Below are 103,932 nucleotides of genomic sequence, written 5' to 3'. Positions count from 1 at the left end.
AGAGCGAACTTGAGATAATTGATTCTAGTTTGCTACCCATGATCCCGTTTCCAAAGATAGCTGTGACAATCTGAACCATGACTCGACAAAAAAGCAGCTCTTGAAACCTTTCCCTGCGAGCTTTAAACTTCTTTGTAATAGTGCATAAATAACTTGTTGTGTCTATTATATACACATATAAAAAAAGATTAGATAATGCGAATTTTATCTCAGCACGTAGTACATCTATTGTTGGCTAGATTTATCCAAAAAAAAAAATCAACACGAAACAAAACAAAAGACTTTCTTTCTTGAAACTTTTACCCCAGAATCACAAATCTGCTGAATACAGAGTTAATTCCATATTTCTAGCGCTGCTTGTTCCTTTTCAGCTCGTAGGAAAACACTGTTAGTGTGAGTAGAGGTAAACGCACGTTTTGTTTCACATTTTTTCTTAGCAAAGCTGCCCTTTTTGACCTCTCACAGATGGAAAAAAACGGCTTCTGTGTAGGCAAACCACAGGCAATCACGTAACGAAGAAAATATAATTTTTCAATTGTTTGATGCAGTCTTGTTCCTTGATAAGTAAAATTGATCTGCGTAGAATGTCAGACTTGTGAGAGAATTCCAAAACACCTGTAAAAAGTAAAATTCATTCCGGAAACGTGGGTCATTGGATTGTCTGACAGGTTGGTCGCTTGGTCGTGTGGCGTGACCATGTCAATCAAAGATGAAGCAATTGAATGGTCTCTGGAAATAACCAATAGCTTTGTCTCAATGCTTACGCGACGAAAATATCACAACCTAATTCAGCAGCATGTTTTTGACGTGAAAGTTTCGGGAATGATATAATCTTGCTATTGTTTTTCTTATTCTCTGGACACGCACGGGGCTAGTTGTTATTAGACGGCAATTCAGACGGGAATTTTACATAAGGATGTCCAGAAAGACCGATATGAAGCTATTTTAGCGGGGGAGGTGAGAGGAGCTGTCTGTTCTGTTAAATCAAAAATTCTACACTTTGGGAGTACTTCGATTGACAAACCTTTCTTCTCTTGTCGTTGTCGCTTTTCCGTTCGAAGTATCTAAACCAAAATGTGAGTAGTTCCTCAAATAAAAGAAATTTATATTTTTTTCTTCGATCTTTCACCCAAAGGTGGTTGTTAATTCCACGTCTCGTTTTTTTTCCGCAAAAAAAATCTAACATGTTGATCAAAATGTTAACTCTCATTATCAACCTTCATACATTTCTTTTAATTTGTAGTTCTAAGAATTTGTTAGTACATCAGGAACACATCCACAAGCAGATTATTTTGTTAATTCTTGTTTCTACCCTGCTTGATAATAAACTGATGTTGTAAAGAGAAATAACTAGTTGATCACTGTCAGCCCCCAGCCCAATCCTCTAACCCGAGCCCACCCCCAGTCATATCAAACTTAGCATAAAGTGCGATTGTTCGCCGACTAAAGAATCAACAAGTCTAGCCAACTTCCATTATCGATAAATAGGACTCTTGAGTTGATAAGATTGTCTTTGGTTTCTAAAGACCTGAAGTTAACTTCTAATTATCTCCCTCACTGACACCGGGCACGTACTGCAATCTGATCACGTTGTTTACCAGGTATAAATGAGTGCGCCTTCCTCGAAATTTTACTGTTGAAACGATCTTCGTTCAACAAAAGTCATCTTCTCGGACCAGCAACAACGGTAAGTGAAATTAATTACACAGCTTTATTTGCATCAAACTTCATATATTTTTATCGAACGGAAATGGAGATTACATTTTTTTAATTCGTTAGTGTGTCTTTAAAATGGAAATTTTGATCATAATTTTTATCTTTCATCTTAATCATCTAATTTCTTGTTAAAAAAAATTCGTTCAGGCTTAGAATCCTAAACAAACGAAAATTCTTCGATAAATTGATACGTAAAATTCACAGTTTCGTAGAATTCCGTTTCAAGATCTTTCTGTTTTAAAAAAATTCTCGGTAGTAAAGGTTTTGCACAGATCTTAGTTGCCACACCCCACGCAAATTAAACAACCAGGCAACACTGATTTTCAGCCTCCGAGAAAGTTGTCCCTCCGCAAATCTTAAGAAAAGAAACATTTTCGATGGGCTTTTTCGTTACGCAGTAGCAGAAGGAATTTGATTTTTTTTTCCAAGCCTTAGAGCAAGGGAGTTGGAACGATGTGGCTTAAAATTGATTCCATTGCATACTTAAAGCTTGCGTGAAACAACGCCCCCGAAAATATATAATCTGGAGTGGCACAGTAACATCTACGATTCCAGTGAATATTTTTTAGCAATGCAAATTAATACTTTGATTGACCCCTCGCTGGCAGTCTGTAAGTAGTTCTAATCGCTTAAAATATATATTGCTTACTTGCAATCTCCGCAAGATGATAAAAAGAATGTTGCTCTTTATTTAGTCACGCGTTTAGGGGTGTGTCCTTTCAGGTCTGTTCACCTTGAGTGATTTGCGTCGACGAAGCTTTCAAAGTCGCTTTGCTGCTCTTCATCTTATGGTAAGTAACCACAATAGGTTAATTTCATTCCGACACTGCTTTGTTTATGCATTTTAGCGCCTCTCTCGTCCAGAATATTCATTGTGCCACCAAAATTAGCGAAGGATTATTTCTCGCGAGTAATCAGATAAACGGGGTGAGCTTTTGACCCTAAGTGAAGCAGAAATGATTGCACAATCTTTGAATTTGAAATATAAGCTCTAAAATTAACATCTAAAAAGATCGAAAATTTTGATGTACATCTGTTTTGTTCTTAGATCAACATGTCGAGGCTATTTTCAGTGGCCGTGCTTCTCCTGCTTGCTTGGTACGTGACATCAACATCAGTGACAGACCCTCATGGCAGTGATCCGAAAACATGCGAAATAGCAAGTGAGTACATGTCTCTATTATTAAAATTCATTTACTACTACCTTGTTCGCTTGTTCCCTTTTACCCTTGCTGCCTTGTTCTATTGCTGCCTTGATTCTTTTTTCCCTTGTTACCTTGTTCCCTTGCTGCCTTCTTGCCTTGTTCCCGTGTACCTACGTTCCCATGTTCCCATGTTCCCATGCTCCCGTGTTCCCGTGCTCCCGTGTTCCCGTGTTCTCTTGTCCCCTTGTTCCCTTGTTCCCTTATTCCCTTGTTCCCTTGTTCCCTTGTTCCCTTGTTCCCTTGTTCCCTTGTTCCCTTGTTCCCTTGTTCCCTTGTTCCCTTGTTCCCTTGTTCCCTTGTTTCCTTGTTCCCTTGTTCCCTTGTTCCCTGATTCCCTGATTCCCTTGTCTCCTGGTTTCCTGGTTTCCTGGTTTCCTGGTTTCCTTATTCCCGTGTTCTCTTTTTCCCTTTTTCCCTTGTTCTCTTGTTCCCTTGTTTCCTTGTTTCCTTGTTCATATGGTCCCTTGTTCCGTTGCTTCCCTCTTCCCTTGTTCCCTTGTTCCCTTGTTCCCTTGTTCCCTTGTTCCCTTGTTCCCTTGTTCCCTTGTTCCCTTGTTCCCTTGTTCCCTTGTTCCCTTGTTCCCTTGTTCCCTTGCTCCCTTCTTCCCTTGTTTCATTGTTCTTTTTTCCCTTGTTTCCATGTTCCTTACTTCTCTTGTCCCCTATTGCCCTTGTTACTAGTTTTTCCCTTGATGTCCCTCTTTCCTGTTTTCTTTTTGAGTTTCTTGCCCACTTGATTAATTTTCAAACTCGTTTACTTAGCTTTTTGTCACTTGTTTTCTCGTCCACCACAAATGGGTTCACTCGTTCACTTCCTAGTTCACTTGTAACCTTGTTTCCGTGTTCAGTTCTTTACTACTTGAATTGTCCCCTTCTGCACTTGTTCTCTCGATAACTTGTACTGTCCTTGTGTTCACATGCCATATCCCTTGATGGAAATTATTTGAGCCTCGCTTCTTCATCTCACTGGAGTATAGCTACTTTTTTCATTCGTTGACAAATAGTTCTTGAAACAAAAAATAAACTTTTCATTCATCGTGTCTCGACAATGAATATAATTATGTAACTGTTTTATTGTACTTAATTTTGCAGCGTGTGGTGAGAAGAAAGTAGTTCGTCCTCTGAGTACATTTTTCTCAAGAGTTCCTTACAACCTTCTAGAGTTCTTGAAACGGCAAGTCCCAAACGTTGCCCCACAGAGTCGTGCAGAATTGGAATTCAGTGCTCTCTGGCTTCTTGATGAAGAATTAAAGGACGTGAAGACCACTGACTTCAAGTACATCCCTGAAGGACCCAAAGGACCATCGACTCCACTTCTTGACGTCAACCTTATTGTCAGCCCGACATCGGAAAAGACGCAAAACTACATTGTGGCCCGTTCAATGGACGCCAGACACCCCCCAGAATTTGTCATCCACAAACAGATTACACTCAACGGTGCTTTACGTTCTTACAAGCAGGGCAAGGCCATGCTGATGTACTCACGCTTGTACCCAACTCATCAAGGTGTTTTGCAGATTTGCCACATAAAAGAAGTGTTGAAGTTACCAGTTATGGTGGTCTTCTCTATCCTTAGAAGAAACGTGGAAGAAAAGAGGCACCTGACGCATCTGGCGCACTGTGGAATTAAGGCGATCCAGCTTCCACCCAGACTACCCATAACCAAACCTCCAGAAGTGAAAGAAATCAAACCGATGCCCAACATCGACTACATCTTCCATGGCTACAACTTCCTCTATGGAAACCCTGTTGTTGACCCACAAGTAGGACGCGACCCTGGAGTCTCTCGTATGCCGATCTTTCGGGCCACCTTCGACCGAGGCTTGACAACGCCTGATCAAAGGTACTTGATTCCAGATGGCATGTCCTTTCTGAAGGCGGTTAGCTGCAGAATTGACTTCAACTCAGCCCAGGATCGCAGCGAGAAAGCTTACATCAAATCCTTAGCTAATACAGTTGGAGCTGGAGCTTCTTTTCTGGGATTTGGCTTTAAAGCAAGCACAAAGGTGCAAGAGAAGACCGCAGAACTGAGGAAAGTTAGTTACTCGTACGTGATCACTGAAGCTGTTTGTAGTGTTTACACTGGCGCCGTCTTCATGGATTTGCCTCCTAAACCCTCGGATGAGTTTGTAGCGTCACTGAAGAAGTGCGAGAAGGACCTATCAGAGGACTCTTTTAGAAGTCTGATTGACAACTTTGGTACCCACTTCTTAACGGATGTCGTCATGGGATCTAAATATGGCGAGGAAAGCAAAATAGCCACTGACGAGTACGAGAAGATGGTATCCGAGGGTCTTGACGTGGGAACGGCTGCTGGGTACTCTGGCAGATTTTCCGCAGGCGTGACAACTGAGACTGCTTCAGAGGAACAGCAAAGGGAAAGATTCGAGTCAGCCCGTACAAGTAAGACCACCTACTCATATGGCTCTAATATTCCTTCGAACGGTAGTGCCACCGCCTGGGCCTCGAAGAGCTCTGATGATCCCATGCCAATTAATATGGACATCACAGCATTGTCAGAACTCATGACTGAAGAATTCCTTGGTGATACCGGCATCGACTACGAAAAATTGAAGAAGCCTGTGATAGACCACTTGACCCAGTACTGTTCAAAGCTTGTACATGTGGGAAAAGCAAAAGATTGCATGCCACCGGCAGGTATTTTATTATTATTTTATGGTCAAAATTGTGCATCATGTTTGCAAGCATCTCTAGCTATGGACACATTTCCATTCAAACGCATTTAACCCTTCAGTCGTATTACTGCATTTGTTTACTGGTTCCCAGTACATTTCTTTTGTTGTATTTTCAACCATTTGGTGGCGAACGCATCAGGACCTCCCCAGCATATGTCTGTTTGAGAATGTATTCGAATGTACATAATGAAAAAGTAGGGGTAAAGAATGAATGTCAGTTGATTCTTGTGCATAGACATCTACAAGTCATGATGCAACCAGACGGGAAGATGTTAGGAAAGCAAAGGAACCATACCTTACCTACACGTATATCAATTAGGACATCTATACACTGTATATGCGCCTACAATAGCCAGAGTACTCACAGAACATAAATTCATCGATTCAAACAGGACGAATAGTTCCGGGTTATGGGCACCAGTTTGTCACCACTTTAAAATATAGCGGACGTTCCCTGTTTTATGGACCATTTACCGCTTCAGTTTCATTTCAGTTTTTATTTGTTATTAAGTGTTTGATACTTTTTCTCCCTTGTTAGAATTTGCCACTAACGGTCCAGGTCTGACCACGTTGCTTACAACCGGCAGTCAAGTCATCGGAATTGATATGATTGACCAAAACACCATGGCGCTGGTCTATGGTAAGAGAAGCTGGACACTTTCCATTCGATCACTCTCCGAAGAACTGGCCTCCAAGCAGCTGATCGACAAAGACATGGCCTATGGTATGGTGCTCTGTCGAGGAAGTCGCCGTCTGGGTGTTCTCATCTCTGACAGGGAGACCTACACCCGCATCGAAATGTACGAAATCAGTGGCGACGGTAAGACCATAACCAAAGATAGAGACGAAGACCTCCTTAGCATCGGAATGACACAGAAAGACATCAGCGATTTGTACTTTAACAGGCTTACCTACTATGCTGACGTGAACGGGTTTTTGTTGGCGAGGCAAGTAGATTGGGTCGAGCTGTGGAAGATCGATAGCATTTGCATCCCCAATGCACAAGTAACAGCCAGACGGATACTGAACTTGCAACCTGCCTGGGCAAACTACCTGAAAACAGCAGTCCACCTGAGTGATAACTTTTTTGCCATCTCATTTGACGCTAAAACGGCCAGTACTCTCAAGGTCGTGGAAGTGTTTAGCGAGAGTAGCTACAACGACAGCATTGCCGACTTCAGATGGACCATGCCCCTGGCCTGCGGCGCCTTGTTCAAAGATGACAAAGATGCGCTGATAGCTTTGGGAACGCAGATTCAGCCTGGCGTGGGAACCGGCATGATGTCGGCATTCCGTTGGCTGAGAAACGAGAAGAGGCTGGAGTTCGGATCACACCTGCTGACCGATGACTTCCTGCAAGATGGGTCGGAGCTTGGCGTCCTCTCCGTGTACGGTGACATGGTGTACTTTGCAGAGGAAGGCTATGACGATACTGGAAAGGTCCTGAAGTACCAGTTTATGTACGAGTAACGCAGGTACCCACGCATGGCTGTCGATGGAACACAAACACTGATTACAACGAACATTGATTTTGCATTAGGTACTAAGCATTTGATTCTTGAATAGGGTGGTTTTCAGGATACTATTCCGAAGAAAATTTTCTTTTATGTGTTTTGTTCAGTTTTCTGATTCAAGCCAGAGAAGAAGGCCATTTTAAGGGCCAGTCAGCTTGAGGTCGCTTGTTGTAGTCATTTCAAGTTTCGCCTTTTTTTCTGTTAAAAGGGGCCTCGTTAGCTACACCTTTGTTTTTGTTTACAAGCGAGAGTTTGGCTATTATATTTTATTCGGAGCATGTCGAAACGAAAGAAATCACTGCGAATCAAGTTGAGATAATTAAACATACTTTCAGGAAAACAACTTGCGGTAAAGCAATAAGACGTCGCTTCACCATGCAATGTCAATAACATCGATGGCATCGAAAATGGCGGGGACTGACTTAGGTTCTTTCGGGCTCAATGATTTATTTCGTTTCCTTTACAAGAACGTCTTTAGAAAACCACTCTAAGGAATTTATTGGGTAAATATCTTTGATCATTTCGCAAAGAACCGTATCGAAAATGCCCGTAAAATGAAGAATTCCTGTTTTACTAAGATATCTCCAGAGGCGGTTCTAGGGGAGGGGCCTGGTGGCCCGTCCCCCGCTCCCTTATTTTGGGTAAAAAGAATCACAGAAGGAAGAAAAGCCGGCAGGGCAAGCAAAAGACCCCCCCCCCCACCCCCCTTTAGCTCAAGGTCTGGATCCGCCACTGATCTCTTTCTTGTGGTCACTGAAAATTCTTTGTGATAATTCAAAAGCACAGTCTTCCTAAGGGCATAAGCCAGTAATTCTCTGATTTTATAACAAGTTTTTGTTCTGTTCTTGGGTAGTTTTGAAATTCGTTGTTTTTGCTCAGATGCCTGTCGATGGATTGCATTGTTAGGCGTTTTATTTTTTACTAGCTATGTGTGGTATAAGACGAGGTCTTCACAGATCGACATTGTAGTACATTTTGTCTGTTTGATAAAGTGCTCCCACATACATAGTAAAGGCCATGGTAGTACTTATTTTCTGGGTTGCATCCAAAGCAGTTTCCTTAGGACAAGAAACGGTTCAGTTTTAAGCCAGTCACGGTTAAAGGGCTCAGATCTGGATCTTGATAATACACTGGTTCAAAATAGCTTGAACGACTTAGGGTTCGGCCGGTCGTTTTAAAACGTCCTGTATTACACACAACGTTTCAAAACGTTTGCGAGACGTAGGCTACTGCTGCTTATAGGGAAGGCCCCGGTCTTTGTCCTATCTTTTATTTTCTAAAGGATGTAGTGGGAAACATCATAGGGGAAAAGTTCATAGATTTTTTTGTTGATGATATTAAAAGACTGCGCGAAAAATTATGTTTCCTAGCCACAAGTGAAGTCAAGAATCAAAATAGACTTAAGCTTTGAATAAACACTTGATGAATGGCTTTTATGTTTGTGTCATGCTCGCTTTAAATAAGTGAAGAAGGTTGTTATGCTGGTTCTTCGTGACTGAAACCTGTTTCACTTAAGTTTCAGTAAAGTTTCTTTTACTAAAGAGAAAATTCAAAAGCTAAGAGTAGGATCACTGACAATCGCTTGCTCGGGGCAATAATTACTTACCACATTACTACAGTTTTCTCCAAGTTCACCCCCAACTTTCTGTCTTCGTTGAAACCTTTTAAAACTGCGCGGAACCGGGAAAAATGGTCACATATCTCACTTGTCTTTAAATACATAGATATTATCCTTGCATGACAGTGAGAAGGCAGGGAGAGACAGGGGAGGGATGAGCTAAGGGTCAAGGAGCCAATGGGTGCCTTGTCACGAAAACCGTTACATGTGATAAGGACCTTTAAATTTTTCTTGTCAAATGTTCTTCAACATTTCTAAGCTAATGTTACAGAACGCTTGTGAGTGAAAATGGGCGGAAAGTATTGCGAAGTTTACAAAAAATGAATTGTTAATAGCTAATGCTGTCCCATGAAAAGAAAAGAAATGGTTTGTTTTTGGTTTGTTTTTCGTTTCTGCTTGTTTTGCGTTACACGATGAGTAACGCTGCTAGTGTCTACTCAAGATTGCACCCAATAACAGTTAGCGCAAAATACAAGTGAAAGTTAGCATGCAAGTTGATTGTCACGGAAGGAAATGCCGAATTTTGTATCTTGGATATCAAAACTTGGAGTACTAAGTTCTTAAAATTATTGATGGGGCGAGAGTCTTACAGTGAAGTGAAGAAGTGTCTCAATCCCGCTTTTTTTTCCTTTTTTTTTTTGGAGCAGACAAAGCATTTTCAAGCCACTTTTTACAAGTCTTCCGCTTAACGCTGAACGTGAAAGTGACACAAGTAATTGGAAATAGATTGATGCGGGATACAATCAATACAGTGAAAATTTATTTTGTTAGAGAGTATAAAAGGAAACGTTAGATGTCATCCCAAACGAGGACGTTTCTACTTATCATCTAACCTCCAAAAGTTCACCAATGTTTCTATTTAGCAATTAGACTATGACCCGGCTCGAGATTTCTATCAGGGAGCGAATAATCTAATTGTTTTGGTGTAAATCTACTAGTCGTTCAAAACTTTCGCTAAGTCTTCTTCACAGACACTTCAAAAACGCAAAGAAGCGGCCGTTATTAGGTATTAAGTATTTTTAGCCGACGAATGTTTTACCGTGGATAAATGAAGATTATCTATCTATCTAGCCATTTTGTTAACAACCGCACACTGCTAGGCTACTCACTATCTACAACAAAACACATAGTGAGCAGGGCAGCCAATAACAGAACAGCATTCGTGATAGAACGCTAGTACATCTAGCCTCGTTTCCATTACAACATGGAGAAAATGGTTTCCTTTTTTTCCAGAAAACACCGTAGAAAGAAAGAAAGAAAAAAAAGGAGATAAAAGAAAAAAAGGATGAGACGAAGGTTCGAATTGGAAATTCTCTTTACTTGCGACATCATTTCGCTGATGGCCCGTGATATTTCTGCAATTACCACGAGTTATTTCAGTGCAGCTTTTTACGCGCGCTTTCTCGCAGTTTTTCAGTCCAATGGTGTATATAAGAAACCATTGACATACACCTCCACCCCACAGGTATTTCAGCGGGCATTTTTTTCCCTTTAAGAACAAAGCCCCACCCCTTCCCCCGCGGTTCCTCCACCTCTTCCACACGGAATTTACTTTGAAAATCTTACTATCCCATTCTTGTGCATCATGATTAATTTCTTATAATTATATCCATATTTGATTTTGTATCTCATTATACAGTCAAACCCTTTCAGACGTGCGTCCCTTGAAAGTTTGATACGCAATCCATTGTTCGTATTATTGTGAAACTTCCTGATCAGGAAGAGCGCATATTCAAATATTTCACTAAAGGTTTTTTTTTGGAATTCCACGAACAGGAAAGACAATTTGCGTAAAATTTCACACCGCTTCTACAATATCGACGGACGAAGGTGCCTGTTAATTGTCACTTCTCTAACTTGCTCGCAATATCAAAGCAAATATTTAGTAGAGGGAAAGATAAAAACGTCACAAAAGTGGAAAAGATAAACGGCGAAACAAAATTCCGAAATATTTTAGTCGTTTTCCGAGAATAGGAAAAAAAGTACCTCTTGAAAACTGTTACGTCCCTAGTTGGTCAGTTCAGACTGTCTCAGTCCAATCAAATTTAGGGTTCCTCAATCATTTTCAAAATTCTCCAAACTTGTTTGCTATACAGCGTTACTGTTAAGGTACAGAGATTTTAGCATTGGGCTATTATTGAAGGTTGAACGGATCAAAATAGCAGTGGCTGCTGTTGTTCGTAAGACATGTTTTAGGCCTTAATCACGGGAAAGTGTTATTTTTGAGCGCAAGCAGTCCCATATCATTGGATTCCAATATTTAGGGCGCCGATAAAGCCTAGTGTTTGTTTGGGAAGGCCAACACACATTTGTAATGAAAAAATTTAGTATGCCACTTAATCATAAAGTAAAGCCTCGCAAAAAAAAAAAGAAGCAAAAACCAGATTCTCTAGTGTTAATTACACCTCTTGACACAGACTTACTTTGGACGCAGCGCTTTCTGTTCAAGCGTACTTTGGGATTTTCACTGACCTAATAGGAAGCAATTTAAAAATATCATAATATATCGTTAGCCACAAAAGAAAAAGCACGTTACTACGTAGGACTTGGCATTTAAAAATAGTCCACAAATTAACCGTTGCCGCTGGCATATTTGAATGAGGGTTTCATTGGGGTGTACTGCTCTCAAACGAACAGGAAATCACAAAGTTTATTTTCATAAAAAAAAAAAAAATCCAACAACTTTTGTTGCTCAGGATTCACAAAAGAATAAAAAACGTGAATGAAAGGTGGACAATTAAACCGCCTTTAAGGCTTTGGTCAGAGGGTCCGATATTACAAGTATTTCCTTAGCACGTATCTTTATTAGACCCAGTACCTATTAAAAACATTGCCTTTAAACAGGCTTGCACAGGCTCACATAAATTATATTTAGTATACATTAAGATTATCCGTTCGCTTATCAGTCCTTTCTTGGGTCATGTCATGTTTAAATAGCAGAGTGCAGTTGAAGTTCAAAAGAAACGATTGAGAAAAAATTCAATCGGGTTTCCTGTTGTCGTTTGGGCTTAGTTCAGTTGTATTCTCCGCAATGAATAGACTCTATTAAGCGTGTAACTTCGTTCCGAAAGACTGACCAAGGGAGAAAATCAATTGACCAACCGTCCATTTCTCTCTACAGATAAAAAATTCAAGTTCGTTTTCACGCCGATCGCTCGGTTCTTCGCAAAACTGGATTGTGCTTTTTCTTTCACAGAGTTATATTTTAACGGAGAGCAAAAACAGAAGCTTGGAGGTTTATGCGCATTATATGGTAAGTTCTCTCATTCTGACTGCTCTGGAAGCCTGTTTATCTTTTAATAAGTTAACTTTGTTCTGGGTTTAATCATCGGGCAACGTTAAGACAAAGGGATGAAAAAAAAAACAAAACAAAAAACAAAACAAAAAAAACCGATTCGCAGACTGTAAGAAACAAACAGCAGAATACAGCGAAACTTCAAACTTTCTTTAAGGAACGTTTCTGGATAGAGAGATTTTTCACTTATTAAGGTTGAATGTGGATGTAAGCCTTCCCGTAACTTAGAATTATAAACTTTATGAAACGTTTAGGGCATTGTTAAGACAAGCTGGTAATGTGTAGTTTCTTACGATATTATTTTCGTATGGATCAAATTTTTGCAATCATATGACACGGAATGAAGGATTCATTCACGAAAACAAACGTGTTCAGGCATTGACCTTCAAATTTATTTCGCGTATTATAGGTGGTCTTAGACGTTTGAAGTAAGAAACTATTTTCAGCTGTGAAACCATCAAGCACAAAAAAATTGTATTCACTAAACATTCTTTGAATTCCAGGTAAGTTGTAACAATATATGACCTAAATACTTCAGAACGAAATCTAACAGACTAAAAAAGCTATTTGCTAAAGAACTTGACGAGGAATTTAAGTATTTAAATGAATTGGTTGTTAAAATTCTGTTTGGTAACTTACACGAAGCTCAAATTTAGAATGTTGTCTACTTTAAAGCTATAATTGAGCAAAACACTTCTACCCTATTTCTGTAAGAGATAAATTAGGAAAAATACGTCTTTTTTTTACCACACATTCCAAAAGACAATCACAATGTAACTTCCGCAAATACCAGTGCAATGTGATCAGAGCAGATTGCTAGCGAACTCTCTTGATGAATCATCGAATTCTCAAAACAACATCAAAGTAAATGTATTCAAATCAGTTTGGAGAATTAATGTAATGATCTCGGAGTCCTATGCGATAGGCTGGTCGCAGCTGTTTTGATGCTAACTGAACACACACAAAAAAGAGTTATACAAAGGTGTTTTTGACATTTTTCTTACTCAGTTCGTTGAGATTCATGCTTAATCTTCGTTTACCAGTGAGTGGAGGAGAGAGAAAATAGTGTTATTTTTAGTGCTTTTTTATAAAAGGATGATATTTTAATACCAAATACAGGAAATCAGACGGAGGTGGTCAATGTGTAGGAAGCTCTTTCCGCATATTTTAATATCAGCGTAATGCAACCTGAAGGGAAAAAAAAGACTAAATTTAGCAACAGTCATATTACCATTTTTTCACCTTTTTTGAATTTTCCTTTCCAGGTATATCCTTCCAAACGTCTGCAAACCATGCTGCCGAGCAACCCAGAGCATGGAAATATTACAACGCACCCTTCACTGTCGCCAAATCTCGCTTCAGGCATATCAGTCATTGTTATAAATTTTCTTTTGAGTCTCCTTGGAACACTCGGAAATCTTCTGGTATTACTGGTTATCTCAGTCAACATTCGCCTCGCTACACCATCAAACCTTCTTCTCGCAAACTTGGCATCAGTAGATTTTATCTGCATGGCTTTCGTCGCGCCTGGTTCAATTTACAAACAATTTTGCCGTAAACTGGGCTTTTGCCATTTGTCCGAGATGACTGTATTAGCTTTTCGAGGTCTTGGACAGTTCGTTGTCGCTGCCGCCGTCTCGAGTTTATTTGCAATCGCCGTGGACCGTTTTTTAGCCATTTTTTTTCCTTTCAAGTATACATCTATGATGACAAAACGCCGCGCAGTATATTGCATCTGCCTAACTTGGCTAGCTGGAGCGGTAATAACTTTTGTTTTCATGGGCCTAAACTTTGTCTACATTCAATCAGCCTACTGCATTTTATTAATCTTGGTGACAATCTCACTGTACATCCACATTTTCTTGTTTGCGTTGAAGAAGGAGCGGCAAATCGCTGCTTTGCAGATTACAAATGCAAAAAGGACCACGAATTTTTTACACGAGCGCAAGTCGACAAAGACAATGGCAGTTATTCTGGGTGTCTTTGCTGCCTCTTGGGTTCCGGCAGTGGTGTTTTATGCAGTTGTTTCGCCAGAGGATCCAAGATTTCCCGATATTCAAAGTTGGATAAATGCAATATATTACTTGAATGCTACTTTAAATCCGTTTATTTATTGTGTTCGGAGTGTGAACTTTCGTAAGAGGATAAAACAGCTGGTAAAGTCTACTATGATACGGTTTAGTCCTTAATTGAGGGCCTCTTAACCAGTAGTTTTATCCCATACGGTGGCTGCACCCGCAGTAGCTTGGAACGACAGTCAAAACCGAGCTGTCCTACCGAAAGGACACGATAATAGCTCTTTTCATCGCGGCTAACAAAAATAAAGACAATGCTAAAGTTTCTTTGGCCTCTTCTAATACTTCACGCGAGAATTCTGGGCTTAATTTGACGAGGAACAACATATTTTGTTCAAAATAACACAATTATCATCCTACTAGGCGACACTCGAGGAGCCGAGGAGCGAGTACCGGCCGCGGTCGACCCATGTTTGGCGCCAAATTAAAAGCTTGCAGACACAAAATGTTTCATATTTTTCACTTTTTAAAATCTGATTTGGTTTTTGGAATTATAAAGCCTTTTTCGCTGATATTCAACGCCGTCTCCGGTGAGAAAAGTTGCCCGCTTTCAATGCCTTTCCAGCTAAGAAACATTGACATCGGGACAGCACAGTTTTCCCACCTGCTAAATCCTGATTGGTCAATTCAAATTTCAGGAGCACAAGCCGTATGCAAGGTGATTTAGGGGGAACAGGGGAACGTGGGCATTTATTTTAAGGCAACAAGGGATATTTGGGGATTTATCTGAGGGAACAAGGGGTATCTACTAGTAAAGGGAACTTTGACAAACAAATTAAGGGAACAGTGGAATTTATAAATAGGGAACAAGGAAAAAAAATTAAATTTAAAAGGAGAAGAGAACATGCTACGCCCTCCTCCCCTAATGGCTGATCGTGTCCGATAGCTCAACCAATTAGATTGCAGTGATTGTGTTTGAGTGTACTGTAATTAGAATCGTACAAACATCACGTGAGAGAAACACGAGAGAGAATATCCAGAATGGGCCAATTTCGCCATTAAATTTTTAACACGGCTCTGAGGCTTGAGGGAATAAAACAAAAGAAGTTAAATCACATCCAGGTCGAGGGATGAAAATTCAATTCTTTTTGTTGTTGTTTTATTCCCTCAAGCCTCGGAGCCATGTTAGAATTTTAATATATCGAAAAAGGCTTATTGAAAATCAGTACGTGAGAAAGGCTCGATTACAGACCACAGCTGTTCGGGGGAGAAGCCCGCAGCCCTCACTTGCATTACCTAAGAGTCTCTTCGTTTCGCTTCTCGGAGAGGACCCTCCGGGACCAGCAATAAGAGAAGGAGCCTATATATGAGAAGACATTAAAACTTCCAAAGAAACAAATGTTTTCCTCAAGTAAGTCAGTGTTTGAAACACTGATTAACGCAAGCTTTATTCCAGGATGTCGTTAATAATCCGTTTCGATATAACTCCCATATTCAGCCCTCCAAACTGCGCCAGAGGAATTCAAAAACGGAGGATTCACTCTTAAAACGCATCAAATGTTTTCCGCTTACATTCCGCTGGAGGAATTTAAAAACGCAACAATCACCCGTCATTTTGGATTTGTGTTTGAGGAAACCTCGGTCAGGCAAATCACATGATTACCGTGACACCATCGTTTTCGAAAAGCTCCGTTTTCAAAATGTTTTCAGTCCACGCAACAATGAAAAGCTGGCGTTCTCAGATTCTTCCGGTTTGAAGAGCGTTTTCCGTTTTCGTGACGGATTAGTGTGGGCGGTAGGTCTAACCGTAGGAATGCCTCAGCGGCACAAGTGGTAATATTTTCTGTGTATAGGAGACATAAGACAATAGACATGCGCAACAAACGTAAGTCAAAATTTGTACAAAGTATTTTTCTCACACTCATCACAAATAAAACTTTATCAAATCCCAAACTTTCAAGGTCACAGCCAACGGAAAATATTGAATGTGTAACTGCGTTATTAGCGCAATATAAGCGTTTATTAACAAATATATGAAATGACCTTTTTTGACTCTAAACAGTATTTTGACCAACTGCAACCAACTAATTTTACCACTTCAAACCGCTTAACTTTTTCTTTAATTTTCTGTAGCTTTGGTTTAGTGCCAGGATTCTGTTCGAAAAGCTTATTCTCGGGAAGTGTTGAAAACAAAATGAGAATCTTTTGCTGATGATCTGGCGAAATTTTACGTAGCTCGAGAAGGGTGCCAAGTTAATGCATGTAAACCATTTCAACGGTAATGCAGTTTCGAAGTAAAGTTTCGTTGGTTTTCTTTTTATCAGCATAAAATCCTCGCGCAAGTTACCAAAGGTAATTCAAGTTAATGTATAGCAGATTTATAGAGTTTGAAAGACGTTACTTGGTTGTCATTTCTGCGGTTTGTGGAGAATCAAAGCCAAGAGGTTAATATAGGCTTACTTAACCAAGTCATAGATTCATGAAAAACAACGATATTGCTACTGCACGCGCTGAGGCGCTACGTGATGTTTCGTTCAATGTCAGTCGGACTCAACGTTTGGCGAGTAGGAGGTGCTTGATTTAGAGAATTAAAGGAAAGCGGCGACACCTACGGGCAAATCAAGTCTGTCCAGTTCTTTCACGGTCGGTCTTAGTAGGTAAGCTTCTCTTGAATTCTCTCTTTGTTACTTCCTTCATGTCACGAAATTTAAATTACGATTGAAAGTGACCAGTTTTAGTAAAACAGTTAGCAACACTCATTTAAAAAAGAAAGTTTAAAAGAAGGGAGCTAACCAGCCATTAAAGGAAAAAAAAAGATAATAACCAGTTTATTCGAGAGGTATGAATGCAGACATGAATTTTAGGTAATATTTCTTGCAAAAGCGATTTACGTGTTCTTTTGATTCTCTCAGCCGAAACCCTCTGATTGACTAGCAGCTTTGACCAAAAAGGACTTTAGAATCTTATAAATAGTACAATTTAATGAAATTCCATTTTTTCTTTGCTTTAATTGTTGGGTTTTTTTTAGAAACCTCTTTGATGCTTTAGTTCCCTTTGTTTATAAATCCTTAATTCCTTAATTTAAATGCCTTTTCAGTATTAGACAAATTGCTAATTGTTTACTCACTAACAAAAATGTTATCATAAGGTTGGTATTATAAATTGATAAAGGCGTCAGTTTTTAGTTCAAAACTTACTACTCTTATGTAAAACTACCTACTGTGAAGTCGTAAAGCGAACAATTCTTCAGTCAGCTTAACTTTCGTCGACGATAAAACTGGATATTACGCATCAGTTCAGGTCATTGCATTCGCATAAGTGACGCACGTGAGGTAAATCCCGTGGCTCCCTGGAGGGTAAACAAAAGCATAGTGTACTTAATAAGGACCCGATAATGGGACCACCATTGATCTAACGACACTAAAGATTGCTCTGTCGTTTACTTTAACAACTTAAGTTGTTCATCACCCTATGATTTGCTTTCAAAAAAGTCAGACTTGCATGAAATTATTAATATCTTTTGTAATTGTCTACGTGATCCACGCGCGCCGTAAACACTGTTTCACAAGGCTGGGTTAATGATTAATGACAATGACATCTATTGTTTTTTGGATTATTTAATGCAACAATAAAACAGGAAGTTAAAAAGAACAAACTGCTCTTCTGCGTTGGCGCCAACAGAAAATAATATTGATTTACTATCCAATATAAAATGCATCGATGTGAAAATTCTTTACTTCGAGCAACATTGCTTTTAATCCGCTCTTAAACCGTAAGACGAGGTTTCTATTGATGGTTAGCTAGCTACCGTCGTATGACGTGCACTTTTAATGGATGATTTCAATGCCTCACTGGGTTTTGCTACGCGTGTGGCATTGCATTGTCAGTAATTATGATCATGGCTATTTGAAGCAAATATTTTTACTTATTCTATTCTACTCATCCATGTAACCTAAACCAGTTTTTCCTGTCATTTTGAGAACTGAACAGTTCAAAAAAGTTGATCAGACCACGGCAGTAAAGTTAACGAAAACGGGGCTTTGTCAGTGCGATCGCTACAGCCTTGTTTGATTTGTTAATGTCCTTAACGGTTTGGTCTGTTGATGTTTAATTTCTCATATACACAAGTGAAGTCAAGCAAATCTGTCGATTATTCGGCCAGTATATCAATGAGTCAAGCATTATGTAAAGGAAAAACAAGCTATTTTTGTAAACTACCATGTACATTAAAATATTGCGGGGTTATTTCCGTGGTCAAGGGCGCTGGCAATATAACATTTGTCAGAGAAAGTTAAACACGGCACGATTGTTAAACTCCAGAACAATCAAATTCCGCTATAAAATGTTTCTTCAAAAGACAAGAGAACGACGCGAAGACGACCAAAACTAACATAAAGGAAACTTATTTCATACCATTACTTTTAAACCACTGAACTGGAAACTTATTTTCATTTTAGCAAAGAGGTATGGACATTCATTTACTGTGGGTTTCGTACTTTTTAATTCGGCAGGAACGTCTTTTCAGTGGCCATCTATTAGTATAACGAATAAAATACTTTCCTCTTTCCGTTTTCAGATCTGGCATAATGATGTACTCTAACGCCACGTATGTCACGTCAACAAATGTTACCCGTTATATACCGAGTTTATTGACTGGTGCAACAGTTATCGCAGCTGACGGACTCATTGCAATCGTAGGAACGCTGGGAAATGTGCTTGTATTAACAGTAATTTTCGTTCACATTCGTTTCTCCACCGTTTCCAACATTTTAATCGCGAATTTGGCTTTGGTTGACTTACTCACTGCGTTCGCGTTAATACCAGGTGATATCTACCGGCACGTGTGCGATCGAATGGGGTACTGTCACGTGAACAAGACGTTAGTGTTGATGCATCGTATACTAGCTCAGTTTGTGGTCACCGCTGCTTCAACGAGTCTATTTGTCATCGCCATGGAACGCTTCATCGCTATTGCTTTTCCATTTCGTTACAAATCATTGTTCACGCGTAAGCGTGCCATTACATGTGCTGTCCTAACTTGGACCTTGGGCACACTAATTACTGGCATTTTCCACGGTTTGAACATTGTATACATTCAAATTATTTACTGCATACTTTTAATACTTGTTACATTCTTCCTCTACATATACATTTTCTCCATTGCCTTAAAGCACGAGAAAAACATCGCTGCAATGCAGAGCAGTCTTAGTCCTCGGAACGCTCAACTCCCATGGGAACGCAAGTCTGCCAAGACCATGGCTATCGTACTGGGCGTGTACGCACTTTGTTGGGTTCCTTCCGTGGCATTTTACTCTGTGGTCCAAACGGATGACTGGTTATATCCCAGAATGCATTTCTGGATCAACACCGTGTATTATTTAAATGCCGCCTTAGATCCTTTTATTTACTGTGTCCGGAGTGAGAAGTTTCGTAAGTCGGTGAAAAAGCTTTTCAAATCAGTGATTAGTGCTTATTCTTAAAGAGGCAATGTCACTGCAGCTACCGGGATACCTCAAAACTTCTCAAAAACTTCAAAGGAGCTCAGTCACGGTTTGCAGATATCGAAAAGTTTAGCCTCAATTTTTCAAATTCGTCGTTTGTAATCCGTGTTAATCTTCTCCATTCTTAGCCATCCTTGTTCCTTTATGGTTTATCATTATCTCTTTGGTGTTTTTCTACCTTATTAAACTGTTATTTTCAGGTTTCCTACCATTAAAAGGTAATTTTGTATGTGACCAAAATAACTCAAAATAACATGACTGAGCCCCTTTAGGCATGGTTATGTCGTAGTTCAATTTCAGCTCTTCGTACAATTTAGGTCAATTTAGTATTTTCCTTTGCTTTTGTGTGTGGTAACACATTATGATAATGTATCTAAAATGAAAGGGAAATACGAAATATCAAAGTAGATTGTAAAAGGGTTAAAATGAACCACAACATTCACAGTAGGTAAAACCTTAAAACAAAAATTGCCTAGATTAATCAAAATGACTATACTTGTTCAGGGAAGTCTGACAAACCAGAGAAATTTTATCGTTTGTCAGACTTACTTATTTACTCCTCTGGAAAACCGCTAAAAATTACATAAATCGTTCAATACCCTAATTAGTGTTCTTGGCGTCTCTGCTCAGTCAGAGTTTTAAAATTTTAGCACCGCAACAAAATACCAGTGTTATCCCCTTTAAACTCTGATCATTTGTCGAGACGATCACATTCCCAGACCTTTTTAAACTAACTGCTTCCATCGGCTTAAAATATCGCATTGGTGGACAAATCGCGTGGAGTGGCGGTGTCTCTACTTCTAAAATATATATATTTCTTTTTCACTATCACTATCAAGTCCAGTTCGCAGTTTTCTTGTGTAAGATAATACCGAGAAACGAGAGTTTCACTGAAATGTTGCAAATGACACATTTTGTTGCGATGCACCGAGTTTTGGCTGAAAGTTTGCCGCCGTATTTACATTAACAATTACGAACTTTACTCTGATTGGATATTGCAAATCACTATGTAAATAGTTCACCCCTGAACTGAAAATAATACTGTTTCGTTCCTGAGGAAACGAAACAAAAAATAACGGAGTCCATCCCATCGACAACAATCGGCGTTCCAAAATCCACTCTCCCTCCAACCGCGACCACCAGCTCCTCAAGCAGATGCGATTTTTCAGTGGAGGCGAAGCGAGCGGAACCACAGGCGGCCCAAGCTCTCAATGTTATCCTTTTTTCCCCTTTTTATGCGAACGTTCAGGCTAACGTGACATATGGCATGTACTATTACATAACGACCGAATTTGACCACGCGAAACACGACTCTCGCCTTGCAGCATATGGAGGTGTTGTGTTACAACGGTTTGAATTTATAAAGGCATGTATGGGAATGCAACGGCTTTGCTTGAAAAGCCAATCATTCTTATATTTTGTGAATAAAATCTACTTACCCTGTTGCTGTGTTGTATTCTTTGTTGTTTGCCAGCTCCTCGGGCCGATCTAACGCGATTTCGGCAAGTTATCGTTCTGCGGGTTTCCACTACTAAAAGAAAGACAAGGCCGGACACTGATTTCCGGAGTGCCCGCCGCTCGAAGCGAATAAATCCACTGAAAATAACCCTGCCGGCTCAATTCCTCCGTAGAATCGAAGAAGAGATGTTGAAGTTCCATGTCAGTTCACTCGCTACGCGATTCCGTCCACAACGCCTTCGCAACTATACATTTATTTCGAGATTGCTTCGCTCGCAAATTCGAAAACAGCCGCGTCACAAAAGTTAGGACACTTTCGCGGTGTTGAGTAACTATAATTAGCCCGACCTGGGGTAGTCAGCAACGATTTGTCAACGGTTAAACCAAAATGCTTCCCGGGTACCCTCGTGCTTTATTTGTCAAACCCATAAAGGGAGTGCCCGGTTACCCGGGGAGCATTTTGGTTTGACCGTTGACAAATCGCTGCTGACTACCCCCCGGTCGGGCTAATTATAGTTACCCAACACCGAGAAAGTGTCCTAACTTTTGTGACGCGGCTGTTTTCGAATTTGCGAGCGAAGCAATCTCGAAATAAATGTATAGTTGCGAAGGCGTTGTGGACGGAATCGCGTAGCGAGTGAACTGACATGGAACTTCAACATCTCTTCTTCGATTCTACGGAGGAATTGAGCCGGCTGGGTTATTTACAGTGGATTTATTCGCTTCGAGCGGCGGGCACTCCGGAAATCAGTGTCCGGTCTTGTCTTTCTTTTAGTAGTGGAAACCCGCAGAACGATAACTTGCCGAAATCGCGTTAGATCGGCCCGAGGAGCTGGCAAACAACAAAGAATACAACACGGCAACAGGGTAAGTAGATTTTATTCACAAAATATAAGAATAATTGGCTTTTCAAGCAAAGCCGTTGCATTCCGATCCCATACAAACCTTTATAAATCCAAACCGTTGTAACACAACACCTCCATATGCTGCAAGGCGAGAGGCATGTTTCGCGTGGTCAAATTCCTTCGTTATGTAATAGTACATGCCATATGTCACGTTAGCCTAAATGTTCGCATAAAAAGGAAAAAAAAAAGATAACATTGAGAGCTTGGGCCGCCTGTGGTGGGACTTGGTGAATTTCTCGATCGTGTCAAGGCAACATATTTCAAACTTCATCCCTATGATGTATACTGGGATCCTGATGTAACTGAGGACAGGATTAAAACGGAATTTGTTGGTTATGATCCTACGCCATTCGTGATCAAAAAACGAACGGACACTGCTTCGGTCTTTTGAGCGAGATCAAAGGAAAGAAGATCAACAAGGACTCGTTTAAGCTCCGCGAGAGAAAAGCACTTGCACAAGTGAAGTATTGCCTTCGACCAGTGTTCGGTCAGCCGTATGACGTAAATTACTACGCTGAGGATTGGATGATGGGACCGAATTTGTTTTGCTGGCAGGAAATCTGCTATCAGGGATAAGCTGTTTATAAAGGATTAGGCCTCTATCACAAACCTTACAACGCATCGGATGTGGAGCTGATTGAAACGAAACTGAGGCTCACAAAGCAGGCATTTTGCAATACATTGAAAATATGAAGATGGGAGTGCTAAAAGGAATTACTCGCAGTGTGGAGGAATGTGAAGCTGGAATTAACACAATCAAAAGGCAGTACTTGAATATTTCCTTGTACAACTCAACAGGTAAGGCAATGTTGCGTAATTGTTGTTTTTGCACCGTGTAAACAATCTGCGTTAATTTTCCGCTACGGTTATCTATCGCTGACTCAAACAACGAAACACTTGATATTTTCGACTGGAAATGCAAGGTCGCGGCTGGGTGTCGGTTAAAAAGATCATGTCGAGTCCTGTAGCAGTGAGTCAGACTAACTAAGAAATTTAGGGATTGGGGCGTTTGATTCGTTTAATTTCCGCGGCCAGCTTCTGATTAGATCTAAATTGATTGACGAGTATTGACTGTTAGACAATACATGACCATTGTTTCATATAATTTGGAGCTCGTCTTGCAGAACACGTGAACTGTTCTTAGCAAAAGAAGCCAGGAAAATCAGAAAAGCTGCCTGACAAATTCCCTGATCACCAATCGTAAGTCCACTGATATGTTGTTGTCCCGTTCCCGTATAGTCCTCGCTATAGTCACGCGATGAAACGTCGGTCACGTAAAATGGAAATCACGAAAATTCAAGCAGCAAGAACCAGGGCTGTTTTCGTGCATGGAGGCCAGGTCTTCGGGGCTGCTTCTTGCCTGTAAAACTTTCTTCTTAGGGCAATTCGTTTTATTTTTGGTTGCGTGACAACATCTTACAGTTAAACCCTAAGAGTACGCACTTTTTTTCTTGATTGTCTGGTGATTTTCTGGGTTCAGTTACAATGATAAAATGACAAACACGTCATCGTTTTTTCCAGTATAATGTTGATCTGTGCAAATGCTGTTCTGTATTTTGTTTAATTACAAAGCTCGAAGCAAGTGAATGCGTCTGCCGATTCAAAGACTTTAGTATTTGGCAGTGGCTGAGTATAAATATTTGAAGGGAAACCCTGAACCAGCATGTATTGGCCGCCCCCGTTTTCCAAATAGCGACATTGATCGCATTCTATAGAAGATTGGTTTCGTTTTTGCAGGTGTCTTACAAAGCTGGTTTGTCAAACCCCTGCTGGACCCTGATTACTACAGTAACATCACAGAAGACACTGATAACGAATGGAAGAAGACGCACAGTGGAAAAAATGTCAGCGAAACCATCCAGGATTATCTTGTGACTTACATAGGAGAACCACTCAGCCAGCTGTTAAGGTACTGTTAATAGAAGTTAAGCAGTAACTGTTCACTTATTCTGCTTCAAATTTAGAATTAACAAAGTTCTACCGTGTTAAGACGCCAAGACGAGCGTGTAGTAATGTGACATTCTGAGTATGAAGACTGACAAGTCGAGAAAACAGTGCTGTTGAGCTGCACAATAAGCATTCATAGCATTGCTTTCATATATTAATCATTCAGCGATAATTCCCAGCAATAATTTTTTGTCAGTTTGGTATAGAAGTTTCTTTGAAGTTTCCAAGTAATCGGCCTAAAAAACATTATCCTCTGAAGTGAACTTAACTACTCTCCTTTTTCATTTTTCTATTATGGACGTTATTTACCGTACCATTTAGCATGCATGTTTAAATAAACTTTCACTCGAACAGGAATCAGCGATGTTTTCGCTACCCTTGTGGTATACCTGTGTTTAAACTGGATAATATCGTGTCGAGTGATTTGTTCACCGTTTAATCGATTATTATTTTTCAGTCGGCAAGATATTCTCCAAAGGGACGCCATTTGTCTTTCAACATTTTGAAAATCCTCACAGTTCCGATGCTTATTTTTAGTTATGTCGAATTTGAACACATCCGTCACTGCGTTCCCAGCAATGTGTCCAGCGGCTTGGGCAAACTTCCACTCAAGTATGTTTGGCTCGATGGTATAGAGAACAAGTCCTGGCCAACAGACCCATATCTACCCACTGGTGAAGCGTTGAATGGATCGCAGGCCTACTTCCAAATCATGACGTATTTCACAACAAATGCCATGACCCCCGGGGAAGTTCATGAACTCGGCAAAAAGCAGCTCAGCATTCTCTATCCCATTGGTAAGTCTCATTACATATGAATTTTTAGATTGTTGTCGAATCTGTGTCTGCAGCATCTTGGAATTGTATCTGCGCCATCTTGAATCTGTATCTGCATCACCTTGAATCTGCATCTGTGCCATCTTGAATTTGTATCTGCTCCATCTTGAATCTCTTTCAGTAACTGCACAATACTGTACGTATATCTACACCATCGTGAATTTGTAACTGCATCATCTTTAATCTATATTAGGCAAAAACGAAACGATACGATATGTTACGACATGATTCAGACTTTGTTCAGAGAGGTAACACGTAATAATTGATTACACTAATGATCTTGTGCTACTCCTCACAGAAACACGATAAAAATTAAATATCAATTCTGCATTATATTACAAGAAAATTACACTAAAAATTATATTTTGAAATCTAAAATCATCCATGAGGTTAATGAAAAAGTATGCCCAACCGTTGAAAACTATTATTCTTACTTTGAAATTAAAAACAAAGTGTTTCTTACGCTTTTCGTAAAAGCACTAAGACAGGGGGAGCTCTCTAGAATAGCTAATCGCAGCCAGTTCAATAGCATGCAAGTAACAACCGAAAACGTTTTTTCTCCCTCTCTTTCCAGGGCATACCATTCTTCATAATCGCTATTTTTTATTGTTAGGTTGTGGAAGTCGATCGCAAGGCAAGTGACTGGAGAACCAGACAATCAAACCACTGTCACGAAATTCAAAGCTAAGCTTAATACGTCTGAAAGTTACTTGAACGCGGAACCAATCCATAAAAACGAGTCCGAAAAAGAGACACTCAAAAAATGCAGTGATATTGAAGGAGCGACGAAATATTGTCCAAAGCTCTGAGCTGCCTTTGAGTTGAGGATGGCGGAATCAAGAAAGGCAAGTTTCGTCGTTTTGATAATCGCTCGCTCGTGTGAAGGCCATTTTATTATATCGACACGAAGGCTTTACGGGAAAATACACCACTCATGCGAAAATACACCAAATTCATGCGAAACTACATCCGGGACTCAAGTGGCGTCAATATCTTCACTGTTGAAGATATTGATGACTTCACTGATATCATGTTTGACCCTGGCCTTAAACAGTACTTAAATTTGTTGGTGTATGATCGAAACATCTTCGAATCTTTCTCGGACGTCTTCGGAACCATTGATAATCGTCGGAACTTTTCGGGAAATGTACGGAAATGTACGTGAGACCTTCGGGCAACTTTTGGAGAATTTTCCGAAATCTTCGCAAAATCGTCAAAAATGTCGTTACTTAATAGTATGTTATGTAATAAACAAAATAATGCATGATATGGAATATAGATATGGAATTACTCCTCTCATATTCAACTTTATATCTCACTCATTCGTTGTGCTCACTTGAGAGATATCGAGTTGAACACTCGAAGAGAAATTCCATATCTACGCGTGCCCATGTATTATTCTCTATATCTGAACTGTCCCAAATGCCGTGGAAGTGGGCTGTTGTCTTTGGAGAGTTCACTATAAGCAGAACAGTCAATATTTTTTTGCTACTCTTTTAGGTCGTGAGTTTGCTTGCACCCAAGACTATTCCACTGTTCCACTTAAAGGGCATGTAAACCCAAAAAATGCTATTTTGGGGACCACATAGTCGTTTAGTACATACATGACATCTGCCAAATCTGTAGATCTTTTGTTCACTTTAGCCCGTTTTTACGTTGAAAAATCGCTTCAAAGCTCTAAACATCCGCCATCTTGAATTGCGCAATCTAGCAAATGACGTCACGGGTGGACCTTAAGTTACGGGAAGTCAAAGGTCTTTCTTGAACACGTTGTGAAATAAGCACATGTTTGTTTAGTTTTGCAGTAATTCGAACAAAACAGGCCATACTATGCATAAGTTTCCAAAAGACGCTAATTTGAGGCGGCAGTGGGTAAAATTTGTTCAAGGCGTAAATCGAACCTAGCGAAAAGGGCCGATTTCGTAGAGCCGACGGAGCATTCGGTTATTTGCAACATTCATTTCTCTCCGGATTGTTACGAAAAAAGTTTCATGGTAGAAATGGGGCTGAGAAAGCAAAGTCCTTTACTTTCTGGTGCTGTACCGACGATACAGTCTCCAGCAGCAACAAATTCTTGCGACAAACGAAAGCGGCCTATCCAAAATGAAGGCAGCAAACAACCGGAAATGGCTGACAGTGCCGATAAAAGGCCTAGAAGAAGTAGAGCTCTTCAAAAGCTTGACGTTAATAGGGTAAACCACTTTGTCTGCTATTCTTCGCAACACAGATAATCTCTGCTTCTTTTGAGAAACCCTGCAAAGAAACAGCAGTAGAACAGTATGTGTCACGCTTGCACATCATTGAGTAACTAGAAAGGTAATTACGGCAAACCACGTTTGTGCCTTTGTATATGTTAAGCCCATTGCTGCCATTGCTGTAACATATTTTCAATAATTATGATGTAAATTAGCAATCACCTCCTTATCCCTCACTGGGTTGGTGGCTTCAACCCAGTATACGTGGTGCCAAAATCGGCTGGAAAGGTGCTTCGGATCTTGTCTACAGCACAAGATGGCAGCGCAACTCGGACATGTTTACCAATAAAACCCCAGCACCAACGAACAAGCTGCCGATAGGCAATGTATCGAAATCTCCTACACGAAAAATACAGAGAAATAACTATCTACACTAGTGTTGTACTAAAATAAAACCAGTTACGGCAGAGGTAAATCTGACAATTGAACCGCGATAGTTAAAATAAAAGTAAACTTACTCGTTTCCTGTGTGATTATCTGTGCCGTGCTGCTGCCTGAATGCGTAATAAGCAGTTTCAAGCATCCAAACATCAAGACAGGTCAACTGAAATCCTGGATGCTAGGTAATACATTTCATTTGTATTTCTGGCCTCTGATTTTCTACTTTTTGCCAGACTTGTCCGATTTCAGCGCAGCAAACACTTTCGTGAGCAGTCGGCATTGGCTGACATACTTGACACTCGCACCATTTAATGCACCCAAGAAAGGTCGGGAAAAAAGACAACAACAAAATATGGTGAGCTTCTATTAGCGTGCTAATCTGACTATGCGCCGGCTTCAATTGATGTTCATCTGCTAAAAATGTAATTTAATTGCAAAATGATTAAACACCAGTCTGTGTTTAATCCAAGACGGTCTGAGTTGTTGTCATCTGGTTCTGGGCTGGTTTCTTGTTGATCGTTTTGTCGGACCCTTCGTGGCTCAGATTGATACGGACGAGGCCCAGATTGTTCCACAGCTACAACTGAATTTTCTACATCACTATCATACAAATTCACCAAATTTGAATCGCTGTCATCCGATAAAAGATCCTCCGAGCTACTCCCACTTTCCCGATCCGCCATAGAATTCTCATATGGAATCGCTATTGCGCAATGTTTGTGTTCCACCGCTTACGTCACGACAGATGGCTACTGTTTTCACCGGAAGTGGATTTTTTCTCGTAAAAGCTGTTTTTCTCCTTAACGAAACCCAAACGAGCAAAATAAATGCCAAATTCGTTTTCTACGTTGCTGTTTGCGTCGAATAAGAAAAACTTGTATTTTTGGGTTTACATGCCCTTTAACTGGAGATAAAGCTACCACACTCGTCTGTCCAGTTAATATGCAGCCTAACCTGAACTCATCGAGTGGAGATCAAAGCTACCAAAGTGCTGGCGCAGATTGCACACGAAGTGCAAAATACAACCTTCCATTTTCCTGGGAAATCTGGGTCCCAGATTCTCTGAATGAAGCGTCAATGCTCATGAGGCGAGGCCTAGACACCATACACAGGTTAGCGTGTTACTAGACTTAGTTTATTAAATAATTTTCTACCAATGCAATTAAGTATCACCCTTTATACCACGCCATAGAAAATACAGCCAATCAGAATACAGGAAAGCCGTTGTATATTCGACGGTATTACATCCAACCTTTCCATCGTGCCCTGCGTTTTATGTGGTATTGATTGTGCTGGCCACTGAATTTTCTATGGCATGGTATAAAATAGTTATGCAACGCTCTCTCGTGGTATACAACGGAATATCCCACGTGTCACTTATATTTTTTTGGTATTCACAGTCGCCTAAAGGTTCGTGTGTATATCGAGAAAATGCAATTGACTCGTGGGATATTCTATGGTATACCATTCAAAAGTGTTGCATAACTAGTTGTGTCTTACAGATTCACTGTGGGAAGCAGATTACATTTTATGTATCTGAAATTTCTTGCCACCTCAGTACATTTAAGAGGCACAAGAATTCAACGGCAGAGTTATTTACAACAACCACCAACTTTTTATTATAACATTATATGTAATATATCAAACACGAGAGACGGTGTTTCACCGGGATATCCAAACACCGAGAATAGAGTTGAAAATACGACGCACAGCGGAGTATTTTTGACGAAATTCAAGGTGTTTGGATAGCCGATGAAACACTGTCTAGAGTGTTTGATATGTCTTCTAAATCGAAACGAAAACTAAGGAGTAAACAGACAAGTAAAATCATCAAAATCTATGCTAATTAAGACCTCCCCCACGGTTTTTATTTTCTTTGTTTTAACTTGATGAATTATTACTGAGTTTGAGAAGTAACATTATAAGTTCCTATATTGAAAGAGTTATTGTACTTTAAAAATTTAACGGCAGTTACACACAGTCAACGAGTCGCAGTAGTGGCAGTAACTCACTGTTCACTCACCAAAAGAGGTTGAAAGCGGTTTAATTGTTCGCGGATGTGCAACACACCTCAGCTACTGTTCGCTAAATAACAATTAGATTTTTCGCTCTCGATTTCTATGACGTGATCGTTGATGAGGCCAAAAAATTGCGAAGCTTATTGGTTCTCTTAGTGAGGTCAACTCGCTAATAAAACCAACAGCCCGCAGGTTAATGTTTCTCGTAACTAAAAGAAAACTATTCCAAACTTTTTGACTGAAAAATATATAGAGCGGTTTTCAATTGAGTATCGAAAGCCATTCGCATTTGGTTTGGTTGCGCATAGCTGTGACGCTAAGCAATTGACTTAAAAAACACGTGCCACTTTGTCATCTCATCAGAAGTAACCAATCGTGACTCGCTTCCACCCGTTTTCCCGCGCTTTGCATTAGCTACATGTATTGGTTTGAGTTCTGATTGATTTACTGGATTGTCTGTGTAATTTTTAACTGGCAAGAATGACTTCTTCAGTTTTGCTATGAAAACTGCTCTACAACATTGAGAAACACCCAGTTATAGACACACAAGAGGAAGTTTGTGAGAAACACAAGTGGAAGTTTGGGAGAACGAGAAATGCTGTGGGAACACAAGCCCCTTTAACTCGATAGAAACTCGGAGAGCATGTTTTCTATTTCTTTTAGAAAACACCGCGACAAAAGAAAAAAAATCGTTCATTTTGATCATCAAAATGTAGATTCTCTTTGCTCGCGCTATCATTACATGTACATCAACAGCTCGTGCTAGTTCTGTGTTGCTGTCAAGTTGCTTTACTAAACCTGCCTGGATTTGGTGATCAACGAAACTGTGCCTCGTCGGTTGCTCGCTCATAGAAACTTAGTCCTCATAGTTATTCGTAACGTTCCTCTTCTCCTGTAACAGGTTCAAGGTAACACAGAACATTTCCGTGACAGCTGCGGCGGTGTGATTAGTTGACTTGACAGCGTCACCTATTACTCGGCGTTTACAGAAGATTGGGCTCTATACGCTGAGAATCCGCTCATAGCTGAAGATACAGACACTTACAAGTATGAGCCCATGTAGAAGTCTGGAATGCTGAAGTAGCAGGTAAGGAGAGAGTGCGCCAATCAAAGCTATTGTTTACTCATTTTTCATCTACTGAAGAAGGGCTAATCCTGAAGCATTTTGCAAACCAGCTACTCTTTGGTATTTAAAAGGGCTTTCAGGCTCAAATTTTAGTTTATCATTTCAGTGTCACACATCATTAAGTTTTAGCTCGTTTCTACTGATTCTTTATTGGTTACTCATCTTGCTACATGTTGCATGTGTGTCATGTTACGTTACGTTACTTTACGTTATGCTATATTACGTTACGTTATGTTTTGTTACGTTACGTTACGTAATATTTGTAAGAGGAGTTTTCCGCCGTCATCAAAAATGTACTGAAGATCGTCCATCAAACTTGTACCAGCTTGATGTCTAAAACGCGACCGGGCAACGAAACTGCTAAGATTATTTAACAATATAAGAATATATCTGGGTAGCTTTCTACAGAAAGATGCAACTTCTGTGGTTATACAAAGTGACGCCATATATCTCATGCCTCGTCAACTCAATGACAGATGTTTTCATGTTTTAATTCCCTTAATTATTGTTTTGTTTTATTGCAACACCATCACTCTTAAAGAAGCTACGTCACGTTTTGCGCATCCTGAAACGCTTAGCTTAAATTTTTCAAGTTCGTCGTTTGTAATCCGTGTCAATCTTCTCCATCCTTAACCGTCCTTGTTTCTCTATAGTTTATTATTATCCCTCTAGTGTTTTTCTATCTTAGTCAACTACTACTTTCAGGTTCCCTTCAATTTAAAAGTAATTTCGTACGTGGCCAAAATAACTTAAACTACTGTGACTGAGCTCCTTTAAGAACGTAATTGTGATGGCAGTTATTTCTTATTTTGTTCCAAAAACGACTGTTTTCCTTGTAGTTATCTCCACTCTTCTTAATGTAGGTATGGTGAGCTCTTCGATTGATCTTGGACACTGGTTTGCACTATTTTGGTTTCACAAGAGACACGGCCCTGGAGTACTTTAGTAAATACGCGTGGGAAGATACAGACCTTGCCAAGAAGGAGGTGAGAAAATAGCTCGAAGTCTATACTGACAGCAACAAATTTCCACTTTTTTACCAAGTGAGCATTACACTTGAACCCCTGCCATTCATTTGTAGCACGCGAGAGTTGAAAAAAATGGCCCAGCAATTTACAACTCTTTACCAAAAGTGCAATCAACGACTCGCAGCGACGAGGGAGGGAGAGGGGGTTATATTTTTTGTGGTTTCATGCTCGGGAGAAACTATATATATCAGAGACGGCGAAGCCGGAGGGGGGGGGGACTGGGGGGTTAACACCCCCCAATTTCAAGCAAAAAATACATAAAATAATAATTTTACAAATATCTCCAGACACCCTACAAGTTAGCGCAGAGCTTGTAAGCCCCCCCGCTCCCGCCCCAATTCAAAATACGTTCCGCCATCCCTGTATATCTACGTGAATAATGATTTAAGATCGCATTTAATTATCCCTAAGATGGTTTCGTTTCTTCACACTAAACACTTTCTACAGACCAAACAATTTCTACAAAACAACAATAAACAATAGATATTTCAACTAGACACGACGTAAGGCTGATCGGCGGATTACTGAGAAGTTGAACAATAATACCAGATCCAGTACCTCTCGACATAGCTGAGTATGTTGAGTTATTCTAATCAACTGGACTTTAAAATAGGTCAGAACGTATTGGCCCATCAGCAAACTTGATTAAGAATGAGTTCAAATTCCAGTGGAGCCTAAATTAACCTGCCAGGATGTGTGAAATCATTTCATTTCTCACTAAAATCCATTCATTCAGTTTACGTTGGCTTATATGTTGTCCTCTTCACATCTGTTGTTAAGCAATTTTTGAACATATCCGAGTAATGTTCTTTTATAACCTCGTCAGGTGACTCGGTACCAGAGCGACCCCGGACAAGCGATCGCTTACATGATTGGTCAGCTGGAGATCAAGAAAGCCAGAAGTTATTCTAAGGGAGCTCTGGGCAAAGATTTCAGTCTAAGAGACTTCCACTATCAGGTGCGTTTGCTTTTACTTGCACTCTCTTTTAGAGACTTTTCAAAGGAAGAGAGAGGGATAAACAGATCAGAGAGCTTGTTTGCCGGTCAACTAAGTTCATGTCACAGATGTGCTACATACACTGTAGCTACGAATGGGGTCCAAAACGGGGAAAATAGGGAAAGAGTGCTGGGGTACGGAGATGGGTCGCAGGGCGTAATTTCAACGTAGTATGAAGATCTGTGCAGCTCATTTATACAACAAAAACACTCACTGCAATCCTATGTATCAATCCTTGTGAGGCAAACGAAATCCAAAGCCCAGGGTGTTTGAATAGAGGTAAATCTTAGTAGAAGAGGCGGCGGTGTTATTAGTTTTAATTTTCAAGCTAAATTCACTGTTCATGTTCTTTAGGTTCTTGCCCAGGGATCCTCGCCTCTTGCTTACTTATCCGATCACGTGACAAAGTTCGTGGCTCGCTTCAAGGATAAGGCAAAAGAAGGTTGTGACGTCATCCTTAATCCACCAAAGAAAACCTAGGCAAAGAAAAGAACTAGTGAAGTCCGCTGGCAAAAACAACCGAAACCCAATGTACACTACATATGAAGCTTTGTTGATGAACACTGGTAACGCTAAGACAGTACATTCTTTTGTTTAAATGTGAATTCAGCTGAGCTAAGGTTACATTCAGCAGAATGTAATGAACATCACTGATTGATTGATTGATTGATTGGTTGGTTGGTTGATTGATTGATTGATTGATTGATTGATTGATACACTGATTACATGGGTTATCTAAGTAACAACAGCAATTGCTGCAACCTGTGCGGAAATAAGAGACCTCGCCCATCCATTAAGAGGAAAGGACGAATTTTTTTAGAATTTTAAATGTACATTAATATAGAATTTTTGAATGTTAAACTTTAGTTAATATAACATAATTAAGTCTTTTTAGGACAGCATATACGCTTTTATATCCTTTCATTGTTTGCCAATATTTCGATTTTAATTTTTTTTTAGAGAGAATCTTATAATGCTATTAATGAAAATTTTTAGCCAGAGTTAATACAGTGTCCCCAATTAGTCCACGTGGGCTAAATACATTGACCCTTAAATAAAGTTCTTACTTGCTTAACTTAATAACCATTTGATTGATTGATTGATTGATTGATTAATTGACTGATAGAATTAAAGAGCTCAAAATTTAGTTTGTACAGTTGCATGTTTTCGTTATAGCTTTGTAAACTAGCGCGCGATGGTGACCTCAACTAGGTATTAAATGGAGGATAAAAACGTTTTGTAGTCCGCAATTTTTGACAACACAGTAGGGATAAATGAATTTGCCAACTCCGTCACCAATGTCTTTCTGCGCGTCCTTTTTAATATGACCATTCACCATATATAAGATCAAAGGAATGGCACTCTCCTAGGGCTGAATTGTAATAAGGTGTTGCGAACTAAACACAGTAAAGACTCGAAACAATCAAATGATCTCTTTAAGAACCACACGCGTGCTTGGAAAAAATTTATATATTTACATTGCAAATCACATTACCGCTTTACGTTCGTTGTTTAACATGCACGTTCTGGTATAAATTTTCCTTTTCCCTCGCCATTGGGTATGAAAAAGTTTCAAGCATTCAGTTTGTTGCTGCGCTTCTGTCTGGGGTTGTTACGGAACTGCAACGATGCCAAAATTGCAAACACAAAAATCAAGATCTATTCTCCGTCGAGATGGATTTTGAGTCTACTCGATTAGGTAATCATAAGAAAAACTAACTTATTCTGTTAGTTATATTGTAGAGGTGGTTGTTAACGTTTCATCGCGGAAAGCGTTGAACAAAACCCGTTAGCAATCTAATTACACGTCAAAATAAGAACCTTTCAATGATGAAGGACCTTTCAGTGAAGGACATGACGAATTACTTCTCTTGAACTCTTGATCTTACGAAGTTGTGCAGAGCTATTGCACAGAGGACAATTTTGACAGCACCCTCTGGCTTTACACACGTAACGGTAGAAAATACCCTGAACCTGCTTGCCAGAATGCCAAAAACATTTTTACTGGTGCGTCGTGTTCTGGATATCCTGCCGTTGATGATCCTGTTCTCTTCTGAGAGATTTCCTTTGCTTTTCTCCAGTGGAAAAGCAGCTAGATAAAAAAGGTACCGGCTTGTTGGTGTAACTGCCATTGAAAAATTTGTCCGTTGACTCGGGAAGCAAGGTAATTGTATGAGAACTAGTAATGTATAGTGTTTTTTTTGTTGTTGTTGTTTTCTAAAGATATTAAGTAACTTTTTATCTCGAAAAGCGATGAGAAAAAGCCGTTAAAAATCTAATAAGAACCTTTCAGTGAGTATTCCCAGCAAACTAAAGGACATCACGAATTCGTATGGCTAAAGTTGTTTTTGTTTTTTTTTTTAATGGCAGAAAAGTTCAAAGGAATGATGATATTGACGGTCAAATGTTTTACCCAGTTGATTATCGGCGTAGCGGACTCTACCCTCTCTCCAAAATTATCGATTTAATATTGATGACTGTAAAACATATTCAAGGTCTTATGACCATTTCGGGATGGAAAAAGGTGTTATTATTACTATAAGAATTGTAGACTAATATAGCAGACTATAAATACCAATGCAAGCCACAAGACCAGACACAAAATGTCTTGAGAAGAAATCTTGAGACTTGAGACTTGAGACTTGCGGCTAACGGTTAAAATTTTCTAACAGCCAAATGCTTGCCCCATTTTACGGCTAATGGTTAACTACATTGAGACCTCCTTGCTAGATTTCCGTGAAATTCCCATTAGTGCGCATTCAAATAATTTATATACATAGTTAACCAAGGGAAATGGTTAAGAAGGCCGGTAACCATCAAAGCAGCAGATAAACAGACTAAGATTTATGTTGGAAGGACCTTCACCCTGCACATCTTTTGTTTTATGTTCACTGACTGGGCATGAATTATATAATCGCAATGCTTCTTTTGGTTAGTTGTATGAGTACACGTAACCACCTTGTGTATTTTGCCAGGTTTTGTGCAGGGTAAACCCCCAGAATAGCAAACAAAAACATACAACAAAGAACTGTGGCAAGTTTCCTAGCCATTTCCGTCAATTAACTATTAATTATTAGCTGCTTCAATGTGTCAGGTTTTCTAGCCAAAAACAGAGGCAGCCTTCCTAACAATCGCTCGTATACGTAATAAATACAACACGTAACACGTAAAGCGATGTCCTGTAGAAGAATTTACACATTTAAGTCCGAGGGATAAAACTTGGATTACTTAATCAAAAACAGCAAGATACTCACCCGGGATACTTTTCCCTGCAAAGAGAAATGGTTCAAGTCTTTAATTTCCAGCTGACACGTGCTATGGCTTCCAAATGTGGCAAAAACTGATGTCCCTTCCTCTAGCTTTCAAAAGGTGATTTGGACGCTTGCACTAGTTAGAGGTCGTAAAAATCAAGAGATCTTGAGACTTTCACATTCTTGGCTAAATTTATCGTTTGCGGCTAACGGTTAAAATTTTTTTAATTCTAATTCTACGCCTAACGGCTAAATGTTTGTCTCGCTTTACGGCTAACGGTTAACTCCATCAGGACGCTCGCATGATCTCAACTGGTGATAAGTAAATGACCGGAAATGGCGTGGTTATAAACAAGTTTCAAACAGTTGAAACCGGAAGTATTTCCAGATAAGTCAGATAGAAGCCAGTTGCGATGTCAGTGTAGGTACAAATAAGTGGAAAAGACTATATGGTGAGTATATTTGAGCCAAAAACTGGTTTACAAGTTGAAAGATCCTTGAGAGCCAGAAGTCCGACGGCTGACGGTTAAACCCATTGAGGCCCTCTATGATTTATTTAGATGTGCCATTTTGTTTGCCATTTTCTCTTGTTGCCCTTATCTTGCAGATTCTTGCAGGGGAACTCCCTCGGGGGTGGGGGACTCCCATGAAAGGACGGGGATGTTCGTCGTACCTATTAGAGGTTAAAAAAAAACAGTTTTTGTACCTCGGTTGTTCAGCCTCAAAAGGTCCCCAGCGGGTGCTTTTGCGGTTCCTTTTAGGGTATTGAGCGGAAAAAAATATGACAGGAGATAAAGTAGCCTGTGTAGCTTGTTTCGCTGCTCGTTATCGCGGCTTCGCCGCTTTCTTAGCGCGCTCAAATTGCTTGAAAACCGCCAAGCTACGCAGGCTAGAGATAATGTGTTGTTTTAGAATATGAGTACCTCTTAGGGGTGAAAAATTTAAGTCACGCACCCCGGGGTAAACTACTTCATTGTTATTGGCTATATCATGCTACGTATTAGCTTATAACACTAAATATTGGTGGAGCTCCGGGGGCCCGAAGGGGCCGCCAAGCGGAGCCCCATCCTCATACAGAAATCCATGAGTAGTTTTCTCATGGTTATCGTGGCTAGCGGTATTGCTCGTGGGCGCGTACGCACGACGGCGACGGCGACGGCGACGACGGAGTCGCACAACATGGCGGCCATACTCCAAATAATAGGTTGACAGAGACATGCAGCCTTGGTTTACCGTGTACCTCTTTGATATTGGACATCCATGTTATGATCAGCTTTTCACGCTTTCAGTTTTCAGGCTTCTCTTCTACTTTTCAGAATAAAAGGTCCTGTTATTGACGCGCATTCACTTCGGTTTCATTTTGGTCGACGCACCAAAACCAGTGAGTATAACCTTACAGTTTTCCTCCATAATTAAATACGGGATTGTTATAAACTTAACGTGAACAGGACCTTTAGATCACGTGACGATTGATAAATGCAAATAATAACCGGTGTGAGTAAGACGTGGATTTTTCGCAAGCACGGAAGAATTGTTAATGCGATCCTTGTTATACGCTTTTAAACTAGGGTAATCCATTTATAAATTTACATACTGTATTCTTAAAATAAGACGATTTAAGGTAACCCCATTTTACATAAGACCGAATAACTTACCATCAGGGATAATTTTGGCAATATATACGACGTCGGGATCTCGGACTTGACACAGCTGTCTTAACGATGGCAGAATTTTAAACAAATCTATAAGAGCGTTTCCGAGAAAATTGCGACTGAAGTTTTAAGGTGTCAAAATACAACAACAAGCTGTTTCAAATGTTATTGCAATGTTACCGAAATTCAGACGAAGTATGTCTTGCATTAAGACGGAAACTGCCTCATACTAAGATGTTACCATCTTATCTTAAGGTGATTTGTAGTGTTCAAGTAAGATAATACCTCTTTAATTAAGCCTCGGCACTAGTCTTTAAGCTAAAAAAACGTCTCAATTTAAAGATTTTAGTTTTTACACAGTAGCCACGACGTTCAGACAATCATTGAGTGACGGGTAAATTGCAAGCTCCACCGTTGGCTGGTAAACAACAAGGTTTTTGGATCTGTCAGTTTTGATGTCTGTTACCATTGGACAACCGGGGAGAGTTTATAAATCGATCATATCGTACAAAAGTACATCATAAAGAGGCAACTGACGAAAAGTTTATACACGGCCTTCTATATTTGACAACAAAACCATGACAAACGTAATTTTCATTATTTGCCTTGTCTGAAAGTCCATTTACACTGAAGTGGTTTTTAAGCCTGACAAGCTTCAGAAGATCAAACAAAGATGCTAAGATTTATATTGAAAGGTCTAGGTCGACTGTGAACAATCTTACGAATACAGTGCATAAGTTACATAACCGAAACGTTTGTGTTGGTTAATCTATAAGACAGAATTGAGTAATCACCCATTGTGTTTTATGCACGGTTAAACTAAAGAACGAACAATAACATACAACGAAGAACTTTGTCTCGCTTGCTAACCGATTCCGTGTATAATTATTACCTATGGCCCAAAACTCAGTATCCTTTAAACGCTATTGGACTTTACTGTCTGTATTTAACAAAGAATGGGCATAGAAAAATGCAAATTGCTTTCAAGTGATTTTATATGATTGTTTTGCTCCATGTTTGACACTTATTTTAATTTTAGTTTGTGTTGACTTCCTATTGGAGCTCCTATTGTCTCACAGGGAAAGCCCCTCCCAGTACTGTTTCAGTTTCTCTCAATTTTGGTTTCATTTTCGTCAGAAGACTGAGAAACTGATCAACGTAAGTTTGTAAACTGTAAACTGTCTATGACTGATAGCGTTCAGTGCACACATAACAAGTATAGCTGATTCTTATTGCTTTAAATTTACACTAAGAGAGGTTTGCATGAATCGCGTGACTGCTTTTCTTCTTCCTGTAAGAGTTATTAGTGAGTCACGCGAATAATTGTTTATAAGCATCGTTTATGCAGTAATGATTTGCTTAACTTTTCCTTCTCTTCTCTTTTTCAGAGGGAAAGGTCTTGTTACAGACGCGTATTCAGTTTGGCTTCATTCTGGTCGACTCACCAATACCAGTGAGTATTAACATGAGATATAAATCGAGATTTTAATAGCTCTGATATGCTTTGTTAAACTGAAATCTTTAAGTAAATTATTCACAGTCGATCTACTTTTTAAACGTAGACTAGGGTATCTAAAAGATAGTAATGCTGCGGCACATTCTGTTGATAGTGACATATTTAACGCCGTGATTCATTCATCTGCGCGTTCCAAGACTTACATTAACTGTTATTTCTCAAAGTAGTGTCAAATCGTGGTGTCACTTAAAATCTGTCGTTGTATGCATCAACTTCATGCGTGATGACGTATCGATGGCGAGGTGTGACAAAGGATCGAGACAAAAAAGCACATTGTGATCTGAAGTATGTTTGGGCATAAAACGATACACATCAGCCTCCTCTTTACCAGATCACGAAAATCGAAAGATGTGGAAACTGTAGGAGCAGAAATCTAACTTATAAATTCTGTACTGGCACGCATTAAATATCTCTAGAACTCGACAGAAGAACACAGACTGTGTCGAGAACGTGTCCACCGCGATTTGTGAAAATGCTCAAGCTTTAGCTTAAAGTCATCTTTCGATGAAAAGGAATAGATTGCAGCATTTATGAAATCAGCGTGTTCCACGGTTTTCGTTTGTTTTAATTATTCTACAGGCTTTAGTAACGACGATTTCTCTTCATTTAAGAATTCGGCGAAGGAGGCGAGACTGCTAAGAAATGACATACTAAGATTAAGATGTCACAATTAATCGTCCAGATTTACAAACTTTCATATAATGCATAGCAAGAGTTGTGAAAGTCAAGCACGATCTCCTTCACATCGCTTTACAGGTAAATCAGAGCAGTGGAATCCACGCGAAAAAGGACGACGGCTCGACGAGTATGACATCCTCGTGTTGTTCGTGGCGCAATGCACTCCAGTAAAAGTGGCGCAGTGCAGTCTGGTTAACTGCAATGCATTCTGGTAAAAAGTGATGAATTCGAGAATTCGTACCCCCTTCTATATATTCTTCCTAAATCCTGATTATGTTGCTGCTCGCTCGCTACGCTCGCTCCGCAGCAAAAAAGAACCCAGGAGAATCTGTAACCGTAATGTTGACCGCAATCACTAACTACTTTTAACTCTAAAGTCATGTAGTTAAAGACTACTCAAAACCAGTTGTAGTTAATGACGCTGTTGTGGCTAAAACCAAAAGATGGTCGCGCGATTGGGAAGCCGTTTTAAAACCTCTTGCTCACTTGTCTCATGGGGGCTTTCAACGTAGATGTTCAGTCACTTAGTTGGCCTGATTTGCTGGTTTTTTATCCCGCATCCCGCATCCCGCCCGTAAATATCAAATTTATCCCATATTTCCTGGTTGAAATGAGCACATTCTGCACAGCCTAAGATATTTTTATCGCGTATCCCGTATTCCGCAGTGCACATCCCGCCTGGATTTTCCACTTATCTCACGTCGAGCCAAGCTCATATGTTTGGACACTCCAGAATCTTCGAAAAACATCTTCCATGTTTGACGCATTATGATAATCAGTATCTCCTTGAAATATCTAAAAACCCTCAAGCGGTTTTCGTAGTATCACTTTCCAAAGCAAGTTTCGCCGTGGTAAGTACAGCTCTAGCTAACTTTGCATCGTCTGCTTTTTATCTTCACGAGTTATAATAATATAGAGCTTGATTATGATAACCGGAACATTCAGACCATCATTAAGTGACGGTTAATTGTAAGCTCAGTCCACCGTTTGTTAGTTAACAACAAAGGTTTCGGCTCTGTCAGGTCTGATGTCTGTTACCACCGGAAAACAGCAGTTTGAAATGGACTAAATCGTACAAAGTAAATTATAAAGTAAAAACTGAGGAAAAGTTAATTAACGGCCTTCCAAATTTTACGACAGAACGATGGCAAAAGTACCTTTCATTAGTTGTCTCATTTCTCTTCAGAGCAAGTCAGTCTGTCTATGAAATGAACCGGCGAAGAATGTCTCAAAGTCCATTAATCACATAACAAAGAATTAAGTAGTAGACCAGAATTGTTTTTAAGTGCGAGAAACTTCAAAATATCAAACAAGATGCTAAGATTTATATTGAAAGGTCCAGGACTGTAAACAATCTAACGAACACAGTGCATAAGTTACATAACCGAAACGTTTCTGTTGGTTAATCTATAAGACAGAATTGAATAATGACCCATTGTGTTTTATGCACCGTTAAACCAAAGAACGAACGACATATAACAAAGAACTTTATCTATCTTGAAAACCAATTCCATTTATAATTATTACCTATGGTCAAAAACCCAGTATGCTTTTAACGATATTGGACTTAACTGTCTGTATTTAACAAAGAATGGGAATAGGAAAATGCAACTTGTTTCCGAGTGATGTTATTTGATTTTATTGCTCAATATTTGAAACCCATTTCAATTTTAATTTGTTTTAACTTCCTACTGGACCTCCTATTGTCTTGTAGGGAAACCCCCCAGTGCTGTTTCAGTTTCTATCAATTTTGGTTTCATTTTCGTCAGACGACTGAGAAATTGAACACGGTAAGTTTGTAAACTGTAAACTGTCTATGACTGTTAGCGTTGGGTGCACATATAACAAGTAAAGCTTATTTTTAATACTTTAAAGTTACACCGAGAGAGGTTTGCATGAATCGCTTGACTGATTTTCTACTTGCTGTAAGAGTTATTAGTGAGTCACGCAAAAATTTAAGTCACGCGAATAATTGTTTGGAAGCATTGTTTGCGGAGTAATAATTTGCTTAACTTTTCCTTCTCTTCTCTTTTTCAGAGGGAAGGGTCTTGTTTTTGACGCGTATTCAGTCTGGCTTCATTTTGGTCGACTCACCAATAGCAGTGAGTATAAATCGGATTTTAATAGCTTTGATATTCTTTGTTAGACTTAAATCTTTAAGTAAACTGTTCACAGTCGATCTACTTTTTGAACGTAGAGAAAGAACCCAGGAGAATCTGTAACCATAATGTTGACCGCAATCACTAACTACTTTTAACTCTAAAGTCATGTAGTTAAAGACTAGTCAAAACCAGTTGTAGTTAATGACGCTGTTGTGACTAAAACCCAAAAGATGGCCGCGCGACTGGGAAGCCGTTTTAAAACCTTTTGCTCATTTGTCTCATGAGGGCTTTCAACGTAGATGTTCAGTCACTTAGTAGGCCTGATTTGCTGGTTTTCACTCCGCATCCCGCATCCTGCATCCCGCATCCCGCCCGTAAATCAAATTTATCCCGCATTTCATGGTTGAAATGAGCACATTCTGCACAGCCTAAGATATTTTTATCCAGTATCCCGTACTCCGCATTGTACTTCCCGCCAAGCTTATATTTTGACACTCCAGAATCTTCGAAATACATCATCCATGCTGGACGTAATATGATAATCAGTGTCTCCTTGAAATAGCTAAAACCCCTTAAGCGGTTTTCGTAGTTTCATTTTCCAAAGTAAGTTTCGCCGTGTAGAGTACAACCCTAGCTAACTTTGTATCTTCTGGTTTCTATCTTAACCAGTTAGAATAATATATAGCTCGATTATGATAGCCACGAAATTCAGATAATCATAAAGTAATGAAAAACTGCAAGCTCCATAGTTTGCTTTTACATAGCAAAGTTTTTGGATCTGTCAAATCTGATGTCTGTTACCATGGGAAACTGAGAGTTTGAAATCGACCAATTTGCACAAATTACATCACGAAGTGAAACTGACAAAAAGTTAATCCACGGCCTTCCACATTTTACAACAGAATGATGGCAAAAGTAGCTTTCATTAGTTGTCTTATTTCTCTTCAGAGTAATTCAGTCTGTCTATGACAGGACGGCTTGGAATTTAAATTCCGGCTATTATTTCAGCCGACACAGAATTTAATAGTAGACTGGAGTGGCTTTTAATTCACGCAAGACACTTCGAAAGAGCGAACAAAGATGCCAAGATTTCTATTGGAAGGTCTAGGACGGTGATTAATCTTTCGTTTTGCGATCATACACAGTGCGTTAACTGCATAAAACTGAAATGTTTCTGTTGGTTAATCCATGAGAAACATAAAACACAATACGATAACAGCTATTGTGTTTTATGCATGGTTAAGCCAACGAATGAAAAACAGACAAAGAACTTTGTCTAGTTTGATAACCATTTCACTGATTATAAGCTATGGTCACCCAAATATGCTTTCAAAGCTATTGGACTTCAAGCCGTCAGTGTTTAACAGAGACTAGAAATAGAGAAAAATATAGTTTACTTCCCAATGTTCTTATTAGATTGTCTTTTGAAACATATATTAATTTCAGTTTGTTTTGACTTAATATTGGACCTCCTATTGTCTCACTTTTGATTTCATTTCAATCGGAACACGGTAAGCCGTGAGTTTATAAACTGTTAGCTGTTTTTGACTAATAGCGTTGAGTGCAAATATAACAAGCATAGTTGATGCTAATTACTTTAAATTTACACTGGGATAGGTTTGCATGAATCACGTGACTTATTTTCTTGTTGTTGTAAGAGCTATTATTGAGTCACGCGAAAAGTTAAATCACGCGAATAATTGTTTGGAAGCATCGTTTGCGCAGTAGTAATTCGCTGAACTTTCCTTCTCTTCAGCTTTTCAGAGGAAAAGGTCCTGTTATTGACGCGTATTCAATTTGGTTCCATTCTGGTCGACTCACCAAAACCAGTGAGTATAAATAAACATTCTAATTACTTTGTTATTCATTGTAGGCTGGAATCATTAAGTCGATAAACTTTTTGAACGCAAAGAAAGAACCTGGGAGAATTTGAAACAGTAATGCCTGCCACAGACATGTAGTTACGGACTAATCTGAGTCAGTTGTAGTAATATATGACGCTAGTGTGATCGAAACGCAATTGGCAAGCTGTTTTAAAAACCCCTACTCTTTAACTCATTAGTGTTTACAAACATTACCGAAAGGTAAATTAATTTCTTCAGTCACTGAGTAACCGTGTTTTGCTGTTTTTCATTCCACACGCCGCCCCTCAATATCAAATCTATCCCGCATTTCTTGGTTAAAATAAGCGCATGCTGCTCCCGCCAAGATATTTCAATCCCGTATCCCGCATTCAATATCGCACCTATAAACTTCCATGCATGATGTATTATGATAATCAGTATTTCATCAAAATGTTGAGAACCCCTCAAGCGATTTTCGTAGTTTCACTTTCCAAAGCAAGTTCCGCCGTAGTAAGCACAGCTCAAGTTAATAACTTTGCATAGTCTGGTTTTTATCTTCACGAGTTAGAATAATACAGAGCTTGATTATGATAGCCAGGACATTCAGACCATCATTAAGTGACGGTTAAATGCAAAGTCAGTCCGCCGTTTACTAGTTAACAACAAAGTGTTTGACGCTGTCAGTTCTGACGTTTGTTACCATGGGAAAACGAGAGTTTGAAATCGACCAAATCGGACAAAGTACATCACAAAGTAAAAACTGACGAAAATTTAAGCCACGGTCTTCCATATTTTACAACAAAACGATGGCAAAAATAGCTTTCATTAGTTGTTTCATCGAGGAATGTAAATTATATTAATCAGTCGACACAGAGTTTAATAAAAAAAAAACTGGAGTGGTTTCTAAGCCCTAGATGTTTTAAAAGAGCAAACAAAGATGCTATGATTTACATGGGAAGGTCCAGGATTGTGAAAAATCTTTTAACAGTGTATTACTTAGATAACCGAAACGTTTCTGGTGGTTAACTTATAAGACAGAACTGAGTTAACACCTATTGTGTTTTATGCACGGGTAAGCCAAAGAGCGAACAACAGCAGACAACAATTGAAAGAACTTTGTCTAGTAGAAATCCATTGTGCTGAATATTAGCTATGTTAAAAAACCCAATATGCTCTGACAGTTACAAGTCTTTACCGTCAGTACTCAACAAAGTATGGTAATGGAAAATGTAACTTACTTTCGAATGTTTTTATTCGATTGTTTGGCTGAACGTTTTAAACTTATTTTAATTTTAATTTGTTTTGACTTCTTGTTGGACGTCCTATTGTATTGCAGGGAAACTCAGTTTCTATCACTTTGGGTTTCACTTTTAAGAGAAGACTGACAAACTGAACTCGGTAAGTTTATAAACTGTAAGCTATTTGTGACTAGCAGCGTGCACATACACAAGATCTAGAGTTTACATTGGAAGAGACGTAACCAATAGCGTGACTGATTTTCTTCCTGCTGTAAGCGTCAAAAGTGAGTCACGCGAAAAATTAAGTCACACAAGTGATTGTTTGGAATCACCGTTTTTTTAGTAGTAACAATTTGCTTAACTTTCCCTTTTTGCTTACTTTTCAGGGGAAAAGGTAATGTTATTGACGCTTATTGGTTTTGGTTTCACTCTGGTGACTCACCAAAGCTAGTGAGTATAGATAATCATTTTAGCTGAGTTTTGACATATTCATAGGAGACTGAAATAGTGATGTTAACTGTTCACGGTCAATTTCCTTTTAAATTTTCAACACAAAGTCAGAACCTAAGAGAATTTGTGACCGCAACGTCAACGTTAATCACTTACTGCTTTTAACTTTGACGTCATGTATTTAAAGACTAATCAAAACCAGTTATAAGTAGCGACGTTCTTGTGACCGAAACACGATTGGCAAGCTGTTTTAAAAACTCCTTCTTTTTAACTCATTTGTGTTTACAGACACACCAGAAAGCTAAATTAATTCCTCCAGTCATTAAGTAGCCACGACTTGAACTTTTCATTCCCCATCCCGCCCCTCAATATAAAATCTATCCCGCATTTCCTAGTTGAACGGAACACATGCAGCTCAGGCCAAGATATGTTCATCCCGAATTTCGCTTTCCACATCCCGCCTAGATTTTCAGCTTATCTCGCATCCTGTCAAGCTGACGTTTTGACACTCCAGAAACTTCGAAATACATCTTCCATCCATGACTTATTACGATAATCAGTGTTTTCTCGAAATTTCTAGAAACCCTCAAGCGGTTTTCGTAGTTTCACTTTCCAAAGCAAGTTCCTACGTGGTAAGTACAGCTCTAGCTAAGTTTGCATCGGCTGGTTTCTCTCTTAACTAGTTAAAATAATATATAGCTGTATTATGATAGCCACGAAATTCAAACAATCATAAAGTGATGATCAACTGCACGCTCTATTGTTTGGCAGTAAACAACAAAGTTTGTGGCTATGTCAGTTCTAATGTCTGTTGCCATCGAGAAACGAGAGTTTGAAATCAGTCAAATCGTACAAAGTACATTATAAAGTGAAAACTGACGAAAATTTAATCCTCGGTCTTCCATATTTTACAACAGAACGATGGCAAAAGTAGCTTTCACTAGTTGTCTTATTTCTCCTCAGAGCAAAGTCAGTCTGTCTATGACAGGAACTAGCGTGGAATGTAAATTTTATTAATCAGCCAACACAGAGTTAAGTAGTAAACTGGTCTGGTTTTCAAGCCCAAGAAGCTTCAAAAGAGCAAACAAAGATGCTAACATTTATATTGGAAGGTTCAGGACTGGGCACGAGCTTTCGATTTGCGATCATACACAGTGCATTAGTTACATAACCATAACGTTTCTGTGGCTAATCTATAAGACAGAACTGAGTTAACAGCAATTGTGTTTTATGCACGGTTAAGCCAAAGAGCGAACAACAACAGACAACAAAGAACTTTGTCTAGCTTGAAAACTATTATATCGATAATTACCCATAGTGAAAAGCCCAATATGCTTTGAAAACTATTGGACTTTACCGTCGTGCATTATTTAACAAAGAATGGGAATAAAAAAATTGTAACTTACTTTCGAAATCTAGCATTTGATTTATATGCACAACATTTGAAACCCTCTGTTTTAATTTAATTTGTGTTGACTTCCCATCGAACCTCCTACTGTTTTGTAGACAAACTGCTTCAGTGTATTTTTAGTCTCTACCTCTTGTGGTTTCACTTTCATCAGAAAACTGAACACGGTAACTTTATAATCTATAAGCTGTGTGTGAGTTATAGTGTAAATGTACATTTAGCGTGATCTAGTTTACACTGGAAGAGACTTGCATGAATCGCGTGACTGATTTTCTTCCTGCTGTAAGCTTTAACAATGAGTCACGCGAAAATTTAAGTCACGCAAATGATTGTTTGGAATCACCGTTTTTTTTTTTTTTGTATTAACAATTTGTTTACCTTTCCCTTTTTGCTTACTTTTTAGGGGAAAAGGTACTGTTATTGACGCGTATCGGTTTTGGTTTCACTCTGGTGACTCACCAAAGCTAGTGAGTATAAAAAATAATTTTACCTTAGTTACAATATATTCATAGCAGACTGAAATAATGATGTAAACTGTTCACAGTCAATTTCCTTTTTCAATGCAAAGCCAGAACCTGAGAGAACTTGTGACCGCAATGTCGAAGCTAACCACTCACTACTGACGTCATGTATTTAAAGGCTAATCAAAACCAGTTATAAGTAGCGACGTCGGTGTGACCGAAACACTATTGGCAAGCTGTTTAAAAATATTCTTTCTTTTTAACTCATTAGTGTTTCCGAGCACTCACAAAAGGTAAATTAATTCCTCCAATCACTTTGTAACCGAGATTTGCAGCTTTTCATCCCGCATTCCGTCCCTAAATTTTAAATTAATCCCGCACTTCCTGGTTGAAACGAGCAAATGCTGCTCAGACCAAGATATCTTTAGTATCCCGAATCCTGCACCCCGGATTCCACATCCCGCTGGATTTTCAGTTCATCTCGCATCTCGCCAAGCTTATGTTTTGACACTCCAGAAACTTCGAAATACATCTTCCATGCTTGACGTACTATGATAATCAGTGTCTGATAATCAGAATCTCATCGAGAACCCCTCAAGCGGTTTTCGTAGTTTCACTTTCCAAAGCATGTTCCACCGTGGTAAGTACAGCTCAAGCTAACTTTGTATCGTCTGGTTTCTATCCTAACCAGTTAGAATAATATCTGGCTCGATTATGAAAGCCACGACATTCAGACCATAAGAAGTGACGGTTAATTGCAAGCTCCACCGTTCGCTAGTTAAGGTCATTCCCCAGTATTGCATTGCGCATCCCTACTGCGCATAATTTCACGCGTGATTAGCGCGCGCGCATTAAATAATGGTGGCTTTTTCTTAACAGCTAGACCTCGCCATAGAGGTAAATCGTCATTTTCTCGCAAACGAGTATGGTAACCTATCATTTCCTTCTGTTGTTTTCAATTGAGTAATAAATTTCTGTGCGTAAAACAAATATGGACCAATTCTCAGTGTAGAACAAAAAGCAATCGTCGGAAACCTGAATTTAGCAAGCAATCGTGCCTAAAATCATGGTGCTATTATAAGGATTTATACGAGTATAAACAAGGTGCTGTTGCTTCTAAACGAAAATGGGGACCCCTCATTTTTATTTCAAAATTTAAGTCCCTATAATATAAACAATCAAAAGGCAAAGTTTCACAAAAATCTCAGTGCAGGTTCTATTTCAGTGGAATGACCTTAAGACCAAAGTTTTTGGCTCTGTCAGCTCTGATGTCTGTTACCATGGGAAAACGAGAGTTTGAAATCGACCAAATCGTGCAAAGTACATTATAAAGTGAAAAATGACGAAAAGTTAATTCACGGTCTTCCAGTTTTACAATAAAACGATAGCAGTAGCTTTCATTTGTTGTTTCATCGAGGAATGTAAATTATATTATTATATGGCTTGTGTTTGTAGGCGATATAACGCGCGCTCTGATTGGTTAATTGTCACTGAATTGTAGGGCATTATTCTCCCGTAATGCCCACGGGCCGATTACGGATTATGCAAATTAGGAAGAGCCCGGCTCGGAAAATTCAAGCGGATTGAAACGATGAAAGCCGATTAAAAACAGTAAGAGAGGTAAATTTAATTCCGAGTAGCTAAAAGTTTAGGGATTTTTCCTTACTAAAATTTATATAGAAGTCGTTTTTGACTTACCGGTAACCTTGGCGAGCACTAGTGAAAAGCAATCAAAGTTTGCCGAGTGTTGAGTAAAGCTAAAATCGCTAAGTAAAAAACACCATCGGCAGATGTGTCACGTATCCTGAGCAGAAAACCACGAAGAAACTTATAAGTTATCATCTTAGTCACAATAATTACCGAAATATTGAACTCCGTTTCAGTTCTCATCAAATAGATTCCCTCGCTTCAACACAAGAGAGTGAAAATCAGCTTCCAGGATCATCAGATGTAAACAATCGGGCGGTTTCTGTCGGTAGCAGTATTTCTGATACCTGCAGGAAGTTTTAGACGCTCACAAGGCTTGAAAAGTTCGTTCATAAGTCCAGAATGAAGAAGGCCAAGATATGTTGTCGAAAGCGAATGCGAAGATCGAGTTATTCTGAGCAGTGCATTCTGAAGCATTAGTATTTTCTTTCACCGAAAGACCGTTGGTTTGGACCATTTTGAAGCATTTTCTGTCTTTTCTATATGCGTTGACGTTTCGCCACAAAAGTTGGAAAAACTCCCTCATCAAGTTGTGGCTCCACGATACTAAAATACCTTTTTGAGGGCTGTGACAATCATTTTTCCCGTAAAGAATTACAGTAGTGAAGTTCACTGACTGTGTAGCTTTGCCCTGGGTTTGAGAGTAATTTTTTTTCTTCAATTCGTGAGCCATATAATAAACAACTTAATAACCCCGACCGTTCGGTCGTTACGGGAAAATCTCAAACCTCGCCCTACCGTATTGACCTCGCTGTCGCTCGGTCAATACGGCAAGACCTCAGTTTGAGATTTTCCCGTAACGACCTCACTCTCGGTTATTAAGTAGTTATTAATCACCGACACAGAGTTTAATAAAGAACTAGAGTGGTTTCTAAGCCCTAGAGGTTTTAAAAGAGCAAACAAAAATGCTAAGATTTATATTGGAAGGTCCAGGATTTTGAAAAATCTTTCAACAGTGAATCAATTAGATAACCGAAACGTTTCTGGTGGTTAACTTGTTAGACAGAACTGAGTTAACACCTATTGTGTTTTATGCATGGGTAAGCCAAAGAGCGAACAACAACAGACAACAATTGAAAGAACTTTGTCTAGCTAGAAATCCATTGTACTTAACATTAGCTATGTTAAAAAACCCAATATGCTCTGAAAGTTATTAGTCTTTACCGTCAGTATTCAACAAAGTATGTGAATAGCAAAATGTAACTCATTTTGGAATTTTTTTATTCGACTGTTTTGCTGAAGGTTTGAAACTTATTTTAAATGAGATTTTACTGTCACGCCAGTAAAATATAGTTAATGGAGCGTGACGTACGTTCTGAATGAGCCGTTCATGGCGGCATCACTTTCTATAGAGCTATTGAGCAGTTATATTCCAAAGGTCAACAAACTGTAAGCGTTATTGTAGCTAAACCTAAAACATTGTAGCTTTGTTATCTTCTGAACGTTATAACGTACCATAGCATTGGTGCAAAGCATTAAAGCACTATTCATGTTTAAGATGTTACATGTGCTAGGGTAAGCTGTTCCGTAGTACAGCCTTTTCTACTGGCTTAAAAGCAGACGAACGTCTCCATATAAAAGCTCGGAAAACTGTTCAGAGTCCATTCTGTGTTCGTCTAAGCAACGTAGCTATTACTTATTGTAAATCTATCGTTTAATTTTCCCTCCCTCCCTCCCTTTGGAGACGAGGTTGGTCATTTTTTCCTGCATAATAAACAAGGGGTCACTCCTGTGTGGTGCGGTTAAGTCTGCGCAGCGACTTCCCCCAAGCTTGTTGTTTTTTCATCGCCTTTGAACATCGCTTGCTAACCGATACTCTTGTCCGATCCAGCACGTGCTGTCTGTCATTCAGCTCGTAGTGCTGGGGAGATCAGTGAGGTTGTTTTGTCACGCTATCGCCGGAAGTCGCATGGGCTAACCAAACGCAAGGCAGTGTTCCCCCATTAACGCCATCACGAGTTGTTTGTATTTGAGTAATAGCTCTGGTTCAATCGCAAGTCGCCACGGTTAACTTACTTTCGCTAGGAACAACGACATTAATTTAAATTTGTTTCGACTTCCTTTTGGACCTCCTATTGTCTTGCAGGGAAACTCCGTAAGTGCTGTTTCAGTTTCTATCACTTTGTGTTCCGCTCTTAGGAGAAGACTGACAAACTGAACACAGCAAGTTTAAAAACTTTAAACTACGCGTGACTAATAGCGTGCATATACACAAGATCTAGAGTTCACACTGGAAGAGACGTCACGAATCGCGTGACCGATTTTCTCCCTCCTAGCTGTTAGCGCCAAAAGTGAGTCAGGCGAAAAATTAAGTCACGCAAATGATTGTTTCGAATCACCGTTTTTTAGTAGTAACAATTTGCTTAACTTTCCCTTTTTGCTTACTTTTCAGGGGAAAAGGTCCTGTTATTGACGCTTATTGGTTTTGGTTTCACTCTAGTGACTCACCAAAGCTAGTGAGTATAAATAATGATTTTAGCTTAGATATAACATATTCATAGCAGACTGAAATAGTGATATAAACTGTTCCCGGTCTATTTCGTTTTAAATTTTCAACACAAAGTCAGAACCTGAGAGAATTTGTGACCGCAACGTTGACGTTAATCACTGATTACTTTTAACTTTAACGTCATGTTTTTAGACTAATCAAAACCAGTTATAAGTAGCGACGTTAGTGTGACCGAAACACGATTGGCAAGCTGTTTTAAAAACTCCTTCTTTTTAACTCATTTGTGTTTACAGACACACCGGAAAGATAAATTAATTCTTCCAGTCATTAAGTAGCCATGACTTGCACTTTTCATCCCCCATCCCGCCCCTCAATATAGAATGTATTCCGCATTTCCTAGTTGAACTGAACACATGCTGTTCAGGGTAAGATATGTTTATCCCGAATCCCGCTTGGATTTTCCTGTCAAGCTGACGTTTTGACACTCCAGAAACTTCGAAATACATCTTCCATCCATGACGTATGATAATCAGTGTTCTCTCGAAATTTCTAGAAACCCTCAAGCGGTTTTCGTAGTTTCACTTTCCAAAGCAAGTTCCGACGTGGTAAGTCCAGCTCTAGTTAACTTTGCATCGTCTGGTTTCTCTCTTAACTAGTTAAAGTAATATATAGCTGTATTATGATAGCCACGAAATTCAAACAATCATAAAGTGACGATCAACTGCACGCTCCATTGTTTGCTGGTAAACAACAAAGTTTGTGGCTCTGTCAGTTCTGATGTCTGTTGCCATCGAGAAACGAGAGTTTGAAATCAACCAAATAGTTCAAAGTACATTATAAAGTAAAAACTGACGAAAAGTCAATTTACAGTCTTCCATATTTTACGACAAAACGATGACAAAAGTAGCTTTCATTAGTTGTCTTATTTCTCTTCAGAGTAATTCAGTCTGTAACAGGAAGGCCTGTAATATACATTCTATTCACCAGCAGACACAGAATTTAATAGTAGACTAGTGTGGCTTTAAACTAATCCCAGAAACTTCGGAAGAGCGAACAAGGATGCCAAGATTTATGTTGGAAGGTCCAGGACTGTGATTAATCTTTCGTTTTGCGATCATACACAGTGTGTTAATTACATAACCAAAACGTTTCTGTTGGTTAATCTATGAGAAACATCAAACACAATACGTTAACAGCTATTGTGTTTTATGCATGGTTAAGCCAGAAAGAACGAAAAACAGACAGAGAACTTTGTCTAGCTTGATAACCATTTCGCTGATTATAAGGTATGGACACCCAAATTTGCTTTGAAAGCTATTGGACTTTACCGTCAGTGTTTAGCAAAGAACTGATTTTATTCGATTGTTTTGCACAACTTTTGAAACTTATTTCAATATTAATTTGTTTCGATTCCTATTGGACCTCCTATTATCTTGCAGGGAAACTCCCTCAGTGCTGTTTCAGGGTCTATTACTTTTGGTTTCATTTTTATCAGAAGACTGAGAAACTGAACACGGTAAGTTTATAAACTGTAAGCTGATTTTTAAGACTTTAAATTTACGCTGGGAGAGGTTTGCATGAATCGCTTGACTGATTTTCTTCTTGTTGTAAGAACTATTAGTAAGTCACGTCAAAAATTGAGTCACGCCAAAAATCAAGTCACGCGAATAATTGTTTGGGAGCATCGTTTGCGCAGGATGCTATCTTTTTGTCGAGGGTTGAGGGTCCCATGTCGAGGGTCGAGGGTAACATATATTTTTTTCTGAGTTTTTTTTTTTTTTTTCAAATGTCATAAATCGAAGGAGTCGTGAATCCAAGGTTTGTCAACCGCATTTTACATGACCATTCAGTACATTTGAATGTGCATTTGCACATTGTATTTTCTTTGTCATAACATACAAACGAAGAGCCCGGTGGGGAAAAGGTTTTCTAGTTCTCACCGTCGCCTCCAACTTCCGGTCAATCAAAATTCAAAGTTTTGGGAAACTTCAAAGTTTACCCGTCCACTTGGGAACGTTTTGGCGCCACTCCGCAAACACTTGAAGAGAAACAAAGTCAGCAACGCATACGGGCATTTTGTCTTTTGCAGTTTTGAAAATCAGAATGGGTGATAGGAAATTAATAGAGGATTTTCTGTCGGATATCAGTTACTTAGCCCATGTGAAAGGTTCATCGAGGAAAAGAGGCAAGAATTAAAGTTCAAGCTTGAGGAAGCAAGCGCTAAAGAATTAACAAATAAAGAAGCCTCGACTGTGCTCTGTTCTGTTGTAAAGCACACAGGAACCGGTAGAGCACGAAAGAAGTGTAGGGGAAAACACGAGACGTAGTCGAGTGTTTTCCCTACTTCTTGAGTGCTCTACCGCTTCCTAAGTGCTTTACAACAGAACAGAGCACAGTCGAGGCTTCTTTATTTGTTTTATGATAAAGAATCCGATAATTTCCCCACGTATTTGGCTGAATTTTCGAACCAAACTTTATTTTCCAAACGAGCAAAAGTGGCGTCAGCCGTGAACTGTTCTCCGATAAAGCACGCTAAAATAAGCCAATCATAATCCTTGTTAGAATTGTTCAAATAATTTGATTGGCTAACGAAGCGACAGCTGTCGATCACAAACTGGACTTCAACTAAGCTTACAGTTTCGAATAGTTTGAGCGGCTTTCAAGAGAAGAACGATGCCTTCAAAGTTCGCTTTTAAGTTAATTTTTAAATACGGATCTAAAGGCAGGTGAAGGTTTATAGTCCAGAGGAATCCGGCCGTATCGTGGCCCATGAAAACGTGCACTTTTCCAGTGGAAACGCGGAGCTCAAAGCTTGCGGATGAAAATGCAAAATGCCGATTTGAATTTGAAAGGAGCCACAGTTATTTACGGCTTGTAGCCGCATGTAGCAAGATTGCCCGAACTAGCTTAGAAGTTAGAAAGACTAAGAGGCTCCCAGGACCACTACTCCGAGCACAGAAAAGAATATCAGAGCAAGCTTTGCACTGACCACTCGTCGGTTCACTTCGCTGAGATGACCGGAGAACGAGCGTTACTACACTACATGTAAGTGTTGTTTGAGCAATTGAGCATGTTTACAAAAATAAAGCTTCTCATCGTAAACAGAGACAGTTCAGTTGTTGTTTTCTGTCGTTGTTTTACTTCTTAAGTATAATTTCTGCCTTCGTAACAAATACAATGTCTTTTATCGAAGCACTGTTTAGGTTGAGAATTTGTTTATTTCGTTACGTGTTTTGTCGGCGGTAATCTAGCAAAACTTGTTATTTTCGTACAGTTTTAACACTACTGTTGCTAACAATGGTCTCTGTGAGCCATATTTACTACAGACAAATAGCTCGTTTCCATTGATGCGTTTGTCTGAGTCACAGGGGATTAGTCCAGCTGTTAAGGGACAAAATTGTTCGTTTTTTGATAAAAGCATCAAACTTGGCAGGGTCACTAACCTCTATAAGACAAATATTTCCTGATATGGAGCCATGCCAAATTTTCTTCCAGAATCATGGAATGCGCATGTCAAAAATATGGCATACAAGGCCCTTACATGGAAACGAGGCTGATGCAAAATACCAGTTTTTTTTTTGCCTTCTAGGACTACCATACCTAGTGTCTTCCTTTTTTAATACAAGAAATTAACCATTGCCTTTGAGTCTTAACTTATGTCACGTGATAGTCGCGTGACCATTATGTTCAATTACCAGCAGAGGAATACGCACTGATGAAATCATTACCAATTTTAGAACTACCAAAGAAATCATTCTTTCATTGAGGTTTGCAGGATCATTTCTAAATTAAAATGCCAGTAGCAGTAGTAAAAAAAACAACTAACCAACAATCAAACAAACAAAACAAAGCAAAATATTATCTATTAAATCACGTTCTTTTCCCACTTTTTCTTTTCATTTTGTTCACTTTTTTTTCTAACTTTCTATTTTTCTCTATTTATCATGGTAATAATAATAGTAATAATAGTAATAATAAAAGTAACAATAGTAATAATAATAGTAATAAACCATTTGTAACTATTGATAGACTGGCCCGCCTAGACTAGCATAGCTATCCGCGGGCCAGTCCAACTGTAAAATGTAGGTTTTATTACGAAATAAAATGATGACGATGAATGATGATGATTTTTTACGTACCAATTTTATTATTTGCAATGTAGATTCTATTATCTAGACTAGGAAATTCAAACCTTGAATGTATGTTTTGGATGTGCGAAAAACGTAATATCAAAACTATGCATCAAATCGAGGCTGAGATACAGAGTCAATATATATATAGGTTTGATTGACTTGATTTTCTTGAGTTACTTGCTTACTGTGATTGAGACACCTTTTCTATTTCGCGTTTGAAACTTTCAAATATGCCGGAATAGATCAGGTATGTCACAACATTAGCTGAACTTTTTAGTCTGAAGGAAACGTTTTGAAAAACAGCTTTCATTGGCTGTAACGTTCCTATAAGCCTGCTTTTAAAAACGCTGGCTGAATAAAGGTTCTTTTAGTTCTAATTTCCACCACAACTGCACAAACCGGTACAGTCAAGAGTAGCCTTCAAGCATATGTTAATTTTTTAAGAGAACAAGAGTTTCCAATCACTTTGCTGCAGTATTTTTCAAAGGAAATGCAGAAAAAATGTAAATAGCATTAAAATGTAAAATACATCAATCATGTCAATTTAGATAATGCAGCCTATGAATTTGTTTAGGTTGCTTTTAAAGTACGTTCTAAACTTAAATGAGAAAACAAGGAAGATTGTAATACGACCTACTGGATGGTATATTTTATGTCTGTGAGAAATGTTGTCTTTAATCTTTAATCTTTAATCATTATTTATATACGGTAAGAATAACATGTCTAAGATCCTAAACCTAAAATTCTAATCCTAATATCATATTAACTTACAACAACATTCTACTTATAAACCTGATTTCCGTGATTACAGGGTAAGCTGTTCCAAAGGGTTGCGCCGCTGTAACTAAAACTATTTTTCATGTAGTTAGTTCTCGGAGAGGGAACAACAAGTTTGTTAACCGAGTCCCTCAGAGCATAATTTGATTCATTTCGTGTTACAAATTTAGAAGTGAGATATTCGGAAACCAGACCGTTTAAAGACTTGAAAACCATTAGAGCTTTCTGAACTTGGCATTGAAATTGCAAGTCCTTCCAGCTGAGTTTGTGAAACAAGGAATCGACATCAGCGTCATAGCCCGATGAAGTTATTACTCGTGCAGCATGGTTTTGTAGTTTTTGTAGCCTGTTAGATAATGTTTTGGCACAATTACCCTAGACTAGGCTGCAGTAATCAAAGTGAGGTTGAGGTAGTGATGTTGCATATGCAGAGTAGGGTAGATTGAGGCACAAATGACTTAAGATGATTCCTTAGTATTGCATTGCGCATCCCTAAGTCATGAGCCCGTGCGCGTGCAAAACGTGAGAGATTTCCCTCAAACTAAGCTCGGTAGCGAAATAAATGCTTCTTTTCTCTTAAACGAGCACGGTGACCCCCGATTTTTTCTCGGGTATATGCTAAGAACAGTCTAATAAAGAACACATTTAAGGAAGAAGAAAGTTTGATAGTAGAACATGGTTTTTTTTTGGAAAATAGTTCCGTACTGGGTGTATTTTGGCCAAGGCGAGGACAAGCTAACCACGGAACCGTCCGAAAAAGTGCAATATTCCCACAACCAGGCAATCAAAAACGGCTTAAATAAAGCAATCCTGCTTATGTGAATAAAAGAAGCTTTACTTTCAACATAAAATTTTGTGTCTTTCAAGCAACCAAGACTTAATTCTGGAACGACACCGGTTTCGCCCCGTGGCGAGTTCGCCCCCACTATAAAATTTCTATTTCGAGTTCGCCCCAAAATTTTGTGTTCGTGTTTACGTAGTTGTTATCGAGTTATTAAAAGTTCTCGAAGAATCATTTCAGTCTATGTATGTTTATGTCATGTCGCCATCAGGGAGTCTCGCCACCAACGAACTCCCGGTCGCCACCGGCGAAGTCAACTCGCACCAAGCGAAGTCACCTCGCCACCAAGCGAAGTTTCCTCGCCACCAGCAATCTAATAAGGCAGTGGGTAAAAGAACGAAGAATAATTTCTATATGCGACTCGATCTGGTGGGGGCGAACTCGATCAAGTTGAGTCGATGTAGGGGCTAACTCGGTGGGGGGCGAACTCGCCATGGGGCTTAACCGGCAGCTACCTAATGCAATTTTGTATGAAGGTGATTCGAATTCTTAACGCGCAACCAGTAAAAACACCCCATTTTAAGAGCCTGCTGACGCGTTAACAAGCACGGTGACCCCATTCTTTTATTGCATTTTTTTAATGTTCTTATCATGAATGTTAATTATGCCAAGTTGCAAAAAAAGTTTGATAGTAGAACAATTTCAAGGGATTTACAAAAAATTTTTACTAACATTTTTACATTTTTTAAACCAGAGTAACGTTTTTCAATCATGAATTAACCACCTGGTTACAGGAACATTTTTAAAATTTCAAGGGAATTACCTTAACTAAATTTATGGCTCCAATTGCAGAAGCGATCTTTTTACACATGCAGTTGATGTGGAAATGCCACGTCAGATTTTCATTGACATTTACTCCAAATGATTTCGCAGAGGAAACTTGTTCAATCGGAACATTATTATTGCAGAGTTCGAGTGTATCAGATAGAGTTCTTAATCTTTGCCTAAAGCCGATCAATATAAATTCCGTTTTTGTAGCGTTCAAGGTAAGTCTGTTAGACACAAGCCATTTGCTTAGTTTTTCTATGTCGTCAGATAGACTAGACTGAATCGGATGCAAATCAGTACCAGCGTAACTAGTGTGGGTGTCATCAGCATACATTCTAGGTATGCTAAATGATAGACAGGCAAATCGTTAATATAAATTAGAAATAAAAGAGGACTAAGGATCTTTCCCTGTCGCACACCACATTCAAGAGTGGTGAAGTCAGAGAGACAGCCATAAATGGAGCACCATTGTGTCCGCTTAGTCAGATACGATTTAAACCAATCAAGAGTTTTCTCTGGATTTCCGCGCCGAAATTAGTTATATCCCATTAAGCCAGACTTAAGAAAATCACCTCAATAGCCAACATAGATCCATCCTTTGTCTCGGCCTCGATTTGATGCAAAGCCCCAATATTACATTGTGCATGCCGAAACACAGGTTTCTAAGTTTGAATATCTTATTACTCTATATTGTAATGTTCAAAATAATAACTTCTTTTTATTTGCGAGGAAAAACGAGAAAGAAGAGGAGAAAAAACAAATATTAATCGTATTAATACAATATTGGATATTAGTTTATTGTTTATTGAAAATGATGGTCACGTGACTAATCACGTGACAAATGTTTCGATTCCCAGATACTTTATAAGCAGCTGTTATATTAAAAAGCAAGAAATCTAGGCAAAGTATTCCGGAAAAGGCTTAGAAATAAGCATTTTAACTTAGCCTCGCTCCCATGAAGGGGCCTAATATGTCATTTTTTGACATGCGCGTAGCGTGCTTCTGAGTGGAAATTTTTGGATGGCTCCATATCAGAAAATGTTTACCTTATAGAGGTTAGCCATCCTGGGAAGTTTCATGCTTTTATCACCAAATGAACAACTCTGGTTATTTTTGGCTCTTAACAGCAGGACTAGATGTTTAATTTGGGGCAAATTTGTCAAAATTCCGAAGTAAAAATTTGAAAGCCAACTTACCGTCATCAACCCGTGCTCTGTTCTCTGATAAAGCACGCTCTTTCAGCCAATCAGAGCGCGCGTTATATGGAAACTTTGTTATAAAAGAACTTGAAGAAACCCCTGCCAAGATAAGAGACGTAGCTTCCGCGCTTGGAAATACCGGTCAACGCTATGTAATTGTCATGTAAGAAAGCACACAGTACGCACCTGCCGAATGACAAAATGTGAGTCAGTGTTTTTCTGCGGAGAGTTGAGTAGGCATCCAGATGAAAAACAGGAGTTTCAGGAGCAAAAAAGGGAAATAGCAGCATTAGAGACGGCCGCCGCGAAAATAAAACTGGATTTGAACTGGCTTTCTCCCGAGTAAAAATAGTTCTTTGAATAAACACGTAGAGGAAATTTTACTTGAAAAGTTTCCCCATTGATTTCCTATCATTCATTCTGACTAGGGGTAAAATACTAGGTGGAAGATTGTATTCAACAAGTCTGAAGGATGTAGCTTAGCTAGAAGACGCTCAGTTAATTTGTATAATTTTCCATGCATTTGTCTGTATTTTTTTTTTTCCGCGAACCGCGTCCACCCAGCCAAATTTACAGACAAATGTATGGAAAATTAGAAAAATAAACTGAGCGTCTTCTAGCCAAGCTACATCCTTTAAACGTGGTGAATACAATTCTCTAGCTAGTATTTTAACGTTGCGATCCACAAATTGTGTAAAATTCACTTTTGGAAAAGTTATTTGCCATCGGATTCCCATACAAACACTGTAATTTCTAATATGTAGTCTATTTAAGCTCTCAAATCTCACAGATATTTTTCATCGCGACCCATCGCAAACACCTGCAAGTTTACCGAAAGAGAGTGGTAGTTTAGATCGCAGATCAGATATTTATTTAACAGCGAATTCAGCGGAGGAGGAAAATAGCCTTAAATTTGCCCCCATCGCCTCCCGGAGGGGGCGGGGGGGGGGGGTAAGTCCCTTATATGGGCTATGTAGGTATGTGCGGCCCCAAGGGATATGGTTTTTCAGCCGTTTTGGTCATAAATAGGGTATCGATTTTAGCCATTTTGGTCATAAATAGGCTGTGGATTTTGCACTCTAGCCTTGATATGGGTATGTTTTTAAGAAGCCACTTTTTCATCATTATCGAAAAGAAAATCAACCACCCCTTCACAAATTATGTTTACAGTAATTTAACATTGGTCTGAACTAGGGAACTAATTGTTACGCAGGTCTGAAACAAGGTTTTGATTTAAGGGTCAGGTCATAAATAGGGTTTCAAATTTACGGTCGGGTCATAAGTAGGGTAAGGAATGTCGCAGATTTTGGTCATAAATAGGGTAAGGGTTTTGGGAAGCGGGCTGCACACCTCCGCCCAATTTTTCCGGGTGTACCCCTCGCCCCCCCCCTCACCCCCGGGCATCGCCTCCAGATTTCACCTACAGTTCCTGTTTGATAGATGGCAAACGAATATTTCTCATCGCGCCCGTCAATATCACTGGAAAACAATGAAGCCAACACTTCACGAAATCGCATTGGTAGTAACACGACCTAAACCATTACAACGAGATAGAAAAAGAGGTACACAAACGAAACCAGGGAAGGCGTTTTTATTTGTTTTCCACAATGAAAAATTTGAGTGAAGCTAAAAATGTGAAATTCGAAGCGAGTGGGGTACTTTGACACAACATTGTCATGATCAATACAAATGTTAACGCGAACCACATTCCGTTATCCCTGTGTGTTATCTTTTTGTTGAAGAAATTAAAAGTGTAAAACTGAATGCTTGGATTTATTTCTACGCAGATAGCCACTCAAAAGTTGATGGCATTAGTACATCGGCCAAAGCATCCAGCGTGATGAAGTCACATGAAAACCGGACTTTGAATGTTATAGAAGGTTATAGATAAATAATCAGGGCTGTGAAATATTATTAAACCCTCCACATGGGACCCAAAAAGATATCTGAATCAAGCAGACTACATAAATTATCTTTCTCGCTGTAGCACAGACGTTTGCGATCATGTTAGCAGACATTAAACTAAATCGGGCAGGAACATGTAGACCGGACTCGAATAAGCGGCGGAAATCGAGCCTACAGCAAAGAGTAAAAAAAACAAACCCAGAAAAAAAAATATTACCCTCGACCCTCGACATGGGACCCTCGACAAAAAGATAGACTCGAAAAAAATATATATTAACCTGGAACCTCAACCCTCGTCCCTCGACCCTCGACCCTCGACCCTCGACCCTCGACCCTTGACATGGGACCCTGGACCCTGGACCCTCGACAAAAAGATAGACTCTCGATCTACTATTTAAACCCAAAGAAAGAACCCAGGAGAATTTGTAACCGTAATGTCGACCGTAATCACTAATTAGCTTTAACCCTGACGTCATGTAATTTAAGACTGATCATAATCAGTTGTAGTTAATGACGCTGGTGTGACCGAAACGAGATTGGAAAGCCGTTTTAAAAACTCCTTGTCCCTTTCACTCATTAGTGATTCCAAACACTCCCGAATGGTATTTTAATTTCTCAAATCACTGTGTAACCGTGCTGTTTTTGCTGCTTTTCATCCCGCATCCCGTCTCTCAATTTCAAAACTATCCCGCATTTCCTGGTTGCACTGAACACATGCTGCTCAGGCGAAGATATGTTCATCCCGAATCCCCCTGTCCACATCCCGCCTGGATTTTCAGCTTATCTCGCATCCTGTCAAGCTGACGTTTTGACACTGCAGAAACTTCACAATACATCTACCATGCTTGACGTATTATGATAATCAGTGTTTTCCCGAAACTGATCGAGAGCTCCTCAGGTGGTTTTCTTAGTGTCACTTTCTAAAGCATATTCCACCGTGGTTCATACAGCTCTAGCTAACTTTGTATCGTATAGTTTCTATCGTAACCAGTTAGAATAATACATAGCTCTATTATGAAAGCCACGACATTTAGACCATTATAAGTGACGGTTAATTGCAAGCTCAGTCCATCGTTTGCAGTTTTGGGCTCTGTCAGTTCTGATGTCTGTTACCATGGGAAAACGAGAGTTTGAAATCGACCAAATTGTACAAAGTACATTATACAGTAAAAAGTGACAAAAATTTACGGCGTTCAATATTTTAAAGCACATCGATGGCAAAAGTTGCTTTCATTAGTTGTCTTACAGTAATAGCCCACATATAAGAACCTGGGTTTTAAGAACCTGTTAGGCTAAAATTTTCATTTTAAGCCCCCTCCACATAAGAACCTATTAAGGCTAAAATTTTAAGTTAGGTTCTTATCAGTGGGGTTGCTGTAAAAGTGTATAGGTAGAAGCTGCTGAATTAAGATCATCATCTATTTAAAAGCAACTTGACATAACTTTTATTTCAAGCTTAAGTACCATGTTGTATGTCGATTGTGTTTGCCATTCAAATAATTCCCGAAGTATTTGCAAGTACTGTACTCTACTACAATATCAAGGAAAGCTTTCTGACCATCTCCAACTCTGTGAGAATCACAAAATATTAAATGTAAAATATCAAATTATGAATTTGGTGTCAACATGAGTTTCTTTGTTATGTTTTGTTAAGGACATATACTGTACCTGCACTGAACTGCCTAGAGGCATTGCTCTATGGTACAAATAAATGATTTATACAATGTACTGTATTATGAGATGATATTTATATTATATATAATATTTTCAGATGAAATTCATATGAGAATATAAGAACCTATTTTAAGAACCTTGGTAGCCTAAATTTGCTTTAAGTATCATTTATATAAGAACCAATTTAGGCTAAATTGAAAAATTCAGGTTCTTATACGTGGGCTATTACTGTATTTCTCTTCAGGGCAAGTCAGTGTGCCTATGAAAGGAACCAGCGTGGAATGTTAATTATATTAATCAGCAAACACAGAGTTTAATAGTAAACTTGAGTGGGTTCTAAGCTCGAGAAACTTTAAAAGAGCAATCAAAGATATTAAGATTTATATTGGAAGGCTTCGGAAGGAACACAAGCTTTCGATTTGCGATCATACACAGTGTATCAGTTACATAATCGGAACGTTTCTGTCGACATTCTTTAAGACAGAACTGAGTTAATAGCTATTGTGTTTTATGCACGGTTAAGAATAAAGAACTTTGTCTAACTTAATAAATATTTCATCGATAATTAGCCATAGTAAAAAACCCAATATGCTTTGAAAGCTATTGGACTTTAACGTCATGCAGTATTTAACAAAGAATGGGGATCGAAAAATTGTAACTTACTTTCGAATGCTTGCATTTGATTGTTATGCACAACATTTGAAACTTTTTGTTTTAATTTAATTTGTGTTGACTTCCCATCAGACCTCCTATTGTCTTTTAAATAGATTCATGAGTGTATCAGAGAAAACTAAGATAACTTTGTGGCTACCCTTGGTAATGATGATACTGGCCTTGATTTGGTTTTTATTGTTGGTTTGCGTTTGTTGGGGCACCTATTTACTAAAACAACAGTACTGTTTCTTCTTTGTCTCTACTTTTGGAATAGGTGTATTGTTACAATCTAATTACCCTTTTAGTTCCCTAAATTTGTTGAGCATCTTGTATGTATGGTTAGAGCGCTCATTCCCATTAGTTTGGTCTCGATTTAATTTAGATAGGAAACCAAGCGCCATATGTGATTAAGTTTCTTGTCTCGTCCTTGTTCAGGTAATGCGACTTCAAAACAAAACCTCTGACTGCCAAATTGAACTCTAAACAACAAAAATGAGAAGTTAGAGAAAAGATTTGTACGCGGCCTAAACCTTAACGGTGACTCCTGAGGGAAAAAAACGGAACAACAAAAAATTAAACGCTTACAAACGGACTCACTTCGGGCGGCATGAACAACTCTGACGTCATGAACTAACTGTACTTTATGACGCTTGTGTGACCCAATAGATAGGGCGTGATTGAGAAGCCATTCAAAAACTCGCGTTCCGCGTTTTATCAGGGCTTCGAGATACTGGAAAACAATAGCAGGACTCAGCTAACGAACTCGTCCTTTCATCATTAATTTTTCGCGTTTGGATCAGCAATATTTGTACAGACGAGATACTAGTCCAAAGCAGGGTTACCCTACCGTTGGATTCTCTAGTAACCACTCATACACCTACCTCTACAATCGTGGAAAAAAGTCCTTGGGACACTTATGTAATTTAACGAATTGTATGTGTTTTACTACTGAAGTTTGAAAAATGCGCTGCCTCCGGCTTTTGAAAACACGTTACTGTTCCCCCTCCCCACCCAATAAAATGTTGAAAATCAGAAGACATTGTAGCCTGCGTAGCAAGCGTTTCCGTGGGGTTTGGAAGAAAGACCGAGGAAAGGGATTTTCGGTGTTTTGTCTGCGCGAAAAATGGGGCGAGAGCCAAAAAAAAAAAAAGAAAGAGGGGGGTGGGAGAGGGGAAGGAAGGAAACGCTTGCAGAAAAACCCCTGTATTTTGAAAACCTCCGTTCGCCAGCGAACGGAGCTCGTGATTGGCTGGGCCAGTCCAATATATTGACATGTGTCGATCAAAGGTATCTTTTAAAATACCTTTGAGTGCCAGACAAAGGGAGAAGACGCGTTCGAAGCTTGTTTACAAAACGCTTTAACTTTTCTCGCTGAACGAGGATTTAGTCGTCAGCTTCGACAGTACGGTAGAAATCCTGTAGTGCAATGCCGACGCTTTGGTTTTTCGAAGCCTGCACATTATTGCAGAAGCAAGCGCGGCACAATTTGCAGCTGTTCCTTTAATTTTACCATCACTTTCTTGAATGCCACATACGCCAAGGACAAGATAATAAACCACGGGACAGAAGATTCGCACTACTGCGTGGGAAAACTTAGTGATTTCGTCTGGCCAAGGGGAAGATTATCTTTATTCAGATACTGGTCAAGATTATCGTTATTTTCCCTCTCAGATGTTTGAAGCCTCTCCTAGCCAAATTTCAAAGTTTTTCGAGAAGACCTTCCGTTGTTTGTTTTTGCTACAGGCCATAACACTCGAGCCCATTTGCGGATCTGTCGTTTCCCGCAAACGCTTCACTACTGGAGTCGCCTTTGTGGGAGTTGACTTGCTAATTTTACCTTGTATCGATTCCTGAACGAATTAATACAGTGATCCAAGATTTCGAACCTTGCGAACACAAGGATTACTACCGCGACTTGAACACTTCTCACATCTTAACTTTCGGGCAGATTTGTACTAAAACTTCATCCTTGCAGTTCTTCCTTGTAGACGGATTGAGTAGAAATATAGCTTGATTATAAATTACAAAATTTTATTCATCGAGATTTCTCCGTCCCACCGTGCGCTCGTTGTTTCAGACATATTTTGACAGGTTTTAAGTTTATTTTGGTTCAAAGTTCACTTCCGCCAAGGAAGGCCGAAGATTTTATTAGTTAATTTTATGACAGCCGATGACAGCACGAAATCTCAGTGTGCGTACTCAGGCATGAAAGGCCAAGTGGGCGGTTTTCAAAATCCACGGGTTTGTCTGCAAGTGTTTCCTTCCTTTCCCTCCCCCTCCCCCCTCTTTAACTCATTCCATTTTTCGCGCTTTAATTCTTTGCTCCCGAGCCCCACAGAAACGCTTGCTACGCAGGCTAAAGAAATTGAAGGTAGTAGTTTTCAACATTGTATGGGTAGGGGGTGGGGGGGGGGAGGTAATTGAGGGGCAAGATTTAGGCAGGTGAAGTTGTATTCGCGTCTTGGGCAAGACTTTTTTATATGATGGTGGCTAAGAGGACTTACTACCGAATATTATTACTCTAAATAGCTAAAAGGCTTGATTTGTGTTATTTTTATTAGGGTACATAGACGAGAACGCCATGAATAACATATACGACATTTTACACGTCGTCGTTATTGGCTTGGTTGTTGCTACTTTCCTTCTCAACACTGGTCGTGCGCAAAAAGGCATTAAGGTCTGCAAGGAATGTTTGATCTTCCTAAATAACACAGGGCTAAAAACGGAAGGAGAAATTTTCAATTCCCTTCATATTGATATTTATGGAGCAATCTTCAGGGCGTACTGTCTTATTCCTGATCACACAGAAGCACTAATCTACGGCAGGAAACTTCTTACCATTTACCGCGAGTGTGGTAAAAAAGACAAGGAAGGAAATCTTATGGTAAAACTGGCCAACATATATCAAGAGCAGTATAAATACCTAGAAGCAAGAGAACTTTATGAGAAAGCGATTCCTATCACGAAAGAAATGAGAGACAAAAAGAATGAAGCATACATCGATGAAAAGATTGGCGTTATATCTTATCATCTCGGTGACTACGACAAAGCTAAAGTATATCTTAAGAAAGCCCTTGCCATCAAATTACAATTTGGTGACAAAAAGGGACAAGCCAGCTCGTACGGAAACTTAGGAATTGTGTTTAAATCTCGTGGTGAATATGACAAGGCTAAAGAACATCTTGAGAAAGCACTTGCCATCAAAATACAAATAGGTGACAAAGATGGAGAAGCCACCTCGTACGGAAACTTAGGAACTGTGTTTAAATCTCTTGGTGAATATGACAAGGCTAAAGAATATCTTGAGAAAGCACTTGCCATGAGAATACAAATTGGTGACAAAGCGGGAGAAGCAGCAGATTACGGAAACTTAGGAACTGTGTTTCAATCTCTTGGTGAATATGACAAGGCTAAAGAATATCTTGAGAAAGCACTTGCTATCGAAATACAAATCGGCGACAAAGATGGAGAAGCCACCTCGTACCGAAACTTAGGAATTGTGTTTAGATCTCTTGGTGAATATGACAAGGCTAAAGAATATCTTGAGAAAGCACTTGCCATCAAAATACAAATCGGTGACAAAGATGGAGAAGCCAGCTTGTACGGAAACTTAGGAACTGTGTTTAAATCTCTTGGTGAATATGACAAGGCTAAAGAATATCTTGAGAAAGCACTTGCCATCAAAATACAAATCGGTGACAAAGATGGAGAAGCCACCTCGTACCGAAACTTAGGAATCGTGTTTCAATCTCTTGGTGAATATGACAAGGCTAAAGAATATCTTGAGAAAGCACTTGCCATAAAAATACAAATCGGTGACAAAAGGGGAGAAGCCAACTCGTACGAAAACTTAGGAATCGTGTTTAAATCTCTTGGTGAATATGACAAGGCTAAAGAATATCTTGAGAAAGCACTTGCTATCAGAATACAAATCGGTGACAAAGATGGAGAGGCCAGCTCGTACGGAAGATTAGGAACTGTGTTTACATCTCTTGGTGAATATGACAAGGCTAAAGAATATCTTGAGAAGGCACTTGCCATGAGAATACAAATTGGTGACAAAGAGGGAGAAGCAGCAGATTACGGAACCTTAGGAACAGTGTTTCAATCTCTTGGTGAATATGACAAGGCTAAAGAATATCTTGAGAAAGCACTTGCTATCGAAATACAAATCGGCGACAAAGATGGAGAAGCCACCTCCTACCGAAACTTAGGAATTGTATTTAGATCTCTTGGTGAATATGACAAGGCTAAAGAATATCTTGAGAAAGCACTTGCCATCAAAATACAAATCGGTGACAAAGATGGAGAAGCCAGCTTGTACGGAAACTTAGGAACCGTGTTTAAATTTCTTGGTGAATATGACAAGGCTAAAGAATATCTTGAGAAAGCACTTGCCATCAAAATACAAATCGGTGACAAAGATGGAGAAGCCACCTCGTACGGAAACTTAGGAATCGTGTTTCAATCTCTTGGTGAATATGACAAGGCTAAAGAATATCTTGAGAAAGCACTTGCCATCAAAATACAAATCGGTGACAAAAGGGGAGAAGCCAACTCATACGAAAACTTAGGAATCGTGTTTAAATCTCTTGGTAAATATGACAAGGCTAAAGAATATCTTGAGAAAGCACTTGCCATCAGAATACAAATCGGTGACAAAGATGGAGAGGCCAGCTCGTACGGAAGATTAGGAACTGTGTTTACATCTCTTGGCGAATATGACAAGGCTAAAGAATATCTTGAGAATGCACTTGCCATCAGAATACAAATTGGTGACAAAGGTGGAGAAGCAGCAGATTACGGAAACTTAGGAATCGTGTTTACATCTCTTGGTGAATATGACAAGGCTAAAGAATATCTTGAGAAAGCACTTGTTATCAGAATACAAATTGGTGACAAACAGGGAGAAGCAGCAGATTACGGAAACTTAGGAATCGTGTTTAAATCTCTTAGTGGATATGAGAAGGCTAAAGAATATCTTGAGAAAGCACTTGCCGTCAGAATACAAATTGGTGACAAAGAGGGAGAAGCCATCTCGTACGGAAACTTAGGAACTGTGTTTACATCTCTTGGTGAATATGACAAAGCTAAAGAATATCTTGAGAAAGCACTTGTTATCAGAATACAAATTGGTGACAAACATGGAGAAGCAGCAGATTACGGAACCTTAGGAATCGTGTTGAAATCTCTTGGTGAATATGAGAAGGCTAAAGAATATCTTGAGAAAGCCCTTGCCATCAGAATACAAATTGGTGACAAAGAGGGAGAAGGAGCAGATTACGGAAACTTAGGAATCGTGTTTACATCTCTTGGTGAATATGACAAAGCTAAAGAATATCTTGAGAAAGCACTTGTTATCAGAATACAAATTGGTGACAAACGGGGAGAAGCAGCAGATTACGGAAACTTAGGAATCGTGTTTAAATCTCTTGGTGAATATGAGAAGGCTAAAGAATATCTTGAGAAAGCACTTGCCATCAGAATACAAATTGGTGACAACGAGGGAGAAGCCATCTCGTACGGAAACTTAGGAACTGTGTTTACATCTCTTGGTGAATATGACAAAGCTAAAGAATATCTTGAGAAAGCACTTGCTATCAAAATGCAAATCGGTGACACAGATGGAGAAGGAGCAGATTACGGAAACTTAGGAATCGTGTTTCAATCTCTTGGTGAATATGACAAGGCTAAGGAATATCTCGAGAAAGCACTTGCCATCAGATCACAAGTCGGTGACAAAAAGGGAGAAGCCAGCTCGTACGGAAACTTAGGAATTGTGTTTAAATCTCGTGGTGAATATGATAAGGCTAAAGAACATCTTGAGAAAGCACTTGCCATCAAAATACAAATAGGTGACAAAGATGGAGAAGCCACCTCGTACGGAAACCTAGGAACTGTGTTTAAATCTCTTGGTGAATATGACAAGGCCAAAGAATATCTTGAGAAAGCACTTGCCATGAGAATACAAATTGGTGACAAAGCGGGAGAAGCAGCAGATTACGGAAACTTAGGAACTGTGTTTCAATCTCTTGGTGAATATGACAAGGCTAAAGAATATCTTGAGAAAGCACTTGCCATCAGAAAACAAATCGGTGACAAAGATGGAGAAGCCACCTCGTACGGAAACTTAGGAGTTGTGTTTAGATCTCTTGGTGAATATGACAAGGCTAAAGAATATATTGAGAAAGCACTTGCCATCAAAATACAAATCGGTGACAAAAGTGGAGAAGCCAGCTCGTACGGAAAATTAGGAACTGTTTTTGAATCTCTTGGTGAACATGACAAGGCTAAAGAATATTTTGAAAAAACGCTTGCCATCACAATAGAAATCGGTGACAAAGAGGGAGAAGCAACAGTTTACGGAAGCTTAGCAGCATTTTATCAATCAGTTGGTAAATATGTCATGGCTGAAGATTATATTGAAAAGGCACTCTTAATTGCTGGAGAAATCAAGGACTTAGAGAGAGAGTTTAAAATTCTTTGTCTTCTTACTGTGGTGAAGTTATCTCAATACAAGATCCAGGAAGCGTTTGACTGTCTGTTGCTGAGTATGAAGAAAAGCGAATCTTTACGAAGTTTTCTAAGGGACAACGACGATTTTAAGGTATCGTCTTCAGACGTTCGCGATTTTACCTACCGGAATCTTAGTGCATTCTTTTGCTTTTCGCGAAATCCAAACCATGCACTTTATGTTTTAGAGCTGGCACGGGCTAGAGCATTGGCGGACTTGATGGCAACTCAGTATTCTGTTGAAAGCCACATCTCAGCTGATCCGCAATCCTGGATTGGTATTGAAAATATTATGAAAAACGAAAGCAACTCTTCTTGTCTGTACATTTCTTATCATGATTTTGATCTGATTTTCTGGGTTCTCAAGACAAGTGGAATCATTCATTTCCGAAGAATAACAGTAGATGAGAAACTAGTTGGTGCCGGACTAGTTGGCAAGTTACATGATTTCTTCGCTACAAGCTTTCGAAGATTTGGTATTTTACGCGAGGAAGATTGCGAAGATCGATCTTTAAATGACGTTCAGACCCTCGCAGCATTGAGACTTATAGAGGAAGAAGATGAAGAAAGTGGAAGCTCCGAATCGAGCTTTTCTGTGTACTACAGAATGTTAATCAGTCCGGTAGATGATCTACTTGAGGAGCCCGAGCTCATTGTTGTTCCTGATCGCTGCTTAAACCAAGTTCCATTTCCAGCGTTGACAGATGAAGGCGGGAGGTATTTATCAGAAAAATTCAGAATCCGCATTGTTCCTTCTTTGACGACTCTCAAGCTCATTCAGGACAGTCCTTCAGACTATCACAGTCAGACTGGTGCTCTAATAGTGGGGGATCCAGCTGTCGGTACTGTGCGTTACAAAGGAAAGAAAATGCCCGTCTCTAGGTTACCATGGGCAAGAAATGAAGCAGCCATGATTGGACGACTGCTAGGTGTTCAACCTTTGCTAGGAGAGAAGGCCACAAAGCAGGCGGTACTTGACAGGTTACATTCAGTGAGTCTGATACATTTTGCAGCCCATGGTAATGCTGACCGAGGAGAAATTGCTCTTTCTCCGGTACGCCCTTCTGACAGGACTCCAGAAGAAGAAGATTATCTTTTGAGGATGTCGGACATTGCACAAGTTGAATTGCGTGCTAAGCTGGTGGTACTTAGCTGCTGCCATAGTGCGTGTGGGAAGATTAGAACCGAAGGAGTCGTTGGGATCGCTCGAGCGTTCTTAGGATCTGGTGCACGGTCCGTTTTGGTGGCTCTATGGGCCATAAGTGACAAAGCAACAGAGCAGCTGATGCTTCAATTCTACGAGCATCTTGTTCGTGGTGAGAGTGCCAGTGAATCTCTTCACCAGGCCATGAAGTGGATGAGAGGTAACGGCTTTGACAGGGTTTCCGAGTGGGCACCATTTATGCTGATTGGAGATAACGTGACATTTGACTTTGGAAAATAAGAGTAAGTTTCCTTAAAGAGGTACTATGACGAAAATCGCATCTTTCCTATTTAAACCATTTTAAAACATAGACAAGTAGTCTGTATGAAAAGAAAAACTCTGTTTACTATATTTAATTATCTCTTATCGTTCTAGAGGTATTCAAGTTTTTAAAATAGATGCTCCACATTATGAGCATAAGATTCTGTTACCATGGCAACATAATGGGTTTCAGACCTCCCCGATATTAAAGACCTTTCTGGCCATCTGTAGCGTTCTACATTGATATTTGCCAATGATACCTGATTTGCATGATCCAGCAAGCATATAAATATGTTAGGTCGAGTTCATAGCCTTGTTTAATATTTGTTGAGCTGTAAATCATTAAAATATTGAAATCAGGTTGAAGATTACTTGGAAAGAGTGGGTTGCTTTGGGAACCAAAATTTTTATAGCCTTAGGTGTGTTGCATGTAGGAATAATAGCCTACCAAGTTTCAATGGTTTCTGCCGCAAATTGACCGAGATAGTTCTATTTATATACTTGATGTAGTATTTGGTTGAGTGTAAGACGTCTCAGCCCTCTCATTTGCATATTTTACGCAATTTTCAAACATATCTCCGAAACCAATGCAGATATTTGCAAACGGTCAACGGATTTTTTAACCTCTCGTAGAATTCTATTTTATTAGAGAGTGTGCAGTATAAGTGTTTAAGCGTAATCTAGGTGATGCTCTGCTTAAAATATAATGTCGTTAAAAGTGATTTGTTGGCATTTTTTCAATTATACCTTTGAGCTATAAAAACGCACGAAAGCTCATAATACTATTGGAGGTGCACTCTGAATGCCCTTGTAGGCAAAGACATTGCGAAATTTTTCCTGCACTGAGGCAGATACTTGAGTATGCTAAAAATCTACACAGAGCTACCACTAATAACATATCACGTTATTTTGCTAAAGCTGGTCCATTGCGTACTCCTCTCGAGCAAAACAAAATCTGCTTTCTTAAAGTGCTCCTAACCCCAAATTTTTTTCGCTAAAGCGAATGTACTTGTTATTTGAAATAGTTCTGCGAAAAAATTTTTGGATTCCGTGAAATCCTCGATTTTCTGTGCCCCGACGAAATCTCGAAAATAGCTCCAAAACATCGCCATTTTGTTTCACGACCGAGTTTGAGGAGAATGGGTCCAGCGGCTCTTGTGACGTCTACCCAGGAAGGTTCGATATCTCACGTCCTCTCATTTTCTTCAGGATTGTGCAATACACATTCCAAAAGTGCGCAGAAACGCCTTCCAGAGGTGCTATCGGCTGTTGCAGTAATATCCCAGGTTTAAAGAAAGATATACTGTACAATTTACTGACGATGATCGGCTAATGGTACAATAAAGACGTAAACGACGGTTGATTTTGTCGAACCGAAACAAGCGAACTGAATCTGTGAGAACCATTAAAGAATTCCCACTGGAATTTGTTCCGCAGACTTTCGAACGCTATTTTCATAAATTTTCTGCTTAAAGCTAACAAGAAATTTTTAGAAATACTACCGAAAACCTATATCTTACAATCCCGCAGTATTTATAACATAACCGGCAAAGTTATGTGATCCGATCATGATCAAGAAGCGTATTAACTGATATGTAAATAGGTCGCAACTGTACGCCGCTAACCAGCACTTATTTCTCTTTCGAATTAGATAAAAGTAGAAAATTAATCTTTTAGAATTACATCATAACAAAATTGTTAGACTCACAGAGTTTTTCGAAGGTTTGGAAATCAGCAGTGCGACAGAGATTCTGTGCAATAGTGTCGTAAATATGACCGCGGAACATTATCTGCGGACCGCTTAGGGAACACATCCTTTTCGCTTATCCGACGAATTTCACTGCAAACTTTGAGAACAATTTACATTGGTTATTTGGAGTTACGACTTAAAACGTGTGACAATGTGAAATCGGTAATTGTATGAAATGTTTCCTTCCACCTTGTTCTCGCAGCTTCAAAAATACAGGTTCAAACAGTACGTTTTGCAATGGATCGAAGCCAATGTTTTGGAGGTCGTCAAGTCTCGAAAACTGCAACGCGTGCGTCGCTCTTATAAACATGAAGCATTCAACAGAAAGTAAAACACAAACTGGATTTAACAGGAAAATCATACCTTGACAAAATACATTCTCGCTAAGGACAAATGTAAACGGGCTATAAACACGAGTGGGAAACTTATGTTTAGTTGACGAAATTACCATCCAAAGCAGTCCTTGAGTTTTCTTTCCTGCTTTTCGTTTGCCTGCTCCTCCACTTCGTATCTAGCTTTCCATTCCTAATATACAAGCAACTCGTCGGCAAAGAAGTCTTCCCCTTCTTCGCTTGAAATATTGTAAATTGTTCTCAAAGCTCTAAGCAGTGAGTTCACAGTTGTCGAACGTGCTCGATCGAAGTTTATTTTGGTGTCTTCCAAATCGAAACTTAACTCTGACTCCAGTGACGAAACAAAATGATTCTGAGACAAAGCTTGGACGTTTTAGCCCCAAAATACATCGGAACGATTAGTTTTGTTTTCCATTTTCTCCAGCAAATACAGAGAGCTGACTGAGGCGCCATTCTGTTTGGTTCCTGGGTAGACGTCATCAGGAACCGTCGCCCAAGACTCCCTAAAACGCGGTAGTGAAATACTTCAAGCGCAACTTTGAAAGGGCATAGAAAATCGAGGACTCAACCAAATTCAAAAATTTCTTCGCCCAAATGCTTCAAATAAAGCCTAGATTCGTTTTAGCGAAAAAAAATTTTGGGGTTAGGTGCACTTTAAAGAAAGAAGATATTTCATACCTTGGTTATATTGAGAAGACCTTTGATCTGTCTTATATGAAGAAGTAAATCGTTTTATTTGGCGAGCATATCTCAGTCAGAGATACAATCATTCTTTACGTTTCTACTTTTGGAGGCTTGCTTTGCACCAGCGTCATACCCAGGGTCTGACATTGAAATTCAAGATGCCGCCCAGCTTTTCCCTGAATATATGCACAGTTTGAATTAAAGAGACGATTTAATTTTTGCCAGGAGTAACTCCGCGACAAGACTGGTTAATGAGAAACGAACGTAGTAGTAGATGATCAGTGAGTAGTCAGTAGTCAGACGCAAGTACTCAAGATATAGTTTCTCCTCAGGAGGGTTACCCCTCCCCCTCCTATTCTTTACTGGTTATGTCAAAAACTCAGGCCCCCCAGATGTCGAGTTTGCTCGTGCTCTTTAAGTCCCAATGTATCCCAGGTAGGGGTGGTGTCTGCAAGCCCCTTGCCTTCAAAGCAACTTGTTCTCTACCCAGGGTCACCCAAGATTTCTCATGTAAACGGTTCTCTGCTATTCAGAAACTACCAAACAATGTTTTTCCATATACAAAGGCTCTGAGTTTACCTAGGACCATCTCTTAATGATTTACGCGGCAAAAGCATGGCAGTAGAAGCTAGAGTAAGCTTAAAATATACTATATTTCATTATAATTATCGCAAACTTCCTCGCGCCGGTTGATCATGTAAATGACAGTTGATGATAGCTAGAGAAACCAATTATTTTTCTCGAAGTATCATTGACTAAGATGCACCGTGCGACCAGAGCACAGAGCTTTGACTTCATTTTTTAGTGTTTAAGTAGCTTCAAGTGAAAGTTCACGTTCTCACAATTGTTTCAATTACAATAATTAGTCGTATTAAATAACAAACAAACAGAAAAACAAACAAAACAAAAAAAAGTCTGTAGTGGTCAAGGAAGCAGACGCTTTCGAGTTGGCAACCAAACCAGTGAAATCGGTTAAGTAGTAAGTTAGTCGACTAGGTGATAAGGAATAGCTTAATAAATAATACGCAACTAAATAGAGGTGTAAATAAAGTAGCTAATGCGAGTGTTTTCAGTGTTCATGTCTCGCTAGCAAATACAGGCGTTGTACAGAGGTCCTTTGAACTGATTAAAAGACGTGCATTTAATATCAATTGAATTTTTTTCTAGATTTACGAGGCATTTTCTCTTTTTATTGTTGTTCTTTAATTTTGGCTTTTACCGACGGTCAAATCAGAAAAGTTCAGGGCAATGAAAGAGACTTTCAGCAAAGCGAAAGTAAGACCTTGATAAGTTTTAATCATAACTTGATGTTTTAGGACTCGAAACCAGATGACAAATAACTAGTTCACTCCTTTAGAGGCTCTGGAGGGGATCATAGAAAGGAGGGCACGTCATGCACCGCGCGCCTTCCATTTATCCCTACCCAGGCTTCCAAAGCGCGCTTCGAGGTAAATACATCAGTAACCGCTGAGAAGAAGAAACATTCACTGGTGTATTTTTTGCTAGTCCCATATTCAACTTCTTGGCCGCGCTTGTAAATAGCCAACTAGTGTGCCTCCTGTCAGTTTGGATTCCCCATGTTACTTCATTAACAATTACTGAGTTTAGGCAATTCTTTGAAAAGCCATTACATGTTGCAACACTTCTTACTTCTATTTCTCTGGACAATTCATTGAATGAAAAAGCAAGGATTAACTGTTTGGTTCCATGATGTCGTGGTTTTGTCACGATAGAAATGATGAAGAATGTCATCTCTTAAATCATGCAAACTACATTTATTATTATTCCATTCATTTCTTCTTCCTTTCCATTCGCCGAAAGCCCACCACGTGACCTGCAAATTACTGCCTACAAATAATGGTCTGCTCATGTGTAATACCGTCTAAATGTGTTTTGCTGCAAAAAATATTTTACTTATGCGTAATTGTAACCGGGCTCTCGGGTGAAAAACTGGCAGATCGCTTCCGTGAGCTGCCAGAAATTGACTTAAATATGAGAACAAACTTGGCGATCGAATGATAAAGCAATAATGTAGCCATCTCCGAATAACCTTTAGCCTCTTTCTTAAAGCGAGTCTTGATGCCCATCCTTTCATATGAAAATGAGATTTCATACACATGCAAAGTAAACTCATTTTCATATGACTGGTTGTAAACCAGGCCTCGTTTTGATAAAGAGGCTAAACTTGGTTATCGCAAATTATGATCCATCAAATGTTTTTGCTGTCGCACAATTCCTCCAAATGCTTCAGCTGAAATGAAAATACACACGTCATTTTATTGAGCACGGCCGTGCGTACATAAAGATTTTGTTTATGATGGCTCAATAGGAATTAGGTAGGACTGTTATAACAACGCTTACTTTCAAGTTCGAATCAGGGTCTGCGAGCATGCGAGCAGTGCGTTTAGTTTTGCGAGCACTTTAGAAACTACAAATGGCGAATGCAACGAGCACTTCGTAAAAATTTTGCGCTAGCCGGAATCTCTCCTTTATTAGAAGGAAACGTTTTGCACCAAGTAATCTAACACGCATTTCGAGTTACGGATTCCATGATCGGCAAACCGGTTTCAAGCTGATTGACTGAAAAAGATTCAACGCAATGAAAATTCATTCGGAGGCTTCTAGGGTCTAGCCAATGGCAGCTATACAGATCTTACAAGCTCTGAGGGTGGATTAGTAATAGTAATATTCCTTATGTCCTCATGTCTCTAAGTTACTTTCTACTTTTGCGGGTGCCTTTCGTTAAAAATTCTTACGCGCGTGGACGTCAGTTATGGTAATAGGACTGAGTGGAGTCTAACTCGGTCTGTTATCATAAGAGTGATAACAAAATCGGACGACCGTGCAGCGGGAGTCGGATTTGTTCATCGCGTTTATGATTACCGACCGAATTGGACAACACGATGTCTTATTACCAATTAATCATAAAAATTACAATTTCCCAGAATAGAAGAATAGCCAAGATATTAAAGAAAGGGAAAATTTGCATTAAAATACCTACAATGGAGATGTAACATTCTAAGGTCACCGCACCTTCTACCGGTAATTAGGCGCCAAAAACATAAAAGCAAGCGCGCGCACCCACGCACGCACGTAACTACAACTTTGAATGTGATTGGCTTATTGAACTGTTAAATAACAAACTGTCTAATAACAAACGGTCCGATAACAACTTGGCAAGTAAATTAGTGGAAAATAGGAATTGTTTAAACCAATCACAATCGAGGAAATTGTAATTTTTATGATTAAACGAGGAAGCATGTTTCCAGAATGAATGTTTCCAGACGCATTCATATCACGCGCATGTCTTCCCAACGTTTCCCACTTTCACAAAACTAGAAACATTGTTTCCAGCGTCAATTTTGGTTCCAAGATGCAAATTATGCTTCCGCTACACGACAGAGAATCTGAACAAGAATCCGAGCATGCGAACAGCTGTAAAACATTTTCGAGCACGAGCAAGGAGCACTCATCTAGTTTTTGCGAGCAATTCGAGCAAAGGCTAAATTTTGCAAGTACTTTTAAACTGAATGGGACCAATTAATACCCCTACTAAAAAATCGCAATTTGCTATATTTTTTTATTTCGTATATCGCCATTAATTTTAAAAGCGTGGGTATCCTGCTTGCGCAGCGCATATCATGCTTTGACGAAGAAGTTTCACTTCGTATCCCGCCTCGAAATTAAGCTCATCCAGAATTCAACCAAAAACCTACGTAATATGTCATCCCTTTCCTCGAAATTTTGTGGCTCAATATGAAATCCTGTTAAAATTGACAAGAGGAAGAATAGCTTTGATCAAATCGTAAAAACCACTTGATGTAGTGACTGACACATATAATAAATTCACGATCTTCCGTGTATGTGAGATGAGCCACTTTGGAAACGATCTCACAGTCTTGTCCCTAGTAACCGTCCCGCAAAGGACGGCGAGATCAGACGTTTCTAAAGCGAATTGTCATTTAACACTTTGAAATTTAAAAGCTTGATTAACAAAAGTATGCATTGGTCAAGGCGAAATTATTCCAAGCGTGCTTTTTTTAAAATTCTGTGAATACAGAAAAAAAATCTCTTTTGTTGTTTCCGCTTGTGACGTCAGATACCCAAGACTATTCCACTGTTCCACTTTACTGAAGATAAAGCTACCACACCCGTCTGTCCAGTTGATATGCAGCCTAACCTGAACCCATCGAGTGGAGCTCAAAGCTACCAAAGTGCTGGCGCAGATTGCACACGAAGTGCAAAATACAACCTTTCATTTTTCCTGGGAAATTTAGGTCGCAGATTCTCTGAATGGAGCGTCAACGCTGATGAGGCGAGGCCTGGACACCATACACAGGTTAGCGTTTTACTAGACTTAGTTTATTAAATAATTTTCTACCAAGGCAATTAAGTATTACCCTTTATACCATACCATAGAAAATACAGCCAATCAGAATACAGGAAAGCCTTTGTATATTCGACAGTATTACATCCAACCTTTCCATCGTGCGCTGCGTTTTATGTGGTATTGATTGCGCTGGCCACTGTATTTTCTATGGCATTGTATAAAATAGTTATGCAACGCTCTCTCGTGGTATACCATGGAATATCGATATATCCCACGTGTCTCATTTTTTTTTTGGTATTCACAGTCGCCTAAAGACACGTGTGTATATCGAGAAAATGCAATTGACTCGTGGGATATTCCACGGTGTACCATTCAAAAGTGTTACATAAGTAGTTGTATCTTGCAGATTCACTGTGGGAAGCAGATTACATTTTATATATCTGAAATTTCTTGCCACCTCAGTACATTTAAGAGGTACAAGAATTCAACGGCAGAGTTATCTACAACAACCACCTACTTTTTATTATAACATTTTATGTAATACATCAAACACGAGAGACGGTGTTTCATCGGGATATCCAAACACCGAGAATAGAGTTGAAAATACGACGCACAGCGTAGTATTTTTGACGAAATTCGAGGTGTTTGGATAGCCGATGAAACACTGTCTAGAGAGTTTGATATATCTTCTAAATCGAAACGAAAACTAAGGAGTAAACAGACAAGTAAAATCATCAAAATCTATGCTAACTAAGACCGGGTATCCAAACCTACCTCACGGTTTTTATTTTCCTTGTTTTAACTTGATGAATTATTAATGAGTTTGAGAAGTAACATTATAAGTTCCTATATCGAAAGGGTTATTTTATTTTTAAAATTTAACGGCAGTTACACACAGTCAACGAGTCGCAGTAGTGTAACTCACTGTTCACTCACCAAAAGAGGTTGAAAGCGGTTTAATTGTTCGCGGATGTGCAACACACCTCAACTACTGTTCGCTAAATAACAATTAGATTTTCGCTCTCAATTTCTATGAGGTGATCGTTGATGAAGCCAAAAAGTTGCGAAGCTTATTGGTTCTTTTAGTGAGGTCAACTCGCTAATAAAACCCAACAGCCCGCAGGTTAACGTTTCTCGTAACGAAAGGAAAACTATTCCAAAACTTTTTGACTGAAAAATATATAGAGCGGTTTTCATTTGAGTATCGAAAGCCATTCGCGTTTGGTTTGGTTGCGCATAACTGTGACGCTAAGCAATGGACTTAAAAAACACGTGCCATTTTGTCATCTAATCAGAAGTAACCAATCATTACTCGCTTCCACACGTTTTCCCGCGCTTTGCATTGGCTACATGTATTGCTTTGAGTTCTGATTGGTTTACTGGATTGTCTGTGAAATTTTTAATTGGCCAGAATGATTACTTCAGTTTTGCTATGAAAACTGCTCTACAACAATGAGCAACACCCAGTTATCGAAACACATGAGGAAATTTGGGAGAACGAGAAATGCTGTGGAAACACAAGCCCCTATAACTCGATAGAAACTCGGAGAGCATGTTTTATATTTCTTTTTGAAAACACCGCGACAAAAAAAATCATTCATTTTGATCATCAAAATGTAGATTCTCTTTGCTCGCGCTATCATTACATCAACAAGGCTCGTGCTAGTTCTGTGTTCCTGTCAAGTTATTGTACTAAACCTGCCTGGATTTGGTGATCAACGAAACTGTTCCTCGTCGATTCCTTGCTCATAGAAAACTCGTTCTCATAGTTATTCCTAACGTTCAAGGTAACACAGAACATTTCCGTGACAACTGCGGCGGTGTGATTAGTTGGCTTGACAGCGTCACCTATTACACGGCGTTTACAGAAGATTGGGCTCTATATGCTGACAATCCGCTCATAGCTGAAGATACAGACACTTACAAGTATGAACCCATGCAGAAGTTTGGAATGCTGAAGTGGCAGGTAAGGAGAGAGTGCGCCAATCAAAGCTATTGTTTACTCATTTTTCATCTACTGAAGAAGGGCTAATTCTGAAGCATTTTGGAAACAACCTACTCTTTGGCATTTAAAAGGGCTCTCAGGCTCAAATTTTAGTTTATCATTTTAGAGTCACACATCATTAACTTTTAGGTCGGTTCTACTGATTCTTTATTGTTTACCCATCTTGCTACATGTTGCATGTGTGTCATGTTACGTTACGTTACTTTACGCTATGCTATATTACGTTACGTTATGTTTTGTTACGTTACGTTACATAATGATTGTAAGAGTAGTTTTCCGCCGTCATCAAAAATTTACTGAAGATCATCCATCAAATTGTACCAGCTTGTTGTATCAAACGCGAACACGCAACGAAACTGCTAAGATTGTTTAACAATATAAGAATATATCTGGATAGCTTTCTACAGAAAGAGGCAACTTATGTGGTTATGCAAAGTGACGCCATATATCATGCCTCGTGAACTCAATGGCAGATGTTTTTATGTTTTAATTCCCTTAATTATTGTTTTGTTTTATTGCAACACCATCACTCTTAAAGAAGCTACGTCACGTTTTGCGCATCCTGAAACGCTTAGCTTAAATTTTTCAAGTTCGTCGTTTGTAATCCATGTCAATCTTCTCCATCCTTAACGGTCCTTGTTTCTTTATAGTTTATTATTATCCCTCTAGTGTTTTTCCATCTTAGTCAACTACTACTTTCAGGTTCCCTTCAATTTAAAAGTAATTTCGTACGTGGCCAAAATAACTTAAACTACTGTGACTGAGCTCCTTTAAGAACGTAATTGTGGTGGCAGTTATCTCTTATTTTGTTCCAAAAACGACTCTTTTCCTTGTAGTTATCTCCACTCTTGTTAATGTAGGTATGGCGAGCTCTTCGATTGATCTTGGACACTGGTTTGCACTATTTTTGTTTCACAAGAGACACGGCCCTGGATTACTTTAGTAAATACGCGTGGGACGATACAGACCTTGCCCAGAAGGAGGTGAGAAAATAGCTCTAAGTCTATACTGACAGCAACAAATTTCCACTTTTCTATCAAGTGAGCATTACACTTGAACCCCTGATATTCATTTGTAGCCCGCGAGAGTTAAAAAAAAATGGCCCAGCAATTCACAATTCTTTACTAAAAGTACAATCAACGACTCGCAGCGAGAAGTGAAGGAGAGGGGGTTATATTTCTTGTGGTTTTATGCTCGGGAGAAACTCTATATATCAGGGACGGCGGAGCTGGGAGGGGGCACAGGGGGGTTAACTCCCCCCATTTCCAAGCAAAAAATACATAAAATGATAATTTTACAAACATCTCCAGACACCCTACAAGTTAGCGCAGAGTTTGTAAGCCCTCCCCCCCCCGGCCCAATTCAAAATACGTTCCGCCATCCCTCTATATCTACGTGAATACTGATTTAAGATCGCAGTTAATTATCCCTAAGATAGTTTCGTTTCTTCATACTAAACACTTTCTACAGACCAAACAGTTTCTACAAAACAGCAATAAACAATAAATATTTCAACTAGACATGACGTAAGGCTGATCAACGGATTACTGAGAAGTTGAACAAAAATACCAGATCCAGTACCTCTCGACATAGCTGAGTATGTTGAATTATTCTAATTAGCTGGACGTTAAGATAGGTCAGAACGTATTGACCCAGCAGGGAGCTTGATTAAGAATAAGTTCAAATCCCAGTGGAGCCTAAATTAACCTGCCAGGATGTGTGAAATCATTTCATTTCTCACTAAAATCAATTCATTCAGTTTACTTTGGTTTATATGTTGTCCTCTTCACATCTGTTGTTAAGCAATTTTTGAACATATCCGAGCAATGTTCTTTTATACCCTCGTCAGGTGACTTGGTAGCAGAGCGACCCCGGACAAGCGACCGCTTACACGATTGGTCAGCTAGAGATAAAGAAATCCAGAAGCTATTCTAAGGGAGCTCTGGGCAAAGATTTCAGTCTAAGAGACTTTCACTATCAGGTGCGTTTGCTCTTACTTGCACTCTCTTTTTGAGACTTTTCAAAGGAAGAGAGAGGGATAAACAGATCAGAAAGCTTGTTTGCCGGTCAACTAAGTTCATGTCATAGATGTGCAACATACACTGTAGCTACGAATGGGGTCCAAAACGGAGAAAATAGGGAAAGAGTGCTGGGGTACGGAGATGGGTCGTAGGGCGTAATTTCAATGTAGTGTAAAGATGTGTGGAGCTCATTTATACAACAAAAACACTCACTGCAATCCTATGTATCAAGCCTTGTGAGGCAAACGAAATCCAAGGCCCAGAGTGTTTGAATAGAGGAAAATCTTAGCAGAAGAGGCGGCAGTGTTATTAGTTTTAATTTGGAAGCTAAATTCACTGTTCATGTTCTTTAGGTTCTTGCCCAGGGATCCTCGCCACATGCTTACTTATCCGATCACGTGACAGAGTATGTGGCTTGCGTCAACGATAAAGCAAAAGAAGTTTGTGACGTCATCCTGAATCCACCAAAGAAAACCGAGGCAAAGAAAAGAACCAGTGAAGTCCGCTGGCAAAAACCACCGAAACCCATTGTACACTACATATGAAGCTTTGTTGATAACGCTGGTATCGCTAAGACAGTACATTCTTTTGTTTAAATGTGAATTCAGCTGAACTAAGGTTACATTCAGCAGAACGTAATGAACATCACTGATTGATTGATTGATTGATTGCTTGCTCGATTGCTTGATTGATTGATGGATCGATGGATCGATCGATTGATTGATTGATTGATTGATTGATTGATTGATTGGTTGGTTGGTTGATTGATTGATTGGCTGGTTGGTTGGTTGATTGATTGATTGATTGATACACTGATTACACGGGTTATCTAAGTAACAACAGCAATTGCTGCAACCTGTGCGGCCATTAAATTTTTTGCCCGAAATAAGAGACCTCGCCCATCCATTAAGAAGAAAGGACGAATTTTTTTAGACTTTTAAATGTACATTAATATAGAATTTTAGAATATTAAACTTTAATTGATATAACATAATTCAGGTGTTTTTTAGGACAACATATACGCTTTTATATCCTTTCTTTGTTTGCTAATCTTTCAATTTTACATTTTTTTTTAAGAGAATCTTATAATGCTATTAATGAAAATATTTGGGTAGAGTTAATACAGTGTCCCCAGTTAGCCCACGTGGGCTAAATAAAATTGACCCTTAAATAAAGTTCTTACTTACTTAACTTAATAACTAGCTGATTGATTGATTGATTGATTGACTGATAGAATTAACGAGCTCAAAATTTAGTTTGTACAGCTGCATGTTTTCGTTATAGCTTTGTAAACTAACACACGATGGTGACATCAACTAGGTAGTAAACGGAGGATAAAAACGTTTTGTAGTCCACAATTCTTGACAACACAGTAGGGATAAATGAATTTGCCAACTCCGTCACCAATGACTTTCTGCGCGTCCTTTTTAATATGACCATTCACCATATATAAGATCAAAGGAATGGCATTCTCCTAGGGCTGAATTGTAATAAGGTGTTGCGAACTAAATACAGTAAAGAACGAAACAATCAAATGATCTCTTTGAGAACCACACGCGTGTTTGGAAAAAAATTATATATTTACATTGCAAATCACATTGTTGCTTTACGTTCGTTGTTTAACATGCACGTTCAATGTTTAAACTGGTATAAATTTTCCTTTTCCCTCGCCATTGGGTATGAAAAAGTTTCAAGCATTCCGTTTGTTGCTGCGCTTCTGTTGAACGAAAGTCGTTAGCAATCTAATGACCGTCAAAATAAGAACCTTTCAATGATGATCTCCAGTTCAGTGAAGGACATAACGAATTACTTCTCTTGAACTCTTTATCTCACGAAGTTGTTCAGAGCTATTGCATAGAGGACAATTTTGACAGCATCCTCTGGCTTTACACACATAACGGTAGAAAATACCCTGAACCTGCTTGACAGAATGCTTAAAACATTTTCACTGGTGCGTCGTGTTCTGGAAAGCCTGCCGTTGATGATCCTGTTCTCTTCTGAGAGATTTCCTTTGTTACTTTCCAGTGGAAAAGCAGCTAGATAAAAAACGGTACCGGCTTGTTGGTGTAACTACCATTGAAAAATTTGTCAGTTGACTCGGGAAGCAAGGTAATTGTAAAAGAACTAGTAATGTATACTGCTTTTTGTTTTGTTTTGTTTTCTAAAGGTATTAAGTAACTTTTTATCTCGAAAAGCGATGAGAAAAATCAGTTAAAAATCTAAAAAGAACCTTTCAATGAGTATTCCCAGCAAACTGAAGGACATCACGAATTCATTTGGCTAAAGTTGCTTTTTTAATGGCAGAAAAGTTCAAAGGAATGATGATATCGACGGTCAAATGTTTTGCCCAGTAATTATCGGCATATCGGACTGTACCCTCTCTCCACCGTTATCGATTTAATATTGATTACTGTAAGACATATTCAAAGTCTTACGACCATTCCGGGATGGAAAAAGGTATTATTATTATTATTATTGTTATTATTATTATTATTATTATTATTATTATTATTATAAGAATTGTAGACTAATATAGCAGGCTATAAATACCAATGCAAGCCACAAGACAAGACACAAAATGTCTTAAGAAGAAATCTTGAGACTTGAGACTTGAGGCTTGCGGCTAACGGTTAAATTTTTCTAACAGCCAAATTTTTGGCCCAGTTTACGGCTAATGGTTAACTCCATTGAGACCTCCTTGCTAGATTTAAGTGAAGTTCCAATGTTGTACGCATTCAAAATATGGAATAAAATTGGGTTCTAAAAAAGACCTTGAAAAGTATGCATCACAATAGGAACTTAATTTCTTTTTGGTTTGAAAAAGAGTCATCAATGGATTAAAAAAAAAAACTCTATAACTGATGCAAGGCTATTTAAAAGGCTTAAAGGAGCTCAGTCACGGTATTTTGAGTTATTTTGGTCACAAAACGGTAGAAAATCTGAAAATAACAATTTAATAAGATAGAAAAACACCGAAGAGACAATGATAAACCATAAAGGAACAAGGATGGCTAAGGATACAGAAGATTAACCATGACAGCCCCTTGAAGGGTTTTGTTTTAATTCTTTTGAGCTCAGCCCAGAAATGAACCTTATAAGCTTTTGAAGCTTTCCTCGGGCAACTTATGGCCTGAAATGTTATATTAAGGCGAACCACTACTGTTAGAAGAACAAAACAAACTGAGCTATCCGTGAGAGGAAGAATGAATTTCTTCCCATAATGCATTGCGACTGAAACTAATAGAATTTATTTTAAAAAAATCGTGAGGTCATTATTCGGCGACGAGGACTCTCGTGACATCATCATCATGGCGTCCTCTTTGTGTCTGGGAATGGTGAGCTCTTTTATAGTGCGCAACTCCTGTATTTAGCGGCTTGTGTGTCAGTGAAAGACCAATGTACAAATGCTTTGTGTAATTTGCCTTGATTATACTGTGGAACCCCGCTCTACGGACACCCACTTATAACGGACAGTCTCGTTTGTCCCAGCAAAAAACTCATATAATTTCTCTAAAATTAACCCGCTTTATACGGACACCGGCTAACGCGGACAACGGACACTTTTCTGTGTTCCGAGTCACTCTCATATATTGTAAACCCCGCTTTACGGACACTGGTTGCTGGAGTCTGCACATTGTCTATTTTCATTGTCACAATTATGAGATAATAGTAAATATTGTACCCTGTTCAAATAATGAAAGATTTGCACGGGTTAATAAAATTTTATTATTTAGAAAAAAAAACCAGTAACAAAATAGCGTGACATATTAAACTTTGAACAGTCTGTCTTTCTTCCGCTGTTTGACTCTGGTACTACGCATAGTCCTTAAATAAATTTTTCTCCCACCTCTTACGCACGTTTCACTTCCTTGGCTTTATGTTGCATTCGTTGCTCTTAATCTTCTTCCTCTTTGATGTTTTTTGCTTGCTGCAAGTTGTACCAGGATCATCTTCCGCTCGTATTGCTGGGTTCACTTCTTGCTAACGTCCAGTAATTGTTCAATTAAAACCACGTGTTTGCGATGACCAGTCGTTTCAATCTGAATCTCTACGATACAATTTTTTTTTTAATTGTTTTGTTCCGTTTAAAGTAAGTTTGATATAAAAATGCTTTTGAAGAAAGGGTATCCACTGTAAGCTTCCTTAAATTGCCTGACTAGTCATGTCTTCATTCTATTCTGAAAATATTTCTTAATCCATATTGGTTAAAGAAAAATTAGTTTCCAAGTAACACCTATATTGTTGTTTCACCTATTTAGCTATTAAATTTTCTAAGCTTGTCAAGGGGTCCCCCGGTAGCCCAATGGGTTACGCATCTGACCTGCTGTGCGGTCTAAAGGGCATATATACGCTCGACGCAAGGCGGGGACTCCGCTTCTATTCTTTTTTTTTTTTTTTTTTCTCTTTCGTTTCAACTTCAATGGATATTTTTTTTTGTACAATCCTCTTTTCTTCCGTTTAAAGCAATTTTGACGTGAAAATGCTTTTTAAGAAAGGCTATGCACTGTACGCTTCCGTAAAATGCCTGACTAGTCATGCCTTCATTCTATTTAAGCCCTAACAATTACCTACTAACCAATATGAAGATACCAGAGCCAATGGAACACCAAGTGTTTTAAACATGTGATTTATAACGAGTTTTTCAACCGACTTGAAAAGCGCTTTCTTAAAATGAAAAATTATTTTAGATTTTTAATGATGGTTTTATTAGAACTTTATCGGACTCAATGTGGCAGACAACTCAACTTTGGCCTAAGCTTTGGCAGCTATAAAAAGGTTTGCTAAGACGGCGAGTTACTATTGTTAGAAGAACAGAAATCCTTAGAGTAGCTATAAGTTGTCGTGACGCCAATGTGTTTCAGGTCTAAAAACATTTGTTTATTTATATTTGTGAAAGCAAAATTAGTTTGCCAGTGACACTTATATTATTGTTTGACGTATTTAGCTTTTAACTTTTCTAAGCTTCTCAACAACTCCTCCCGTAGCCCAATGGGTTACGCATCTGATCTGCTGTGCGGTCGAAAGAGCATGTATACGCTCGACTCCAGTCGGGGGACTCCGCTTTTATTCTGTTTTTTTCTTTTTCCTTTCAACTCAATTTTTTTTGTACAAACCTCTTTTCTTCCGTTTGAAGTAGGTTTCATGTGAAAATCCTTGCTAATAATGGGTATACACTTTAAGCTTCCATTCTTTTCAAGCGCTAAAAGTGACCTACGACCCAATATGAAGATACCAGAGCCAGTGGAACACCAAGCACTTTAAACACATGATTTATAACAAGTTTATTAACCAAGTGTGGCGCATTTATCCAAGTGTGCCGCATTTTTGAAGAAAGCCGCATTTTTCCAAGTGTCTTGCATTTTTCTAAGTGTGCTGCATTTTTCCAAGTGTGCCACATTTATCCAAGTGTAGCACATTTCCTGTGTGGCGCATTTTTCCAAGTGTGGCGCATGTTTCCAGGTGTGGCGTATTTTTCAGAGTGTGCCGCATTTTCTTAAGTGTGGCGCATTTATCCAAGTGTGCCGCATTTTCTTAAATGTGGCGCATTTTATCAAGCGTGGCGCATGTTTCCAGGTGTGTCACATTTTTTCAACTGTGCCGCATTTTCTTAAGTGTGGCGCATTTTTCCAAATGTGCCGCATTTCCTTAAATGTGGCGCAATTTTCCAAGTGTGGCGCATTTTCTTAAGTGTGGCACATTTGTCCACGTTAGGCGCATTTATCCAAGTGTGCCGCATTTTTTTAAGTGTGGCACATTTTCCAAGTGTGCCGCATTTTCTTAATTGTGGCGCATTTTTCCCAGTGTGGCGCATGTTTTCAGATGTGTCGCATTTTTCCAAGTGTGCCGCATTTTCTTAAGTGTGGCGCATTTTTCCCAGTGTGGCGCATGTTTTCAGATGTGTCGCATTTTTCCAAGTGTGCCGAATTTTCTTAAGTATGGCGTCTTTCTCCAAGGGTGCCGCATTTTTTTAAGCGTGGCGCATTTTTCCAAGTGTGCGGCATTTTCTTAAATGTGGCGCATTTTTCGAAATGTGCCGCATTTTTTTAAGTGTTGCACATTTTTTCAAGTGCGCCGCATTTTTTTAAGTGTGGCGCATTTTTCCAAGTGTGACGCATGTTTCCATAAGTGCCGGAATTTTCCAAGTGTGCCGCGTTTTCTTAAAGTGTGGCGCATTTTTCCAAGTGTGCCGCATTTTCTCAAATGTGACGCATTTTCTCAAGTGTGGCGCATTTTTTGGCGCATTTTTCAAAGTGTGCTGCATTTCTTTAAGTGTGGTATATTTTTCCAAGTGCGGTGCATTTTCTTAAGTGTGGCGCATTTTTCCAAGTATGCTACATTTTCTTGAGTTTGGCGCGTTTATCGAAGTGTGCCGCATTTGCATAGGTGTGGCGCATTTCTCCAAGTGTAGCGCATTTTTTTAAGTTCGTCGCATTTATCCACGTGAGGGGCATTTATCCAAGTGTGCCGCATTTCCTTAAGCGTGGCGCATTTGTCCACGTGAGGCGCATGTATCCAAGTCTGGCGCATTTTTTTCAAGTGTTCCGCATTTTCTCAAATGTGGCACATTTTTCCAAGTGCGCTGCATTTCGTTAACTGTGACGCATTTTTCCAAGTATGCCGCATTTCCTTAAGTATGGAGCATTTTTTCAAGCGTGGCGCATGTTTCTAGGTGTGCCGCATTTTTCCAAGTATGCCGCATTTCCTTAAGTATGGAGCATTTTTTCAAGCGTGGCGCATGTTTCTAGGTGTGCCGCATTTTTCTAAGTGTGCCGCATTTTCTTAAGTAGGGAGCATTTTTTTAAGTGTGGCGCATGTTTCTAGGTGTGCCGCATTTTTCTAAGTGTGCCGCATTTTCTTAAGTATGGAGCATTTTTTTAAGTGTGGCGCATGTTTCTAGGTGTGCCGTATTTTTCTAAGTGTGCCGCATTTTCTTAAGTATGGAGCATTTTTTCAAGCGTGGCGCATGTTTCTAGGTGTGCCGCATTTTTCTAAGTGTGCCGCATTTTCTTAAGTATGGAGCATTTTTTGACGTGTCGCGCATGTTTATAGGTGTGCCGCATATTTCCAAGTGTGCCGCATTTTCTTAAGTGTGCCGCATTTTCTCAAATGTAGCGCATTATTCCAAGTGTGGCTTATTTTCTTAAGTTTGGGGCATTTTTCCAAGGGTGCTGCATTTTTTTAAGTGTGGCACATTTTTCCAAGTGTGCCGCATTTTCTTAAGTGTGGCGCATTTTTCCAAGCGTGCCGCATTTTCTGAAGTATGGAGCATTTTTTCAAGTGTGGCGCATGTTTCTAGGTGTGCCGCATATTTCCAAGTGTGCCGCATTTTCTTTAGTATGGAGCATTTTTTGACGTGTGGCGCATGTTTCTAGGTGTGCCGCATTTTTCCAAGTGTGCCGCATTTTCTTAAGTGTGCCGCATTTTTCCACCTGTGGCGCATTTTCTTAAGTGTTGCGCATTGATCCACGTGAGGCGTTTTTATCCAAGTGTGGCGCATTTTCTTAATTGTGGCGCATTTTTCCAAGTTTCCAAGATGTTTTTTAAGTGTGGTAAATTTTTCCAGGTGTGCCGCATTTTCTTAAGTGTGGCGCATGTTTCCAGGTGTGGCGCATTTTCTTAAGTGTGGCGCAATTATCTAAGTGAGCCGCATTTTCTTAAGGGTGGCGCAGTTTTTCAAGTGTGCCGCATTTTCTTAAGTATGTCGCAGTTTTTCGAGGGAGGGGCATTTTTCCAAGTGTGCCCGATTTTCTTAAGTGTGGCGCATTTTTCCAAGTGTGGCGCATTTTTCCAAGCGTGCCGCATTTTTTTTAAGTTTGCTGCATTTTCTTAAGTTTGGGGCATTTATCAAAGTGAGTAGCATTTTCTTAAGTGTGGCGCATTTTTCGAAGTGTGCCGCATTTTCTTAAGTTTGGGGCATTTTCCAAGTGTTTCGCATTTTCTTAAGTGTGGCGCTTTTATCCACATGAGGCCCATTTATCCAAGTGTGGCGCATTTTTCTTAAGTGTGGGGCATTTTTTCAAGTTTGCCAGATATTTTTAAGTGTGGCGCATATTCCCAAGTGTGGCGCATGTTTCCACGTGTGGCGCATTTTTCAGAATGTGCCGCATTTTCTTAAGTGTGGGGCATTTATCCAAGTGAGCAGCATTTTCTTAAATGTGGCGCATTTTTCCAAGTGTGCCGCATTTTCCTAAGTGTGCCGTATTTTCTTAAGTGTGGCGCATTTTTCCAAGTTTGTCGCATTTTCTTAAGTGTGGCGCACATTTCGAAGTGTGCCGTGTTTTCTTAAATGTGGCGCGTTTTTCGAAGTGTGGTGCATTTTCTTACGTGTGGCGCATTTATCCACTTTATTTGATTTTTATTGGATTGAATATGGCACAGAACTAAGTTTTGGCCTAAGCTTTGGCAGCTATGAAAGGTCAGTGCTAAGACGACGAGTTACTATTGTTAGAAGAACGGAAATCCTTAGAATAGCTATAAGGTATGGAGGCGCCAATCTGTTTCAGGTCTGAAAACAGTTCTTAATCCATATTGGTTAAAGCAAAATTAGTTTACCAGTAACACTTATATTGTTGTTTGACGTATTTAGCCATTAAATTTTCTAACCTTGTCAAGGAGTCTCCCGGTAGCCCAATATGTTACGCATCTGACCTGCTGTGCGGTCGGAAGGGCATATATACGCTCGACGTCAGTCGGGAGACTTCGCTTTTATTCTTTAATTCTTTTTGTTTTTAACTCAGTAGATAATTTTTTTTGTACAATCCTCTTTTCTTCCGTTTAAAGTAAGTTTGATGTGAAAATGCTTTTTAATAAAGGGTATCCACTGTAAACTTCCGTAAAATGCCTGACTAGTCATACCTGCATTCTTTTTAAGCCCAAAAAGCTACCTACTAAGCAATATGAAGATACCAGAGCCAATGAAACACCAAGCGTTTTAAACATGTGATCTGTAACAAGTTTATTACCCGACTTGAAAAAGGCTTTATTAAAATAAAATATTGTCTAAAATAATTTATGACGGTTTTATTAGAACGTTATCGGACTTAATGCGGCAGATCCTCTTTTTTTCCGTTTGAAGTAGGTTGGATATGAAAATACTTTATAATAAAGGGTATCCACTGTAAGCTTCCGTAAAATGCCTTACTAGTCGTGGCTTCATTCTTTTTAAGGCCTAAAAACTACCTACTAACCAATTTGAAGATACCAGAGCCAATGGAACACTAGCCTGCGAACGCAGACGTATTTCTGGCTGTCGCTCGTCTCCGCCGAAACATAACGTCTTCCAACCCGAGCCAGGAAACGATTTCTGGGACGTAATGACTTTTGTTAACCCTTGGCCAATCAGATTCCATGATAAAATGAAACTCGAGTGCTCCTCGCAGCGAATACCTCGCGCAGTAGTTCTGGGGTTACTTGAGCTAAACTGTGATTGGCTTAAAATTCCTACGTCAGAGAAATCGTTTCCTGGTTCGGGTTCGCAGACGTTATTTTCGGCGGAGACAAGCGACAGCTAGAAATACGTCTGCGTTCGTAGGCTAATTGAACACCAACCTTTTTAAACATGTGATTTATAACAAGTTTATTAACCGACTTAAAAAAGGCTTTATTAAAATGAAATATTATCTAAAATTTTTCATGATGGTTTTATTAGAAGTTTACCGGACTTAATGTGGCATAGAACTAAACTTTGGCCTAAGCTTTAATTTGGCAGCTATTGAAAGGTTTGCTAAGACGGCGTGTTCCTTTTGTTAGAAGAACGGAAATCCTTAGAGCAGCTATAAGTTATCGAGGCGCCAATCTGTTTCAGGTCTGACAATATTTCTTTATCCATGTTGGTTAAAGCAAAATTAGTTTGCCAGTAACACCTACATTGTTGTTTTACGTATTTAGCTAATAAATTTTCTAACCTTGTTAAGGAGTCCCCCGGTAGCCCAATATTTTACGCATCTGACCTGCTGTACGGTTGGAAGGGCATATATACGCTGGACGCCAGTCGGGGGACTCCGCTTTTATTCTTTAATTCTTTTTCCTTTCAACTCGATAGATAATTTTTTTTTGTACAATCTTCTTTTCTTCCGTTTAAAGTACGTTTGGTGTTTCATGATGGTTTTATTAGAACTTTATCGGACTAAATATGGCACAGAGCTAAACGTTGGCCTCAGCTTTGGCAGCTATGAAAGGTTTGCTAAGACGACGAGTTACTATTGTTAGAAGAACGGAAATCCTTAGAGTAGCTATAAGTTATCGAGACGCCAATCTGTGTCAGGTCTGAAAATATTGCTTAATTCATATTGGTTAAAGCAAATTTAGTTTGCCAGTAACACCTATATTGTTGTGTGACGTATTTAGCTATTAAATTTCCTAACCTTGTCAAGGAGTCCCCAGTGGGTTACGAATCTGACCTGCTGTGCGCTCGGAAGGGCATATATACGCTCGACGACAGTCGGGGGACTCCGCTTTAATCATCGCGCAGAATGCCGCGACATATCCGGGACTTAAATGTAGAGTGCGCGCGAAATTTAATTATTAATTAGGCTGCCGATGGCTAAACAACAAAGAAAATGACCAGAAAATGGCCGACTACGCATACTTGTCTAGAGTTTACGTGCTTCATACTTGTGTTTCGTAGTGGTTATCATACGGCTTTTGTAGATGAGACATTGATGGAATAAAGGAGACATTTTTTGAAATGTTACGAAAAGTGGATTTAGTCGTTTTCTTTTCCTGAATTTGGTCCATTTGAGGGAAAATATTATATGAGGAAATATTTGGAGGAAGAATTTTACTCCTTCAAAGTGCCCTTCTTAACGGTTATCATACGACTTTGAATGTATGTTGTTAAAGGAAGCTTTATGCCAAGTTTTAACGGAAAATAATGTTTCGAAGTGGTCGTTCTGCCAACTTTCGAACACTCGTAACGATCCTTCAGCCTTCGTTCGCCTCGGAGACTAGAAGAACAATAGAGCGAAACTCTTTTGAATTTCCCGGCAGAATATTAATATATGCCAAGCTCCGCCTCCAAAAACAATAGGACACACGCCGACGCTATAAGGCATTGAAATTGAGAGGTGATAAAATGTATCACTTAACCATCGTATTTTGAAAAAAAGATCTCAGAGTGTTCTGAACGTCGTTTTAACATCACTTTACATGTAATTTCATCAACATAAGAAGTGTTCGGACGGCTCCCATGTGTTTTCAGTTAAAGGATAATTCTTCCACTGAATAAAATACTCTGCCTTGCCCCCTTGATTTCGCTGAGAGACTATGCGCTCAACTTCATAAATACCCATAACAACGGGCTTTTGCTTGGGTCGGTACTTATAACTGAGGCCACGATCATAAACGTCATCAAATAGTGATGGGTAAAAGCCGAGCTGTCTCGTACGCTTTGACATGCTACTCCAAAGAGGATTCTAATAACTGAATACTTGAACCTGGGCCTTTTAAATGTTTTGATCAATTAAAACGGTTCCAATTTTGAATAATCATCTCACACATGCAGTGGACAACAATGCTCACTCAGGCGTAAGACGCGCTGCGTGCCTTTGCTTTTTTGTTCGGCTCTTGATTTCAAACAGAAATGTCATTTATTTTCCCCTTCATCTTTCGAATAGATAAAGACCTGTGTTGTCTTTTAAGTCCTCGATCAACAACAGACTACGTAAACCGATCGAGTAAAAGACTACGTCTGATGAACTGCTTTGACCGGTCGAGTAAAAGAGGACAACGATAAAGTAGAAGAAAGTTTTATGCGCACCGTTCTTTTAATTTGGCAACGCTTTGGAAGAAGAATTTTTTGTGGGAGAACTTTTGGCTCCCGCGCTCAAACCATTTCGAGTGTCACATGTCAACAAAAAAAGTGAGAATGTCGCTGCACACGACTTTGTTGACAAAAGTCTTTGTGAAAAGCGCAGGCCGCCTTTAAATTAGAGCGCTTTTGTTAGCTTATTACACCTTGGGATTTACTTCACACATCAGACCGTTTGATTGACAGCCGCCGATTCATTGACGAGAGCAGTCGGAATTCCGACAGCTAATATTTGTAATTATTATTCCGCGCATTGAAAAAATGAGCACTGCAAGTATATGTCGCGAAAGACAATAGAATTCTGCGCGATGTTTTTTTCGTTCTTGTTTTAATTTGAATGGATACGTTTTTTTTTAAACTTTTTTTGTTCCGTTTAAACTAATTTGTATGTGAAAGAGCTTTTTAAACTAAGTTTTCTGTGGAAATGCTTTCTAAAAAATTGTATGCACTGTAAGCTTTCGTAAAATAGCTAAGGATGCCTAAACTCTTTTTATTGCGGTTTTCAGTAACATGCGGGCCCTAAAATTCAAAGCTCAGCTGACAAATACTTTTTTCGCTACCGTCAATCAAATATTCGGTGATTCGTGCCAGCTTCCGACTTCTGCCGAGCATTGTGTCGTTGTCTGAACTTTGCTCAACGGTTTGATTACCGCGCGCTCGGTAATAGTCGGAATCTGGGAAGAACCGGTAAACATTTGATTTACGGTAGCGTAAAACGCATTTGTCCGTTGAGCTTTGAATTTTAGAGTTCGCATGAAAGGCGCAGTAAACGCTAAAAACTACCTACTAACCATTATGGAATTACCAAAGAAAATGGAACACCAAGCGATTTAAACATGTGATTTATAACAAGTTTAACCCTAAGTAACTTTTGTAAGGAGCGCGAAGCAATCAAATGTTGAGAAAATTCAGCAAATTCTCCATCAAATCTGTGATTTCTTTCATTGCACATTTTCCAAAGATAGATTAGGCTGTCAACACATTTCAGCGTTAGCACAATACAATACAGCGCTACTTCTTTTGGTCGCGACCACCACGATCATTCCATTCGCCCTCGAAAATTTCCGGAAATTCATACCGGAATTATTTGGTCGAATGGAAAGTGCCCGTAATCTTGGGGGGTACGCTTCACTTGGTTTGACTGTAAGTCAGAACAAACGCAAAAGCGTACGCGTTAGCTTACAACTAGCGCGAACAGATATTCATTCACAGCGCAAAATCTTGTTTTTGATCTTGAAAAACTCACCTTTTCTATTATCTCAGAGCATAAAACTACTTATAAACGCCCTGGTTCTTAGACCCTGCCTTATTCAACGCCATTGCTGAGAAAAATCCGCTAGATAACCTCACAACTCTCACCGTTTGATCACGCAACGTAACAACATTCACACCAGAACCCACGACACGTGCGTGGATCCACGAGGATATTGTCGTCAGGATGACGCAATTTGTTCTAAAAATAGAAAAATTGTCCCATATCATAGGTGCGCCCGGATAACAAGACTTATGGTCTCCGTCCCCGATTATGGCTCCTGATGTTATATTGAAGCTTCTTAACCCTTGCCATACCTTTCCGCCGACAGACAGAGCCGATGCGCAAACAGAGGTGACTGCACGTGCTGAAGAATAAAAAACGACGTATCCAGCCGTTCTAGACATGCAACAGATACGACCTAAACTCCCTGTGTTATCAACCAGGAACATGGTCAATATTGACTGCGAGGAATGGAACGTGAATCTACTAACACATGCGCAAATTATCACCCATTTTAAAGCAGTTCGCAGTAGTGAAGTAGATTCTATTGAATTGGGTTTAACGCTGTTTCTTTTGAACGTTTTGTTAAACCGAATTTAAAGGTGAAATTCTAGCGACCTCGTAATCAGTGTTTCTGCTTGTGGAGTTGTCTAACTAGCTAGATCCCATTCAACTTTTCTTTGTCTCAAGATCCCGTGCGATCATCTCACACTCTCTTTTCCTGGATCGAGGGAGAGATGGGGTGCTCCCCTGTGTGAGGTATACAGTTATAGGTCCTCAAAGAGTATATAGTTTTAAAGCCATTCTGGTGTGAATTTGACCCTGTTTGGTCTGGAAAATGTTTGCACACTCCGGTCAGTCCACGTTCTCTTTTCCGGCTAGCGAGAGAGATTAGCCCCTTGCGGGTAGCTATACAGTTATTGGGCCTCAATAAATCAAAAGAAAGAGAAGTCATTTCGGATCTCCCAGTTAAGGCTCGCCCTGAGCGTGTGGCATTTGGCCTCTCATTGGCATCTTCCTTGCCTGTTTTCCGTTTTCAGTTTTTTATTTACAGAAAAACAACTTAACGTAAAATGGTTTACAATGATATAGGGAAAATAAATACAGATAGAAATTAACTAGATGAAACAATATTTAAGTTTGTACAGTGACCAAAGTAGTCAATGAGCTTTCGAGTTGGTCATTGTCATGTAGATATAAGTTGGCGTTGGCCGCATGCTAAGTAAATTGAAATTAATATTTACATTAAAGACGATATCATTATCATAAAAGAAGAAAGATATACATAAATGCAAGCTAAAATAAAGGAATTGATGAATGCAAGAATGACATCACTTGAGCCATCTTCTTCCACGGGCTTGTCCCCCAGAGTCAAGACAAACCTTGGCTATATTGTTAACGCGAAAAGAGCGCATTAATACATGAGCATCATGAAAGAGGCTCATTCCAAAATGCGCAATAATGGCGAAAGCGACGAGTCGTTTAAGAAAAGGTTTACAGCTGACCGATCCCAGCATTTTGACATCTTACAAGCAAAAGAAGCTACCTTTCTATGTGCGGATGGCTGTTCAGAAAGGGCGAGTGAGTTTTCCATGCCAGGGTACCAGTTGAAGCCCAGTGATGGAAGAAAACTGAACTTGTCCACCTGTCACGGTTATTTGGACGAGATGAGCCATACATCGCACAGCTCTTGGAAGGGAATTATTTCACCAATGCTGCAAGAAGCAGAATCACCACCAACACTACCAACCTTAAGCAGGAAGTCAGAAACTATGTTTACACTTTCATTGCTGATTTCAAGTGACTCCCACAGCAGCACAAGCGACAAAGAAGGGCTCGACGACAGCGAAGATGAGTGCCAGTGAAAGTTGTATTGGAAAATAAGAGTGTTAGGTTAAAGTTCTCTTTAGTAGCTACAAATACCTTTTGTCATCAAACGTTATTTTAAAGCAGAAGGAAAGTTTGTTTTTAACTTGTATCCTGTCTACTATGTTTGTTCTACAGCTATTTTTTTTAATATTAAAACATTGTGCCATTTCAAAGTTTTACTAAAACATTTCACGTGAATCCCCCTTTTTCCCTTATTTTTTTTGGGATGACCCCCTTCGAAAGCCATTTTTTTCGTATGCTACCCCCCTCCGAAATCCCACCAGCACCCAGGGCTTTTCGACGCGCCGCACACACCCACCCAAATGTTCGTGGAAAACCCCCTCCGGCAGATGGGTAAACACCATTACAACCAGCTTCTCGGAAGATTGAAGGGGAACAGGTTGAAGGTTTTTGTCAGTGCGATAGAATCCTTCATTTTTATAGCTCTCTCCAGGGTTTGGCTAAGAGAAGAACTCTCGCGTGTTTTGCAATCACGTGCTAACAAAAAGTCAATCTATTTTACACGTGCTAAAATGCTTAATGGCTGACTACCTAGAAATTTCCTGCTAATAGGTACTAAGTCGGAGGTCCTGTCCGGTCACAACAGTCCACAACTAAAATATCAATCTGTGAAGGCACATGATTGAAAGTGGATTAACGCGACAACAACTCGCGCGGCTAGCGCGCGAGGTGAGTGAACTCTCCCAGCATTCTTTGGAAACAGTTCTTCCATGTTGTTGAACCGCGAAAGTTGAACGAGGCTGAAAAAAGGCAGGCATAAAGGTTAATTTGTTCTTATTTATTGTGTATTTAACACCTTTCGTTGTAGTACTCTCATGCTTTGTTCGTATGGAGGACTTTCTGCTTATCACAATGTACCCGTTGTATATTCAGGGGAAGAAACTTCGCTGGGAGCTGGAGAGCTTTGTTGGCGAGCGATTGAACGCGGATTGCAGGTAAGCGTTATGGACAAACAAAATACAGTTGATTTATTTAGATTGTTTACTGTAGTAAGTTGTATTTCTTCTCATTTTGATCGAGTCCCAGCTAGCTTCTTTAACGTCGTTCTGTATGAACAGAAGCATATCACCTAGGTGATATGCTTCTGGTATGAAACATCATCATGTATGTTGTGATTTTCAGTACCCCCCTACCACAGTATTTTCTCGAATGTTGCCCCCTCACCCCTTGAGCCGTGGTATCTTCAGTATTTCCGCACGCATGGGTATTAGACGTCAGTAGATATTAAAACACAGATAATATTTACCTTATTTGTGACATGAAAAGGAAGTGAATAGATTTTTTTTGTATTTTATCTCTTTCTTTCTTTCTTTCTTTCTTTTAGAGGTACTATATAGTACAAGAACATACAGATCGGTACATACAAACATTACAAAATTTACAACAATTATGTTAATTAAAAGTGAAAGTGAAGAATGATCGTCGCAGTAAATTTTCCAATTTAAGCAATTGGAAAGAAGAAGCCTGAAAAAAATCAGGGCTTCAACGGGATTCGAACCCGTGAGGTCACGGTTCGAATCCCGTTGAAGCCCTGATTTTTTTTTTTTTCAGGCTTCTTCTTTCCAATTGCTTAAATTGGAAAATTTACTGCGATGATCATTCTTCACTTTCATCTACAACCGCAGTTCATATATGAATTATTTCATATAAACTTCACATCATTTCACTCCTCACGGGAAGATATGAACTAAATTAAGTGGCCTTGCTCCCAATATGTGGCTTCATAGCTCAGTTGGTAGAGCATCGCACTGGTATCGCGGAGGTGACGGGTTCGAATCCCGTTGAAGCCCTGATTTTTTTCAGGCTTCTTCTTTCCAATTGCTTAAATTGGAAAATTTACTGCGACGATCATTCTTCACTTTCATCTACAACTGCAGTTCATATATGAATTATTTCATATAAACTTCACATAATTGCGTTAATTACAAACTACAAAGAAAACTACACTGCACTACATTACAAGGATTACGTTAACTAATTCAACTTAAATAAAATAAAGAGTAATTAAGGGAATCTTAGAAATAAAACGATTGCCTAATTAAGGAGATGCCTTTTATAGAAAAGCCATCTCTAAACGTGCAAACGGATTTGATTTGCGCAAAGGTATTCACTTAAAGAACTTGTGATCCTTTGTTAGTATGCTAATTTGTAGAGACTATAAAAGTACAGAAATCAAATTGTTACATTAATTTATTTACTTTGCCTTGAGAATGGTGTCACGATGACGCAGAAACGTCGGCTATCAACTTTAATGTTCACTTAAAATGGATTTTGTTTTTATTCACAATAAAACATCGGTTTGAATCACTTTTTAAAACTTATCAACTAACAGCCTTAAAGAAAAAGATCCCTTATTTAACTTACAGCGTTAAATAAAATATTTCCTTTCAAGAAGGACGTAGTTGACTAGAATGCTTGTATTATCCATATTTAAAATCCCAAAAAGGACATCATTGATATCAAACCTAACAGTTATAATTAAAGAATTAAGAGCAACCTTTAAATCATCCCAAAACATAAACACTTTTCGTTGTACAATAGAAAAAGAGATGTTCTACGGTCACTAACTCCTTTTCACAAAAATCTCAAAAGGGAGAATCTACTTAGCATCTTGTTTGTGTATAAGATCCTGTTGATAATAGTTTATATTGAATTTCTCTTAATTTAGTATCCAGTGTTGTTTTGAAGGGCAGTAGATATATCTTTTCCTAGTCTAACTGGGATGTGTGCGTGCTGAAAGCTCTTTTATATTTCTTTTGCACTGTTGGTATACTGGATACATGTATCTTTGAAACAAAACTGTCATATAACGACTTTGATTGAAGATTTTGGAAATTGACTTTTTCCCCTTCAATGCGTAAACTGAAATCAGTTTGGATTAGATCATGAGCTTTTGAGAAGATAGAGTTCTTCTTTATATTTGTTTTTAATATTTTGCACCATTCTTCTGGAAAAGCATTGAAGGGACTGAAAGGTACAAAATATTCAACTGGCGAGAGAGTTGAATATAACCGTTTCGTGAAAGATAAAGCGGCATTCAGTGAGTCTTCTCGTTGCAGTTGGTGAGGGAAGTGCTGGTGATTGAGTAAAGTATTGTAAATTGTTTTGCATGTGAACTTTTCGATTGAAAGTGGTACATTTCATTCGATGGTAGAGACATTCCTGCTTTAGCATAGTTTTCCATTTATGTTGTATTGCAGATAGAAGGCTGTAATACTGTAAAAAATTACTCTTGACGTTGTACAGTATTTATGCATGAAAGTTTTAAAAGGCACCAAGGTGTTACTTTCGTTGTTGAAAAGGCACAAGAGATTTTCAATGCCAACTTTTTTCCAACCAGGGAAAAAAAAACAGATGTCTTGTTTACTCAAATAACCTGATTATTCCATTTTATTTGATTCAGCATTATTAATTTTCTGTCAGTGGCAAATTATATCTCGATAGAATTTTGGTAAGTTTTCATTCAGGGGTTAGGTATTGAACATCATTGTTACACTGGAAAAGAAGGTTGCTGCCAACCTTAGAATGTGAGGATCGTGGGATAAATTTCCATGCACTTTTATCATAAGCGCACAAGCGCTTTACTCAGACTATCTTTAATGCTTTATCGAATAACGTAAAATCTAACATGTTACAGTCCACCCTTGTTCTTATTTTTAATTATTATAGTTGGTTTTTTTAGTTTTGGATTCTTGTATGTCCATATGTACATGTAATGTTTACTTCATCGGTACACTCATTTGGATTGTCTAACACACTGCAGATAAAAGTTAGTTTGGATATTGCCAACGTTTTGACTAAGTTTACTCTTCCAGATAGATAAATTGTCTTGAAACTTTCAAATGTTGAGTGCTTTTTAAGTTTAGGCAACTTTTCAAAGAAGTTTTTTTTTTCAGTGGTAAGATCCTTGTTGCTTCGACATCGAACAGATCATAGAAAACTGTTTAAAGTGCTTTAATGGAATCGAGTGTTCCCTAGAATACACTTGAGACAGCGCCTTGTTCTATCTAAAAAGGTGTTATATCGATTACAAAATCATGTGACACACTTGCGTTACTATGACTCTAACCTAGTGAACGATCTATCGTTACACTTGTCATATGAAGAATATACACCCAAGGCATAGACAGGCTCATTCCTTAATTTTAGATTTAGAATGGAATATTTTCTCTGACGTAATGATCCCAACCAAAGTACGTCTGAGTTAGATCGCTTTATTTGGAGACCAGAACACTTTTCAAAGTGTTGCAGCAGCTTATGAACAGGCCAAATATCTTTACCAAAAACAGTTGTGTCATCGGTGTATTTCACTTAGTGTTAGCCACTAAACTATGAACATTTGTACAGTATCTACATTTTTCTTTTTCTTCTTTTGAACAGCTGAAGACAAAATACCTCAGGACAAGACAGGAGGAGGATATTATCCATAAGCTTATTCTAGAATAATGATTATTTTGTTTTTGCAATCCAGGACCAGGTAAACACTTGTGTTTTATGCAATGATCACATCAAAACTTAACCCGGTTCCTTAAGGGGAATTCCCCCAAGGGCATCTCTGCAGGTTACCCCAAGTCATCAAATGTTAGGGCAGAAAAATATTAAAATACGCCACTTTTTTCCTTTGTTAAATGATGCACTGTTATTATAGTTTGTCACAGGTCAGGATCCAAAATAGCCTGGGAATTTTTAATTTTTCAGAATCAGAGAAAATTCAGGGAATAAATGGAGAAAATGGTAAGGTGTCCTTTTGTATACCTTGGAAAAAAAAAACTAGACCAAACTACTGAACTAACTCCATTCAAATAAACACCTATCCTTGGCTTGAATGTGATGTCATCATTTTCTAAAATCTAAAACTAAGGAGCCACCAAAGTTTTTATCCTCGTCAGGCATACATGCAAGAGGGGGTAAATTCATATCTGTTTACAACTTTTCAGCTCAGTAGCTTGCTTCGTCTGGAAACCAGCGTATTTTGAATTTCAGAGTTATGACGGTGCGTGACATAAAGCTACGAAGGCGTTTGTCAAAAAATATATACTTATCTCATGATTTTTAGCCCATCGAGAAGTTAAAGTACTAGGAAAAGTGCTTATGTAAATGCTTGTTTGTTTAGTACAGATAATCAGTCGCCTAGATAGACAAAGTAAGTTCCAGATGTTTGCACTATTTTCCGGCCGCCATGTTGGTGTCCCACGGAGGTGCATGGCAGCTCCATACTGGGCTCTGTAAATTTGTGCAAAATGTTTCGATGAATATCTGAAGTTTAGGAAAACGTACAGACTTAAAACTTGGAGAAGTGCCTTCTTTACCAATCTCCTATAACATCACAATTTCTTAACTTTATCCACAGAATGGTTTTGAAATTATTTTTTTATTGCGTGACAGTGCAGGCCAAGAATAGAACAACACAGATTCAACAAGTGACCACCAAACTTACAAAGAACAGACACTACTCAACTTATACCAACAACTACTCACACCCACAGTAGTCACTACGGTATTTCTTGACCTCAACGGAACTCACATGGTGTTCTTCAACCAGCCTCAACACAAACTTCACCAAAAATAAACCAGTTGAATCAGACCATAGCTGATAGATCACTGATTACTACCCTTTTCATTATGACTTGACAGGTTCTCAAAGCATCAGTCCTTTCACACCAGACAAACTACTTCATGAAACCCGTCCACTTTTTTTCTTTGTGGTTGGGCACCTCAGAATGGGACAGAGTGACTTCCTCAATCCCCCTCCAACACTCTTGCCCCCCATTCTCCTACATGTACCTTGTCATGATTCACTATTATTTCCCAGGGTTCCCCCAGTTAAGGATTAGTTTTGAGTTGGTCATTGCATTCCTTGATGTAAACCAAGTTCTGCTTTAAGTTTGAAATACCACAGAGATGTAAATAATTTAAAATGCTTTCATGGGCTCAGTAAGTAAATTAGTTTTTAAGGTGGATAACATTTCATTTGGTTATATTTTATGTTTTACTGTATTTCCTCCTTTAAACCCCTGCTGGACTTCCTGACTTTTGCCCATAAATGTATGTAAGAAGGGGAAGCTCTTTGGGAGAAGGGCTTAATAGTAATGTACTGTACATTTAGCATATCAAAACTGAAATTTGTAGGTTGAAAAGGGGATTTTGAAAGACTTACCTATTAGAATGGAGACTCAACGGGATCAATACTTCCAATTTAAAGTTCTGGTATTGTACAAAATTATCAGATGATCTGTATGTATCGTTGACACCACCAGGAACTTGTCCTTTTTGACCTCAACTGCAAAGGCTTAGAAATTTATGGCTGAAAGAGTGCTGAGCTGATGGTTCACTGCTACATTGTAATAAATTATGATCACCCACCATATGGATCAAAACAGGAAAAAGAAAGAGATTGGGGCTAAGGGATACTGGACTACGCTTACATGTACATGCAGCCCTGATTGGTTTCACATTCTAGACAACACCCTGCCATTTAGATCATTAGAATAAAAAATAGATTGGCATGGGAGTAATTTGGGGGGAGGGGAAAAGCTTACTACCACATGACAATCTCATACATCTGTACATTGTATGCTTTTTTGCCCTCAGAAAAAAAAAAAACCTGCAAAACTTCAATTTCAGTAGTTTAAGGGTTGC

At 39.1% G+C, this 103,932-nt stretch overlaps 5 protein-coding genes, 1 long non-coding RNA gene and 3 pseudogenes across 13 annotated transcripts; 8 read left to right on the top strand and 1 right to left on the bottom strand.

Moving 5' to 3' along the window:
* The first annotated feature begins 1,620 nt into the window (after positions 1-1,620).
* LOC145481355 (uncharacterized) lies at positions 1,621-10,461 on the top strand. The gene is made up of 5 exons (XM_081459838.1): positions 1,621-1,687; positions 2,440-2,507; positions 2,765-2,879; positions 4,014-5,579; positions 6,156-10,461. Exons 2-5 carry the CDS (start codon positions 2,505-2,507, stop codon positions 7,085-7,087), a joined length of 2,616 nt encoding a protein of 871 aa, XP_081315964.1. The 5' UTR covers positions 1,621-1,687; positions 2,440-2,504; the 3' UTR covers positions 7,088-10,461.
* A 2,719-nt stretch (positions 10,462-13,180) lies between these two features.
* On the top strand, positions 13,181-14,977 carry LOC145481863 (adrenocorticotropic hormone receptor-like). Its single transcript, XM_081460424.1, has one exon. The coding sequence runs from the start codon at positions 13,226-13,228 to the stop codon at positions 14,231-14,233; it is 1,008 nt and encodes a 335-aa protein (XP_081316550.1). The 5' UTR covers positions 13,181-13,225; the 3' UTR covers positions 14,234-14,977.
* Positions 14,978-18,567: 3,590 nt separating this feature from the next.
* LOC145481946 (beta-2 adrenergic receptor-like) lies at positions 18,568-22,126 on the top strand. The gene has a single exon (XM_081460523.1). It carries the CDS (start codon positions 18,646-18,648, stop codon positions 19,537-19,539), a length of 894 nt encoding a protein of 297 aa, XP_081316649.1. The 5' UTR covers positions 18,568-18,645; the 3' UTR covers positions 19,540-22,126.
* On the top strand, positions 20,047-25,941 carry LOC145501148 (uncharacterized; annotated as a pseudogene). The gene is made up of 5 exons (XR_014051206.1): positions 20,047-20,094; positions 22,126-22,721; positions 23,661-23,832; positions 24,408-24,667; positions 25,320-25,941. The product of XR_014051206.1 is annotated as an uncharacterized LOC145501148 (transcript).
* A 109-nt stretch (positions 25,942-26,050) lies between these two features.
* Positions 26,051-28,155, bottom strand: LOC145482298 (uncharacterized). Of its 2 annotated transcripts, XR_014048754.1 has the most exons (3): positions 27,420-28,155; positions 27,124-27,300; positions 26,051-26,959 (listed from the first exon to the last, which is right to left on the bottom strand). It is a non-coding gene; the product is annotated as an uncharacterized LOC145482298 (long non-coding RNA). The 2 variants fall into 2 exon arrangements; XR_014048753.1 differs by having other exon boundaries at positions 26,051-27,300.
* On the top strand, positions 28,147-34,053 carry LOC145501054 (uncharacterized; annotated as a pseudogene). Its single transcript, XR_014051178.1, has 5 exons — positions 28,147-28,454; positions 30,262-30,447; positions 31,350-31,472; positions 32,341-32,472; positions 32,866-34,053. The product of XR_014051178.1 is annotated as an uncharacterized LOC145501054 (transcript).
* Positions 34,054-44,868: 10,815 nt separating this feature from the next.
* Positions 44,869-74,122, top strand: LOC145480951 (uncharacterized). 2 transcript variants are annotated; one of them, XM_081459311.1, is made up of 9 exons: positions 44,869-44,952; positions 45,179-45,242; positions 45,823-45,874; positions 47,054-47,117; positions 51,211-51,274; positions 51,821-51,872; positions 52,707-52,783; positions 65,780-71,177; positions 74,093-74,122. In XM_081459311.1, exon 8 carries the CDS (start codon positions 65,800-65,802, stop codon positions 71,173-71,175), a length of 5,376 nt encoding a protein of 1,791 aa, XP_081315437.1. In that variant the 5' UTR covers positions 44,869-44,952; positions 45,179-45,242; positions 45,823-45,874; positions 47,054-47,117; positions 51,211-51,274; positions 51,821-51,872; positions 52,707-52,783; positions 65,780-65,799; the 3' UTR covers positions 71,176-71,177; positions 74,093-74,122. The 2 variants fall into 2 exon arrangements, with proteins under 2 accessions (XP_081315437.1, XP_081315430.1); XM_081459304.1 differs by lacking the exon at positions 74,093-74,122 and having other exon boundaries at positions 65,780-71,722.
* A 3,954-nt stretch (positions 74,123-78,076) lies between these two features.
* LOC145500966 (uncharacterized) lies at positions 78,077-82,884 on the top strand (annotated as a pseudogene).
* Positions 82,885-96,599: 13,715 nt separating this feature from the next.
* On the top strand, positions 96,600-101,793 carry LOC145482188 (uncharacterized). Of its 4 annotated transcripts, XR_014048733.1 has the most exons (3): positions 96,600-98,055; positions 98,167-98,228; positions 101,674-101,793. XR_014048733.1 is itself a non-coding variant. In XM_081460818.1 (2 exons), the coding sequence occupies exons 1-2, from the start codon at positions 98,109-98,111 to the stop codon at positions 101,737-101,739; spliced, it is 186 nt and encodes a 61-aa protein (XP_081316944.1). In that variant the 5' UTR covers positions 96,600-98,108; the 3' UTR covers positions 101,740-101,793. The 4 variants fall into 3 exon arrangements, 1 of the variants encoding a protein (XP_081316944.1); XR_014048731.1 differs by having other exon boundaries at positions 96,600-98,228; XR_014048732.1 differs by lacking the exon at positions 101,674-101,793 and having other exon boundaries at positions 98,167-98,617.
* The last annotated feature ends 2,139 nt before the right edge of the window (positions 101,794-103,932 follow it).

The sequence above is a fragment of the Orbicella franksi genome, chromosome 1 (genome assembly GCF_964199315.1).
Source record: "Orbicella franksi chromosome 1, jaOrbFran1.1, whole genome shotgun sequence".
In the NCBI taxonomy this organism is placed as follows: Eukaryota; Metazoa; Cnidaria; class Anthozoa; order Scleractinia; family Merulinidae; genus Orbicella; species Orbicella franksi.
This window is presented reverse-complemented; position numbering and strand designations above follow the sequence as displayed.

Bases quoted from the DNA above. Each gene is read 5' to 3' on its own strand.
- LOC145481355 (XM_081459838.1), top strand. The intron at 2,880-4,013 runs GTGAGTACATGT...TTAATTTTGCAG, and splicing joins GAAAACATGCGAAATAGCAA to CGTGTGGTGAGAAGAAAGTA. The intron at 5,580-6,155 runs GTATTTTATTAT...CTCCCTTGTTAG, and splicing joins AGATTGCATGCCACCGGCAG to AATTTGCCACTAACGGTCCA.
- LOC145481863 (XM_081460424.1), top strand. From the start codon at position 13,226: ATGCAACCTGAAGGGAAAAAAAAGACTAAATTTAGCAACAGTCATATT.
- LOC145481946 (XM_081460523.1), top strand. From the start codon at position 18,646: ATGATGTACTCTAACGCCACGTATGTCACGTCAACAAATGTTACCCGT.
- LOC145480951 (XM_081459311.1), top strand. From the start codon at position 65,800: ATGAATAACATATACGACATTTTACACGTCGTCGTTATTGGCTTGGTT.
- LOC145482188 (XM_081460818.1), top strand. From the start codon at position 98,109: ATGCTTTGTTCGTATGGAGGACTTTCTGCTTATCACAATGTACCCGTT. The intron at 98,229-101,673 runs GTAAGCGTTATG...TCTTTTGAACAG, and splicing joins CGATTGAACGCGGATTGCAG to CTGAAGACAAAATACCTCAG.